The sequence below is a fragment of the Carassius auratus genome, chromosome 19 (genome assembly GCF_003368295.1).
Source record: "Carassius auratus strain Wakin chromosome 19, ASM336829v1, whole genome shotgun sequence".
NCBI classification, from domain to species: Eukaryota; Metazoa; Chordata; class Actinopteri; order Cypriniformes; family Cyprinidae; genus Carassius; species Carassius auratus.
In genome coordinates this window covers 21,680,685-21,793,941 of record NC_039261.1, presented here as the reverse complement: position 1 = coordinate 21,793,941, position 113,257 = coordinate 21,680,685, and the positions used below count along the sequence as shown (strand labels likewise).

Sequence of the window (113,257 nt, the reverse complement as noted above, 5' to 3'; positions counted from 1 at the left end):
GCACCAGTGTGCCCTGTACAAGACATTAATGTAAAAAACATTCAGTGTTTGCAGCCCCAGTGTGTCCTGTACAGAACATTAATGTAAAAACATTCAGTGTTTGCAGCACCAGTGTGTCCTGTACAGAACATTAATGTAAAAACATTCAGTGTCTGCAGCCCCAGTGTGTCCTGTACAGAACATTAATGTAAAATTCAGTGTTTGCAGCCCCAGTGTGTCCTGTACAGGACATTAATGTAAAAACATTCAGTGTCTGTAGCAACAGTTTGCCCTGTACAGAACATTAATGTAAAAACATTCAGTGTCTGCAGCCCCAGTGTGTCCTGTACAGAACATTAATGTAAAAACATTCAGTGTTTGCAGCCCCAGTGTGCCCTGTACAAGACATTAATGTAAAACATTCAGTGTCTGCAGCCCCAGTGTGCCCTGTACAGGACATTAATGTAAAAACATTCAGTGTTTGCCGCCCCAGTGTGCCCTGTACAGAACATTAATGTAAAAACATTCATTGTCTGCAGCCCCAGTGTGCCCTGTACAGGACATCAATGTAAAAACATTCAGTGTTTGCAGCCCCAGTGTGCCCTGTACAAGACATTAATGTAAAACATTCAGTGTCTGCAGCCCCAGTGTGCCCTGTACAGGACATTAATGTAAAAACATTCAGTGTTTGCAGCCCCAGTGTGCCCTGTACAGAACATCAATGTAAAAACATTCAGTGTCTGCAGCCCCAGTGTGCCCTGTACAGAACATTAATGTAAAAACATTCAGTGTCTGCAGCCCCAGTGTGCCCTGTACAGGACATCAATGTAAAAACATTCAGTGTTTGCAGCCCCAGTGTGCCCTGTACAAGACATTAATGTAAAACATTCAGTGTTTGCAGCCCCAGTGTGCCCTGTACAAGACATTAATGTAAAAACATTCAGTGTCTGCAGCCCCAGTGTGCCCTGTACAGGACATTAATGTAAAAACATTCAGTGTTTGCAGCCCCAGTGTGCCCTGTACAGAACATTAATGTAAAAACATTCAGTGTCTGCAGCCCCAGTGTGCCCTGTACAGGACATCAATGTAAAAACATTCAGTGTCTGCAGCCCCAGTGTGCCCTGTACAGAACATCAATGTAAAAACATTCAGTGTCAGCAGCACCAGTGTGCCATGTACAGGACATTAATGTAAAACATTCAGTGTCAGCAGCACCAGTGTGCCCTGTACAGGACATTAATGTAAAACATTCAGTGTTTGCAGCCCCAGTGTGCCCTGTACAGAACATTAATGTAAAAACATTCAGTTTGCAGCCCCAGTGTGCCCTGTACAGAACATTAATGTAAAAACATTCAGTTTGCAGCCCCAGTGTGCCCTGTACAGAACATTAATGTAAAAACATTCAGTTTGCAGCCCCAGTGTGCCCTGTACAGAACATTAATGTAAAAACATTCAGTTTGCAGCCCCAGTGTGCCCTGTACAAGACATTAATGTAAAAAACATTCAGTGTTTGCAGCCCCAGTGTGCCCTGTACAGAACATTAATGTGAAAACATTCAGTGTCTGCAGCCCCAGTGTGTCCTGTACAGGACATTAATGTAAAAGCATTCAGTGTCAGCAGCACCAGTGTGCCCTGTACAGGACATCAATGTAAAAACATTCAGTGTTTGCAGCCCCAGTGTGCCCTGTACAAGACATTAATGTAAAACATTCAGTGTCTGCAGCCCCAGTGTGCCCTGTACAGGACATTAATGTAAAAACATTCAGTGTTTGCCGCCCCAGTGTGCCCTGTACAGAACATTAATGTAAAAACATTCAGTGTCTGCAGCCCCAGTGTGCCCTGTACAGGACATCAATGTAAAAACATTCAGTGTTTGCAGCCCCAGTGTGCCCTGTACAGGACATTAATGTAAAACATTCAGTGTCTGCAGCCCCAGTGTGCCCTGTACAGGACATTAATGTAAAAACATTCAGTGTTTGCAGCCCCAGTGTGCCCTGTACAGGACATCAATGTAAAAACATTCAGTGTTTGCAGCCCCAGTGTGCCCTGTACAGGACATCAATGTAAAAACATTCAGTGTTTGCAGCCCCAGTGTGCCCTGTACAAGACATTAATGTAAAACATTCAGTGTCTGCAGCCCCAGTGTGCCCTGTACAGGACATTAATGTAAAAACATTCAGTGTTTGCCGCCCCAGTGTGCCCTGTACAGAACATTAATGTAAAAACATTCAGTGTCTGCAGCCCCAGTGTGCCCTGTACAGGACATCAATGTAAAAACATTCAGTGTTTGCAGCCCCAGTGTGCCCTGTACAGGACATTAATGTAAAACATTCAGTGTCTGCAGCCCCAGTGTGCCCTGTACAGGACATTAATGTAAAAACATTCAGTGTTTGCAGCCCCAGTGTGCCCTGTACAGGACATCAATGTAAAAACATTCAGTGTTTGCAGCCCCAGTGTGCCCTGTACAGGACATTAATGTAAAACATTCAGTGTCTGCAGCCCCAGTGTGCCCTGTACAGGACATTAATGTAAAACATTCAGTGTCTGCAGCCCCAGTGTGCCCTGTACAAGACATTAATGTAAAAACATTCAGTGTCTGCAGCCCCAGTGTGCCCTGTACAGGACATTAATGTAAAAACATTCAGTGTTTGCAGCCCCAGTGTGCCCTGTACAGAACATTAATGTAAAAAACATTCAGTGTCTGCAGCCCCAGTGTGCCCTGTACAGGACATCAATGTAAAAACATTCAGTGTCTGCAGCCCCAGTGTGCCCTGTACAGAACATCAATGTAAAAACATTCAGTGTCAGCAGCACCAGTGTGCCATGTACAGGACATTAATGTAAAACATTCAGTGTCAGCAGCACCAGTGTGCCCTGTACAGGACATTAATGTAAAACATTCAGTGTTTGCAGCCCCAGTGTGCCCTGTACAGAACATTAATGTAAAAACATTCAGTTTGCAGCCCCAGTGTGCCCTGTACAGAACATTAATGTAAAAACATTCAGTTTGCAGCCCCAGTGTGCCCTGTACAGAACATTAATGTAAAAACATTCAGTTTGCAGCCCCAGTGTGCCCTGTACAGAACATTAATGTAAAAACATTCAGTTTGCAGCCCCAGTGTGCCCTGTACAAGACATTAATGTAAAAAAACATTCAGTGTTTGCAGCCCCAGTGTGCCCTGTACAGAACATTAATGTGAAAACATTCAGTGTCTGCAGCCCCAGTGTGTCCTGTACAGGACATTAATGTAAAAGCATTCAGTGTCAGCAGCACCAGTGTGCCCTGTACAGGACATCAATGTAAAAACATTCAGTGTTTGCAGCCCCAGTGTGCCCTGTACAAGACATTAATGTAAAACATTCAGTGTCTGCAGCCCCAGTGTGCCCTGTACAGGACATTAATGTAAAAACATTCAGTGTTTGCCGCCCCAGTGTGCCCTGTACAGAACATTAATGTAAAAACATTCAGTGTCTGCAGCCCCAGTGTGCCCTGTACAGGACATCAATGTAAAAACATTCAGTGTTTGCAGCCCCAGTGTGCCCTGTACAGGACATTAATGTAAAACATTCAGTGTCTGCAGCCCCAGTGTGCCCTGTACAGGACATTAATGTAAAAACATTCAGTGTTTGCAGCCCCAGTGTGCCCTGTACAGGACATCAATGTAAAAACATTCAGTGTTTGCAGCCCCAGTGTGCCCTGTACAGGACATTAATGTAAAACATTCAGTGTCTGCAGCCCCAGTGTGCCCTGTACAGGACATTAATGTAAAACATTCAGTGTCTGCAGCCCCAGTGTGCCCTGTACAGGACATCAATGTAAAAACATTCAGTGTTTGCAGCCCCAGTGTGCCCTGTACAAGACATTAATGTAAAACATTCAGTGTCTGCAGCCCCAGTGTGCCCTGTACAGGACATTAATGTAAAAACATTCAGTGTTTGCAGCCCCAGTGTGTCCTGTACAGAACATTAATGTAAAAACATTCAGTGTCTGCAGCCCCAGTGTGCCCTGTACAGGACATCAATGTAAAAACATTCAGTGTCAGCAGCACCAGTGTGCCCTGTACAGAACATTAATGTAAAAACATTCAGTGTCTGCAGCCCCAGTGTGCCCTGTACAGGACATCAATGTAAAAACATTCAGTGTCTGCAGCCCCAGTGTGCCCTGTACAGAACATCAATGTAAAAACATTCAGTGTCTGCAGCCCCAGTGTGCCCTGTACAGAACATTAATGTAAAACATTCAGTGTTTGCAGCCCCAGTGTGCCCTGTACAGAACATCAATGTAAAAACATTCAGTGTCTGCAGCACCAGTGTGCCCTGTACAGGACATTAATGTAAAACACTCAGTGTTTGCAGCCCCAGTGTGCCCTGTACAGAACATTAATGTAAAAACATTCAGTTTGCAGCCCCAGTGTGCCCTGTACAGAACATTAATGTACACTAGTATCTATTGGAGTAAGTACTAGTATCTAATGATTAAGTACTAGTATCTAATGAATAAGTACTAGTAACTTTACAAAATCCACTAGTACTTAAAGAATAAACACTAGAAGCTAAATAATAAGTACTAGTACTTAATGGAAAAGATACTAGTATCTAAAAAATAAGTACTAGTAACATGAAAAAAGATACTAGTACGATTTATAGATTAAATGTTACAATGGCTTTCCATACTCTGACATCACTGTAATTCAGTGAGAGATTCCGAGAAAATGAAACTTATGACAATATGGATGCCTGAAAGTTACACAAAATATTTTCTGAGCCATTCAAAGACTCTTGTGGAAACATCTGAAACTCACAGGTAGGCTTAGTGATAGAAACATTACTAGAATAATCTGAACAGAACCAAGATTAAGAATATCAAATATAGGCTACTTACCTTTTTTAGTTTACTGATGATTTTACAGCTTAACACTTTTTAGTTCATATCAGTGTGTATGATATGAATATTCCTGTACATTATTATGAATATTGATTAAAGAGTCATGATGTGATTTTATGTTGGAAAAAGTGAAAATCTGTAAATTCAATGTAGAACGATAAATAGATGCATACATTAATTCTTTAATAATTTGTAGTTAGTGATATTGAGCTAGGCTATTTGATATTGTTATGTGGGATAATGCAATGAATATTAAATCTGGGTTAGTTCAACCAAAAATGGAAATTCTTTTATCGTTTAAACACCCTCATCTCATTCCAAACCTGTTAGTAACTATCTCTTCAGAGAACATAAACAAAGCTTTTTTTAGTCTATTCACTTAAAACTCTGATGCTTTTAAAAAAAAATTCATCATATAAAACAATTACTCTTCATAAGAATTGAATTAATCGCAATATTCATATGGATTTATTTTTTTATTTCTTTACAAACATTATGATTCATCAGACTTTTAATGGAGGGACAGAAATCCCTCAGATTTCATAAAAATATGTATAAGAAGACAGATTTTTAATTTTAGGTTGAATTATTAACCCCAATTGCCAAAATCAGACTTTTGAGGTATTGTAAGATTATATTGAAATAAACGTTCCTCAGTTGGGAGGTGTATGTGAAGTATTTCTGTTCCTGTGGCTCAGTGGTAAAGCATTGTGTTAGCAGTGCAAAAGATCAAGGGTTCAATTCCCAGGGAACACACATACTGGTAAAAAAAATAAATAAAAAGTACAGTATAGCTTGAATGCACTGTAAGTTGCTTTGGATAAAAGTGTCAGCTAAAAATGTATACCTGTAAATGTATTTAACTTTAACTTTTCAGGAATAAGAATCATTTATGTTAATCATTTATCTTTTCAGCAATGTCATCCTCCAGTGGTCCACTGTCTGAGGAGCTTCAGTGCTCTATATGTCTGGACGTGTTCACTGATCCAGTCACTGCTCCATGTGGACATAACTTCTGCAAGACCTGTCTGAATAAGCACTGGGACAACAGCCAGACCTGCAGCTGTCCTTACTGTAAAGAAACCTTCAGCCAAAGACCTGATCTCAAGATTAATATCACACTCCGAGAGGTTGCTGATCACTATAAGAAGAAAAGTCCTGAAGAAAAAAATGAAGTTCTGTGTGACATCTGTGAGGAAGGAAAGCTGAAAGCCCTGAAGTCATGTCTGGTGTGTCAGAGCTCTTACTGTGAAACTCACCTGGAGCCTCATTTGAAAGTGGCAGGTTTAAAGAAACACAAACTGATGAATCCTGTGAGTAATCTGGAGGACTATATATGCCAGAAACATGAGAGGCCTCTGGAGCTTTTCTGTAGAGATGATCGGACATGTGTGTGTCCCATGTGTGCTCTGACAGACCACAAGAACCACAGCACTGTTCCTCTAGAAAAGGAGAGTGAAGAGCAGAAGGTAAAACCGCTTTTAAATGGTTCATATCATGAGGAATCAAATTTTTATTTGATCTTCTAAAATATTTTGTGAACAGAAAGCAGTAAATGTGATGATATATTGGGCAACTTTTTGAGCAAAGTTGCTGGGTGAGACACACAGGGCCCACAACCATTTTAAAGTATACAGATAGAAATTGCAGAAGAAAAACACTGCCAAAGCAACATTGATCAAATATCATCACCTTAAAGGAACACTCCACTTTTTTTGGAATTAAACAGTTGAGTTTTACCGTTTGCGAGCATAGATAATTGAATCTGATAAGACCATAAGTGTTTCGCTCAAAAATTACCAAAGAGTTTAGATATTTTTCCTGGAGATCGGCTGAATGGATTCAAAAATGGTAAAAAAAACTTGAATGTTTAACTCCATGACCATTTAAAAAAAAAAAAGAAAAAAAGTGGCGTGTTCCTTTAAATGTCTGTTATAAATGTGTTGTGTTGGTCTGTCTATAGATGAAGATTCAAAATGAAGTACAGCAGATGATCCAGGAGAGAACCAAGAAGATTCAAGACATCAAACACTCAGCGGAAGTCAGAAAAGTGAGTTTAAAATCATTTAATTTAATATATTTACACTAGTCAATATTTGTAGTGGATCAAAACCTCTCATCTAAAACCAAAATGCATTCTTGTCTTAAGACAACTTTGACAAACTTTTTTGATTCAATTCAAATGTTGACTATGATCCACTTCCAGATATCCAAGAGTCTTATACGCAGACCAAGTATTTCCAGTTGTCTGGCAATTTTACAGTCCCTCTTTCTTGCCTTACCATACTCTAGCTTGCTTAACCTTACCCAATACCTAACAACTGGTTCCTATCAAAAAGCAGTAATTAGGAGTTTACTAGTTTATCGTGAGTATATGTTCCCCAATGATGGCATTCCAAAATATTCCATGATTTGAGTTTAATACTTTCTTTAAGCAAATTATAAATTCCCCTAAAATCAACATACTGTATGAGCAATGGTAACACTAATTCTTTGACCTGGTTCTCCAGAGAAACACAGAGATGGAGAAAGCTGCTCGTGTTGAGTTCTTCACTGATCTCATCCGCTCCATTGAGAGATGTCAGACTGAACTGCTGGAGACGGTGGACGAGCAGCAGAAAGCAGCAGGGAAACAGGAGGAAGAGCTCATTGAAGAGCTGGAGCAGGAGATCAGTGAGCTAAAGATGAAGAGCACTGAGCTGGAGCAGCTCTCACACACTGAAGATCACCTCCACCTCCTGCAGGTCAGTCAGCATCTCTCTGATCACTGATAGTGCAGTATGACACTCCTCATGCTGAAGGGTTTCTCCTCTCCTGCTGTAGATTTACTCGTCCCTGTGCAGCCCTAAAAACACCAGGAACTGGCCTGAGATCAGAATGGAGACTAGTGAGAGTCTGGAGACTCTGAGGGGAGCTCTGACTCAGCTGCAGGACACTATAGATGAGAAGCTCACACAGACCGGTACATATATTTATCAGAATTTAATCTCATTAATGTAGAATGAATCAGGTTTGAGCTGAAATGCAAGCATGTGAATGTGTTTGTGGCATCATTATCAGCCACAGTTAGTTATTCATTTCAGAAACCATGCATGGGGGAGATACTAGAGAAACATTCATTTTATATTCACTCTGTGATTGTTTCACCTTTCAACTGTTTCATTTATATTTTGTGAATACATTTTCTAAGAGAATCTACGAACAATTGTGTGTAGATCCATCTTAGCAGCTCAGAATTGTAAATATTTTACCAGACAATCAAACTGATGGACATCAAGACGTGTGTGTGTGTGTGTGTGCGTGCGTGCGTGCATGTGTGAAATTACATGGCTGCATCTCAAACAGCAGCTGGGCTTTAATTGTTTTTCGATTTGTTTGTCTTTATACATAAAAGATTTTTATGTTTTATTGTCATTAGTCTCTACAGAGCTGAAGTGGATGCAGCAGTATGCAGGTACAGTGATGTCTGCTCTACACTCATTTTACATTCATAAAGCTTTATTTTATTTGTACATTTACAGCTTTATTTTAAACACTTTTTAAAAGTGTTCTCAAAATATACATTGCAGCATTAGCGCTTTTGTCACAGTTTCTGAAATGGTTTGTTCAAGCATCCGGTATCTTTCCTTGAGCCTGTTCTGCTCTGGTTAGTCAGATGACCCAGTCTTTTGTGATTGGTGTAGTGCTTAGAGCACATGTCAGAAAATAAACGCCAATTACCATAACTGTATTTCTGTTTCCTCATCATGCATAAACACAGTGATGCAAACAGTAATGAGGATGGTGGTTTTATCAGTTCAAGTCCTCATCCTTTGGAAGTGCATGCAAAGTAGATTTGCTTTCACACCCAGAAAACAGTGTCAACATGTATTTGAGGGTCAAAGTAGATGTTGTTCATGGGCAGCCGATGAAGACCACTGGCATTACCCTGTTGAAAAAAACAGCATATGCTAGTTAGGTTTTGAAGCATGGCTGCTGGTTTAAGCTGGTTTAAGATGGTCTTTATCTGGTCAAGTGCTGGTTCTAAGCAGCTAGCTCCTGCTCAGGACCAGCTCATGTCCAGATCATAAAAAAATACCTAACCAGAATATGACTTTTTTTTTTCAACAGGATATGCAGATTTGTTACAAGCTTACATAGCTTTGTGCAGGAAGTAAAACCTTTATTTACAGATGACTCGTTTTGGCTGTTTAGAACCGTTTTTTATTTTATTTATTTTTTTATAGACAATAACTTTAATAGACAATAATTTATTGTGCACAGCTTCATTAACACATGAAAGGTAATATCTGAAAAGGCATATTAGGGGCACTTTAACCTGTCATAATCATAATCTCAAAATCTGTCTACGGTAAAGTTGTGATGCATTTTCTTTGTTTTCTCAGTGGATGTGACTCTAGATCCTGATACAGCTCATCCTAATCTCATCCTGTCTTATGATGGAAAACAAGTGAGAAATGGAGACATTAAACAAAAGCTCCCATATAGCCCAAAGAGGTTTACTTGCTGTTCAAATGTCTTGGCAGAGGAGGGATTCTCCTCAGGGAAGTTTTATTATGAGGTGCAGGTAAAGGGGAAGACTGAATGGGATTTAGGAGTGGCCAGAGAATCCATTAAAAGGAAGGGAAAGATCACATTGTGTCCTGAGGATGGATTTTGGACTGTGTGGCTGAGAAATAAGAATCAGTATGAAGCTCTCTCTTATCCCTCTGTCCCTCTGTCTCTACGAGTGAAGCCGCAGCGCATCGGTGTGTTTGTGGATTATGAGAAGGGACTGGTCTCCTTTTATGATGTGGAGTCCAGCTCTCTTATCTACTCTTTTACTGGTCAGTGTTTCACTGGCAAACTCTATCCATATTTTGGTCCATCCTTGAGATATAATGGTAGAAACTCAGCCCCTCTGATCATCACACCTGTCAATTACAATCAATGAATTTGTGTGTCATTTTTAGCCAGATGAAAATGGCCAGTTGTGGGCACTTAAATGCTCTGGTGATGCAGCATTTAGCTTCAGTGAAATTTTCTTCCGAGCATTATTTTTCATAGCAATAATGAGATGTCATCTTGTACAGACATGGATACGTAGAACAGCGATATTTACTTCTCCACTGTTGTGACGATCAGTGATATTTCTCCCACCCCTCCTCGACTGTGATTGGGTGGCTGGATTAAAAAGTGACAGTGATGTGTGTTGTGTTTTTACACAATTCTTTCAACTCTCAGCCAGAAAAAAACCTACCAAAAAACATCACTGCCTGAACATGCTGCAGCCATTTACAAATATGTGGCGGTCCACAGGACTTTGTAGTACACAAATGTACTACAATAAATATAAGATAAAAGATAATGCATATAGAGTATAACATACATTCGTACATAGCCCTGGTAAAATCTCATCATGCCCATGGATGCATTTGTATAAATGAAATAATTTAACATGTTAATGGCAATTAGCTTGATTAAGATTGTACTTAATTTAAATTAAAAGAAATCTATATTTATGATCTGTTTACTTTTATGATTAATGATAAACCAAAATCATCTGAGCAAAACTTTATAATCCTATATGATTATGCATAATTAAAAGAGGGAAATAAAATGTTGCATACAGAAAATTAGGATTCTTAATAGGACTGGATGTTTAAAAGATCCCTAATGTTCAGCACAACAATTGAATGGGATGTCATCTTGTGTGGGGTGAAATTTCTCATGGTGCCATCAGTGTGACACATCTTCAGTTGTGTGCCCGACCTCATTGGGTGTTTCGGCCACTTATCACAAGACACCCTCTGCCGGGGTTGGCCCACCACGGGTTGATCAGACCCGGGTGTGTGTCGCACGGTGGTGGCACCATGCGATCATTTGGCAGCCCATGTTGAGTCCCTACGTTTCAGCCACAGCCAGTGACTGCTCCGTTCCGCTACAGTGGCAAGTTCTTTGATTGCCCTCCGTTGGGACTGCCCTCTGATCCCTACTTCCTTCAAGAGCCTTGTGGTAGAGCTGGCTACAAAACCTCTGCATCCCACCTCCACTGGCCACACCTTCACGTTCCAGCCCCGCCCCTCTGCTTCAGCTGCTAAGTTGGCATATCGCAGCCTCTTCCGCTCAAATGCCTCGTCGATGGCATCCTCCCATGGGACAGTCATTTCAACGATGAAGACACGCCGGCAGGACTTGGACCAAAGGACAAGGTCTGGGCGCAGGTTGGTTGCTGCAATTTCGGGTGGGAAGGTGAGCCTCTGGTTAAGGTCTACCCGCATTTCCCAATCCCGGGCTGCGTTCAGTGGGCCACAGTCTGGGAGTGATGGCTTAGTCCACTGTTTCTCCCCTTCCCGCATGAAGGTTGTTCTCCGCGGGATGGTAGTTTGGGCATTTAGAGGCGCGGCGTTGGTGGTTGCCCTCTTGTTCTCAAGTTCGGCAGCCAAACACCTCAGCACTTGGTTATGGCGCCAGGTGTACCTTCCTTGAGTTAGGCTTGTCTTACAACCCACCATGATGTGTTTGAGGGTTGCTGGGGCTGCACCTGCACACAAGGAACAGGCTGGGTCCTCTCCATACCAGAGATGTAGGTTGGTTGGGGAGGGCAGAACGTCATATGTGGCCCTGATTATGAAACTTAGTCTATTAGCCTCCATACCCCACATCTCACTCCATGTGATTTTTCTCCTCTCCACACCATCCCACTTCATCCAACGGCCTTGCTGGGCTTGGGAGACAGCCTTGGCACACCTGGCTGCTTCCTCCTGGTGGCGCACCTCCTCCACCACCATGTGCCGCCGTTCGGTTGGAGTAGCCTTTTGCCATGTGGGTGTTGCTGCTTCCAATCCAAGGCCCCCTCTGCCATGTTGGACCTGCCCCACTATATCCCGGTGTTTGAGGGCAGCCTTTGCCGCCGCAACCGCTGCCGATGGCTTCCACTTCCTCCCCGTTGCTAGGATAGGAGCAGCACCTCTGACGACTGGATCCCGGGATTCTGTGAGAGTCATTTCCAGCCTTGATTTGGCACATTTGTACTCCTCCACCAGGCTTGAGATTGGCAGGGAGAGGGCTCCATTGCCATACAGGCCAATGCTGGTAAGGCATCTCGGCAGTCCCAGCCACTTCCTCACTTGTGCATTCACTAATCTCTCCAGTCTAATGGCATGGGAGAGCGTGACCTCATATATAGAAATTGGCCACATGAGACGGGGCAGCAGCCCAAACTGAAAGCACCACAGCTTCAGCTTCCCTGGGAGAGCAGTGTTGTTGATCTTCTTGAGGCCACTGATTGTATCCTGCCTGAGTTGCTCTATCTGCTTCGAGTCTTTGAGTTCTGCGCTATACCAGCGGCCGAGGCTTTTTATGGGCTTCTCCAGAACTGTTGGTATTGGCTCGTTGTTGACCTGGAACCTCTCATTGGTAAGCTGGCCCTTGACAATGGAGATACTGCGGGATTTGCTGGGTTTAATCTCCATTCTTGCCCATTTGATGTTTCCTTGGAGTTTATCCAACAGGCGTTTGGTGCATGCATTTGTTGTTGTTATTGTCGTCATGTCGTCCATGTACGCCCTTATTGGAGGAAGACGCAGCCCACTCTTCAACCGCTCCCCTCCTACCACCCATCGGGATGCTCGAATAATGAGCTCCATCGCCATTGTAAATGCCAGTGGAGATATAGTGCAGCCCGCCATTATGCCTATCTCGAGGTGCTGCCAGGCAGTTGTACTGGCCTGTATTGTCACACAGAATTGAAGATCCTGGAAATAGGCTTTGACCAGCCTTGTGACACCCTCTGGGACTTGGAAGAACTTGAACGCAGTCCACAGAATTTCATGCGGCACTGACCCAAAGGCATTAGCGAGATCCAAGAAAACCACATGCAAGTCTTTCTTCTCCTTCTTGGCTGTCTGTATCTGGTGCCAGATGACATTTGTGTGTTCCAGGCATCCTGAGAAACCACTTATCCCTGCCTTCTGCACCGAGGTGTCAACAAAGTTATTCTTCTGCAAGAATACAGAGAGCCTCTGGCCACAACACTGAAAAATATCTTTCCTTCCACATTCAGGAGGCTGATCTGGCGGAACTGATCGATGGTTGAGGAATTCTTTTCTTTGGGAATCAGGATTCCTCCTGCCCGTCGCCATGCCTTTGGTATAATTCCTTTTTCCCATGCCACTTTCATGAGCTTCCAGAGGTACTTCAAGACGCCTGGCGCGTTCTTATAGAACCTATATGGAACGCCATTGGGCCCAGGGGCTGAGGCTGTTCTTGCCCGCTTTACTGTGCTCCTCACTTCGCTCCAAGTTGGAGGTCTTGCTTCCAGCTGGTGCTCAGGTGGTTGAATTGGCGGCATATCATCCGGGATGCGGGCTGGCACAAACCTCTGATTGTCAGAGTAAGTCTTCCTCAGGTGTTTCTCTAGTTCTCTTAAGGGTACTTTGAGGGTCCCAGTTTTCTCCTTGACAAAGAGGTATTTGACGAACTTATAGGGATCTTTGTAGAAGGCAGTCCTCGTTCGTTCCTTCTTCTTATACTGCTTTCTAAGACATTCTGCTCTTCGCAGTGTTGCAATTCGCTGCTTGATGTCTCCCTGTAGTGGCTCAAGTCCTTTCCTTTCCACTTCTGTGGCCTTCCTCCATTGTTTTCTCAAATTCCTTCTTTCTTTCACCAATCGCTCAATCTCTTGTTGTCTTCTAGATTTGAGATTGTCTGATGGGTTCTTCTGTGTCCCAAGGTTTGGGGTTGTACTTTTCACCCCAAATCTCACTGCTCCATAGCTGTAAATGATCTCTCCAATCTTGTCCAGCTTTCTTTCCACACCCCCTTTCAGACCTTCTAGAAGATGGACGAGGTCTGTGTCTGTGGTTTCCCACTCCTTTTTCTGGCAGGATTTAGGCCACAAGATTTGAGGCTTCCGTCCATTCATCTTCCTCTCTACTGCTGTCTGTGGCTGGATGGGCTCCGGACTCATGTCCGTTGGTGGCTCTGTGCTTGGTTGAACTTCGTCTGGGGTTCTGATACCCTGTGGACTGTGGTGAATATCCTGCCACTGGGCTTCACTCGACTGATTTGCCCTACCTCTGAGAAAGTAGTGGTCAATGCGAGGCCCCTCGCTAGGCTCTCTCAGGCACTTTTTTCTGCCCTGGTGGATCTTGAGACCCTTCTCTGATGTTATCTTTTTCCAGCCACAGATGCAGCTTTGAAGCTTGTGTCCTGCCAGTACTGTTACTCCATCAACTCCCGTGCTGAACATTTGATTCATAGTCGTTTCCATTCCAGGGTCTGTTACCGTGTGATCCACCGACGAGTCATCTTCCGCCCCCGCTCTCGCAGACTCAAGGGGTATTTTTTCTTTTGAACTTTCCGTAGCCATAGTTGGGTGGATCCAAGTCACTATGTAGTGCAAGGATCCTGTTAGCACGGGAAGCTAACCCATGCTAGCCCCGTTGGGGTCTGTTCCCTCCTGCCAGCAGTCTCTTCAGGCCGTCACCAGGTCTTTCCCGGGTTGTCAGCTGCCCTTTCGCAGCAGTCACTGGTTTTGACACCAGATATCAGGATTCTTAATAGGACTGGATGTTTAAAAGATCCCTAATGTTCAGCACAACAATTGAATGGGATGTCATCTTGTGTGGGGTGAAATTTCTCATGGTGCCATCAGTGTGACACATCTTCAGTTGTGTGCCCGACCTCATTGGGTGTTTCGGCCACTTATCACAAGACACCCTCTGCCGGGGTTGGCCCACCACGGGTTGATCAGACCCGGGTGTGTGTCGCACGGTGGTGGCACCATGCGATCATTTGGCAGCCCATGTTGAGTCCCTACGTTTCAGCCACAGCCAGTGACTGCTCCGTTCCGCTACAGTGGCAAGTTCTTTGATTGCCCTCCGTTGGGACTGCCCTCTGATCCCTACTTCCTTCAAGAGCCTTGTGGTAGAGCTGGCTACAAAACCTCTGCATCCCACCTCCACTGGCCACACCTTCACGTTCCAGCCCCGCCCCTCTGCTTCAGCTGCTAAGTTGGCATATCGCAGCCTCTTCCGCTCAAATGCCTCGTCGATGGCATCCTCCCATGGGACAGTCATTTCAACGATGAAGACACGCCGGCAGGACTTGGACCAAAGGACAAGGTCTGGGCGCAGGTTGGTTGCTGCAATTTCGGGTGGGAAGGTGAGCCTCTGGTTAAGGTCTACCCGCATTTCCCAATCCCGGGCTGCGTTCAGTGGGCCACAGTCTGGGAGTGATGGCTTAGTCCACTGTTTCTCCCCTTCCCGCATGAAGGTTGTTCTCCGCGGGATGGTAGTTTGGGCATTTAGAGGCGCGGCGTTGGTGGTTGCCCTCTTGTTCTCAAGTTCGGCAGCCAAACACCTCAGCACTTGGTTATGGCGCCAGGTGTACCTTCCTTGAGTTAGGCTTGTCTTACAACCCACCATGATGTGTTTGAGGGTTGCTGGGGCTGCACCTGCACACAAGGAACAGGCTGGGTCCTCTCCATACCAGAGATGTAGGTTGGTTGGGGAGGGCAGAACGTCAATTAAAATGAAAATTAAAATGAAGACTTGGAATTCTGACATTGTTTCCATGACAGATTACCACTTAATTCTCATTATCATACAGCAGTATCTTTAATTAGAAATACATTTACTGTTTTACAATATATCACAATTAAATATTCACATTACAAAGGATAACAATCGGGTCACAATACAAAACAAATATTTTTGGTCTTAAAAATAGACTTTCTTTTTATTGAGATTACAACACAAACTTTAACCGCTGATAAAAAAGAAATGATTATATGTTTTAATAATAGGCTTTTGCCCTGTGAAGGTTTGCATTACAATTACAATTATTTAGCAAAAGCACTTGTAATTTAAATTGATCATATATTTGAAGTGCATTAATCCATGTATAATTTTTACATATATAAAATATATAGTATAATTATGCTTTGTGAACCAGAATAACTTGTTGTCATGGTTGAGAAGATATAAATGCATGGGCAAGTAAACCAGTCAGATATAGACCAGAAGACATTGCAATTAATAAATTATATTTAGACAGACTCAAAGAAGTTCCAGATCTATACTTGTGCTCTTATTATTTCAGTTATTATATATAAATAAACATGTGCAAACAATATACTTGCTCTTGTGGATTTATTTTGATGTTAATAGCATTGTGCGAGGTGTCTCTTTAATAACACTGAATGGTTTATATACATGTTGCTGCTGATTTGGCTGACACACCTCGGTCCAAGGAAGGTATTCATTGCTGGCTGAAGGTTTCCTGCTTATTTGGTCTTTTCATGCAAAGTTATTCAATTCTAATCTGACTCCATTTTAGTATGACCTCGAATTTAGGTTGAATGGCAAATTGGTTGTTTGCCTGTCTCTAATTAGTATTCTTCTTCTGACATTTAATTATTCTAATTTAATTCTTTACTTTATATTTACTTGTTCATTAGGAATCTACGTTGCTTAGTGTCTCGTGACAGCCGTCTACATGGACCCCACATTCACAAACTCACCAGTCTTATCATTATTCAGAGGTTATGACTAATAATATTTAATAGGTCACCCATGCTTAATATTCTTTAAATAGTATCTCTGTTTAGTCCCCCACAGTTACCCATCTACAACTTAGTTATAGCTCAAAGCAATAATCAGCGGTTATGCTAGAACTCTTTTTCTAGCCCCTGACAGTTATTCAACTACATACAACTTAACTAAAGCTGAGACAATAATCAGCGGTTGTGCTAGTTCTATAAAATCTGATAATATTTCAATAGGATTTTTATCTAGCCCCCGACAGTTAAAATAACTACGCTCAACTTGAATTTCATTTATTGTACCCTTTAAATTCGCTTGAAAGAACAACAACAGCAGCAGTATAGTGTAACATTTATTTGAAACATGTAATTGGTACTTGCTACCTTTTATCTTTCCTTTCCTTTGCATAACCCCCACGGACCAATAGAAACTCAAAGGTGTTTAGGAGCCAAAACAAACTCCCCCAGAGAGTCCGCTCTATGATTTTGTTTAAAAATGACATATTTTGTTTGAAGTATACAAGAAATATACATTAAACGTCACAATAGAGTAGAAAAGACTATTGCAGCTTCCACTTCATGTCGACTCTATTGTTGCATAATGAAACACCAGTGGATTTGAACAGAGATCATCCATCTGCATTACAGTGATCACACGCTGGCGAGACACAGAGAAGCGTTTGTTCCCCCGAAGCCGAATGAGTTGGTGAGAGCCACTCTGCGTCCGCTGGAGCTCCAGGTCTGTGCTGTGCAGGGCACATAGTTCAGGTCAAACTCTGGCTCGGTGCGGTCCAGGTTGAGGGTGGGCGGCAGGACGCTGTGGTGACAGGCGAGGGCAGTGAAGGCAGCCTCCAGCGCTCCAGCCGCTCCCAGCAGATGACCGCTCGCTCCTTTAGTGGAGGACACGGCCAGTGAGTACGCATGCTGCCCAAACAGTCTCTTAATGGCAGTGTTCTCCGCGGCGTCCCCAAGCGGCGTGGAGGTGGCGTGAGCGTTGACATACGTCACGTCTGAAGGAGACACTCCAGCATCACGGAGAGCAGCAGTCATGCACCTGAAACACAGCAGGAGAAGCTGCATAATACACTCCTGGATGATCCCTGCAATTCTATCCAAGCATATGAAAGAGTAGCAGTAGTATATTTTTATTAAATATACATTAAAACACTACATACATTAAAAGTGAGACAGTCCAAAAAAACCTGCAATTGAGTAGGGTCTAAGCATATGAAATAAAACAATATCTAAGCATTCAAATTTCATCACGTTTGAAGGTCAACTGCCTGCATATATTTAATAAAGCCCTAAAATTAAGTATGTATTAAAATAAAAATGTAATAACAAATGTGAAAATACTTTATTTCTGATTAATCAAAATGAACTTTTTTTTTTGTTAAATGCATAAGTATGTGGAAACCTCTTTGAACTGTCTTATATTTGTACTATACATGTTCTGTAATGCCTGTTACCAAACAATGTTATATATGATTATGTTGTGTTGCAATAAAAAAGGTTACAAAAATAAATGTTTATTTGTATACTAATAAGTGTACGTAAAGGGATGACTGTAATTATATTATTCTATATAAACAGTCTTTTCAACTTTTTAAGTATATGATCGGTTTATTTTTTTGGGGGGGGATAATTCAAAATCTATAGTTGCGTATTCTATAATTTATTATATTGCATAACTTAATTATTCTATTAAAAAAGTACTGGAGAAAAAGAAACTGGACTTCACTCAATTGAAACTGTAATTGAAATTCTGATGTTTTAGAAAAAAAAATTATAATCACTGAACTTTGCACATTACTTTTCTCCCCCAACAAATAAAAAAATACTCTTTGAACTATGTGTTTTTTTTTCTTTTCTGTTTTATATATTTTCCATGTCCTTTATTGTCTATCATCAGTTTAAGTTTAGTATCATTGACACCCAATTATATTTTTTCTTAAAATATCAAATTAGACCTAGGGTTAGGGTTTTTACTTTAATTTTAGTAAATGTTTTAGTAATTTTGTTGTTTTGGCATTTTATCAGCTTTTTTTGTCTAAATCTATGACTACTATATAGTCTCTATAGTATAATTTTTTTTATTATTATTTAGTCTTAGTTATTTTAGTATTTCAACTTAAGCTAATAAAATAAAATAAGTTAAATTTTATTTTATTATTGAAAATAAGTCTTAGATAAATCCTATCTGTCTTCAAATAAGGTTTTATATAATTTGTGCTGTGTTATGTTGTAATAAAACAGAGTCATGTTTATTTTCTATGCTATTGGGTAAAACAGTTTTACCGAAAGGCTCCGTCTCCGTCTGCGGTTGGAGCCGTGATGTGGCTGGCGTCTCCGGAGAGCCCATATCCCAGCACCTCAGCGTACACCCGCGCACCCCTCTGCTCTGCATGTCTGAACTCCTCTAGAACGAGCACGGCCGCCCCTTCTCCCATCACAAACCCCTCTCTGTCTGGATGGAAGGGGCGCGAGGCCAGTCTGGGCTCCTGGTTCCAGTGGGTGCTGAGGGCCCGAGCGCGAGCAAACCCTGCGATGGACAGCGGACTGACGCAGGCCTCCGTCCCGCCGGCGAGCATCACCTCGGCGTCACCGTGAACGATGAAACGAGCCGCGTCTCCGACAGCGTGAGCTCCTGTGGTGCATGCAGTGGACACGGCGTGATTGGGTCCCTTGAGTTTGTGTTTGATGCTTATGTGTCCCGCGGCCATGTTCACCAGGATGCGAGGGACGAAAAACGGACTGACTTTGCTGTAGCCACGTGTCTGAAAGGCCGAGGCCGTCCGAGCGATTTCCTCCAGAGACACCATACCCATCCCGACCGCCACACCGGTGCTCAGCTGCTCCTCAGGGCTTCTGGGAAACCATCCGCAATCCTCAAGAGCCAGCTGGGCGGCACCGATGGCCATAACCGTGGCTGGAGACATGCTGTTGAGCTCTCCTTTGGACACAAATGCCTCTTCGTTGAAATCTCCATGTTTATCTCCTCGTGGGACACGGGCTGCCACCTTACAGGGGACCGTCTTATACTCCTCTGGGTCCAGAGCAACCAGACCGCTCTCTCCTCCAATCAGACGCTGCCAGGGCAGAGCACTTCCTGTCCCGAGGGGAGAGACGAGTCCGATGCCGGTGATCACCACCCTCCTGTGACTCTGAGCTGCTCTAGTGTAGCGTCTCAAACACAAGCAGCTCTTCACGGTGGACAGAGAGCCTCCAGAGAGTCTCAGGAACATCTTCTGACAGCATCTCAGAGACATTGTGACCAACCTGTGCTGAGAAGACTGAGACCACATCAGACCTTCACTGCAAGAAATAAGAAAAAAACAAGTAGATCATTAATATTGCTGCAGTCTTAATTTCAGTATATATCATAGTAAAAAAATAATGATAAAACAACAAGAAAATCTTTTTTTTTATTGATTTATTTTTTAATTCAATAAAAAAATGAATAATAAAATCAGAGTTAATAGTGAAAACACACATTAACCATTTTATAAATATATATATAATGAGAATGAAGAGTTAATTTGCAAAACCAGGTAGTGACAACTGAGCCAAAATGACATTATATTTATTATCACCTCATTATATTTATTATCACCTCATTATATATATTATATATAACATATATATATATATATATATATATATATATATATATATATATATATATATATATAGCATACGTATACATGTTGCAATAGCATTTAGTTATGTATAGATATATATATACATACATACACACACACACACACATATATATATATATATATATATATATATATATATATATATATATATATATATATATATATAATTATGTGACCTGACATCTGAGCCAATCTGACATGCTATAATATTATTATATCTATCATATCTTTATTAGCATAAATACTGTGTGCATAAATATCTATAAATAACTAAATGCTGTTGCAACATATATATTTATGCTGTATATAGTATATATATATATATATATATATATATATATATATATATATATATATATATATATATATATATATAATTAGGTGATAATAAATATAATGTCACTGACTGAAATGTCAACCACCCAGATATAAAATGTATATGTTAGCTATATATTAAACTGTATTTAGAAAATAAGCTTTTAAAAGGTTGACTATGCTTTCAAACAGAATAACCTTGACAGACAGTATCACACTTTCAAGCTCCAGTCACTCAGAATTATGCACTGAATATTGTAATGCATGAATTGACATCTATCCACTTAAATGTCAAACATGAATTATAACTAACAAGTAATTAAACTCAGATACGCACTTGTGTTCAAGTGGATTCAGCAGTTGCAAAAGTAAACAGACCAGAGACAGACAGTGGCTGACTTCCGGCTCATGGTTGGTGATTTCTATAATACAAGTCCCCAGATTTAGTGCTAAAAGTCCTCGTTTGATTAATCAGAAATCGCGATTTACTTATTCTTATACTAATTACTAATGTGACTCATTATAAAAGTAATAATAATATATTTGATTAGATTATCTATATTATGAAATTATATAAAAAAGAGCAATCGTGTAATTAATAACAGGTTGAGGAAATGTAAGCAGTGCTGGGAGAAGCGAGGCCAACAGAAAACCATTAGACTGAGGACATCTACTGGTTAAAGTCGTGCAAATGCAACGAGAACAGCAAAAATGTACAATTAAATATTAGTACGTACCATTTTTATTCATTTGTATGACTTATTATTAATGATTATTCATATATAAAATTTTACTGTAAAATTAAACTAATTCAAATATTAAAATCATAAGCATTTACTGTGTTTATATACGCATACACACAAAAGTTTAGTAATTTATTTAATGTTCTAATTAGTCTAATTTCATTTTAAGTCTTTCAATTTCATTTGTTCAATTTTAAACTGACTCGAGATCAGTGACAACCATACATTTACTCATGGGTTGGCGTTGATTTTTGCGTAACGTTACAGGGGCTTTTTCACGTATCGTTACGCAAGCTTGCAAAAACATCCTAATTTAAAATATATTTATTATTTTCTTCATACAGTATGAAAACTAAAAAAGTGAGTAAAATCCTTTTTTCTTTGATTAGATTTTAATAAAGTAATATCTGATTGGTCACGTGGTGCCGCTCGCGAGCGCGGCAGCGTCTGTTTTCTATTAAAAACGAACGCGGGATCTTAAATACCTTATATTTATTTTGATCAAATTTACCATGTTAGACCAAATAAACCTTATGTAGTCAAGCGAAAACACATTTCTATGCTGATGGACCTGATTTTACCCTGGAAATAGAGATTAACTAACTATATTTGAGCATTAAAATGTCGAGGTTGATTCTGAGGTAAGTTAACAGCACAGTGGCAGCTGGCACACCTAAAAATAGATGCAGAAATATTTTTTATATTTTTTAAAAATGTTTACTAAACTTGGGCTATTGTTGTTTACTTAGAATATATATACATTTTTGTTCTCGACTCGGTTGATTCAGATCGGCACTTCGGAGCCTGTTCGCGACTCGGTTGATTCAGATCGGCACTTCGGAGCCTGTTCGCGACTCGGTTGATTCAGATTGGCACTTCGGAGCCTGTTCGCCACTCGGTTGATTCAGATCGGGACTTCGGAGCCTGTTCGCGACTCGGTTGATTCAGATCGGCACTTCGGAGCCTGTTCGCGACTCGGTTGATTCAGATCGGCACTTCGGAGCCTGTTCGCGACTCTGTTGATTCAGATCGGCACTTCGGAGCCTGTTCGCGACTCGGTTGATTCAGATCGGCACTTCGGAGCCTGTTCGCGACTCGGTTGATTCAGATCGGCACTTCGGAGCCTGTTCGCGACTCCGTTGATTCAGATCGGCACTTCGGAGTCTGTTCGCGACTCGGTTGATTCAGATCGGCACTTCGGAGCCTGTTCGCGACTCGGTTGATTCAGATCGGCACTTCGGAGCCTGTTCGCGACTCGGTTGATTCAGATCGGCACTTCGGAGCCTGTTCGCGACTCCGTTGATTCAGATCGGCACTTCGGAGTCTGTTCGCGACTCGGTTGATTCAGATCGGCACTTCGGAGCCTGTTCGCGACTCCGTTGATTCAGTTCGGCACTTCGGAGCCTGTTCGCGACTTGGTGGATTCAGATCGGCACTTCGGAGCATGTCCGCGACTCCGTTGATTCAGATCGTCACTTCGGAGCCTGTTCGCGACTTGGTTGATTCAGATCGGCACTTCGGAGCATGTTTGAGATATTTTTAAATTCAGATCTGGACATCAAAGCAGGAAGTGTTTGTCAAACAGTTAATTGGTGATAAATGAATATTTGGACTTGAGGCTATTTTTACCTGTCGATTCAGCATGTACATGGACCCACACACAAAGGTGGACACACTCTAGACGGGTGTGCCAGGTAGGGTGACAACACGTCCCGCGTAGCGCGTGCGTCACGCATAATCAATGCTTGCTCAAAAAAAGTTGGTCGCTATATCTGGAGTCACCAACCCGTCGATCGCGGTCGACAAGTCGATCTTGGAAGCATTTTAAGTCGATCGCGAAGATTTTTCAAAATCTGAGAAAAAAAGGTGCGAGCCTCCGCTGACTGCGCGCGCACCTCCCGAAACAGACGAGACACAACTATTTTAGACTGAAAACCAGATTTACAACCGATTTAGACGCGGGTGCCGGTGTGATGAGATGTACTAATATCCGTCTGCTCGGGATTGTTTTAGGCCTGTAATTGATTGATTGTTGAGGTAACAGGGATGGTACGGTTCGCTGAAATAAAAAAAACAAAGCGTTCGGTTCAACACACACGGTTCGGCACGCGCTTCAACTTAAATCTGATAAAGCATCTGTAATATCATCTGTAATATGGCTTGCTATAAATGACAGTAGTAAAGTCGAGCTGAAAAGCTGTTTTCGGCAGCTTAAGCTCTTTCTGTTCTGTCTCTTTTCTGTGGGCTTGTTTTCAGTGGTCTTTTTTGTTGAATCCAGGGTAACAGGAGGATCTGAAGGCGGAGTTTGCAAACTTTAACGGAGGAATGTTCTCTTTATACCTCCTACCAAGAGGGAGGAACCGTTAGACCGCACCTGCAGCAGATCTGTCCGCGTCTCGTCTGTTAAATGAGCTTGTGTTTGTTATGGTGTTGACAGACGCGTATCGTTTGGTTCCTGTGAGGTTGTTTTGTGCTCTTGTATGATGTCAGAGAGCCCCTCTGTGTCCGGGACCCCCCAGCGCCTGATGCCTCTGGCCCTCAGGGGAGACTGGACGGCACTGGAGCAGAAGCTCAAGACGCTGGAGAAGGGACACCCGGAGATCTTCCACATCGACGAGGTGAGAGACGCACTCCAGGGGCTTCTTATCGCATGCATGTTTCAAAGGAGGGTTCCGTTATGAAATAAATATATATTTATATTTGAATTCATTTTTTTACTGTATTATATAATATTTTGGCGTGCAGTATTTATGAACTCACGTAACACTCGGAGTAAAAAAAATAATAATAAATGTAGAAAATTTTAAATAAATAAAATGTAATTAACCTTTTTGATATTTGAGTCTTAACAGTGTGTATACAATTAATAATAATAAAAACAAATATATATATATTATATATATCTGTGTGTGTGTGTGTGTGTCTGTATGTATTAATAAAATGTGTATAAATAAAATGAACATTTATTAATTTAATACATTTCACTTCATTTCAGTCTATATATTAGTTTAGTATTAAAATAAAACTTGACAAAGTATTATTATTATTTTTGAATTATTAAAATATACTAAATACATCATATATAAAGTATTGCTGTAAAATTAAACAAATTAGAATATTCAATTCATAAGCATTTACTGTGTTTATATACGCATACAAATGTTTAGTAATTTATTTAATGTTTTAATTAGTCTAGTTTCATTTTAAATCTTTCAGTTTCATTTGTTTGTTTATTTATAATTTTGTATATATTTCAAAGAAAAATCTAAGAAATGTTCAATCAATAAACATTTATTGTAAGCATGTGTATGTATGTGTTGCATATTACATTTTCTGGTGTTTGCTGTTTTATAATACAAAGCAATATATTTACCGTAACTGCTGTAGTTATATACCATTTAAAAAAATTAATAAAATTAATAAAATACTTGTGCTGTCTGAAGTTGTATTGTGGTACAGAACCAATGGATCTGTGTAATGTGTTTTAGCTAAACAAAAACCGTTCCTAAAATCAGTACAGCTGTGTTTTTGATCTGCTTATGCAGTGTTCAAAATGCTGTATAAAAAAAAGAACTTGGATTTGAATGTTCAAGCTGTTCCACATTTATATTGATTTCCCTCTTGTGTAATCCAAACACTTCAGCCGTGAATATAAGCACGGTACTGAATCATTTCTCGCCGCAGTGAAATATTGACTATGTTCCCTTGTCCTCCCGCAGGAGTCTGGCTTGAGCCTCCTGATGGTCGCGGTGCGAGAGAGCCGTCTGTCTATCGTTGACAGGTTGCTGGAGCTGGGTGTCAATCCAAGTGACAAAACGAAGGTAGGAGTTTCCCAGCGTCTGGAGTCATGTCTCAACTTAAATAACTCCCACTCCTGTGAGACAAAACCAGAACACGTCACTCAACGCAGATGTTGTTCATTAGGAGCAGGCAATTAAGCTTTTTAATGGAAAAGGTTCAGTGGTTTTGAAGTTATTAAATAACACTAGATTTTCTGAAGCGAAGCTGCTAGGGTGTTTGCTATGTGAAAAGGTCACCCAAGAAAGAAAATTAGCTGAAATTGTACTCACTCTCAGGCCGTCCAAAATGTACATGAGTTTGTGTCTTCATCTAAAGAGATTTGGTGAAATGTAGCATTATATCGCTTTTGCAACAGTGAATGGGTGCCGTCAGAATCAAAATCAAAACAGCTGATTAAAAACAGCACAATAATCCACACCAATCCAGTCCATTAGTTAATGTCTTGTGAAACAAAAAGCTGCATGTTAGTACAAAACAATAAACAAATTCATCATTAACTTAAAACTGATTGCTTCCAGCTGATATATGACTCTTCTATTCATAATAACACTTCCTCTTTAAAAAAAAAAAAGGCTTTGAATCAGGAGAGGAATATGCACAGATCAAACACTGTTTACAAGTGAAAACAGTTCAAAACAGTTCAAAACAAATACTTGGATGGATTTTGATGTAAGAGTCAACAGGAGATTGACTTTTTACTGGAGGAAGTGTTATTATGGCTTCACAAGATGTTAATACATGAACTGGATTTCTGTGGATGTTTTTAATAAGCTGTGTGGACTCTCATTCTGACGGCACCCATTCACTCTAGAGGATCCATTGCTGAGCAAGTGATGTAATGCTGAATCTCTCCAAATCTGATAAAAGAACAAACTCACCTACGTTTTGCATGACCTAAGGATATGGAAATTTTCAGCAGTTCCACATTTTGGGGGAACTATTCCTTTTCCTCATTTTAGGTGTCTGCTCAAATCACAATTTATTGTCTTATTAATTTTTTATGCGGTCATGGAATCTGACACATAAAGCGTGTGATGTTTTAGCTGTACTACAGTAAGTAGGTGTCAGTATCTGAGTTTTACAGCTCAGTGGACGCCTCGTGAGTTATTGTCACTCTGTGGTCACTCAGAAGACTGAATCTAACAGGAAAAATAAAGAGGTGACGAAACTTGGAATTGGACATTTGTGTGAGGGTAAGTGGGCGAGAGAGTTTTACAGCAAATCTGTCCGCCTGTTCAACATGTGCTGCTCTTCCAAAAACATCAGCCTTTTCAGTGTGATTGTATCCAGCACGGACACATTAAATTCATCGAAAGTGACATTAAAGACATTTATAATGTCACAAAAGATTTATATTTCAATTAAATGCTGTTATTTTGAACCTTCCATTAATCAAAGAATCCTGAACAGTTTAATTTTTTAACTATTTCCACAGAAAAATAAAGCAGCACAGCTGTTTTCAGCATGATAATAATCAGAAATGTTTATTGAGCAGCAAATCAGTATATTAGAATGATTTCTGAAGATCATGTGACACTGAAGGCTGGAGTAATGATGCTGAAAATACAGCGCTGCATCACAGAAATAAATAAAATCTTAAAGATTTTTCACTTGAAAACAACTATTTTAAATTATAATAATATTTCACAATATTATTACTGTATTACTATATTTTTAACAAATAAATGCAGCCTTGGTGAGCAGAAGAGACTTCTTTAAAATGTTCCAATTGCAGTCTGATTATGAGCAAAAGCTTTACTATTAGTTAAAAAACAAATGTGTTTTTATCTCCTTTTTATAAGGACAGAGCTTAAGCAATGTTTCCAGTTGTTCTCAAATTGAATTTCATTGCTGTCTAGGAGAAACAATTGGTATCACTTGAATAAATCTCATTTCCTAATGGGAAAAAAAACGTTTCAGTTCAGAGGAAAATGTAATTGAAGAAATGCCTGTCTGTGTGATGATAAACCATAGTGCTGAATCTATTTCTGTTATTACACAGTTATTACTGTGAAGTAATGCGGTATGATGTGAGTGTCACAGTGAGAACTGTTTCTCATGGCTGTACTGTGGTTAGTTTATTTCTTGTTGGGTGTTTTTACTTGTTGGTCTTCATCTGTGGTGACTTTTACTAGCTATATTTCTGCATATCCAAAGGGAACACGCAGTAAAGAAAATGTGGTGTACGATTTACTTTTTTCACTTGGAAATTGCTAGTAAATAATTACAAATGAATGGTAAGTTACACATTTAATTAAATTTAAAATTGAAGTAAAAAAGCGATTTTCTTGCTAAGTGTATTGGCGTAAAAAGTTACAACTTAGAAAAAAGTACAGTGTATAATTTATTTTTAGGTATAAATTATGTAGGTATTTTAGGTATAAATCAGATTATGTAATTATGTAACAAAATGCTGCATAAAAGTTGTGTGACATTTCTTTAAAAAAGTATTAATCATTTTATTATTAAATTAAACACTAAAGTTTGAAACATAAATAATTAAATGGTATTAAATGTAAATTAATCTATTTCTGTGTAAATTGTCTAGAATGTCGTGGATGAATAGTGAGTGATTTCTAGATGTTTTCGTAGTGTTGTTTGGCCGAAATTTAGTTTCCACTTCTTGTTTTTGTTTTTTGGCACTTTGCTGAGCTGCATTTTAATTTTATGTTGTTTTGTTTCGTAGCTCACTGGCACTTTCACCGTCCATCACTTGTGTTTCAGGGGACGAGTGGAAATGATTTATGACAAGTTGTTTGTCTGTACTCGAGGTTCTCCAAAACCCATGAGGTCTGGATTCAGCCCATCGCCCAGTTTCCCATCGCGTCTATTGATTTACCCTATACATTTCTGCTGATGTAAATACTAGTTTTGGACACCGTGTGGTGAAAGATGCTTGAATAAATAATCCATGGGATGTGGGATCTTTCAGTCGCTTGCCAGTTATCTTTCAAAACTGGTTGGTTCAAAATCTGCAGAAGTTTAGTGGTGGAAACCTCACTGGGACTAGAAGTGATTCACTAAGAAATTCCTCAGCGTAATATATTCCATCCATCTTTGGCCGTGTCTGGAATGCTCTTTACCGTGTGTTCATGAAGTTTAGGGGTTTGGAGAAGCACACATAGTTTTTTTCAGGTGCGTAGAGCTGGGATCTGGTGTCTTTGGCACGCTGTGGTTTAAGCCAGGGAAGATTAGTGAACAAAAGAGATTCTTTACTGTCTGCATTTGGACGTCAAGGAAAGTATGAGGTACATTATTAAAACAACATTCTCCAAATTACGTCTTTATACATGTTCCATTTGACATAACTGCCCTAGTTTCTGCACAATTGGCATCGACTAATAAAACTAGTTGCTACAGTAGAACACATAGGTCAGTCTCAGGCTGTGCTTTAAAACCTAGTGAACCTTCTTACTGTCTAGTGTCTACATAGATAGTTGCCTTAGTCATCATCAACTGAATTGGAAACTCAATTGATTTGAAACACTCTACGTGTTGCAGACAGCAAGTCCTTGAGGCTAAACAATACAGTAAAAGCAGTAATAATGTGAAATATTACCATTTCAGATAACTGTTTTCTATTGTAATATGTGACCCTGGAGCACAAAAGCAGTCTTGAGTCTCTGGGGTATATTTGTAGCAATAGACAAAAAAACAATGTATAGGTCAAAATGATAAATTTTTCTTGTATGTCAAAAATCATTAGGATATTAAGTAAAGATCATTTTCCATAAAGAAATTTTGTAAATTTCCTACTGTAAATATATAAAAACTTAATTTTCGTTTAGTAATATGCATTGCTAAGAACTTAATTTGGGCAAAAATGTGATTTTCTCAGTATTTAGATTTTTTTGCACCGTCAGATTCCAGATTTTCAAATAGTTGTATCTCGGCCAAATGTTAATGATACATCAATGGAAAGCGTATTTATTCAGCTTCCATGTGATGCATGAATCTCAATTTCGAAATATTGACACTTAAGAAGTTTTTGTGGTCCAGGGTCACATATATTTAAATGGAAGGACCAAATGCTGTTTCATGCAATCAAGGTTGTTTGCACTGTTAAAGAGTTGGGTTCTCATGCTAAGCATGGACAAAGGTTCAAAAAACTATCTGAACATATGACGTAGTATTTCTGTGACAAAAGTCTTACTTCCGGGTTCGTATAAGTTTCAGAGAGTTTTTTTTTTCGATCGTGGCCCTACATGACATAGATGAGGGTGGAACTCCTTATATGGTAATTTCTCCCAGGAAAACGAGCCCGCGCAAGCATTGACCAGAGCAAGAGCAAGATCTGTTAAACAAAGAGATTAAAATGTATACAAAAAAGTATTTTGATTCCTTTTATATTATTAATAATAAAAAGGCAAACATTTTATTACTTTCTCATTTGCTGTCAGCATCCAGCAAATGCACATTTATATAATTTAAACGAACTTCTTGTGAGTTCTTGTGAAGTGTTATGTGACCTGCCTGATCGCGTGTACTCTGCATGACTTTCGGTCCATACGAATGGAATGTTTTTGACATTAAATTTGTGGTTTTAAATTATGCTGCTTTTTATGCATTTGCCCACTGTCATATTCCTATCACTTCACTGTGTGCTGTATGTAAAATGAGTATTACCTTGGCTTTATTTGAGAATATCTCTTTCTGTGTTTTTAGGCCCAAACTACTTCTGCCACAGTTCAGTTACACCATGCAAACTCTCCTGAAAATATCTGGAATCTTGGTGATGTTTTTTGATACAATGTTTCAGCCCAGTGATAGTCATAATAGTGCTAACGGTTGTGTTTCTGTTGTTTTCTTTGTGGTTCACCACGCTATAATGTTACAGTAGCATTAGCATGTTCCCTACTGTAAGCAGCTGAAATTGCAATCCTGGTTAACATTTCTCTTCTGACAGGATGGCACAGTTATTTCCAATACCAAAAATGACTTACAATAAATGTGAATTCACCAACCGCCTGTTTCAGAGAATTAATATTAATGTCTAACTGTGGTAATGTGGGTGCAAACTATCTATTCGGTTGTAGCCTGGTATTTTGTGCTTTTTTCTGAAGTGGTGACTGCTTACAACCTTTTCCCCTTTGCTCACAAACTTACGAGATCTGTGGTCATTCGGTTACTCTTGGCGATCCGGCCGGAATGTCTGTCCAGCTGTGCATGTGTGTAAAGGCCATTCACTTAACCATTGGAGTCAAGCTGTGTCAGTGACTAAAAGCTTCTGTCGTGAAATGTCCTTGGATAACCTCTACAAGCATTATAGTCTTCCACTTCACTGTCTGAGACACAGACTCCTGTGGAAACAGACCGTGAGGTCAGTAGCGCACAGGACTAAACGTCATCCATTTACACTTTGAATTCAGTATCAGAGATGATCAATGCATTTGCATTTCTCTTAATTTTTCTCTATATTCTCCTAACTTTCAAACAGTCATAACTTTAGAAAACTATACTCTACATGTCAAACATTTGGGATTGGTAAGTTTTTAAATGTTTTTTGGAAAGTTCTGTTCACCAGAGTCTGTGATTAAAAATACAATGAAAATTAAGAAATATTTTTTAAATGTAAAAAAAGGTTTCTGTATATTGTAAAATGTAATTTATTCCTGTGATGTGCATCTGAATTTTCTGCATCATTACTCGAGTCTTCAGTGTCACATGATCTTCAGAAATCATTTTAATATGCTGATTTGCTGCTCAAGAAACATTTCTTATCAATGTTGAAAACAGCTGCTTCATATCTGTGTGGGGAAAAAAAAATGTTTAATATGGAGAGTCCCAAAAACATAAACATTTTTACCAGTCGCATTGTATTTGACCGGTAGTGTGTTTTATAGATATATATTATACTTTTTTGTATTAAAATGTATATTAAAGCTGCAGTCGGTAACTTTTGACGCTCTAGCGGTTAATAAACAGAACTGCTTGCGTGTTGCGGAAGGACATTTTAGTCGGAACTACTTCTCTCTGTTTATGTCTTTATGTCTAAAAAAAGTTACGGACCGCAGCTCTGATTGGTTGTTTCTTATCGGGAGCAGTAAGAGAAACAACCAATCAGAGCTGCGGTCCATAACTTTTTTTTTAGACATAAAGACATAAACAGAGAGAAGTAGTTCCAGAAGTAGTAGTTTTTAGCTTGTCCTGAATCACTAGGGTACATCTATAATAAGTGTTTATATTTGGACTATTTTAGATTGCTTCGGGGTACCGCGGCGGAGTAACCCAGTACCTTTGTGATTCTTCATAGACATAAACAGAGAGAAGTAGTTCCGGCTACGATGTTCTTCCGCAAGACGCAAGCAGTTCTGTTTATTAACCGCTAGAGCGTCAAAAGTTACCGACTGCAGCTTTAAAGCGAAGAAAAATAGAAGTAACTTTAAAAGGGATGCATCCTGACAGAAATTTTGAGCATAGAACACAACTAGTGACTACTTGCAATTAAATATTCTACACTCTTGTGTTTTAATGATATGTTATGTATTTTTTGTAGGAATTAGTTCATTTTGATGTTGTTTTTATTGACCAGGATGGCAGATCAGCGTTACACATCGCTGCAGCTCATTCCAAAGACGAGATCGTCAAACTACTGGCCAAAAAAACTGATCCCAATTTACCAGCAGGGGTGAGCTGTTCAGTTCACTTTATCTTCATATAATCATAATCTGCTAATATTGAGATTGAGTTTAATGTTTACATGCATTGATTATTTAATTGCATTAAACATTTAACTAAAAGTCAATCAAACGTCTGTTTCGTACTTTTTAATCACACATTTTGTTCTGTTGCACATTTTTTAATAATGTAAATCACATTGTATAACAGTAGAACAGACTTTAAATGTTATTAATCATTGACTTCTGAATGAATTTTGTGTGTAAATCTTATACTCCATGTATTTCAAAGAACAGCTCACATTGATTTCACTGAATTCTCATTCATGTTTAGCCCAGTGATCAGTTGCCCCTGCACTACGCAGTGTCTCGACCGACCGGAGGACTCGGAGTCGTGCAGACTCTGCTCAAGTTCAGCAGCAAAGATGCTCGTCTTATTCCAGACAAGGTACAAAAGCATTGATCACGCTTATTGATTAATTATATGAGAAAAATGTGTCCTCCAGAAGCTTGCGTTCTGCAAGTGAACCCCGCTTTATGGTCCCAACGCAAAGTGCACAAAATCACTTTCACCTTAAAGGTCTTTTGTCAACAGTCTCCTCTGTGTCTCTCCACATCAGTCAAACTGCCTACGCTCTTCTGTGTCCGCCGTGCCACAAGGATGTGCTGTTTTCTTTCAAATCAAAGCATAAATACACGTAGAAACGTCCACGTGCATCTACCTCTGCTGTCTACTTGTTTTCTTTTTCATCTCTTTTTTTTGTATACAATAATCAACCCTCTTACAGTAGCACTCTTTGTCCTATTTCTATTCCATCTACTTGTTTTCTTTTATTTATAAAAAATATAAAACTTGACCCTCTCACACTAGCGTTCTTTATGCTTTTTGTAGTTTATCTACTTGTTATAAAAAAATATTGCAAACATTGCACCGCATTAGACTATCCGGGATTTGTCCCAGCACTTATATTTGTCCCATACACTCATATTATTGCTCTTTTGTTGGTTTTGATTGCATCTATTGCCCTTATTTCGACTAACGATTAGTCAACTATTATGGGGCGGCCCTAGATAAAAGCATCTACTAAATTAATAAATGTAAATGTAACAATTATAATTAGTTTATTAAAACTAGGATACTCACTACAGTGGCCAGAAAATGTGGTGTTGTCATATGAATGTAATTATTGGATTCAGCTAAGAAATAGATTTTATTCACTACAAGATCAAATGTTCCCTACCATTTTCCTCTCTTTCCAGGATGGCTGTCTTCCACTGCTGCTGGCTGTCGAAGCTGGGAATACTGTGATTGTTCGGGAACTCCTTTCCGGCCAATCCGAGCCGCAGCTCAGGGCCATGAAGACAGTAAGCGTCCCACGACCTTCAAAACCTGAAGATTACATTCATACAATCGAATCAAGTTATTTAAGTCAAATATGTAACTGAAATGAAAGCATATTATTTTCGAATGCCATTTGTGAAGTTAACGTGTTCTCAGTTTTAGCATAACGTAGTGTAATTTAGGATTAATCAAGTAAAAAAGTTCTGAATTGGAAACCCTGATCATTAAAGTTTGACCACATTTGTTGATTTAGTTGGGTTTGTGTAATCAGTGGAAATTTAGCGCTCATCTCTTACTCAAAACAAAGCTCTCTAGTTCTTAAATAGGTCAGTTTACTTTTCTTTGTCTAGATCTATTAAGTGTTTTTTAACTAATTTAAAAAAATGTTGGACATCCTCATTTGCCTTTGACCTGGAATACATTTACATTTAGCAGACGCATTCATCCACTGAGTCAGAGGAACATGGGAATATCAAACCAGTGTTATTTTAGTGTCATAAATATGCTATTAGAGTTGTTCACTGATGAGAACAGAACACTGTTTAGAGTCCCAGCCTCAGAGGAGACAAGACAGCAGTGGATTTATTGAGTTATATACTGTATATTACACTGCTTTCACACACTTCTAATATAATATTTCTTTCCCAACTGTTGACCTTCACAGACATAACTATTTTTGTAACTTGTCTGTTTTTAACATAAACATGTGTATTTGACAGTTTAAGTGCAATTAGATATGAACGATAACCTAGTTTAGTACTCACATGCTGTGAACTGTGCACATGCTTCAGATGTGTGCGCTCAGAAAACCGTACACCTGAAGATTAAACTAATATGGTTTATAACGCATGATTTCAGTACGTTAGACATGATAATCAAAACCAAGCAAATGTTTTTGTCAGAGTATCTGAGGTATGAGCTGTAAAGGCACAGCCCTTTTCTGGATGGGGACCAGCAGCTCTTTTGCATTTAAAGATACAGAGCATTTCTGTTTCCAATCAAAACAGGAATTTTCAAAATGATTTAATAATTGATCTGTTGGTATTTTGAGCTGAAACCTCAGACACATTCTGTGGACACCTGAGACTTACTTTACACATTCTAAAAAGGGGCATAATGAGTCTCCTTTAACCTTTATTTTATATATTAATATATATATATATATTATGGTTTTAATTTGGTTTATAATTATAACCCTCATTGAAACTCAGAATCAATACCACTATAGTCTCCGAATCATGATTGGCCGTCGTTTTGAAACCTTATTTTGCAACTCAGCATGATGTATCTGTTTTATATTCTGATGGTTGAATTGTGTTTCCAGGCAAACGGCGACACTGCGCTTCACATCTGCTGCAGACGGAAAGATGTTGAGATGGCCAAAGTCCTGGTGGATTTTGGGGCAAATCCGGATTCTCAGAATGTAAGAATCTCTCTCTCACACACACACACACACACAACAAGCAAAGACATGCTCAAAGGGCTTCTCTGTTGTTGATTTGTCTGGTCCTATGAGTCTGTGTCCTGTTGACCATTGACCTTTGATTGATGGACAGATAATTTCACCAAACCTGTTGAACATCAAGACTTTCAGAGATGCTTTCCAGTTCCAAGATGTTCTGAGATCTGTTTAGTTTGAGTAATGGTTCACATCAGGCCAATAGCGAAATAATACTCTGTAACATAGTTTTTGTTCATTTTGAAATATGTTATTTTTATATTTTACAGTATGTTTTCACTTTAGTTTCAGTTCGTATTTGTTTTTATATTTTATACATTTAATAAGTCTATATAGTATTTCTTAATTTTTAATTATTAGTTTTGGTGATTTTAGTACTAAAACTTTAGTTTACACATTTCTCGTTTATATATTTAGATTTTATATATATATATATATATATATATATATATATATATATATATATATATATATATATATATATATATATATATATATATTTTTTTTTTTTTTTAGTTTTATATTTCAGTTAATGTATATTTATTTCCATTATCAAAAAAAAAATGTTTTTTTTTTGTTTAAGTTAAACTTAGGGAAGGCAAGAGTAATTTTTTCCGTGTTACTGATTAAATTGAACTTTTGGATAAGTCATTAGCCTGAGTATTCACATACTTTTGAATGGAAACATTATAATTTGTGTTTTAGCAGATTACGCTTGTCTAATGATGTGTCTTAATTGAAGATTAGATCAAGTCTAGACATTATTTTCCTTTAGTTTCTGTTATACATGTTAGCTTGTGCAGTAGCCACCGTTATGGTAGTCGATTAAACCCAATGTGAGAGCCAGGAACAGAATAAAAGGACAGATTGGGTCCCACTGAGAGCTTTAATAAGAACAGACACAAGGCAATGGCCAGAATGGACAGTAATGAACAGAAGTGAGATAATGGATTTCAGAGGCCTTTTGAGGAAGGAAAAGGCAGATTTTGTACCCAAGGGACATGTTGACATTTTTTGGCCCCTTTTGATGGCTCACCAATTCGGTCTCCCTGTTAATGGTGCTTTCCCCCCAGGAAAAGGAAGGAAGGGGAAGAAAATATCAAAAACATCTTTGAAAATTATCTTTGTGTAAATGGAGATAGACTGTGTGATTGCTGATCACTTTAGCCACATCCTGTGCAGATAACATGTTATTTTACTATTAGTTATATGCAATTGTAGTCATTTATTTATTAAAAATTTAATTACTTGTTTTTACACAAGTTTTTTTTTCTTTTAATTTATTAATGGGCTTTATAGTGTTATTAAAGTTTACTACTTTAAAATACAACAAAATAAATACAAAAACTTCTGCTAGTTGTCCAGGAAACCTTTCATTTAGTTTAATTTGATGTACTAAATTGATGTTTTAGTTGTATTATACTGTATTCTTGTGCATTACAGTCATTTTGAGTGATTTTATTAAGTACCTTTAGTTTCTAGTAACCAGGAATTATTTATTAAAAATCATTTAAATGATTTGTAATTTGATTAAAAATAGTAATACAAAAATTAATTTATAATAAATTTTTAATAATTATTAAAATGACAATTAATAAATATAATTGTAATTTTATTACAGCTGGCTCTATTCCTGTAACAAGGAGTCAGAGGCGTTCGGAGCCATGTGCAGAACTTCATTCAGAGAATGGTCGGACAGGCATAAATCAGGAACGGCGTCAGGTATTTTAGGGGTAACCAGAATCGAAAACAGAACCAAGCAGAGATCGGGGCAGGCAGCAGAGAATCAGAGTCGAAATACACAATCCAAGATCAGACACAGGAATATCAAACACAAGGGAAAATGCTCGGAAATGCTAGACCGGCTAAACAAGACTTTGCAGTGAGTGAAAGTGATTGTGGTGCTTATATGTGTGTAAATGAGGTGCAGGTGTGGCAAGGAAATTGGCTGATGAATGAGGTGCAGGTGTGGCAAGGTGATTGTGATGCAGTGACTCAAGGGAGATGTAGTTCGGGTGTGGTGCAACAGTATGAGAGGTGCTAGTGTCCAAGTGATGATATCGGTGGTTGATGGGTGGAATGGTCCTGAGTGGAGTACCCTCTACTGAAGAAATTTTGATTACTTTGATGAATTACCTAGAATTACATTAACGTTTTAAAATAGTATTTTTGTTTTTATAATTATTACAATTCTAGGATAAAAATCTTTGAAGGATGAAAACTGCTCATTTGATAAGCCCAGAAGTGAAACTGAGTTACGCACAAAAATCTTCATCCTTGAACTGCCAGGAAAGAAGCCAAACTACAGTCAGTGAGTGTTACCTTTAAAGTCTGTTTTGACAGCTGGGATTGTTTCTGGAGCGCTCAGGAGTTTTCTGTGAGGCTTGGAAACGAGTGAAGAGTGAGTTTGAGGGTGGATTGAGGAAAATGTTTGTCCTGTTAAAGGTCAGGGATGGACGAACAGACAGCTCGAATGGAAGATTATTTGCATCATAATATTGAACTAAAACCACACAATAAACTTTTACTGAAATAAAATAAAAGATAAAAAGCTTATTTTATTCCAGATAACTCTCCAGGCAACATTGATGTATATGAATGTAATAAAAAAACTGAACAACAAAGTTACCAAAATTGTAGTAAAAATTTAAATGCGAACTACTTCAAAATATTAATAAAAACTAAAATAGTATCCCAATGAGACCAACATAAAAAAAAATGTTGCCTAGATAACTTACTAAAATAAATGTAATAATATAAATGATAATAACCCTGGTTGAGACAAAAGCACGGAGAAAGCACAGACTGAGTTTCAGATTCACGTTTAAGTGCTTTCTGATCAGTTATTCATCATTCATTAGAGAGTGTCTGAGTGCTTCATAAGGGGGACACAAACATACACACACACACACACACACACACACACATTTACATTTTATTAACATTTAGTCATTTAGCAGGCACTTTTATCTAAAGTGTCTTCCAAATAAGGACAAAAGATGCAATAGAGTAACAATAGAGCAATAAAGTCCCAGTTAGTCTAATGCAGTTCACGCTGCGAGATTATATATATATATATATAGAGAGAGAGAGAGAGAGAGAGAGAATGCAAGTGTTATGGGGTCATTTTAAATATAAATAAACAATTTGAAAGAATAGAAATACATGTAGTAATTTAGCAGTCTTTATCCAAAGCGACTTACGAATGAGGACAATGGAAGCAAACAAAAACAACAAAAGAGTAATATGCAAGTGCTATAACAAGTCTCAGTTAGCATAAAGTTGCGGTCACACTAGACTTTTCCTTCCATTGACTTCCATTCATACACATGCAAATGCATCAGACCAGAAACGCAAGCCCATGCAAAGATATTTGGCATTTCACTGCGTAGCAAAATTCAAGCTTGGTGAACTCTGGCCTGTGAATTCGCATCACGTTATACTCTGTGACCAACGGCAGATCGATACGTCACAGCTTCACCTCTCATCTGAATGAAAAGAACATACATTTAAAACTGCAGTGCTGCAGGAACGTGGAGTAGACTGTATGCTTTTACATTTTATACACACACACACCAAAACAAGTACAAATAGAAAAAATAGAAAGGTAGTGTTTTTTTTTTTATAAAAAATAAGACAAATAGATAAAGTAGAATTAAAATAGAATAGAAAGTTCTATAGTTAGAGGGTCAAATAAAGATGGAACAGATGTGTTTTTAGTCATGTTAAGTGTTGGAGGTTCAATTGTAGATGGAAGTGATGTGTTTCCTGAAGATGGCTAAGGACTCAGATTGAGTTGGGCAGGTCATTCCACCAGCAGGGAACCGTCGATGGAAAAGTCTGTCGAAGTGATTTTGTGTCTCTTTGGGATGGCACTATAATACTCAGTCCAGTTCTAGAGGCACAGAAGTCTGAAGCAGGAAATATATGTAAAGGGGTGTAAAGTCAGTGGTGGTTTTGTAGGCAAACATTAATGCTTTTTTTATGCAACAGCTTTTGGTAACCTGGAAAGCAATGAGAAGAAACTGAGGTTTGCTAATAACATACGAGTCAATGTTGTGCTGCTGTTTGAAATACAAACATTGTGTTTCCATTCCTGTCTGATTTCTCAAACTGCAAAGGACAGAGTGGTATTGAGCTGATTACCCATCATGCCCTGTTTGTTTACAGAATGAATGGCAGACTCCTCTGCACATCGCTGCTCTGGAAGGAGACGAGAACATGCTGAAGTTTTTATTCCACTGCAAAGCCAGTCCCAACATCTTAGACAAGGTGACACTGAAAACATTGTATTGTGTTCATAAATTACTGAACAGTCAATTCAGTAATAAAGCCTGGCTGTTTATGTAGAAGGATTCCCAAATGTTTTGTAAACCAAACCCTTTTGATCTATTTATTAATATTATATATATTTTAAAAAAGAATAGACCGCTCTAGATAAAAAATAAGAGACCCCTTTAAAATTCTCTAGATTTAATGGATATGATAGGTATGGGTTTGAGTAAAATGTGAATATTTGTTTCATTTTATAGGGATCTGATAACATTTCTTCCAAATTTCAAATAGAAATATTTAATTTAGTGCATTGTTATTACATACATGACAATTGGGTAAAATAACAAATGTGTTCATTTGTTGTGATTAAAAATCAAGGTTATTCTCCCAAATACTGTTTTCTTAACTCTTCTTTAGTTAAAACAGGGGTATACTAAACATGCTAGGAAACATGGCAACTTTTTGTTTTAGTTTTTTTGACAAAATGTCAAAAAATTATTTAAATGACAACATATTTAAAATTTGGAAGAAATTTCATCAGTTGTCTGATGAATAAAATAAAAATTATGTTTTACTCAAACACAAAACTATAAAGTGTAAATCCAGAGAAACTGAGAATTTTCAAGTGATCTCTTAAATGTTTTCCAGAGCTGAATATAATATTTTTATATTATAATATATATATATATAATTTAATTAAGTTTAGGGATTTATGTACTTTTATTATTTTATTTTTATACTGTTTTAAGTATTGTTTTATGTCTAAATACATTCAAGTTGCCTTCAGGAAATTCAATTGTAACAAACTGAACTCAATTTTAAGCTACAATTCCAAAAAAGTAAGCATATAAAATAGCTTTTTTTTTCAGGAAGTTGTTTCATTTTTATTTTGCAGTTGACATAATTATAACATTTTTAGTAAGCATTTTATTTGTAATGTTATTTATCATGCATTTTCCTTTTACATATGTCACTTAGATAATTTTCATTGTTTTATTTTATTTTTTAATATTACATTTTTGTGATTGATTGAGTTCATTTTGATTTATTATTTTTATTTTTTAAGTATTTTATTTCATAATGTTTTATTAATGTTTATTTTTTATATAGATTTACTGTATACATTTAATTTGTATTATATTTATTTTTATATTTTATGTGATATTTTAAGAAAGTGTTTTATTAAAATAATAATAATTTTTAGATATTTTTACAATATGAATTAATTTTAAATTAGTGTTTTATTGTTTTTTGTTGTTTTCATTGTTTAATTATGTTTTCATGTCTCCGTTGTTGTTGTTTTTTCAAATCCGTTTTTCTCCTCTGTTTCAGATGGACAGATCTCCTCTCCACATCGCCGCAGAGCGGGGACACACCAGTGCAGTCGAAATCCTCACCGAGAAGTTCAAGTCCTGTGTGTTAGCAAGAACAAAGGTGATCTGCTTTCAAATCATTTATTATTCCTTAAATGCAAAAATAAAGTCTTAATTAAGTTTAAAATTGATCAATTGAAAACAGACACAAATGAGTCAATCCTCTTTAACGTAAAAGTGTACCAAGATATAAAATGATGGAGGAACGTCTCATATTATTTGATGAGAAATATTTGAATCCACTTTGAAATCTCTGAGTGCAAATTTGAGCACAATGTTTTGTTCTGTGAAGATGTTTCTAATGAATCTCCCTTATGATCCCATACAGGACGGCAACACACTTTTGCACATCGCGTCTCAATGTGGTCACCCTGAAACCGCTCTCATGCTACTGAGGAAAGGCGTCTCGCTGCACATGCCCAACAAGGTCCTCAACACATCTGTCAAATTAGTTTAGAAGTAGACTGATTATTACAAGTTTGAAGATTGGATTAGATCTTGAAAATTGTTTGTTCAAAAGAAGAGAAAGGTTTCCGAAGGTTTCTTTAGGTTTTGATTCTGGATCAGACCTTCAGTATTTGTTGTTCAAAACTTGTTTGACAAGAAAATACAATTGCTTTAATATTTCATGTTTCATTCAGTGTTAACGTGCAGTTCCCTTTCAGTCGGTCACTCTCGACGCCACGTCGGATGACCGACGAATATGGAATATGGGATATCGCTTCGATAGACCAATCTACTTCGAGTGTAAACTAAACGAGCCAATGCACATTGGCATGCAATTATTGCATCCAGCTGCCGCTGATCACTGCGTGAGTATAAGAGGGCAGCAGGTGCAATGCATACCAGCTTTTCGCTTCGGAGCCGAGCGTTAGTATCGCTCTGCTCAACTGTGTCTGCTGTGAACTACGAGTTCAGCACGCTCTCGGAAGCTTCGTGTGTTGGCGAGACGGCGCTTCAGCGGCGGTCGTTCCTGTGTCGAGTGGATTGCACACTTCAGGTTGCACTACCCCTGTCGTGTTGCAAGCGGCCAATTCCCCTGTGCGCCTCAGCACTAAAAGAGCATTTCCTAAAAGAGCAAATTTCTCTAAAAGAGCTTCACGGGTGCGTCTTTATAAAGACGACGGATCGTCCTTATAAGGATGCCGTTTCACCCGTGCGTTTCTGGGTGTGGTCGTTACCTGGCAACGGGTGATGGTCACGATCGCTGCCTCACGTGTCTGGGCGTCGAGCACGCTGAGGTGGCTTTCGTGGATGAGTCATGTTCTCACTGCGGGAATATGACCATCTCGGAGCTGCAAACCAGGCTCCGCTAACTTCAGGGGGGCGGAGTCCCGTTGCCGCGGCCGCGATCTGGGACTCGTTCTGGCGGCCGACAGACGAGAACCACTTCCGGCAGTAGCGCGAGTGGTTTGAGGGTCACAGTGGTGGCAAACCCCGCAGGGAACCAACCCTCTGGGGACCACCACTCCTCTAGCACCTCCGATCCAGTGGAGCAACCCACGGAACGCGCTGGGCCCTCTTCAAGGAGCGTACCAGCGGTATCCAGTGGGACTCCCCCCGACCAGATGTCGATCTCAGCATCGGAGGGAGAGCTGTCGGATTACGGTTCGGCTGCGCTACCGTCCTCTGGGATGGTGACAAAGCCTGATTCGGATTCCGAAGTGGCAGCTATGCTTTCCCGGGCCGCCGAGAGGGTAGGGCTCGAGTGGAATCCCCCACCGCGTCCCGAGCCCTCACGGCTGGATGATTGGTTTCTCGGGGTGGTGCGCGCTGGTTCTCAGCGCCCCACCCCAGTGCCTTTCTTTCTGGAAGTGCATGACGAGCTCACCAAGTCGTGGATGGCACCTTTTACTGCCAGAAACCAGTCGGCGGGCTCCTCCTCCCTCACCACCCTCGAGGGCGGTGCAGCGAAGGGGTATTCAGGAATCCCGTCGGTGGAGCGGGTGGTAGCGATGCAATTGTGTCCTAAGTCCGCCGCCTCCTGGCGTGGAGACCCGGTGCTCCCTTCCCGGGCCTGTAGGCACTCGTCTGGTCTGACCGGCAGTGCCTATGTGGCTTGCGGGGAAGCTGCTTCCGCCTCACACGCTATGGCGTTACTGCAGGTGCACAAGGCTAAGGCACTGAAAGACCTGCACGAGGGTGGTCATGATCCAGCGCTTCTGGAAGAGCTCCGAACCGCCACTGACCTTGCGCTTCGAGCGACGAAGGTCACCGCGCGTTCGCTGGGTCGTGCGATGTCCACATTAGTGGTCCAGGAGCGCCATCTGTGGCTGGGTCTGGCAGACATGAGGGACACCGACAAGGTCCGGTTTCTCAATGCCCCTGTGTCCCAGACCGGCCTCTTCGGCGACGCAGTCGAGATCTTGGCCCAGCAAGTCTCGGCTGCCCAAAGCAGACTGAGGCGACCCGACACATCCTGCCCCGGCGGGCAGCTGCTGCTATTTCTACCCACCCGCCGGCTGCAGTGCCCCAGCCTGCTCGTCGCCGAGGGCAGCCCCCTGCATCCGCCCCTGTTCACGCATCGCATCTGCAGCAGCCTCCAAGTGGTGCCATTGAGCTGGGCGCAGGCAGGCTGCCCCTCCCGTCCTGGCCCCCGTCAAACTTGGCGGTGAGCAGAAGTGAGCAGAAGAGCAAGAGGCCCTGGGACGGGTGACCCAGAGAGAGGTAGCTGCTTTCTGGGGGATGGTGAAGGCACCTCTCCCTCCCCTGGAGGAGGGCCAGGCGGAGAATCTGGAAATCTCGACAGGAGAGTAGTTTCCTCCCTCTCTGGGTCCCAGGAGGGCACGGAGAGTTGCGGACGGCCAAGCACCGGACCTCACTCATCCTCCTCCTTCGCCAGATGGCAGCAGCGGGCGGTTCGAGAGCGTCAACAAAGGCCCTACTCACGCACCCTCTGCCAACCTGTGGAACCAGGTGAGCCCTGCACCCCACACTTGCACCACACTCCGGCCTGCTCACAAGCCGCCCGAGTTGGGTCCCTGTGTTCCACCGCGCTGCCCCACTGCGGGTACGGCTGTGGTTCCGCTGGTCCTCCTGGTATGGTTCTTAGGCGCCTGGTCAGCGCTACCCAGCCCGTCTCGCTGGCTTCTGCGAACCATCAGCCTCGGCTATGCGATTCAGATCGCCCGGCTTCCCCCCAAGCTCTGCGGTGTCCGCTACACTACTGTGAAAGCGTCCGATGCCCCTGTCTTGCGGAAGGAGATCGCAGTCCTACTGGCGAAGGCCGCGATAGAGCCGGTCCCTCCAGCCGATATGAGGTTGGGGCTCTACAGCCCGTACCTCATTGTACCCAAGAAAAGCGGCGGTTACGACCGATCTTGGATCTGCGAGTTTTGAATCAGGCCCTCCATCGGCTACAGTTCAAAATGTTGACACAGAAACGCATTTTCAGGTGCGTCCGTCCCCAAGATTGGTTTGCAGCGATCGACCTGAAGGACGTGTACTTTCATGTGTCCATACTTCCGCGCCACAGACCTTTTCTGCGGTTTGCGTTCGAAGGACTAGCATATCAGTACAAGGTCCTGCCCTTCCGGCTGTCCCAGTCTCCCTGTGTCTTCACGGAAGTCACGGAGGCAGCTTTCGTTCCTCTCAGAGAGCAGAGTGTTCGCATTCTCAACTACTTAGACGATTGGCTGATACTAGCACAGTCTCGAGATCAGTTGTGCGAGCACAGGGATGTGGTGCTCTGGCACCTGAGCCTGTTGGGCCTTCAGGTCAGCTGGGAAAAGAGCAAACTCTCACCATTGCAGAGGATCTCTTTTCTCGGTATGGAGTTGGATTCGGTCGAACAGACAGCACGCCTCACAGAGGAACGTGCGCGGTCGGTGCTAGCCTGCTTGAATATGTTCAAGAGCAGGACAGCGGTCCCACTGAAACTCTTTCAGAGGCTCCTGGGGCATATGGTGGCCACAGCGGCACTTACACCGCTCGGCCTATTACATATGAGGCCGCTCCAGCACTGGCTTTATGGCCGAGTCCTGAGGTGGGCGTGGAAGCGCGGCACTCACCGGGTCCAAGTTACACCGGCCTGTCGCCAAACCCTCACTCCGTGGTCAGATCTGACATTCCTTTGGGCAGGGGTGCCCCTAGAGCAGATCTCCAGGCATGCTGTGGTTTACATGCATGCCTCCACCACCGCCGGGGGGGCCACGTACAACGGGCATGCAGTCTCAGGGGTTTGGACGGGCCCGCAGCTGCAGTGGCACATCAATTGCCTAGAGTTGTTAGCAACGCACCTTGCCTTGAACCGTCTCAAAGGTTTCTTACGAGGCAAGCCGGTGCTGGTCCGATTGGACAACACTGCGACTGTTGCGTACATCAACCGCCAAGGTGGTCTGCGCTCTCGTCGCATCTCGCAACTCGCCCGCCACCTCCTCCTTTGGAGTCAGAAGGTTCTGAGGTCACTTCGTGCCGTTCACATTCCAGGCCTGCTCAGTCGTACAGCCGACGAGCTGTCTTGAGCAATGCTCCCGGGAGAATGGCGACTCCATCCCCTGACGGTCCAGCTGATTTGGAGGCGGTTCAGAGCTGCTCAGGTAGACCTGTTTGCTGCTCCAGAGACCTCTCACTGCCAGGTTTTCTACTCCCTGACCGAGGGAACTCTCGGCACGGACGCACTGGCACACAGCTGGCCGCGGGGCCTACGCAGGTATGCGTTTCCCCCAGTGAGCCTTCTCGCACAGACATTGTGCAAAGTCTGGGAGGACGAGGAGCAAGTCTTGCTAGTAGTGCCATATTGGCCTACTCGGACCTGGTTCCCCAAACTAGTGCTCCTCTTGACAGCCCCTCCTTGACCAGTTCCTCTGAGGAGGGATTTACTGACTCAGAGATGGGGCACCATTTGGCACCCTCGTCCAGACCTTTGGAAACTCCATGTTTGGTCCCTGGACAGGACGCGGAGGTTCTAGGTGGCCTACCCCAAGAGGTAGTTAACACCATCACTTCGGCAAGAGCACCGTCTACGAGACACGCCTATGCCTTGAAGTGGAACCTGTTCGTTGAGTGGTGTTCTTCTCGCCGAGAAGACCCCCGAAGATGCCCGATTGCGGTCATGCTATCCTTTCTGCAGCAAGGGTTGGAGCGAAGGCTGTCTCCCTCCACCCTCAAAGTCCAGGTTGCCGCTATTGCTGCGTACCATGACCCTGTGAATGGGAAGTCTTTGGGTAAGCATGACCTCATCATCATCAGGTTCCTTAGAGGGGCCAGGAGGTTAAATCCATCCCGGCCCCCCTGTATACCCTCTTGGGACCTGTCTCTAGTGCTTAAATCACTACAGCAGGCCCCATTCGAGCCTTTGCATTCAGTTGAGCTAAAGTTTCTTTCATTGAAAACTGTGCTCCTGCTTGCACTGGCCTCCATCAAGAGGGTAGGGGACCTGCATGCATTCTCGGTCGACGATTCGTGCCTAGAGTTCGGGCCGGCTGACTCCCAAGTAATCCTGAGGCCCCGGCCTGGCTACGTGCCCAAGGTTCCCACTACACCCTTCAAAGACCAAGTGGTGAACCTGCAAGCGCTGCCCCTGGAGGAGGCAGACCCAGCCCTGGCTTTGCTTTGTCCTGTTCGAGCATTAAGGTGCTACGTGGACCGGACGCAAAGCTTCAGGACCTCAGACCAGCTCTTTGTCTGTTACGGAGGCCGGCAGAAGGGGAATGCCGTCTCTAAGCAGAGGATGGCCCATTGGATTGTGGATGCCATAACCCTGGCTTATCAGGCTCAGGATGTGCCCTGCCAGTTCAGGTTGCGAGCTCACTCAACTAGAAGTGTTGCTTCCTCCTGGGCGCTGGCTCGTGGTGCCTCGCTGACAGATATTTGTAGAGCTGCGGGCTGGGCGACCCCTAACACGTTCGCTAGGTTCTATAGCCTTCGTGTAGAGCCGGTATCCTCCTGTGTTCTCACCTCAAACGGGTAGTGGCACTGAGAGGCCCCGGTTAGTGTCGGCTTGCTAAAACTGCTCCAGAGTGTCCGTACTGTAGACCCTGTTGAGATCCTCCATCACCCTAGGCAGCTGGACGCGGCGGAACGTCCGGCGCCAGGCCTTCATGATGAATCCGTGAGAACCATGGAAGGCTGGGCTCCATATTGAGACCTAAGCGGTACTCGTATGTGTATAGTCCACGGTATAGCCTTAGAGCCCGTGTTTCCCCGGCAGACTTCTGCCTTCCCAAGAGGGTTTTAATCACCTCAAATTTCTCCGTATACTCCTAAACGGATGCTATATGTGTATTTGCCTCCGAGACCTCCTTCGGGAAGGATGGGGCTTCCGCAGCGTCCTGGCTCCAAGCGGACCGGGTACGTTTTCCCAGTGTTATCCAATCTCACCCAGTGAGGTAGTGCTTTGACAATGGTGAGTGGAGCTACTTGTTCTGAGCCCCGGCCTACACCTAATAGGGGCGCAGGCGGCTCGCACAGGGCACTGGAAGGGGCAGCACCCATGGCGCTTTGATAGGGATCCCATATTCGTCGGTCATCCGACGTGGCGTCGAGAGTGACCGACTGAAAGGGAACGTCTCGGTTACGTATGGTAACCCTCGTTCCCTGAAGGAGGGAACGGAGACGCCACGTCCCGTCGCCATGGTTGCTGTACCGCCGCTGAGCTGCCGGGTTCCCGGCTCGGCTCCTCAGCGAAAAACTGGTATGCATTGCACCTGCTGCCCTCTTATACTCACGCAGTGATCAGCGGCAGCTGGATGCAATAATTGCATGCCAATGTGCATTGGCTCGTTTAGTTTACACTCGAAGTAGATTGGTCTATCGAAGCGATATCCCATATTCCATATTCGTCGGTCATCCGACGTGGCGTCTCCGTTCCCTCCTTCAGGGAACGAGGGTTACCATACGTAACCGAGACGTTTCTTTGTAATAATTTCCGAATTTACTAGCAATTTCTGAATGAAAATTGTTTAAAAAATGTAAATACTACTTGATTTTTTAAATGTATTTTTATTTATACTATATTATATTATTTAATAATATTTCGAATTGGTGGATTCAGGGATTTTAGGAACAGAATGAAATTTTGCAAACAAGAATTACAGTGATAAAGTAGATAAGGAAGAAAATAGAAAACATTTTTAATAATAATCCCCCAAACAACTGTCAATATCAAGCAAAAAAAAATTGTATATTTAATTCTAAAAAATATAAATAAAAAATTAAAATAAACAAAAGTTATTCAAAGTCCAGTTTAAATTTAAATTTAAATATATTTTAATATATATTACATTAAATTTATTGTAATCGCTATATATTAATTACAGTGACACAGTGAGACAGTCAATCGTGGTTTCTTACAATTGCATGTATATTTGTTATTTTTTCTTTATTTGTTGTGGGTCAGATAAGAAATCTCACTGTTTAAAGGAACTGAAAATAGTAGGGTATATTTATATGATTTTATTGTGCTGTTTCTGTCAAATAAAATCAGTTAATGTGGCATAATGCTGATTGTTCTGCAATTCCAGTAGCTTATATTTTGATATGTAACCCTATTTAAAGCTCTGCTAATCCAAATTTGATCATCTGAAATCATATTTTTGGATCAGAATGATGCGATCCAATGCTGCTTTGAAAAATTCTCATTAGTTGCATTAGAGATTTGCATTATATATTTTTGCAATGTTTAGTGCATGATATACTTTGCGCTAAACTGAATTCCTTGCATTATAGGACTCCCAAATCCTGATGAAACTCTAATATCTTGTTTGATTTTATAACTATATAGATCTTGTTTTCAGGATTGGTTGTGTCTAATCGTATTTCTGTAATGTGTTCTTGTGTGTGGTTGGGTGTTGTGTGATGTTGTGCAGTCAGGGGCGGTTTGTCTTCACGCCGCGGCTAAGAGAGGACACACGGCTGTAGTGAAGGCTCTGCTCCAGAAGGGGGCGCATGTGGACTCCACGGCTAAAGATGGACAGACGGCGCTTCACATCGCGGTGGAGAGCTGCAAGCCGCAGGTGGTGCAGATGCTGCTGGGATTCGGGGCAAATGTGCAGCTCAGAGGAGGAAAGGTAAAAAAATACCTGTACGGATCTGATTTATCATGAAGACATTTCCAGAAGAGTTCAGAGAGGAGTTATATAAAACAATCATAACCAAATTTAAATAAAGAGGCAATGCTTTACAATAAGTACTCATTAGGTCAAACTATAACTATAACAATGATACATTTGTAGCAGTACATTTGTTACAGTATCTATATATTAACTGTTCATTATTAGTTCGCATAGGCACTGATCCATTAAATAATATAAACAAATACAGCTTGATTTTAGTGCAATAGTCAGGTTTATTATTTAGTTAGTTGTTAATACAGCATTTCTCATGTTAATTTAGTTTAACTACTAAAATAACTCAAACTTAAACTGAAATAAAAATAAATAAACATTTTGTAGACACATTAAGAAAAAAAAAACTAAAAAAAACAATGAACAACCAAACCATAAAAATAATTCCCGTTACTTGAAATAAAATATAATATTAATAAATTAAATAAAAATATATATTTTTTATTTCAGGTAGTTGAGCAACATTTCTCACTGAAATACAAAATAATCACTATTTAAACATATTATTAAAAACTACTAAAGCAATTCAAATTGTTTAAAATTAACCGATAAAATAAAATATATTTAAAACTTACTAAATAACAATTGAATACTAATTACTGAAACTAAATAAAATGTGAAAATTAAAAAAAAAAGTTTTTTAAATAGTACAAAACAAAATGACTAAAACAATACAAAAAGAGAAAATATAATAAGAAAAGCTAATTAAAAACATCAATAAAACATAGTATCTCAGCGATTCTTAAATACTACTGTTATTTGTAAATAATGAAATTAATCAGTCAATAAATCAACTGAAATGAATACGCTTTAGAAGTGTCATTGTTAACAAATTAAACCTTATTGTAAAATAATGCAAAATGTTTTAGAATAATTATTTTTGCACCTGCATGCTTTTATGGTTTCCATGGAACAAGATTTATTTATTTCTTTAAGTAGGGAGCTTTGATTTCAGGTCCAGTAAAGTTAAGGCTCTATCAGTCTGCAAAAAATAGCTGTCTAAAAAAAATCAGTTTATGAATTTTGACAGCGAATGCAAGCATATATTGTAAACAAAATATAAAAAATATATATGTTCTCCACAACTTTGATTGATGTGTGTGTCCTCTTTGAAGGCGCAGGAGACCCCTCTGCACATCGCAGCGAGAGTGAAGGAAGGTGAACGAGTGGCTGAGATGCTTCTGAAGAGCGGAGCTGATGTGAACGCAGAGCAGCAGGTGGGCGTCACTGGTTCAGTGTGTAACGAAGGGAAACCTGCCGTTAAAAGCGTGTTTCCTTCTCTGATCAGAACGGAGAGACCGCTATGCATGTAGCCGCGCGTCACGGCGCTCTGCAGATGATACGAGCGCTGATCCAGGAGGCTGGAGACATGACCTGGAAGTCTAAGGTACTTTATTATACATCTGTCCGGGAGAAATAACTGCATGTTAAGGTGAACAACAAAAAAATCAGGATTAAATAATGCTGTTTTATTATTTATAATATAAAAAATATTATACAAAAATATTATCTTATATTGCTTCTAATCTTAATAGTACTTATTCATATTTATTAATGTTAAAAGTGTATTAGAATATGTAGATTAATAATTGCTGGAAAAGTAGTTCATGGTTTATGTTAACAATTGCATTAACTGATGTTATTTCGTACATGTTTCTTAGCATCTATATAATAAATATGTATAAAAATGTAAATATTAAACATATTTTGTAATCAATAAATACAATTTCATTTAGATTTATTAATCTAAATTAATAAAAATGTATAAATTAATAAAAAAAAGCTTAAATGTTTTCATTTTTCTATTTATTTAGTAAAAATGTGCCCCAAAGTTATATTATATATATATGTGTGTGTGTGTAATATTATTATTATTATTATATTCTTATATGTCCTGTTCGAAATTTTATATTTTTGTATTAAATTCTGTGTATTGTATTTATATTTATTTAAACAGACACTTTTAAAAAAGCCATATTGAAATTTATTATTTATGTTTATCTATTAATTTTATGAAATGCCTTCAAAAGTTATATTTTGTTTCAAGCATTCTATGCTTTGTATTCTTTATGAATTTTTTATTTATTCAAAACCCCCAAAAGCCATACTTTTATTTATTTGTTTTTGTATAAAATGTCTTGTTTGAAAGTTATGTATATTTTGTGTTGTATTCTGTATATATTGTTTATATTTGTATTTATCAGCTCAACCCCCATTTTCTTTTCATGCATACTAAGATTAATTTATGTATTTGCATTTTCACCCTTTAGGTCTTCTCTTGTAGCAGATTAAATTTATTTGCAATATCAATATTATCTCAATCTGTATCTGTGTGTTGAGGTTGGTGAAAGCCCTCTCCACGTTGCGGTGCGTCACTGTCACGCTCGTGTGGTGGAGGAGGTTTTAAACTCTCTGAGCAATGAGAGAAGCCGTCAGGAGGCGGAGCTCTGTGTGCGTGAAGGGAACCAGGTCAGACTCACAGATCAATGAGAACGAGGTGATTAACTACGAAAGCAGCAGTTAACACCCAGCATGCTCTGCTTGTGTTTGGCGCCCCCTGCAGAAAGGCGAGACGCCGCTGCACCTGGCAGTCGAGCTCAGGAGCGACGCGGTGCACGAGCCGGACGAGGACACCTGCATCATCAAGATCCTGATGGAGCATCACGCCGACGTCACCGCCGTCACCCGACAGGTGTGCTCTGTGCTGTTTGACATCGTGACACACAACTGACCAGTGAGCTGCTGCTGTGAATCTTGTTTCCTCAGAGCGGAGAGACGCCTCTTCATTACAGCGCCAGGGTGGGAAACACCGCCGTCCTTCAGGAGATGCTCAGGAACGTCCCCTCCAACCAGCTCCAGACCGCCATCAACAAACACGCCAAGGTACAAATCAACAGAGACACCAGATCTGCCTCACATCTCTGATCTCAGACTGATCTGACGCTTCAGGAAGAAAACAGACTACAGATGAATAGACTCCAATGTTTTCTTTCCTTGTACTTTATCTACTCTTTAAAACATGCAAAAATGTGCTGATTAAGAAAGTGATTTAAAAAAAAATTTTAATCTAAACTACTTTTTTTTTTTTTTTTTTGATTCGGTGACGTTATTTTTACTTAATTTTAAAAAAAAGTGTTTCTTATTTAAGTATAGTTATTTTTAATATTTTAAATTACGTTTTCTTTTTATATTTCATTTGCAAGTAATTTTGTCGTGCGCTTTCATTATTTATTTTATATGTAACTATTCAGAATTGATTTTTATATTGTGTATTTAGGTTTTAATTTTCGTTTTAGTTGCATTTTAGCTATTTATTTATTTACAGTTAGTAATTTTAGTGCTTCAACATATTGTGACAAACTAGTTATTTTAGTTAGTTACAAAGACAACATAAATAATTTATTAGGTTTTTGTCTAATATTTATATTTTATTTGATGTAGTTTAAGTTTTATATCAGTTAACAGAAATTTTTTCTTAGTAGTGTTAGGTTGAGTTCATGATAATAACTCTGGATGCAAACTTTTATTACTGTTTTCATTTAATAAAATTAAACCGTAATTCAATTTTATTTAATCTATTTTTAAGTTTAATGATCTTTTTGTTTTACATTTAGTTCCACTTTACAGTTTTAGTGCTTAATTTTACAATTATTTTAGTTGTCAGAGCAACATGCCTTTTTGTTTTATTTTATTTAAATTTCATTTGGAAAAAAAACATTATTTTAAAATATATTCCATAGTTCCATTTAGATTTAGATTTAACAATAATAACCCTGGATGCACATATGTACTGTCAGCTCCACTGTAATCAGTTCGGTTCGTTAGAGTTGAAGTGTGTGTGTGTGTGTGTGTGTGTGTGTGTGTGTGTGTGTGTGGAACAGAACGGCTGGTCACCGCTGCTGTTGGCTGCAGAGCAGGGTCACACAGAGGTCGTGAAGATCCTGCTACAGAACAACGCCAGACTGGACGTGTTTGATGAGGTCAGAGACGATCAGTCACTCAAGTGCCTTATTTCTGCTGCATTATTTATATATATATATATATACATATATGTGCGTGTGTATTTCTGCTTAGCTTTCATTTGCTTCTCATTTATATAATTTGGATGTCATTTATTTTATTCATATATTTTTAATTAAGCATTTATAAATCTATTTAAAGTGAATTCCATTTTATAATAAATATATTATATAAATGTTAATGTTAATGTAGTGTTAAATGGTGTGGGGAAAAAACTGTGAACAGCTGTAGAATAGTTTTTGTTTGAATATTTTACTTAGAGTTAATTATTTATAGCTGACAAATAATAAAAATAATAATTTAATTATAATAAAATATAAAAATATTTTAACAATATAATTAATAAAGTTCAATACAAAAATGTAATTTGTTTTAATGTAAGTATTTTAGTAGAGTTATTTACGAGTAAATGTTGTATTCATTTACCATAGTATTGTATGCACATGCTGCTCCAAGAAACTTGTTTAGAAATAACAGTATATATTTGCTAGACAAATTATAGAAACAGTTTTCACTCAGAAATGGCTTGTAAATTTCACTATTACAAAGAAGTAAAATTTTATTAAGCGTGAAATTTCGAAGTATAGTTAAAAAAAAATAAAATAAAGTATTTTCTTCTAAAACCTACTCCAATAACAACAACAAAATCACTTTTAACCAAAATCATTGTTTTCTTCTTTACATAATACTAAACAAAGTGCATGATTATTTTCAATGTTGGAGAATTTGTTTTAATAAAAAAAATTGTGACAATGTTCCAACATAATGTTTTATTTGTAGACTTCCAGTTGTAAGTTTATTTATGCATCTGAATCTCTGAATCTGTATCCTGAAGAAGCGCTTCAGAAATAATGAATTGTGGATTTCTATGAAATCTCATCAGGAGGGGAAGGCTGCCATTCATCTGGCTGCAGAACAAGGTCATGAAGATATCGTGGACCTCCTGCTGTCCCATAAGGCCTTTGTGAACACCAAGACCAAACTGGGCCTGACGCCTCTTCACCTCAGCGCTCAGAGCGGCTCGGCGAGGCTCGTCAGGTTACTGGTGGAGACACATCAGGCCAGTGTTGATGCTCTCTCTCTGGTAAGAACCCAAAGCTCTGTGCAGATACCATAACCCAGAGAACAGAAACTGAGCGGCTGGTTTTCATCACAGAGAAAGCAGACGCCTCTGCATCTGGCAGCCATCAGCGGACAGCTGGACGTTTGCAGCAGTCTGTTAAACCTGAACGCTGACATCACTGCCACAGATATAGTGAGTGTGATGAGACAGAAACACAGACACCTGCAAGAGATAATATAGTGTGTTTTTCTTCAGATTAAATCTCACATCCACCATGATTTAATGAGTGCAACTTAAAAAATGGACTTGCCAGCAAAGTGAAACCACTTTGTGAATTAGATTTTGTCATCTATCAATTGTTTCCTTTATTTAAACAAATTAAATTTAAACATGTAACTTAATACAACTGGTATATAGTTGAAACAACTCCTAAGTGATTTTTACATTTAGCTAAATGAATGCTTTTTACACTGCCAAGTTTATTCGGAGTAATGTCTGTAACTAATACAAATTCAGTATAACAGTAAATTATACGAATAAATAATAATAAACAACTTTTGTACGAATTTAGCTATAAATAATAAACAACATTTAAACCTATAACATTATTTGATGCATTAATTAACATGAAGTGATGAACAATACCTGCAGCATTTATTAATCAAGCTAATGTGAATTTCTTGCATTTACTAATATCTTTTTAAAATGACAAGTTGTGTTTGTTAATAATCGTTAATTCGAAAATCAATGAGCAGTTGTTTTGTTTAAGATTAAGATTAATAAATGATGGAGAAAAAATATATATTGGTAATTAGTAGTTCTTGTCAGCTAATGCATAAACTAATGTGAACGAATGAGACCTTAATGTGAAGTGACACCAAAATAAACCTTAAAATATTTGAACAAAAGTTCTTATAATTAAACCTGTTTATGAAACATTTGAGGTAAATACGATAAATTATTCTCAATATTTTATTTATAAGTCAGAAATGTCATCTTTATAGCTAACAGAACCCTGATAATAATAATAATAATAATAATAATAATAATAATAATTCTGCTATTTTGTGTTATTGTACTTGGAATTAAAATATTAAACATGAAACAATCTAAATAATTCTCAAAATGCTGCATAGAGACAGTAAAATATTAAAAATAAATATTATAATACAAATATGTATACACTAATTCATAATTCTTCATATTTCAATCAATTTGTGATTGTATATTCATAATTTCACATTTAAAAACAGTATTTTTTCCTATTATAGAAATGTAAATGCAGCTTTTCGTGGTGTATATGCTATTCCAGATGCAGTTGTTGTGCTACCACTGCTGTCTAAAGGAAGTATAAGATATCTTATATATATTCTCAAAATATGCTTCTTGAATTCACCGAGTCCTGTTGTTTATAACTGACTGAACCCTGAGAATAATACCCATGATCCTCCTGGTGGCTCATCTGGTGGTGTTTGTTTCAGCGCGGTCAGACTCCTCTTCATCTGGCGGCCGAGAGCGATCACTCGGAGGTGGTGAAGCTGTTTCTGAGGCAGCGGCCTGAATTAGCCGTGCTAGCTAACATGGAGGGAGCGACCTGCACACACATGGCTGCAGCTAAAGGCAGCGTGGCCGTCATTAAAGAGCTGCTCCTGTTTAATCAGGGACCGGTCACGCTCAACAACAAGGTCAGGACATCACTGCTCATTTCAGCTTTTATTATTTTACTGTCATTATCTATTTCTGATTTTAGTTTAAGTTTTTGAAATTTGGAACAAAAATAAATAAAAAATAGTTTTTATTAATTTAGTTTTTTAATGTGTATATATCTATATTTTTTTTTTATTATAGAATTTATTTATTAAGAATGAGAATTAGATATTTAAATTAACCATCAACCATGTTTTTTATTCAGTTTGATTTAAGTTTAAGTTTTAGATATTTTAAATACTTAGTTAGTAAATAAAAATAAGAAATGTTTCCTTGGGAAGTGGCTGAAAAAAAAAGTAAATATATTTTAAATGTTCTGTGCGAAATCTGTGTGCGTGTTGTTTAATATTCAAATAATATTATTTGATTGTTAAACATACACGTATACATATACTATACACTATATATATATATATATATATATATATATATATATATATATATATATATATATATATATATATATATATATATATATATATATATATATATATATATATATATATATATATATATGTGTGTGTTTAAAATTTACATTTAAATTTATGCATTAAGCAGACGCTTTTATCCAAAGCGACTTCAGGCTATCAATTTTTACCTATCATGTGTTCCCGGGGAATCGAACCCCCAACCTTGCGCTTGCTTGCTAGCGCAGTGCTCTACCAGTTGAGCTACAGGAACACACACAGGTCCTGTATAGATGAATGAATATGTTGTAATATGTCATGGATTTATATATATCTATATAGTGTTTATTAAGTTGATGAATCTAAATGAAAATGAGAAGAGTTGTGTATAATACTCTATCTTCTGCTGTTTCTGACTCTGCAGGCTAACGGTTTGTGTCCGCTGCATCTGGCTGCTGCTGGGGGTCACACTGAGGTGGTGAGAGTTCTTCTGGACGCTGGAGCATCAGTGACGGAGGAGGACGCCGTGAGTTAGACAGACCAAATATGACGGAGAACATTTAACATGATCATTTCTAACACCTCTGACTCTTTCAGGAGGGCATGACGGCCGTACATCTGGCTGCCAAGAATGGACACACTCATATTCTGGAGGTGCTGAAAGGCAGCGTTTCACTGAAGATCCAGAGCTCCAAGGTGCTGCATGTGAACACGTGACCTCTGCTTATAAAGGTCAAGCAGAACAAAACTTGTGTGCTGTAATGATTCAGTGAACCTTATGTGTGTGTGTGTGTGTGTAGACGGGTTTAACGGCTCTGCACGTGGCAGCCTGTTTCGGACAGGTGGACTTTGTGAGAGAGATCCTGACTAAAGTTCCAGCTACAATACGCAGTGAATTCCCCAACAACAACAGCAGCAGCGGCGGCAAAGATGACGTGAAGAGACAACCGCCGTTAGCTGAGGTGACACCACACTTTCACTCAGAGTTACACCGCAGAACATGCATATTAGCAAAGAAGCCATTCTTAATTAGATTCCTTCATTTGGGGAATTCTTGCTTTGAAATGAAGCTTTACAGTTTGTTTTCACTGGGAAACAAACCCACAAGTGTTTTTATTGTCATTCCAATAAATCAGATTAATTTTTTAATATATATATATTAAAAAAGAAGGGAAAAGGTTATTGAACTTAATCGATTTTTTTTTTTTTATCTTAATAAAACTCTACGAAGTCAAGTTATTTCTGAGTAGGATTTATGCTCCAATTTCTGTATATCATAAAATAATAAAAACAAATATTAATTTGAAAATGTATATTTACTTATATTTATCTTTAAATATATTTATAGTTATTGATCTTTTATAAATTAGCCCATGATTATATATTTATCATTTCATGTTTAAAACATCAATGTAATATTTTTTCTTTATTTTAAATGTTTGTGTGTTTGTTCAGCAATAAAACTGAAATATAACTCATAGAGTTACACAGCTAACATTTTACAGAATAAATTGTAAATTTAATTTTAAATAAATGTAATAACTGCTCTAAATTCTGCATAAAGACCCAGTGCAGTAAAATATTATAAAATGTATATAATACTAATTTTATATTATGTATTCATATTGTAATAATCATTAATCTTGTAATGCATCAATTTGTAATTAAATATATTTAAAATATATCATATAATAAAATTATATATTGAATATTACATAGTTATTAATTAATAATATTATTTCTACAATATTATTTCCTGTGCACAGTAAATACATTTGTCACCTCCATACAACATTAAACAGTGTATGTAAAGAATATTTAAGATACATTCTCTCAAAATAATTATTGATATCTTAAGGTAGTTTGCTTTTACAGACACAAAGGCCACAATGCACTTATAGTGAAGATAATGAATCATCAGTGCACGATTTATGATTGCGTGTGTGTGTGTGTGCACGTGTGTCTGTATGTGTGTGTGTGTGTGTGTATGTTCAGTCAGGCTACACTCCTCTGCACCTGGCGGCTCAGTCCGGTCATGAGAACGTGGTTCGTCTGTTGCTGAATTCTCCTGGTGTTCAGGCCGATGCAGAAACAAACATTCAGGCAAGAGATCAGAAGCACTGCTGTGGTGTGAGGCGTGATGTTTGAGCGCAGTAGTGACCGTCCGTCGTGTGTTTCAGGGCTCCAGTCCTCTGCACCTGGCGGCTCAGAGCGGACACACGGCTGTGGTCGGGCTGCTGCTCAGCCGCTCTGGGTCTCTCCTGCACCTGACCGACAAGCGCGGATGTACCTGTCTGCATCTGGCCGCCGCACACGGACACGTGGCCATGGTGAGAGTCCTGCTGGGACAGGGAGCAGATATCAACCACACGGACACGGTGAGACGAACAGGATGAGGACATTTCAAGTTATGAAGCTTGCAGGATGTGCTAGACAGACAAAGATCTCTCCTGTATTGAAATATCAAGATAAATTTGGTTCATCATGGTATGACCCTTTTAAATAAATGAAATAAAATAAAATATCTGTGTTTCAGAGTGGCTGGACGGCGCTGCATTACGCAGCTAAAGCTGGTTGTCTGGAGGCGGTGTCGTTCCTGGTGGAGAGCGGGGCGTCACCGTGTGTCGAATGTCGAGTCGGATGGACGCCGCTGCAGTACGCCGCTCAGGAGAACCACGAGGAAACCGTCATCTTCCTGCTGAGACGAGAGAAGAACATCCTCCGACTGCTGGAAGACAAGAAGGTCAGACTCACGCATACACTGTGTGTGAAACACTGAGACACATCACTTTTATTAAAACTGGATTATGTGAAGGTTAAGTCCACCAATAAACCAATTCAAATAAACCAATTCAAAGTGGATCGTTCAGCGGGTTTTGTTTTGTGTTCTGTCTGTAGTTTGTGTTCAATCTGATGGTGTGCGGCCGGATGAATGATAATGTGGCTCTGGAGGAGTTGGTTCTTCATTCTCCGGCTCCTCTGGACACGTGTGTGCGTCTGTCTCGAGCTCTGACTCTGGCCGCGCTCCGAGAGAAGGAGCGCTCCGTCGACCTGCAGGCCGCCGCGTGTCACTGTGAGCTCATGGCCTCTGACCTCCTGACCCTCGCCGCTTCTGCCGGGGGCCACGGTGCGGGCCCCATCCTCAGGGCCGTGGACCACCGGGGCGCCAGCGTGCTGGACTGCCTGATCGAGGGCCAGCGGAAGGGTGTGGTGTCCCATCCGGCGGTGCAGACGTACCTGACAGACGTGTGGCATGGAAGCCTGCAGTGGGATTCATGGAAGATCCTGCTGCTGTTCTTCTGTCTGCTGCTCTTCCCTCCGCTGTGGGTGACGCTCTCACTGCCGCTCAGACACAGGTACACTCTTACACAGGAAACCTCTCACCAGGACTGCGTTTATTTGATCAAAGATAGTCAAAACAGTGTGAATATATAGTAGAATGTAATTTATTTCTGTGATGTGCAGCTGTATTTTCAGCATCATTCCTCCAGTCTTCAGTGTCACATAATCTTCAGAAATCATTCTGATATACCGAATTACTGCTCAACAAACATTTCTGATTATTATCAATGTTAAAACAGTTGTGCTGTTTAATACCATGATTAGTTTCAGCAATCTTTGATGAATGGAAAGTTTGGTAGCACTTCAGTATAGGGACCAATTCTCACTATTAACTACTTGCTTAGTTAATAACATAAATGGCTGCCCACTGCTCCGGGAGTGTGTTCACAGTGTGTGTGTGTTCACTGCTCTGTGTGTGTGCACTTTGGATGGGTTAAATGCAGAGCACAAATTCTGAGTATGGGTCACCATACTTGGCTGAATGTCAGGTCACTTCACTTTTTTGCTTATTAGCATACCTTTTAATAACATTGGCTGTTTTTAGCATTTACGAAGCACATATTCTGCTTGACCATATTCTACATAATACCTAAACTTAACATCTACCTAACTAACTAACCTTAATAAGCAGCAAATTAGAAGATTACTTAAGCAAAAGATGTAGTTAATGGTTTGTTTATGGTGAAAACTGGACCTTAAAATAAAGTGTGACCGAAAGTTTAAAAGAAACTTAAATATTACTGTTGTTTGTCTTTTTTATTACTTATATTTCCATTTAGCTTAAAAATATTATTTTTATTTCAGTAATTTTATTTGCCAAGTTAACATTTCTAATTTCTCATCTAATATTTAGAAGTATTCTCAGTTTAGAATTATTTATAAACTAATATGATATTTAATCATATTTTAGATTTTGTTTTATATTTTCAGGTTTCGTTTTTAATTATCTTAATTTGTACTTATTTCATGTGCTCTTGACATTTATCTTTTTTTCATATTTCTATTCAGCTTAAATTTATTTTTATTTCAACTTAAGATTTTGTAATTTTAGTATTTAAGTACTTTTTTTCAGTTATTTGCCAAAGCAACATTTCAAATTTTATAAGTCTGTCTAAGTTTGTTTTGAATCTAATATTTGCATTTTATTTTTATTTTTTTTATTATTATTTCAATTAGATCAAAAGGTTTTTAAAGTCTGCGTGAACTGGAAGTTGGTGCTGAATTCATTTCAGTGTACTGATGTATTTGAGGAGAAATGTTTGTAACTGATTGCTTTAATCTCCACTCAGCTTTAACACCATCCCAATCGTGAAGTTCATGAGTCACCTGGTGTCACACGTCTTCCTGCTGGCTCTGTTCATCCTGACGATCGTGTATCCGCCCGTGAGTCCTCTCTCTGAGGGTCGTCTGGTGCCCGGCTGGTCTGAGTGTCTGCTGCTGATCTGGCTCTGGGGGATACTGGTATCTGAGCTGACGTTTCCAGGTGAGCGTGCCGGATTAGCGTGGATTCGTCTTCTTCTCCTGGGCTTCTCCGCCGCGGCTCTGCTGTGCCACCTGCTGGCGGTCTTCACCCAATGGTGGCCGCCGTTGCATCTGCACTGTCTGTTCGCCCGAAACGTCCTGCTGGCCGTGGCGATGATGCTGGGGTTCATCCAGCTGCTGGAGTTCCTCACCTTCCATCATTTATTCGGCCCGTGGGCTATAATCATCCGAGACCTGATGAAGGATCTGTGTCGGTTCGCTGTGATCCTCATATTGTTCCACACTGCCTTCACGCTGAGTCTCACTGCTTTGTGTCAGCCGCTGTATCCTCGAGATTCAGACAACAGCACTGGTAATGTGACGGTTCCGGATCCTATAAACATGTCTGTGCTGCTCTTCTTCGCCTTGTTTGGTTTATCCGAACCGGATAAAATTCCCGACTTGGAGCGCTCGCCTCCTGCCACAGCCGTTTTGGCTAAGATGGTGTTTGGTGTGTATCTGGTGGTGACGTGTATTGTGTTGATCAACCTGCTCATTGCCATGATGAGCGATACGTACCAGCGCATCCAGGCTCAGTCTGACACGGAGTGGAAGTTCGGCCGCGCCGTTCTGATCCGCGACATGAGCCGCAAATCTGGAGTTCCATCTCCTTTCAACCTGTTCACCAACCTGTTCTCCTCCATCAAGGTCCTCTGCAAACGTGCAGGTAGAACTTTTTATCTTTTCATATAGAGATCGTTTGCATGTTACTGTGGAAACTTGTGTCCAGCCAAGCACAAAAACTTTCTTTTTTTTTTTTTGCAATTGTGAGTTTATATCTTGTATTTTGCAAGTTATTATTATATTACTTAGTTTACACCTTGCAATTCTGACTTTTCCTCAGAATTTTTAATTTACATCACAATTTTTTTTTTTTTTTCAGAATTCTGAGTTTACATATTGCAGTTTTTAATTTGCTATCAGAATTCTAAGTTTAAGTTCTGACTTTTTCCTGAGAATTTTGAATTTACATCTCACAGTTCTAAAAAAAACAATTCTCAAAATTCTAAGTTTACATCTCACAATTTTAACCTTATTTTTTCAGAATTCTGAGTTTTCATCTTGCAGTTTTGAATTTTCTCTCACAATTCTATTTTAACATCCCACAATTCTGACTTTTTTCCTGAGAATTTTGAATTTACATCTCACAGTTCTAAAAATGTTTCCCAGAATTCTTAGTGTACATCCCACAATTCTGACTTTTTTCCTGAGAATTTTGAGTTTACCTTTCACAATTGTAATATTCTTTTCTCCGAATTCGAAGTTTACATCTCTCATTATTTACTTTTTCTTCTTAGAATTATAAGGAAACATCTCACAGTTTAGTCTTTTTAAAATTTCGAGTTTACATCTTGCACTTTTTGTCTTTTCTCTTTAAGTTTATTAGTTTTTTTAGTATTCTATGTTTACATCTCACAGTTTCTCATTCCCGTGTTGTGCTCAGGGAAGATCTGCTCTGTGAAGTGTCGTAATGAGATGAATGAGAATGAAGACACTGAAGGATTGACAGGCTCTCGTTCTCTAGAGCTGCTGACTCAAGCATCTGCCAGAGGAAACAAGAGGACGCAGATCCTTCCCGAAGGCAAGTACACAGGTTCACTACCTCCTCTTCTTTGGGAGAAGATTAATTTATTGGGTCAGTTTTAAGCTAATTTGAGATTTTCTGTAAAATATCACACAGAAAAAAACAAAATAGTTGCTTTATTTCTTTTATATTGTTGTAAGAGAAATATTTTGTATTTATTGAAGTTTTATTGCTTCTAAGATTATTTTGACTTCGACTATTAGTATACCACAAAAATAGCCTTTGTCGCATTCAAATAAATTATCATATTATATTTTTATATAATGCTCTGTAAAAATTTTGTAAATAAAGTTTAGTAGAGTACATTTTAGAAGAAAATGCTATTTCAGTCTTCTACTTTAAAGTGTTCATTTCAAAAACTGTTGTAATTAAAAATACTATGATAATTATTCTATTATAATTTATTTATTGAAGTTTTGTTGTTATTGATTATTTTAATTTCTACCACTATGAGTTTGCTATTGCTTTATTGAATGACTGACTGAATGATTGAATAAATGAATACAATCATACATACACACATGCAGGTGGTCAGGTGGTGCTGTCCATGTCTGGAGGACAGGTGCGTGTGGAGAACGTTGTGGATTGGTCGTCTGTGGTCCAGCAGTTTTTAGCCCAGCGCAGACAGAGGGACAGATCCCCGCCGGAGAGAGACGAATGAATGACCGATGGTTTCACCATGACAGATGAATTAGCACTGCCTATGAACTTCAGTCCATCCACCTGAGCCCACATCACTTCAGCTTCCTGATTAATTAACACCGTTAGCTTTAGCGTGTGACAGCATGTTCCTGTATCTGGTATTCGCTCCTCACTAATCACTGTCATCAAAGATGTTATTCACACGAGGGGTCAAAAGTTTGGGGTCAGTAAGATTTTTTTGTGTTTTTGAAAGAAGTCAGCATTTGTTTGTCAAAAAAAGAAACCATTTCAATTTAAAAAACTGTTTTCTATGTAAATATGTTGTGAAATGGAATTTATTGCTGTGATCAAATGTGTATTTTCAGCATCATTCCTCCAGTCTTCAGTGTCACATGATCTTCTGAAATCACTCTAATTTGCTGATGCACTGCTCAAGAAACATTTCTGATTATTATCAATGTTGAAAATTGTTGTGCTGCCCAATATTTCTGTGGAAACTGTGATGCATTATTTTCAGGATTCTTTGATGAATAGAAAGTTAAAGAGAATAGCATTTAACCCTCTGGTGCACCTTTTTTGGGAGTCACACTTGTGGTCTTCACAGTCAAAAGTGACGGGATAGCCAAAATTTTAAAAGCTTAACTTTTTATTTTTTGTAGTAAGTTGGGAGTAAAGTAAGAAAAACATCTTCAATTCCATTATTTAGCCCTTAGTTTCCCATGAAGCTCTATATTAAAGGGCTATAAATACTCTTATTGTTTTTAGACATAAATACTTATTTGTATTATTGTGGGTTTGGATATGTTGATTTAAAGCGTCAGGTTTTGAATTATTACTACAGTCAAACCTGAACACAGAGAAAGCATTTTGTTACACAAAACATAATTCATTTTAAATTCTACAAATTCTATTAAAATGTAACAACAAAAATGAACAGGAATGTTTTATCAGAGCTTTAGGCTTCTGGGTCTGATCTGATTTCAATTTCTTGTTATGGTTTTCTGACTCGTTATGACTATATGGTTATAGCCATATCATTTCATTTGAATGCATTCTGCATTGTGGCAGATTTGTATCCGATAAATGTTTGTGTTTTTGTCAATTTTCACATTCATTTCCTATGGTTGGTCATTTCTGACTGAAGACCACAAGTGTGATGATTTTTTTTTATGACCACTTCGCCTGCTCCAGTCAAGCCCTAAATTTTTGTGTGTTCACATTCCAAATGCCAAAAAAGTTTTGTGCCATTCTGAGTTAATTGAAACAGAAATCTTTTGCAACATTATAAATGTCTAGAGCTGTCACTTCTGATCAGTCTAATGCATATTTGCTGAATAAAAGTATTAACAATCTTACAGACCCCAGACTGTGGAAGGTAGTGAACATGCTTGTTATTGTTGTATTTCTACTTGATAGATAACTCTTACAATCATAAATGTGTTTTATGGGCTAAAGCTAGAAAGATGACATGCTGTATAAGGAAGCCGACTGTAATGCTTGCATTTGTTTTTCAAGTCGTTCACTTGACACGAAGAAGTGACCAAAAGCGCTTCTCAAGTAGGAAGTTGAAAACCTTGGAGAAAACACTAAAGCACTGCCAGGAATATGTTGTATTGTTATGTTTTTGTTTTATCGACATGGAAGAATATCATTATTTGTTCCTTTTTGTTTTTATACAAACTAATGAAATTAGCATGTAAAAGATGCATGCTAAATATAGGTACATATAACGGTATAATACCTTTATAGAAATTATATGAAAGTGTTTTCAGGGCTCACAACATGTTTTTGTTAAAGCTGCATTTCATGTCACGTCAGAACCACCATAATTCATTTTCAAGATCATAATTATAACATTATGCTCAAAGCTGTTCATTACTTCAAACTCATATTACCAAAAAATACTAAATACTTCATTATTGATGCTGCCTGACTGCCTTTAATTGTCGTTCACTGCCATTTAAGCTCTTTTTCCATGATATAACATTGAGCAAAAGATCTGAGCTGATTAAAACAGATTTGACAAGTTTTAATTATGCTGTATCTGACATGAATTTGGCAAATGTCATATTGTTGTCATACTGTTGTTGATCATTGAATAAAAAGTTTCGCGAATCCGCTATGAACTTCCGAACTGACTCAAAAGATTTGCGAACCCACTACGAACTTCGGAACTGACTCAAATGATTTGCGATCCCGCTCCAAACTCCCGAACTGACTCAAATGATTCGCGTACCCCAAACTGACTCAAATGATTCGCGAACCCGCTACGAACTCCCGAACTGACTCAAATGATTCGCGATCCCGCTCCGAACTCCCGAACTGATTCAAATGATTCACGATCCCCAAACTGACTCAAATGATTCGCGAACCCGCTACGAACTCCCGAACTGACTCAAATGATTCGCGATCCCCCTCCGAACTCCCGAACTGATTCAAATGATTCGCGATCCCCAAACTGACTCAAATGATTCGCGATCCCGCTCCGAACTCCCGAACTGACTCAAATGATTCGCGATCCCCAAATTGACTCAAATGATTCGGGAACCCGCTCCCCTGTCAACACACCCATGTGGGGCCCATAAGGGATGGATATGGGCTGGTGAGTGGGCCCCATCTGGGCTGCCCAGATGGGGCCCAGTTAATTTTGTCCGGGGGTTCCATGGTGGCCCCATGTGGGCAAGCCCAGATGGGCTGAAGGTGGGCTTCACATGGGCCCTAGCTAAAACCTACTTGGGCATCCCAGGTTTCTCCCATCTGGGGCCCACACTAGCTGGGCCCCATGTGGGCTGATTATGGGTCCCTGCTATTATACCCATATGGGTAATAACCATTATTATTATTATTATTTTTGGGGAATTGGAATTTGAACAAATTCAAATTTTCATTCTTATTTTACAGTCAGTCCATACAGTTCTTTAACAATTGTAAGATGTTAATATTTTTGTTACACAGCCAATATCCCAGAGTCTGGTGGACCCACCACATTATTAGGCTTTTAAATCAATACAGCCACAACAATTTATGTAAAAATAGTTAACAGATGTTTACTTTAGCTCAATATTACCAGTGGTATATACATAATTTATGGTTCTTATTCGCCATTTACCCCTGTGAGATAACAATTATGATCATATGATAGTTTTTTTTTTGTGTGTGAGAAAACATGGAAATTCAATTATAAAAAAAAAATTAAAAAAATAGAAACAAGATTTTTTATCATTATTGGTGCTCATTTCTTAGAACTTTATTTAGAACAGGTGCAAGTGCTTGAAATGTAACAATTTTGTTACTTTGTGTGTGAATAGCAGGTGCAGAAAAAAAAAACATTCGCGCACACAGACAAGACACAGCAGGCCCAGTTAGGAGGAGGACACAGTTAATAAATAGCGTAACTTTTTCTTTTAGCAAACATTGAAAATGGGTCTCACAGACCCGAACACCTTGGGTTAAACAAGCTAAAATAACAAGGATACCAGTAATAGAATTAATTACATTTTATTTAAGTAAAATTTATGACAACATGCTTTTGCACAGTGTTCCCTCACTGTCACAACAGAATTAGTTTCTTTCCACCTCAAACGAGCCTGAAGCCTGAAGTCCTTGTTGAGGGGTTGACTGTCGGGCCTGTCTATTACCCCCCCCCCCGGTCCCTAGCACCAATGAGCCACTTGGAGACCGCCTTCTCGGCATCTTTACGGGTGATTTGGCTGGTCATGGCGTTTTTCTTTAAGCCTCCTTCAAGAAACAAATATAACGGTGACTTAATTCATATGTGCCAACACAACACTCAGCCAGGACTGTAGACAACTATGTTAAAAAAAGAGCTATATAAATTAAGATTATTATTAGAAATAACACTCTTGAACACACAAGCTAAGCAACTGAGAGACATGTGCGAACACACTGCTCAGCCAGGACAACAAACGCTTCATTCACAATATTTAAAATTGACATGTTTATAACGTTAGGGTATTGTGACACCTTTCTATTATGGGTACAACTTAAAACATTATCCACATGCACACCTACCATATATTACTTCATACAGTTTTAAGGCCTTGAACTCTCTCTTCCCATTTCGGCCCACAAAGTTATACTGCCTGGATAGGCCATGGTCTAGGAGAAAAGTCATCATCCTTTTTGTGGCCTCGTCAACAGTCCCCCCTCCTATGTCAGTCACAGCTGCAACCTGAGGGGGAACAAAGGCAATACAAAGCAAATTTATCTACAGTATATTGCTCACTGGAGTAAACCACTCAACATGAAAGAACTGCCAGAAGCATGGGTGTGAGCTAGGCGTGGAACGGTACATGTATTCGTATTGAATCGAAATGGTAGGGGCATCACTACATTGATTAAAAAATAAAAATCAAATGTTTTTAATGGTAGTATTATTTTATACAGAAATAAAGTATTTATAATTCAGATGAGAATAAAGTTAGTGTTAATTAAAATGAAGGAAAACAAATATATTGATCTGAAATATAGCAAATTAACTTTAAATTCATTCAGATACAATTAACAAACATATCTCAAGGTATTTTTTGTCTCTTTATTAATTTAATAAACTAATTATCTAAAACTTGTCAAAAAGTTGTGAGCACACTTGGGAAGTTTCAGATCAAATTCACTGCAAGCCCCCCAATAAAATTTAATTGAGTTGCACTACTCTTCGTTTTCAGAATCATGTAGAGTTGTTCCGATTCCGATACTAGTATCGGAAATATCTCCGATACCACAACAAATTCTGGCATCGGCATCGGCGAGTACATGAACCCATATACCGATCCGATACCATTTTCTTAAAAAATACCTAGTTATGACCGCAAGCTTTGCCTAACCGCTGCACGGTTCTTCTTCGCTGCTCAAAATGCATTGAAAACACAGGAAGTTGTGCTGTGTTGCCACAAGCAACCCCTGTTTAGAGCAGCGAAGAAGAAATGAAAACGCGTTAGCAGCCCTGATCTATATATGACTGGATCACTCATCACATTCTAAACTGCCAAAAGACAGTGAAGCCGCTTCTATATTATAGATCAGTGGTTAGCAGTATGTCTCTGTAGTACCGGTAGTTACAGACTCTCGAGTATATTCAGTACCGGCAGCTGCGTTCAGTCGCTTCCGTGTAAGTCAAAGCGCAGGGCTCCAGACAGTAGCCGAATATATACTAGTGTCTGTGAATATTAAACTGCAAAATACTATTTAAATATTACTCCCGCAAAATCTACATCTCTGTGGGTGACTGGCACAGATGCGCGAGAGCTCGCTGTTTTGTAGTCTCTGCTGTGTGTCATGAGGACACGAACGCATAAACCGTCACTTCATGAGAATTTACCGTTTCATTTGAGAATACTGTCATATCATAAACACAGACACTCAAAGATCTTCATGGCAGCCCATTAAAATAAATGTTTGGTTTACATGAGTAAATTGACAATATATAAAGCTACTGTTGTAGCCTACAGTAATAATAATACGTCTCTATAATAATAATAATTATGCCTAGATGGTTGCTTGTTTTTTACTTGTTTTGTTGTAAAGAGATTATCTGATTAATAGATCTTTTTTTATATTCCTAGACTTATTTGTTGCAGTTTTTTTATACAGTTATATTGTAAAACTTAAATACCTTTTTTAGTTTGCGGTGTTAGATTTTTGGCTGCATTTGAAGTTCTTTTTTGCATATGAAAATAAATAATACTGTCAAATTCATGTTAGATAATAAAAATACTGTAATAAATACAGTAGTTCACCATGTATTTGTTCATGTTTTATTGAGGGATCTGTCTGAAGCACACCATAAAAAGAATTCTAGCAATTTACACAGGGCTAGTAGTATATACAGCTGTATATACAGATACACACCCAGGTATCGGATCAGTACTCGGTATCGGCCGATACCCTGAGCCCAGGTATCGGAATCGGTATCGGGAAGAGAAAAAGGGTATCGGAACATCTCTAGAATCATGTGCCAACAAATCATCAATCATAGACTCCTTTTCAAGGAGACGCAAATGTTCCTCCACTTTCGCTGATATTTTCCTCCTTTTAGTTCTTTCTGAACACTCCATTATTCTATATTAAAAAATAGAAAATAAAAAAAAAAGCATTTTAGTTTTTAGCTATGATTACAGGGGATCGGGAATGACAAACTCTAGAGTCCAATTGCAAATCATATAGTTTGGTAAGCTGGTATTAATGTGGCTGATTCTACCATCTGTTCTTAGTAGCCTTCAATTTGATAAGTAAACTATTTGAAAGATAGCATTTATCTCTCTGTTAAGGCCGAACCCTTTACTACCCTGACAGCAAGCAGTTTCGGCCCAGATCCAGCCCACCTCTGGCCCGCATGGATTTCACGCGGGCCAGATGTGGGCCGGATCTGGGCCAACACTATGTTGCTGTCTGGGTATCGTGTTTCAATTGATTTCGATTAATATGCGCGAGGGAGAGAGAGCCAGACAGCGCTCGTGCTGTTTGAAGACCGCAAGAGTGTGCGCGCGCGCGGCCAGGGGGGCTCTCTCTCTGCTCGATCGTGTTTGAAGACGGTGAGAGTGTGCGCTCGCGGCCGGGCGTGGCTCTCTCTCTCTCTGCTCGTTCTTATTTTCGCCCCGCAATCATTCACCGATCAAATGGCGGGACAAATGTTTTTGCTATGGCGGCCGCGAAAAAATGTAGGAAAACCCCTGTATCAGTCGGCCTTTGTAGCTAAAGTGCATGGCAATATGTAACTTAGGAAAACACTGTAGATTAATCCACAATATTAAACGACGCATTAAACAATTCACACGTCGCCTTAATGTAACAGACAAATAAACATATTTATTTAGATAAATGAGTCCCTTATTACTATGGAAAACCCTTCCACGTCGCTATTTGTTCCATTTAAGAGGTGAATTCGTAGTGCAGCAGTTAAACTCCGCTTCTCTGCGTGCTCCCGCGGCCATGGGATGCAAATCCAGGCGGCAATGAGTGCCTTGGCACAACACCCTAGCCGATAAAACATTGCTGACAATCAAATGGACTTCCATCAGTGTTTTTGCTTTAACTGTAAATGCAACAAGTGCAAACATTAAAATGCCACCAGATGGTAAAAGTGGAGAAATGGACATTTTAGAGGTTTTTATTTTAACAGCTTGCTAACTGCCCGTTCGACTGCCTTGCTAACAAGTTCGCAATCAAATCCTTCTGAACAATATATTCAAATCAACCACTCAAAATAAGCTATGCATGATATTTACTTGATAAATTAAACTCGTCTGTTCAACGCATGCTTAGCCAGGTTAAATTGTTTACATTCGCGAAAAGCTAGTCCCTGGCCTCTTAACTAATACTTTCCAAAAAAGCTTTTGGTTAACATACATCATACTGTAAAATCATCCCCTGTTTATTATACATTGAAGCAGAGTCTTACCTGTCTTTTGTCCAGTCGACACCGTAATGGATCCTTAACGGACAGCAGACTCAAGGCGGCAAAATTGTTGCTGGGCAAACTTCTTTCGCTCAGTGATGGGGGTGGAGCTTTCCGGATGTGCGCTGCACACAGTGCGCACTGCTTAGGTTTGAACATTTTGTGCAACCTGCTGTGGCAAACTTGTCTGTTGAAAGTTGTATAGTGCTTCAGACCACTATTAAATTGCTATGGCTTCTAAATAGCTTAATAGTCTAATAATATTCATATAAAAAGTGACCCTAGCCTAGTGGCTATTGTTAAAAAAGCATCCATGTCTGACATAATTAATTTTGAATATATATATAAAAACATAATATCTTGTGGAGCCCTAGCTGGAGCCCACTGAGTTTAGCCCATCTACTGCCCATGTGGGGCCCAACAACAAAGCCCACTCTGAGCCCATGCCCAGCCAAAGCCCAACTAGCCCAAGTGAGGCCCATGTGGGCCCCAAGTGGACGTGTTTGCAGGGTCCGAACTCCCGAACTGAGTAAATAATTCACGCTCCGAACTCCCAAACTGACTCAAATGATTCGCGATCCCGCTATGAACTCCCAAACTGACTCAAATGATTCGCGTTCCCCAAACTGACTCAAAAGATTCGCGATCCCGCTCCGAACTCCCGAACTGACTCGGATGATTCGCGATCCCCAAACTGACTCGAATGATTCGCGAACCCGCTATGAACTACCTAACTGACTCGAATGATTCGGAATCCCGCTACGAACTCTCGAACTGATTCAAATGATTCGCGAACCCGCTCCGAACTCCCGAACTGACTCAAATGATTCGCGATCCCCAAACTGACTCAAATGATTCGCGAACCCGCTACGAACTCCCGAACTGACTCAAATGATTCGCGAACTCGCTCCGAACTCCCGAACTGACTCAAATGATTCACAGCTCCTGTGCTTCAAAAGCTCTTGCAGCACCTCAACACTGGTTTTCTATGAGGTGGTCGGATCACATCAGATTGTGGGTAATCTTGCAGATCATGGCTTATATCTACTCTTCCTCTCCCTGCAGTTTGGTAATATAAAGATTCCTCTGAACTCCCACCTCTTCTGTGGGTTTTATTGTTCTGGGTCTGAATTTGGGCTCCTGGGGTCTCAAAAAAGAAACATTTTCAATCTCCAAGGAGAACGTTATGACAACACACTCTTAGAAAAAAGAGTGGGGTTCTATATAGAACCATAGGGTTCTTTACTAAACTCCAAAGAACTTTTATGCTAAAAAAGGCTTTTTGTATTTGTAATTAAATTATTGTTTGGAGTAACAATATCGTATTTTAATCATGCTGATTTTTGGAGAAAAACTGAAATGGCACTCTTCGTGTGATATTGATTAACTACATAAAATGATATAAATATATAAATTTTATAACCCCCATATCTTGAATTTTGTGATCATTCAAATGCATTCATAAAATCATTTGACTACACCGAATAATGCAAGAACGCACTCAAACTGCACACGCGCACTAGTTTGACTTCATCATGTAATTTTACATTAGCCTGCTTGCACTTTTTAGGCACGATTTGTTTAGTTTTTTAATAAACTTGATACTGTTAAAAGGCACATCATTAAAACAAAAAATACGAGTTCACATATCACACCTAAACACGCATGGAAAACGTAATTAGAACTATCTACTAAATTAATTAAAAATGCCTATCCATATAGAGCTATGATCAGCTGTTCCTTCATATTGGCTGAGTTTTCACGGGAAAGGATGAAGCTGATTGGTTGGTTCTTGTCTCATGACCTGTCCTGCGGTGCTTTTGAAAAGTTGGATGTTTTAGCTCGATGCGGTGAGGACGCACCTGGAAAAATGAGCGCGTCGCTTCCATTATGAGCGCGCATACCACGTGCCTACATTTGAAATAACGAACTTAAGAGCGCAAAAAACGCGATGTGTGAACGGCCCCTTACTTATATGCTGCTCTTTATAATTTAAATCTTTGTCATTTATGTGAAATTATGTACCACAACTTAATAGTTTTGCTTTATGTATTAAATTGTTTTATCTGTTGAACACCAAACATAAACAAAAAGAAGTTATAAACTCATTATTTTCATTAATTTTACAAAGTAAACAAATTGTTTGCATTTGAGTGCAGTGCATGTTTTTGAATTCCAACGGTCGAGAAGAGACTGATCCCTGTCTGCTGATTTAAATTTATGATCTGATGGAAATATTGTTGTGGTAAGTCAGAGAAATAAATTTTTTTAAGTAATTTACTTTTTATAAGCTTTAAACCCATTAGTAATTAAGTTGTCAATGTTTCTACAGTGGATTTACACTAAAACACGAAAGAGCCTGAACTACGACAGTCACAAGTTGCCTTACATCAGTTTTGTTGTGCTTGTTGCAAACTGTGACATTTTGTGTTTTCTGATCCTAAGCTTAGTTTTTAACTGCAGATAGTGAACAGCGAGACTCACTTCAGACAGATCAGCTGCTGGAGAGAGAAAGAGACACAAGACAAAAGAATAGAGATTGCTATACTGAGAGATGCTCTTTCTTTATCTGTATGAGTGATGGAGATTGTTGAGATTTCAAAGAGGCTTCATTTGATTTAAAAACAATCAAATGATTCTGGGTGAACTATTCCTATTCTGGGTGAAAACAAAAGAAAGCAACTAATGTGCACTCAGACCCTTTTCTTAACTTCCTTATAAATATACATTGGTTTGAGATGTATTTAATGTTAAGTGTTTAACATCAAACCATTGGATGTTGATGTTTTATATTCCATGGGAAATTACAGATCCTCCCACTGACTGAATCATTTGGGGAATTGAATTGCAGAGCGTAAGATGAAGTTACACGAGACAGAATCTAAAGGATCAAACTCCTCGTATGTGAAGATCAGAGTTAAACGGCTGGAGTCTGAGCTGATGAAAGAGATCTGAGATTCTTTTACATATTTGATTAAAGATGTGAAACACGGTCAGAAAGAGTCTAGGAGCATAGAGACGGCAGCGAAAAGGAGCACAAACTCTCTCAAAATCAAACACAGAAGATATATTGATAACATCTCAATACAGTAGGTGCAGTAGTGTTGCCAGAAAAGAGACTCTGGGTGTGCATATGAAAATCTGGGTGTGCCACATTTATTGTCAGATTACTGTGCAAAATTATGGGATAGTATGTTTGTCACACTGCTTCCGTCCAACCATACTCCTAGTGTTAATTTGCTGGTCGTGTCAAAATGTAGTTAATTGTTAAATGTAATAATTTTCTTCCAAATACGATAATTTTGAACTTTAGCTTTTTCATTTTGTTTATTTTTCATTACAATTTATTCACATTAAATAAATGATAATATATAATTATAGGATTAAAATGAATTGTAGTTGCTCAATATAGATCTTTTTTTCATGTTTTTGTAATGTCTGGGAAGCCAGAATGCGCATGCATCAACAGAAACATTTATTAGCTGAACCCTGTTTTATTACCTGCCATTTATAGCAAGACATATTACAAATGATATTACAGATGTTTTGTCAGATTTAAGTTGAAGCGCGTGCCGAACCGTGTGTGGTGAACCGAACGGTTTGTTTTTTTTATTTCAGCGAACCGTGCCATCCCTATTACCTCAATAATCAATCAATTACAGGCCTAAAACTATCATGCCCGAGCAGACGGATATTAGTACATCTCATCACACCGGCACCCGCGTCTAAATCAGTTGTATGGTCTGGTTTTCAGTCTAAAACAGTTGTGTCAAGTATAAATGTCTCGTCTGTTTCGGGAGGTGCGCGCGCAGTCAGCGGAGGCTCGCACCTTTTTTTCTCAGATTTTGAAAAATCTTCGCGATCGACTTAAAATGCTTCCAAGATCGACTTGTCGACCGCGATCGACGGGTTGGTGACTCCAGATATAGCGACCAACTTTTTTTGAGCAAGCATTGATTATGCGTGACGCACGCGCTACGCGTCACGGGTGGTCACCCCTACCTGGCACACCAGTCTAGAGTGTGTCCACCTTTGTGTGTGGATCCATGTACATGGTGAATCGACAGGTAAAAAATCTCAAACAGGCTCCGAATTGCCGATCTGAATCAACGGAGGCGCGAGCATGCTCCGAAGTCACGATCTGAATCAACCGAGTCGCGAACAGGCTCCGAAGTGCCGATCTGAATCAACCGAGTCGCGAACATGCTCCGAAGTGCCGATCTGAATCAACCGAGTCGCGAGCATGCTCCGAAGTGCCGATCTGAATCAACGGAGTCGCGAGCATGCTCCGAAGTGCCGATCTGAATCAACCGAGTCGCGAACATGCTCCGAGGTGCCGATCTGAATCAACGGAGTCGCGAACATGCTCCGAAATGCCGATCTGAATCAACCGAGTCGCGGACATGCTCCGAAGTGCCGATCTGAATCAACCGAGTCGCGAACATGCTCCGAAGTGCCGATCTGAATCAACCGAGTCGCGAACAAAAAAAAAAATATATATATATATATATAAATTTTTAAGTGAACAACAATAGCCCAAGTTTAGTAAACAATTTTTATTGAGACTATAACAAAATAATTCTGCATCTATTTTTAGGTGTGCCAGCTGCCACTGTGCTACGCCACTGGTCACATAATTCTTTATATTCCATAGAACATTTTCTAGTTATATCAATAGAAATGGCTATTTTTGTCTATTTTGAAAATGTGTTTGTGATCAAATATAAATCCTGAGGAATATTCATTTAAATGAATTAGAGCAGCCAAAAATAAAAAAGCATTGGTTTTTGGAAAACCACCATATATGTGGACATTTTTTAAAGTATGATTTTTTTTTTAAGACCTGGAAAAGAAAATCATGGAATTAAATGTAATAATAATAATAATGATAAAATTACTGTAAAATCACTGTAAACTCAAATATAAACCCTTAAGTATTTAATGTATATAAAATTGTTAATGTGAATAAATATTTCTCAAATTATTTTTTAAATTAAATTATTACATAAAATGATATGATATTTAATGTGTTTTTAATGAACATTTGTTTTAGATCTTCACAAGTAAACATCTGTTTGAGTGTGAGACATTAAACTTACCACAAGAGGGCATTGTTTCCTTAAAAATGTTAATAATGTTAAATAGATTTGTGGAATAAGGCTATAAAGAAGTTGCTTTCTAAATAATGTAAATACTTTGCTGATGTCAAATAATGCACGAAAATCACTAATATACACAACAATAAGCAAACTAGTTATATATCACCCTTTTAATGTCTTGTTTTTAACCTCTACTTTTCATTGTTTGTTTGCGTTTAAAGTTAAACACATTAATATATCAGTTTTTCTGAAGTATCTGGTACATTTTTCTCCCTTCATGAACTGTTTTGCACATGCTGAATGCTTCATAAATCATATTCTGTCTGTTCACAGCAATTATGCAGGTAGTCATATATTCCAGATGACATTTGCTTGTTTTTTCATAAAAGCAAACCTCGTGCAAACACAAGCTCTCTTTCATCAATCAGTTTTTAAAATGCTCAACACTAATTCGCTGGCAGACAAAGTGTGCAAAAACTCACTTAATCCAAACTGCATCAGTCAAAGTCAAAGGGAATGCTGACGTGAAGAAATGTAAAAGCATGTTTATGCAGCTCAGAATAGTTTCTTTTCACTGAAAAGCCCACTGAGGATTGTCTGTGGTTGTTTTCAGATTGAGGTTTGATGTCCTGATGCATGGAGAGGAAAGGGTATTTAGAGACAGAGATCCTGAATCCTCTGTGACATTCACGCAGCATCTTGAGGATTACTAGAGGAATGAGACATTCTGACACATCTAAAATAAACCGCTGTCCACACTCAAATCCACTGTGATGGAAACAGATGCTGGACGCTGCAGACCATCAGCCACCACAGCAAACCAAACCCACACTTGCTATTAGACACTTTATACCAATGCTTGTCTTCTTTGATGGAAACTCATGCGCCACCTTGAGCAAAAATAGTTAATGTGAGTTCATTTTCCAAATCATTGGTACACCTGTGCAGCTCATTTGATCTACAGTAGCTTGTAATGTGAGAAAACAACATTTGTAATCTTTATTCACAGAAAATCTTCCCTTTTGCAGCTGCCACAACAATGCATCATCGATCATCCTCCTGTTGTGCTGAAAACTGGCTACAACTTCTGTTTCAATTTGGCAAAAAATGACTCTATGAAAAACAAAGATTCATGCAAAAAAGTCTATAGCAATAAAAAAAAACAACAACAAAAAAAATTGTGAGAATTATACCTTTTGTGTTTGGGGGTCACTTTGACCCACTTTTGGTTTCTATGCAGTTAGGCAAAAACTGACACTATGAAAAGCTCAAAATATGTGAGAAATTCAGTAATTCTCATCTATTTTATTGTGTTATTTCTATTGTTTTAGGGGTCCGTTTTACCCATATTCTAATGTTCAGAATATACACAAACAAACAAATAAAATAAATAAATTATAATTTTTTTATTTAATTAAAATAATTGCTTGTAGTGACTATTTGAACACTAAGGTGTAAATACCTCAATTTAAGTAAAAATATAATCTAATAATGTATTTGTACTTTCTCTGCCTTTTTATTGTGTTTTTTCAAACACTTATCTGGGTCAAATAGAATATAATTATTAACAACAACAACAACAACAACAACAAAAAACAGCTTTGACTGTGAAACTTGAAAAAAAAATGAAAAGAAATTACGAGTAAACTGTGAGTCTTGAATTTCCTAAGTTCTCATGTAAGCCATATTTTATTCTTCTACTAGTTACAGTAAAGTTTTTCTGTTTTTTAGAGTCTGGCTAATTGCATGGAAACCAATGAGGGTCAATGGTGGAATCAATATTTGTACAGCTTTTCCAAAATGCATATCTGTTGAAACTTTGCATGCACATTCAAGACCCTAAATGCAAAAAAACTTAGCTAATTTCAACAAGAAATAAACTATTTAATCAGTACTTTGAGCATTATGAGTCATATAAATATGAGAAAATGAGCCCAACACAATCTCCATTGGATAAAGTTGTTGAATTGTTTGTAAAACAAACTTTATCATATCAATCTGATGATATAACAAATATTTTCTTTAAAACAACTGAAAAAAAAAGTCATAAATGTTGAAGTATTCAGTAATCACTCTAGAAATCAGTTTGTTTACATGCTATTTTCGTCCTTTATTTTGATTGTGTTTTATTCTCCTGAGCACATTTTAGGTTTAAGGTTACAACAATCCCGCAGATTTACTCTAGCAAAGACACGCTCGGGGACTAAACGCTTGCTTCTTGTTTTTTCTTGGATCTGAATCAGAAGGGCTCTGATCCTGGTTAGAGTAGATCATGTGAACAGAATTAACAAGAGCTTTGTCTTAACACAGTTTCAAAAGAGCAATCAGCCACCAATTAAAAAGTCAATCAGGAAATGTGATGGACTTTTAGGAAAAGTAGAAAAACAACTCTGTGTTCAGAAAAGATCAGGTGAGTTCATCTTCCAAAACCTTGGGACACTTGTGCAACTCAGTCGCTGTGCTTTAGCTTTTGATGCAAGAAAACAGCATTTTTAATCTTTATTCACAGAAAATCTTCTCTTTTGCAGCTGCTCTCAAATCTCATTCACACACATTCAAGTACGGCACACATTAAAGTTGTTTTTAAAAATTTTGGTTATTACATTTTTATCCCTGATTGAAAGGCCACCAACAGTAAGATCTAAAATAGAAATAATTACAGGTTTATCTTTACACTATATATAGAACTTGCTTTTTTAATTTAACTCAAATGAAGAACATAATCAAACAGTATGTGACACTGTAAAGAAAAACCATGCACCTGCATGCAAACCTATAAACTAAAAACATATAAGATATGTGCATAACATCACGATTTTTATAAATTAACTTTTTACGTTTTCTAAGAGACAACAACAGCATTGTTTTCAGGATCCCAGTATGGCATTGTTGTGTAAATGAACAGCCAAAATGCATGAAAAGCTTAAGTTTTTAGTTGAAAGTGGTGTTGTGCAAACACCCTCTTATAAGAGGCATTTATTTCAAGAATATTAACACATTCTGTGTCATTTTACATTAAAAATAAGCTAGATAGCTCCAGTGAGAATACAAATGCGGTGTGATTGGTGGAGCCCCATTAACCCTTTATGGTATGGAGTTGCCATATGTCAACAACTGATTTCTATTTCCTTGTTATTGTGAAAAATACAAAATATTGCAATATGGTAATTAAAAAGGACTGGCCTTAAGTAGTCGATGATGTGCTGTTTTTAAGTCAAATGACATTTGAATGTTCCTCCAACACATTTTTTCCCACTGAATTGAAGAGATAGTAACATCAATAATATGATTGCAATTATTTCTTTATTTGAAGTGTTCAGTGTAGTTTAGTTGTGTTGATGCATGAATAAGAAAATAAAGTTATAGTTCAGCAATATTTCAGAGAAAGGGCAACAGGAAGAGTGTAGAGTTGGCTCTTCCATGTGATTACAATGAGGAAGGGCCTTCAGTGACTGTGTGTGTGTGTGTGTGTGTGTGTGTGTGTTCTTGTTTTTGTGTCATCAGGACACAACTCTGTATAATGACATGGGTATGACACAGGTATTACAAGGAGAGGGTGACTTATGAGGACATAACCCATGTCCCCATTTTTTAAAATGCTTATAAATCATACAGAATGAGTTTTTTTTTTTTTTTTTGAGAAAGTAAAATTGCACAATTGGTGTAGGGCTATAGAATATACAGTTTCTACAGAATAAAAATTACACCTTTTTTACACCACTTCACAAAAACAAACGTGTGTGTGTGTGTGTGTGTGTGTGTGTGGCAGATTTTGATGGAAATGAAGATTGGATGCATCAATTTCTAAAACAAATGTGCATTCCAATTGAAAAGAAATTCATAATCACAATTTTGACTATTTTCCATTGTTGGTACACTGTTGCCATATGGCAATGTTTTCCTAAATACCCCCACCACCAATGTATATTTTCTTTTTTTTCATGGTTAGAACAAAATGCTTACCACAGGGGGCTGATGGTTCAGCCGGGTGTGAAAGTGAGGGAGGGGAAGCAGAGACTCCAGATAATCACACACTTCACACGGAGGAACAATAGCGGTCTGGAGCTCGTCCAGGACCCGGAGCCCCGCTCTCTCTCTCTCTCTCCGCCGCGCAGAGTTCATCCACACAATGGCTTCCGGTCCCGACTCCCGCCGGTGTGGAGTCTGCGCGCGGGCCGCGATCCCAGCGAGCCGGACGTGTTTGTGTCGCGCTGCTCGGTGACCCGTGTTCCTCCAGACATCCATCAGCCCTCAGCGCACAACATCTCCCTCGAGCCTTTATGACAACAGCTTGATTTATTCCTCACACTCCGACAATAAACACAACAAATAGCCCCGGACGAAGCCTGACGTGTCATGACCTGAGAAAAACTAATGGTCTGAACTTTCTGGAAGGATTAATAACTGAGCAGGTGATTTAGAGTAGAAATGACCAAACTAAACGAGATCAGCTTAGACAAACATTTGTCTTCCAGACAGTAATATTCAGAGCAAATATAAACATTTGCTTAAATATCCCCCTTTTTTAGTTTTTAAATAAAGCAAACACTTTTAATGCACAATTTTGAATGTAGGCTATTGCACACAGCCTATATATATATATATGTATGTGTGTGTGTGTTAAAATATTAAGATAATTAATAATTAATTAAAAATGGTATAATGTGATCATATTCCCAGACACTAGGCTGTAATATTTTTCCCAGGCATACAATTTCCCAAAGAATTTGTAAAAAAAAAAAAAAATAATAATAATCATATGGTTAAAGTTTTTGTATACACTATTATATAAATTATGTAAATACATTTTTTATGTAAAAATAAAATTATGTAAAACAATATTTGATAGTTATTTCTTTTTAGATTTCTTTTTTTTATCATATTTTTTAAACAGTTTTTGGTTGTTTTATTAAAAAAAATTATTAATTCGCCATGTGCCTTTGACATTTTTCATTCGTCTTTCTTTCTTTCTTTCTTTCTTTCTTTCTTTCTTTCTTTCTTTCTTTCTTTTCTTTCTTTCTTTCTTTCGGTTATGTTGTTATTTCTCCCGGGGACCTATAAGTGAATAATGACTGAAATAAGGTTGACTTACACTAAAACAAGAACTTCTGATTAAGTGTTTTCCTGTGTGTTTGACCTCTGTAAAGCGATTCAGCAGTTTCTTGTCGTCTTCAGCGTGTGAAACACACACAGACGTGATCAGAAGCTGTCTCCAGACCTCTAGGAGACGGTGAATTTAAACAGGAGCTTTGTTTGTGGACTGATATGTTGATGTATATGTATATCTCCGGTCAGAGGTCACAGGCAGCAGAATGGTCTGCGAGAGGCTTTGACGTGCTGTTCTCATCAGAGATAGTGTGATTAAACCAGCGATACGCTCAAACAGGAAGTGTTTGGTGAGATTTCCCACTGCTTGTTATTCTTATGGATGTATTAAACCCCACACGTCCACATGGTTCTGTCTGTATCCCAGCTCTGACTCACACTGACATGAGATGAATATCACTTAATGCTCAGTTTGTCTAACAGAAATGATGTATTCACAAATCAATAAATAAACCGTCAATAAAAAGTCAAGACTGAATCTATATTTTACAATGGAATATGCACATATGCAGGCTATACTAAATAACAAGACTCAAATGCACTCACATACTTGTTTTTGGGGAATGTTACTGATCATTTTGAGAGCTCATCACCACATCCTGTGTTTGATTGACAGCTGATACACACAGGCCTGTCTGAAGAAATTAGGACAGTGTTTACTGACTGCGATTTATTGATTATAGTTATTAAGTATTCTTGAGATGTGTAATATGTAGAATAATGTACCTCTTCAAATACATAAATGTAAATGCAAATGTATTATTATTACATTTTGTGTTTTATATTGTGTGTTTATTATTAGTCACTTTTTATGTGCACTGTAAAAAATTTCTTGTTGTTTTTACAAAAACTTTTTGGCAGCTGTGGTTGCCAGAATAATTTTGTAAAAATACAGAAAACTGTAAACACCTTTACGTCAAAAACTGTTAATTTTACAATATAAAGCTGTAATTTACAAACAAGAAAATGTGAATATAAACCAGTAAATTCAACAACACACAAAATTAAATCTGTTTTGTACCTTGAAAATACTGACAACCACCATAATAATAAAGATGGTACTGTATAAGAGAAAGCCACATGAAGTATCAAAGCTCATCACAAGTAGCTTCACCACAAGCAGAAGTATATATTAACATATAGAAGGTGCACATTTATGGAAACACAAAACACCATCATGGTAACACACGTGATACTTAAATAATGCAAAAAACTTTCATTAAGCAACAGAAGATGTAACATAAAGCTCAAATGTACATAACTGATAACAAGAACTATTTAAAAACATGATTATTTAAACAAAATACTTTCAAACGTGGAGTGTCACGCAGGGAATTCTGGGAATATCAGTTTACAGTTTTAGACTGTAAATTATACATTGATTTGTTCTTTTTTTACTTCTAAAAGCTGTATAATTAACAGAATTTTACTGTAAATTTACATTAAATGCTTTGTTAGATCTTTTACAGTTTTCCCCTGTATATAGTACGGGAACTTACTGTTAACCTATTATCATTTTTTTTCCGTAGCGTTTTTACAAAATTTTACAGTTAAAATTACACTTATTTTTTACAGTGTGCTTTTCTCATTTTTTTAATTTTTAAATATATATATAATAGATAATATAATACAATATATATAAGTATATAGTATTACAATATATTTCGAATTTTATTTGAATAGTTTTAGTACATTTTCATATTGACATAAAACATTTCACATATTCAAAATAATATTTTGATATGTTATATTTTCAGTTTAAAAAAAATATTTATGTACTTTATTAATTTTTTATTTATTTAATATGTTTTGTGACACTTTGATGACCCTGATTTATGGCTTGATTTATGCGTTGATTGACAGGTTGTAATATGTCAAATTTGTACATGGTCAGATTTATGGTTTGATTTATGGCTATATGACCTGTCTGTCACGTGACTGCCATGTCACTGGGTCCTGTCACCCTTGATTGACATGAGGAGGACATGACGGAGGTGTGTGTAAATCAAAAGATCAAACATAAGTCAGATTTGACTTTGTTGTATTTATTACTGGATTTATGATGGTTGTATCTCTCACCTGAGCTTTCGGGGTTTCTGTGGAGTTTCTTCCTGACCTTTTGTTCACTTCCTGTCAGGAGGGGTTTGGGCTCTTCCTGGAATAAATGTCTGAGCAAAGTGAGTGTATTGTCACCTTAACAGGATCGATGTTTGTTTGATCTATATGTTAATCTCTAAACACAGACAGTGTGGCTACTGGCCCGTCTCCACCTCTGAAGAGGAGCTTGTCTAGACACACGTCTTTCCAGGTGAGAATTATTATAATTTTTGGAAAGCCAACAGGAAAAAAAGAAGTCTTAACGCCTTAGAAGCATCGACGTTGTCCTTTATGTAGACTTTTGTTAAAACAAGACAGAGAGAGAGAGAAAGAGAGAAACATTTATTTAAATCAAAAACTAATCAAACTATTGTAGAAATAAATATATTAATGTTAACCCAAAATTAATAAAATCAAACAGACGTTCCTTAATGTTGAGGACTGTATATGATATGTGATTTATACTCTTAGATTGTGTGTTGTGTAAAAAGATTTGAAATCTCACGTAAATTTTAAACTAAGCTTTTAAAATCTTTTTTTCTTAACACACACACACACACACACACACACACATGTGAGTGTTGATATTTAAAATAGGTGAAACTATCTAATATTTCTCTCTATATAAAAAATAAAAAACAGTTTTTATTCATTTCTTTAAAGTATAGGGTGGTGTTATGTTAATGATATTTCACGCCGGTGTTGTTTCCTTTGATGTTGGCTACACGGGACACGCCCCTTTTTCGCGGCAGCATTTCGCGATTACAAAAGCTTCCACCGCAGGACCTGAAGCTTAACAGTTTTTTGTCCTACGGGTTAAATCAGAACAACATTGTTTTTTGAGGGGAAAATGTCTGTCTCTCCTAACGGTAAGTCTAGTTTTAATTCACATCCGTTGTTTAAATCAAATGTGTTTTTTATGTGATCACGGTATGAGTTCCCATTGCTTCACAGGCGATATGATGTTCTGTAAGCAGAACACCGGTTATGAGACGATTGTGAATGACATCATAGCATTGAACGCGAACGGTATGATTCAACTATTGTATCTTTATTTATTAATTTATATATAAATAATAATAATAATAATAAACATACCATTATGTTTAAAAGTGTCCCCTGGCCCCCTGGTGGGCCCCCTATGTTTACTTCACTATATTACAATTAAATTAAATCCTATTAAATTTAATTAAATTTAAATTAAACCTAATCTAATCATGATCTAATCTATCCTTGGAAAGGTCTAAGACTCCTAAATAGATATTTTACCAATCTTTTTTATTAAATTATGTAGGAAAAGTAATTTATTAGTTTAATTTATGGAAAGAGTGCACCTCAAAATCCTACATCAATATCAGGAGTTCTGACCTTTGTCAAAGATTAGGTTTGGCTCATGCACTTTGAAGTCTATGTTCAAAAATGTGAGTGACAGTTAAGAGGATAACGAACGCATGTTTATGTTGGTTGTTTTTCATTATTCTCACCGACAGCACAACCTTGCATTGCATCCGAGGCGTCCGGGGTTAGGCCTGACAACACCACAACACCCGGTAAGTTTTGTTAATAATTTATATTATGTCATAAAAATATATAAATTGTACATGCACTGGAGTGTTTAAGGGCCTGTTAACTCCCCGCAAATTGAGCGTTGTGTATGCATTGTTTATGATCGTTTCTTTCTCATTATTCACACAAACAGGAAGAAAAGTGGTTGTGACTGCCCAGATCCATGCCCCACCGCAAACATCTACAAACTCTGCACCAACTGGTATGTATTAATCGTGCATATTATTTATAATATACCACATATTTGAAAAAAAAAAGATAAAAACATTAGATGCTTGTTCTTTTCACTCTAGATCATATGAGGAGTCTTGCTAACACTATACCACCATTATCACCACAAGCATTTGTTGATGGCAGTTCTGGTGTAGGTGTTAGGAGGCTATCAATAACACATCAGGAAGACCAGGACGTGACTGCTCTGTCGGTTCAGACTGGTGGACAAAAGACTGCAAGACCCAAAGAGACCGGTGTGATACCTAACACCCCTGAGCGAAAACGTCCAAGACAATCTACTGGTGCATATAGAGGAATCTAATTAAACTATTATTAATATTAATATTTATAGTAGCATTGGTATTAATTAATTATGATTATTATTAATGCAGAATCAGAAGACACAGCGATCTGTAACGAACATGATGTTCAAGCATGGGACGGGTGCGATACGACCAGCACGTCTAATGTGGATCAGCAGAAGGATTTAAATCAATCCCCAGACACCGTTGAAAACGTCGCAGATTCAGACGGTGATGCAGAAAAACTTTCTTCAGACCAAGAGGAATACAAGAACCGACAGCAGAACGACGCAAACAGAGAAATTTGGAACCGTCTGAACACTGTTATCAAGAACCAAGAAATAATTCTAGAGCAGCAAGCACGTTTTCATCAGATTAATGTCGAGAACCAAGAAAAAATTCTAGAACAGCAAGCACGTTTTTATCAGATTATTGTCAAGAACCAAGAACAAATTCTAGAGGAGCAAGCATGTTTTCAGCAGATTATTGTCAAGAACCAAGCAGATTTTAAACAGATACTACAGAAAACACTTAAAATAATTATTGCATCGCAAATACGTTTCCAGACCTAGGAGACGGTGAATTTAAACAGGAGCTTAGTTTGTGGACTGATATGTTATGTTGATGTATATGTGATCTCCTGTCAGAGATAGTGTGATTAAACCAGCGATACGCTCAAACAGGAAGTGTTTGGTGAGATTTCCCACTGCTTGTTATTCTTATGGATGTATTAAAGCCCACACGTCCACATGGTTCTGTCTGTTTCCCAGCTCTGACTCACACTGACATGAGCTGAATATCATTTAATGCTCAGTTTGTCTAACAGAAATGATGTATTCACAAATCAATAAATAAACCGTCAATAAAAAGTCAAGACTGAATCTATATTTTACAATGGAATATGCACATATGCAGGCTATACTAAATAACAAATCTCAAATGCACTCACATACTTGTTTTTGGGGAATGTTACTGATCATTTTGAGAGCTCATCACCACATCCTGTGTTTTTTCTTTATCATTTTTCTTTTTTTTTATTTAATATTTCTGCATAGTTTTAATTTTAGTTCAGTTTTAGTTTTTATTTCCAATTAGTAATTTTAGTGCTTTATTTTAAACTCATTTCAGTTAGTTGTCAAGACGACATTTAAAGTTTTGATAATTTTTATATTTTATTTCAGCTTTATTTCATTGAATACTTTTTTAAAAATGAGTTATAAAAGCTTAAGATTTATTCAGATCAGTGGCACAGTGGCAGCTGGCACACCTAAAAATAAAAGCAAAATAATTTTTTATAGCCTCAATAAAAAAATGTTTACTAAACATGGGCTATTGTTGTTTACTTAGAATATATATATTTTTTTGTTTGTTCGCGACTCGGTTGATTCAGATCGGGACTTCGGAGCCTGTTCGCGACTCGGTTGATTCAGATCGGGACTTCGGAGCCTGTTCGCGACTCGGTTGATTCAGATCGGCACTTCGGATTATGTTCGCGACTCGGTTGATTCCGATCGGCACTTTCGGAGCCTGTTGGCGACTCGGTTGATTCAGATCGGGACTTCGGAGCATGTTCTCGACTCGGTTGATTCAGATCGGCACTTCGGAGCATGTTCGCGACTCGGTTTGATTCAGATCGGGACTTCGTAGCATGTTTGAGATTTTTTTAAATTCAGATCTGGACATCGAAGCAGGAAGTGTTTGTCAAACAGTTAATTGGTGATAAAGGAATATTTGGACTTGATAATATTTTTTTTTTACCTGTCGATTCAGCATGTACATGGACCCACACACAAAGGTGGACACACTCTAGACGGGTGTGTCAGGTAGGGTGACCACCCGTCCCGTGTAGTGCGTGCGCGCACAGCGTTTGAAGCCCAATACATGCGTCCCACAAATTGAGACTGTGTCACGCATAATCAATGCTTGCTCAAAAAAAGTTGGTCGCTATATCTGGAGTCACCAACCCGTCGATCGCGGTCGACAAGTCGATCTTGGAAGCAATTTAAGTCGATCGCGAAGATTTTTCAAGATCTGAGAAAAAAAGGTGCGAGCCTCCGCTGACTGCGCGCGCACCTCCCGAAACAGACGAGAAATTTATACTTGACACAACTGTTTTAGACTGAAAACCAGACCATACAACTGATTTAGACGCGGGTGCCGGTGTGATGAGATGTACTAATATCCGTCTGCTCGGGCATGATTGTTTTAGGCCTGTAATTGATTGATTATTGAGGTAATAGGGATGGCACGGTTCGCTGAAATAAAAAATGGTTCGGTTCACCACACACGGTTCGGCACGCGCTTCAACTTAAATCTGACAAAGCATCTGTAATATCATCTGTAATATGGCTTGCTATAAATGGCACGTAAAAAAAAAAAAACAGGGTTCAGCTAATAAATGTTTCTGTTGATGCATGCGCATTCTGGCTTCCCAGACATTACAAAAACATGAAAAAAAAGATCTATATTGAACAACTACAATTCATTTTAATCCTATAATTATATATTATAATTTATTTAAAGTGAATAAATTGTAATGAAAAATAAACAAAATGAAATAGCTAAAGTTCAAAATTATCGTATTCGGAAGAAAATTATTACATTTAACAATTAACTACATTTTGACACGACCTGCAAATTAACACTAGGAGTATGGTTGGACTGAAGCAGTGTGACAAAAATACTATCCCATAATTTTGCACAGTAATCTGACAATAAATGTGGCACACCCAGATTTTCATATGCACACCCAGAGTCTCTTTTCTGGCTACATTACTAGTTCAGATACTTCCCCACCCCCATTTATTATATTTATTTGGTAAATTTGCTATGTGCTTTTTAAAATATAACTATTTAAGTTTATTTACATTTCAGCTTTATTTCAGTTAACTTTATAATTTTTTTAAATGCATCTTCGGTATAGATTTTTACTATCCAACCCTATTGTAAACTATATATGTTGTACATAATTACACATTCACTGTAGTATGTTTCTGTCATTGGCACCTCAGCAGTCAGGTGGCGAATGATGAAGTTACCTTTAAATTCTAAACCCCGCCCTCTTATGTAAATGAATCTACTTATCCGTCGACGGAAGCGGCTCGCGTCTGTCAGTGATATTTCGCCTTTAAAGGCGCATTAAAACAGCGGCTGAAGTGCAGACAGAACCCGAGAAGAGCAGCAACAGAACTAGCACAACAATCTCATCTTCATTTCTGACAGAGACATAAAGACAGGAACGCGCGCGTCAGGGTGAGTGTGTTTACAATGTAGCGTTTGCGCTGCAGCGCGTCGGCGGAGGCTCTTTTGATCGTTTGATTGATGTTCTGTGCGCGTCATCATTCACATCCAACTCTTCACGCATCTGCAGCTCTGTGTGATAGTAGCAGCTGATTGGCCACGTAATCACTGCGGTATTTTGGTTTATATCTGCGCGCTTCATAAATGTTCACGGATGCATCAACAGCTATAGGTCACATTTGAGGCTTAGTATAAATGCTGCATGTCTCTTATATACGGGTATGAAATGTTATGTTAATGTTACATATGTGTATGACTGTAGTTTTATAGCTGCAGCTGTGTGTTGAGTATGTGATGTCTAAATGTGAACCTGCTGGTGGACAGAGAGCTGATGGATGACTGTTACACAACTGAGAGGTTCCTGGTGTCCCGTTCACTTTCACTGGGCTCTTGTGCACTGAATCTTGCTTTGAGCTTCACTACGCGCTCTTTTCCATGGAAGGAAATATGATTTATACTCACATGATGCATGCTTCAAAACAGGCAAAAACAAAATTAAAGTCTAATATAATAACAAGCTATTGCTTTAAAGAGGTTGTTGCCTTTGGAAATGTTTATTTGAATATGCAAACACAATATTAAAGCCAGTGTTCAGTTCAAACTCGGGGGACAAGGCTTTTGTTATTTGGTGAGTTTCATGTCAGCTTGTGTGTCAAGCACATTTTTGACTTCTCTCATTGAGAATGTGTTGAAACAACATGTAAATTGACCATCAACAGCGAGCAAAGCAGGTGTTTATATATGTGTGTGTGTGTGTGTGTGTGTGTGTGTGTGTGTGTGGCTGGTTTACTGCAGACTGCTGGTTAGTGGGCTTTAACCCATGTCTGGACGCTCTCTGCAGGTTCTCAGCCAGCTGTGCGTCCGGACAGAAGACTCGACGCTGCTCTCATATGCAGTCCGACTGGATCTTTATGAAGCTTTCAAGGCCTTTTGGTGAGTCACACTGGCTTTGCGCTGCTCTTGTTGTCTCTGCTGAACTGTGTTCAGACTGATATCATGTTATCCAAGAACAGTACCTATAAAAGTGTGTTTCTGTTTTTGTATCCTTGAACTGAGTAGTGCTTCTTTATGCCATCTATTTATTCATTTGCTTATTTGTTGTTGTTGTTATTTTCTTGACATTTTAAATAACCATAATAATCACACATATATATATATATATATATATATATATATATATATATATATATATATATATATATATATATATATATATATATATCTCAATCATGATTAAAATTAAAAATATATATATTTTAAAAATAGTAAAAAATATTAAAAGGCAATATAATTAACAAAAGTACATAAAATGTATACAATTATACTCAAATGAAAAATTAACATTTAAAATAAAAAAATTAAATTAGTAATATTTTATATTGTTACTTGTATTAAATAAAATATTTTAAAAAATAAAATTTTCACTTGATACAGCTTGATAATTTTATAATTTTATATTTATAATTCTCTTCTTTTACCAAAGCAGCTGAATTGTGTTGTGGTCTCCATCTGTGTTGTGTAATCTGATCTGCTCCTATCAGTCACATGATCCGTGTCAAACTCACAGTGCAGCAGCTTGGAGTTCGTCAAGGGTCAGACTAGTAGTTAAACTGCTAGTTAACCTGTTTATGAAGTATTTGGCTGGCTTACAACATTTGATTTAAAAAGCTGTGTTTATCTGGCATCTGTTTTCATTGGGTGGCAGAGTCAAACTTTTTCAAAGTGAGTGTTTAAACTGATTTGTGAGTGCTGTGCTGTGTCTCTGATGGGTTTGTGAATGGCTCTCGTGATCTGTGTTGGATGCGCAGTGTAATTTGACGGGCCGCAGGACTGGATTCTCTCAGTGTACCTCAGGCTGCATCCGCAGTGAACACTTTACATCACAGTCTGAGCACCGAGCGCACAGATCTGCTGTTTGCATGAATCCTCACCACTGAGATGCTGATTGCTGCCCGGCTGTAGGAAAGTTTGTATTTACTCATCCCAGAAAAGAATTTAAGCAGTGCCAGAGAATAACTATTTTTGGTTTTAGTGCAGTACATCTGTCTTTGTCTGCGGTTATTGCTTTTGCACAAATAGAATGAATGCCATAATGTTTGGAAGCATCCTTTGATTAAAGACAGAATGAAACAAAACCAAAGAACATGCACATAATTTTATACTAGCTGTGTGTGATATTGACCAAAAGAAAATGTATTCTTTTTTTTTTTAATAGTGATAATTAAACAATACTATGCTTGGAGGGTTTAGGCCTGTCGTGGATGAATAAATAAATGATGCTAAAACAGCCAGTAGGTGGCAGCAAGTCTCTGTTTTAATGAGCGATTTATTTAATTATTCACTCAAATGATTTGTTCAAAACAGCAGATTAATTTAGAAACAAAGCAAGTGACTTTCTTTATGAATGGATCGTTGAATCACTAACTTACACGACTGATTCAGGAACGAAACTCTGGAGACTCAAGGAAAGTTGGGATCCAGCTTTGCTTGAAAAGCTTTTTGTTGGTGAAACAGATCGTATTGCGTCTAAAATGTAACTCGCTGAATATTAAATTCTTGTTTGTATACAATCAGTATCACACTCGTACACCTCATAATTATTATGCCACAGATGATGTACTTAAAGTTTAAGCATGTAACCGTTAATGACTGGCTTCCCAAAGCGTTGGCCACTGGTCATAAAAACAGGGATTTTAGCCGAATCAGCTTCAGGATGGTTTGCTTCTATTTGTCTACATGAGCTGGGATACAAGCCAGCTTTGTAACATCAAACAAACTTACACATATCTATTATAAGCAGTAAGGCATGGAAGGTTTTATGTTGCTAGTATATTTAGTTTATTACTGTTTTAGTTCATGACTGCCTGCCTGGGTGTTTTAGCGACACAAGAATGCAGTGTTGACCAATCAGCATCCAGAATGTGTTTTAATGCATCATTTTTAATGATCGTTACTTCTGTCTTCGTGAGAATTGTATTTCTTGAGGCCTTTTGGTGTTGTAATGAATTCAGTGGAGCAGATGAATGCAGTGTGTTATTCCTTTCACAGCAGCGACTGTTGCATAAGATCTTTATTTAGTAAAAGCCTCTCGACGCTGAGGAGTTTCAGTCCGGGACAGATGCTGTAAAGCTCTGCGCTTCGACCTCTGTTTCGAATCACTCCTCAGTGAGCCATATTAATGTCACACAATCGATTTATTTATTTTTGATTAATGATTTATATTTGTTCATGCATAACAGCCACCGTTGCATTTGTAGTTAAACAACATTATGTAGGCCTAATTATATGGTCATTAGCATCTTCTCGGGGGTTTTTAGAATGTTGTTGTTGGTTGCTAGGGTGTTCTGAGGGGTTGTTAGGATGTTGTTTGTTGCTAGGGTGTTCTGAGTGGTTGCTATGGTGATCTGTTTTTTTTTTTTAGAATGTTGTTTTGTTGCTAGGGTTTTTTTGGGGGGTTACTAGGGTGTTCCGAGGTTTTTTTTTCTTTAATGTTGACATTTGTTGCTAGGGTGTTCTGGGTGGTTAATAGGGTGTTCTGAGGGTATTTTAGAATGTTGTTCTTTGTTGCTAGGGTTTTCTGACTTTTTTTTTTTTAGAATGTTGACGTTTGCTTGCTAGGGTGTTCTAGGTGGTTACTAGGGTGTTCTGAGGGTATTTTAGAAGGTTGACGTTTGTTGCTAGGGTGTTCTGAGGGTTTTTTAGAAGGTTGACGTTTGTTGCTAGGGTGTTCTGGGTGGTTACTAGGGGGTCTGAGGGTATTTTAGAAGGTTGACGTTTGTTGCTAGGGTGTTCTGAGGGTTTTTTAGAAGGTTGACGTTTGTTGCTAGGGTGTTCTGGGTGGTTACTAGGGTGTTCTGAGGGTATTTTAGAAGGTTGACGTTTGCTGCTAGGGTGTTCTGAGGGTTTTTTAGAATGTTGTTTATTGCTAGGGTGTTCTGAGGGGTTTTTTTTTTTTGAATGTTGACATTTGTTGCTAGGGTGTTCTGGGTGGTTACTAGGGTGTTCTTAGGGTATTTTAGAATGTTGTTGTTTGTTGCTAGGGTGTTCTGAGTTTTTTTTAGAATGTTGTTGTTTGGGTGGTTACTAGGGCGTTCTGAGGGTTTTTTAGAATGTTGACATTTGTTGCTAGGGTGTTCCGGGTGATTCATTTGGGTGTTCTGAGGGGTTTTAGAATGTTGTTTGTTGCTAGGGTGTTCTGGGTGGTTGCTAGGGTATTCTAGGGTAGAACACTAGAGAAGATAAAACAAGCAGATCAGCAAACACAAAATGAATACCTGTGGCTCCTGATAATGTATTGAGGCCTTATGAAGGGAAACCATCAGTCTGTGAAAGAAACTGAACAATATTTGCGACATTATTACGTGTAATACAGAGCCTCTGGCAAACAGGGAAATACAATTTTCTGCAAACCGATTCATTAGGTCTGTTCGTTTCAATGAACTGGTTCTAATCACTAGTTCATTTCTGTAACCGAGCAATGACATAACGTATATGCAATTAAATGAATAAAGCATCCAATAATGATGTGAAACATGGATGTTTTATGTTTAAAGCACATACAGTGAGTAAACTAGTCTTCTTCAGCTTTCCATATAAACAATGATTCAGTCAACAGTCAAACGGTTTCCTCAGTTCAGTGACTGTTGGAGGAACCGGAGCACTGAATCAGTTCATTCATCACAGGATCATATGCCACTATTTTGGCTTATTTCTAGTCTGAGTGACTGTTGGATGTCTGAACGTGAGTTTTGATTGAGTAACTTGTCTTGTAGATCTGTGCTGATGTAAGCCACAAGCCGTTTCACACACTTCAGTCTGATTTGGTGAATGGATTCATCTAGTTTCCTTAAAAAGAATCAGTTCAGAAGAGTGAACTGGCCATCACTCTGGACCGTTAGCCTGAGGCTCTGCATTACAGGTGATAATGTTATAAATAATGTTCAGTTTCTTACACAGACCACTCATTTCACTTCATAAGACCTCAAATCATCATCAGAAGCCACGGGTATATATTTTGATCTTGCCTTTATCTGCTTTTTTGACTTTCAAAGTGAAGTTAACTTGCATATTATGAATCATCAAGGACCATGCTTTCTAAAAATCTTCTTCCTTGTTCTACTGAAGACAGAAAAGCCACAAACATCTGGCATTGCCTTAGGTTGAGTAAGTTAACAGCAAATATTAATTTGTGAGTAATCAATCACTTTAAGAATTTTCCAAGAATGTTACCTTTATTTAATCTGGCACAGTTTTTGGATGTTCGAGGATGTTTCTGATGCTTGCTGACTCATTTAGCCTCCAACAAAGTTCCTCCCAGGACCTGTTTTGGTTGAAGACCACATTGTTTTATTTGCCGTGAGGTCTTCGTCAGAATGCATGGGGCTGCATGTAGACTCGGATAACAGGTTTCTCGAGTGAAGTCGCCGTTTGTTTCCTGAAGGCTGTTGTGAATCTCTGACTCTCAGGTGTCGGTCTCATCGGACTGGTTTCTCTGTTGTGTGGTGTTTCAGCTCTTCTTGTTGTGCTTGTGTGGTCTTCGTGCTGTTCACATCTCCAGGTGAGTTTACCATCATTATTGGGAGAAAGTTGGCTTTTGCTCAAGAATAACATTAACGTGGAGCTGAGATCCAGACAGATCGTTCTGTGTCTGTGTTTGTGTTTGCGCTGGTGTCTGTCCATCTGTCCAGGACTGTCTCATGCGCTCATGTTGTCTACAGCTTGGGTCGCTGCATCTTAGGCTTTTTTTTTTTTAAGGGTGATTCATATTGTGTCTGGATTATTTTTTATATTTATTTAGTTAAAAATTTAAATTTTTTGTTAAGATTGCTTATCTAAATGTCCAGGGACAATTCACTCTGAAGAAAAAAGAGCTGAATACCCTTACTTTGGTAATTTGGTTGTGTTTTTCCTAATGAATAAACTAGATTTTGATTGTGTGTGTGTGTGTGTGTGTGTGTGCACGCTAAAGTAAAAATCAGTTTATAAATATTAGATAAAAACTTATTTAAAATGCTTAAAATAGAAATGTTGCTTTGTCAACTAATTGAAATAAAACAATGTTAAAATACTACAATGACTAAAACCTAAACTAAAATATAAATTAAAATAAAATATTTAAAAAAGCATAAACTAATAAAAATGGCAAGCACATAACAAACTTACAAAAATTAAATGTAAAACTGAAAGTATAAATAGAATATAAAAATAGGCAAATTGAAAATGCTAGAATAGTATATATTCATTTTTATATGGAATATATAAAATATATATATATATATATATATATTTATAATGTAGTAATTTTAGTACTTAAACTGAAATAATTTTTTTTAAATTTAGTTTCAGTTTTCAGAACACAAGTGATGTGAGTTTGCGGTTAGCAATGTGCTAATGGCACACAACTTGAAGCATAAACAATGCACAGGTTGCTCAAATATGGGGTAAATTAATACATTTTTAAATAAATTTTAACTTCTTATCTGTATCACTATTGTAATGTCGAAGTACACTTACATTTCACTCATTTCTGCAGTGTTTTTTTTTTTCACTGAACTCAATGCAGTGTCTTGCACTTTCTCTTTCCAGCGATGCTGCAGCATCAAGTCTGAGTTTATAATGGATCATAATGCATCATTAACTGTGTACATCTGACTGGAAATATGACATCAGAAGAGCAGCTTGAGGATGAATTAATGTAATGTTTGTCTGCCATCAGCTAGATCTCATTTAAGTGCGAGTCACATAATCGGCAGAGTTCTCTTTACCAGAACAGATTGCATAAAACGCGAGTTATTTTAACTAGTTATGATTTTTTCGCTCATATTCATTCTTGCATAACACTGAACATGTGTCAGCTCTTCCTGAGGGCCGGCGCTCACATAACCCTAGACAAACAGAGTTAAAAAATGATGTGACCAGTTAATTTTGGGAGCTGAACCTTCCAAACAGGACACTTGCATTAACATTAATGATTCAAATAGGATTCATTAATAATTAATGCAGATGAAAGAATAGTGTGTGTCTGCAGGGCTAGAGATGAATAGCTAAACGAATGACTCCTATAACTGCAGCACAGATAGTGTTCATAAAGAAAGCTTTGTGAACTCTGAATATCGAAGAGAGATGAGCCGACTAATAAGCACACCACATGAAGCCTAGAGAGCCTTTTAATGCATTATACTGCATTTTAAAATGCTTTCCTTTTAGACTGAAACTAATGCAGCATCTCAAATATTCTGTACAGAGCATGCAAAATCATAATTTATAACTACATGCATGATGGGGGAAAAAATGCATATTCATGTAAGCACAAAACACAAGATACTTCTCTTTTCAATATGAATAAGGCTTTATTAGATAAATCTAAGACATATAAACTAATATAACACATAAACGCACACACAAGTTGCAGGAAGATCGAAAGTGAGGGAAAGATGAGTTTAAGAGAATGGAAATATGGAATCGCAAGTTTACAGCAATACGTTAAATTGCATAAACATGAACAGCCATCAATCACTTAATTAACCCTTGCATGGAGTTCCTCAATGAGGTTAAAATTATATTAGATACACCAGTACAAATGTTTATTACAGTTAACTAAAATCACCTTTAAAATGCATTTTATTTAAAAAAAATATATATATAAAAATGTATTTTATTAAAATAAAACATTAAAAACTTAACATTAAATAATAACATTAATAACATTAAATGTTAATTTTATTTCAGCTGTTTGCAAAATTATTAAAACTAAAAATAGTTTTAATACATTTTGTTTGAAAATACTAATTTCTGAATATTAAAATTATAATAGTATTTTAGTTAAACTAAAAATGATTATTGCAAGAAAATAAATATTGACTAAAGAGAGTTTGTTTGTGTGTGTGTGTGTGTGGTAACTAATAAAAATAAATGCACAACAATATTACTGCATCTTAAAGTGGAAATATATATATATATATATTAACAAAGGGTATAGGAGTATTGCACTGGAATAATTCTTAAAGTATTATTTGTCAAACTTGAATGATCTGTATGTCGAGTGTGAGCTATTTCCTTTCAGATAATTGACTTCTGAGGCTCTGTGTCAGTTTGAATGTGGATAAGATTGCATGTGTTAGCTACAGAGCTCTTGTTTTTTCTCTTATGTGTTTGTGATCAACTCTGATTCGTTTTTGACTTCAATCTTCAGCTAGAACTATATTTCATTGCTTGGCCTTACCAGACAGTGAAGTGTGTGTATCATAAGAGGTCGACGGTGCCAAAGGCCTCGCTGTCTCAGACCGGAATTTTCCATCCAGGTTCATGTGCTGTGTGGGAGGAGCCCAGTGTGGTATTTTTGCAAGTCTTAGTTTGGGAGTTTGGAGCTGTTGTTGTGTTTAACTCGTGTTGTTTCTACTGCACCGGGAACCAGGGAGGTTTGGGTCAAGGACAGTGGTGTTGTCTGGGACAAAATATCCTCCTCCTTGTATTTCTGTGTTTTGAATTGCATGCTTCCACACTACTCATGCTGTTTCTTTAGTTTGCATGATGTGTGTTGTGCACAGTATGCATTATAGGCATGCAGTATGCAACTAACTAGATGGCATTTGCTGAAATAAATATGCAGTTTAATTGCATATTGTGTTGGAAAATTCTATCATTAACATACTATTTCAAATACTTGTGAGTAGGGAGAAAATTGTTGTAAAACAGCCCAACCAAGGCAGATTACCCATAATGCATGTGTTTTTTTCCAGAGAAGGTCACTGCTGTCGTCGAGAGTTCATGATTTATGAGTCCTTGTGAGTGAGTCGCATTTCTGACCTGCCTCTTTCTCGTTGGTTGCAGTTTGTGGTAGAGCCGCACAATTAATTAAAATAAAACCAACATGTGTGACTCATATTATTGTGTTTTGGGCGACTTGCTTCACAGTATATGGTTTTGCATTCAGGCACAGCTGTTTTAAGTTTGGGTTGTTTTATGATGTGCATTTGGGAAACGAATCATATGCCGACCATCTCGACATACTTGGGATGAGAAAGGCAACAACAGAGAATCTTTAAGGGATTCCTGCATTTTCCATCAAAATAAAAGCTGGATGGTTCAGACAACCATAAATATTCTAATTTGTATCAGTTCCTATTATTATTTAGTAAATACACTTTTTCTTATATACTGAAATTACAATAGTAATAGTTATATTTTTTTTGTAATAATAAATTTGAAAATAAAAATTACAACATTAATTTCTTATGTAGTAGTAGTAGTAGAAGTATTCTTAAATTATACAATTTTTGTATTTTTCACACTAGTAAAAGTTCCTTTTTTATAACAATTATTTTATTTTATTAAATATGCAGTTGTCATTTTGCAGTGAAATTACAATAGTATTTTTGGTATTTTTATTTAGGAGTAGTAGTAGTAATAGATTTCTAGATTTTTTTTTTTACACTAGTATTATTATTAAGTAATAATTATAATTTTATTTATTAAATATGCATTTTTTACAGTGAAATGAATAATAATTCGTTATAGCATAATTAATAATTTATTAGTAGTAGTAGTAGTAGTACAATTATTTAAATTATTTTTAGTTTATTTTGTACAATAATAATATTTATTTAGTAATGTCTTATTTAGCTCTTTAGTGATTTTCATATTTTCAGTCATTATTATTATTATTAATAGTAGTAGTAGTAATAGTAGTCATTTATTTATTGTATTTTATTTTTTAAAGCCATGCTGGTATGTACAGTACTAACAAAAGTTCAGCCAAATTGTGCAAACCTTTAAACGAAGAACAGCAAACCTGAAATTTTTATCTGACAATCCTAGTGTGTGCTTGTTTAGTTTCTGGGTTATATTTTGATTATGAGTGAATTAGTATGTTTTTGTGCATTCATCTTGTAGTCCAGGAATAGCGTCAGGATCCAGGCCTGCTCTCTGTTGCTAAGCGACATGTTTTTTTTTACAGATTCTCTGGAAGCTCGTTTGCCATAATTAATGCAGAGCCACAGAATTAATCAGCACAGTTAATTCCTGTATTATCAGTGCAAGCAAGAGAAGAAGCCAATGTTTCTGCAGCTCCTGATTGACCGCATTTAAAGGGACAGTCCGTCCAAAAATCATTTACTCACCCTCAAGTTCACACAAGATAAGATATTTTGAAGAATGTGGGTAAACTAACAAACAAACCTTCAATGGCATGGAAGTCAATGGCTATGGTCAACTGTTTGTTGACAGAATTTCCATTTTTGGGTGAACTGTCTCTTTAAGGGCACGGCAAATTGCAGTGTATCAGAGGAAGGAGGAAAACGATGAATAAAGCTCACGTTTCTGCCTGGAAATGTTGTTTTCTCATCTGATCTGTGTGTCAGAGTTGTTGGTTTTCTATAAGAGCTTTCCAGGTAGATGACGCTTCACTGATAGATGATGTTGGGACTCCCTTTCAGGGATGATGGTCTTTTTTTTTGCACTGTAAGCTTCCTCACATCTTTCCAGGAGAGCGGAGGGCTCGTCATTGACTTGTTGTCCTGTGTTTGGGATGTTTTTGGGCGTCTGCGCTGGAAGCCCATGATGAAGAGAGTCTGATGCTCCTGACTGAAAACCGCTTGTACTGGCAGCTTCTTTAGGCTGATAACCTCAAAAAAGTGCAAGACATTTTGAAAGTGTGGTTTGGGAGTTAAAGACAAATAAGAAACCTATTCTGTTGCCTCTTTGAGACGAATCGCCTGCATTTCTCTTTGTAAAATAAATCTGCATAAAATTTGCCTTCTGCTGAATGAATACTATTCCTGTTAAATATCTAAATACTTAAGCTTCTTCAGTCACTTAGACGCGTCTCAAACTCTTCTTGCTTTTGTACCGACAAATGCATACTAAGTAGGTATGTGGTTATGTCTTAATTGAAAGTAAAGAGTTGGAAAGAAATGGGATGTGTATCATTAGGCAATAATGGATGCATTGTCTCTTAAGGTGTCCACGCCTAATTTACTAGCTCTGCTGTCAGTGTCTTTAATGTATGAACATGAAAGTAAATCTCTCACTGCTCTTGATTGAATTACTTTGTAGTTTTAACAAGAATTTATCCAAAGTCAATCCAAAAATCAGATAGAATTAATTATATTGTTTTACTAGTGGGTGCATGACACTAGTTCATTTATGTAAGTGAGTATAGCAAAATACAGCGAACTGTGAAATATTATACCCCAAAATTATTTATACTGTAGACTACCAGTGAAATTGGAAAAAAATAAAAATACTAGGGACCTGACCATGTTTTGCTTAAGTGTCTCTTTATTAAATTGCTAATGCAACCTTTTCACACAGAACCAAATTAAGCATCGCTTGCTTGGTAACTGTTCAACAAAGTGTGTAAATATTGTCTGAAGTTTTGGTTGATTCTATTACATATCTTTCTATCAAAGTTATCTGACGTTATCAAGATGAATTTGTTCTGACACCGTTTAACTCTGAGTTATTGTCATATTTTATTACCAATTTCTAAACCACAGCAAATAAACTGTGATAATGTGAGAAATGTTGAAGGTGTCTGAATACATTTTTGTTTGACTGTGTATTTTATTTTACAGTGAAGACTATGCAGTGCTATTTTAAATTAGTTTCTGGACACCAACTAACTAACTAAAAAAAAAAACATAAACATAGTGTAAATGGCACAAATAAATAAATAGAACAAACATACAGTAAATATTAAACTATTTCAAACAGGGTGCACTGTACAACCTGCACCGGGGCTCCTCTAACCCCAGCTGTATGGGTTAAGATATGTATTAAAAAATGTATGCAACCAAATCATGTTTTGCGCCAGTAACTGAAAAAGTTAGTGTAGTTCCCTGTGTGTGCTGAAAGTGCTTACCAATGATGTTATATATCTAATGTTTCCACTCAAATAAATAAAGCCAATAAACTCGGTTTTCATACATCAGGATGTGTTTATGAAACATGAGCAGAAATCATTTGTATAACAATTATGGGAATTATTGCATTGAACTGAATGAGACCATTAATGTAAGATTTTTGTTTTATGAATGATTTGCACAAATGCATTGGGCCTCATGCATGAAAATAGTCCATAAAGCTGTTTTGGTGTAAATGTTCTGATTCATTTATGTAAGTTGGTCAAAATTTACACTGCATTTTGAAGACACTATTTAGCATATTGTACAATAATAATAATATGTAAGATCATTATTTCAAAAATGTGTTCTATGAATGTTATATGAAAACACCAGTAGTATTTGTCTGCAAACGAAATGGCTTTTAAAAAAAATTTTTGTCCAAATAATATATATATATTTTTAACGATAGTTCATAATATAGTTTTTTTTTTTCTCAGTTTTGTTTATCAATGCAATGTGTTGTTTTGCATTCATGCAAAAGATCCGAACCTGAGGAAAGAATGCCAGAGTTCCCGCAGCGTTCCTGTACAGGTGACTCACACGGGTAATTATTGGGTAGAGCGAGAGATCTGTTAATTGTGAATGAGAGAATGCAAGCTCTGTTTGTGAATGGCAGGAATGCAGATCTGCGGGTTATGAAGTGTTTGTGAAGCTGATGGAGTGTTTTCAGGAAGGTACTTTTATAGGCACAAATTACTGCTGGATTTCTATACACACTTTCTGATGAATGAAGGACATGTTTTTGGTGCACAGATTCGCGTCACTTCCTCTGTAAGTGCTTCAGTTTGTTTTTGCACTTATGTTGTTTTATCTGAGAATTGAAGTGTTTTCTGAGCTTGTTTGCTGTTAGTTGAGATTGTAAATTGCTTCTAATTTAAATGGTTGCTTTCATTTTTTTACAGAAGTGTAGGTTTTACTTTCCAATCAATTTCTAGTCTAGCTACTTCAGCTTTCACAATGAAGTGTTTTTTTTTTTTTTGTATATTTACATTTCCTTCAGCCTGAGGCTTTTGCTGGTAAAGGCATTTTACATTTGCCAAAAATAGACATTTTTAAAAGCAAACCGGTAGGGCTGTGCAAAAAATTCCTCAGGTTCCTCACTTAAAATTGCATTCCAGGTGATTAAATGCACGTTTTTTTTTTGGCAGGGTTCCCTTGGTAAAGTTTACATTTTAGGAGCTAAATATCTACACAGGCTACACACACAAAATAGCTTTCAAAATCGCAGGCGATTCATTGCCGATTTGGAAAGAAATTGTGTGTAGACTGTCAGTGAACTACGGCTCTGTGTAGTAAATCCTGCTTCATCTGAACCAGTGTTGACAAGTCTGTGGTTGATTTTCATGTCCACGGGTTAAAGTGACCCCAATCCCAATGACGTCATATTTAGCCCCTAATATTTATTTATTTTGACATCAAAGGTATATGCCATGCCTCCAAGCTTTCTTACTCATTTTGATAATAAACGTTCTATGTTTCTTATTTTATTTGGTTATATTTTATACATTTACTTAGCCTATTTCCAGTTTTGTATACATATTTAAACTTTAAGTTGTGTGTATGTGTGTGTCTATATATATATATATATATATATATATATATATATATATATATATATATATATATATATATATATATATATATATATATATATATATATAGTTGGATGTTGTTTTTTGCTGTTGCATTTTTTGAGCAATTGACTCCGAACTGCCGCTAATTCAAGTAAAATGCGCACAGCACTTTTAAGCGAAGAAAAGAGGGAAAATTCAGATGAACTAAAAACGAACAATTGCTTTATGCCGAATTGCTGCTATGTTAAGTGAAAATGTAAAATGTGCAAGGCAATTTTACAAGCCATTTAAAAGAGGGAACGCCCCACCCCCATGGTGTTGTCACACGTCAATTTATTTGGGGGGTTAATTTCATCACCATCACCACCCTAGTGTGGAGCTGTACAATACTTTAGAGAATAACACCATACGGTCTCTCCACTAACTCCCTCCACAATTTTCTGTCAGATTCAGGAGTGATCAAAGAACTACTGGGATGGAAAATGTTTGGAGTGACTCCTGTCAGTGTAGAATAATGTCAAATGGCATGAGTTGTGACCGTTCAGACTGAGGTCGCATTGCAAATCATCTGAGCCAAATCAGATTTAGGACCACATATGAAAGTGGGCCAAATCAGAATCGAAAAATCGGATTACGTGTGGTTTGTCCTGTCCACACTGTTGTGTAATTTAAGCTTTGGGGTCACAGTTTCCAGCTGTGTGAACGTAGCCTTAGTGAACTCATGGAGCTAATTGAGATGGATTAGATGTAGACAGTCTCAAATTTTGTTTCTCATTTGAAACGCTTTGGTTGCTATAATACAGAATATATGTGGGAGTGTGCTAGTATCTGTTTTGCAGGTCATTTTTGAATATAAAAATGTCTACACAATGTAAAGTACTTGCTCTGGCCCTTATTTGAGATTATTTTATTCTGTCATCTGTTGCTGATGTACAAGCAGGATTAGATGATTGGTCGGTGTGGAATTTGCCCCGCCCCTCCTTCACTGTGATTGGACGGCTGAATAAAACACTCAAAAGCTGAACATTCTTCATCTCTTGGTGATGAAAGAAAAAAGACTCCCAGCATTTAGCGTGGAAAAAGACGCTTTGTGCATTGTCCTGCTGCTTGCATTTGAAACATGTGGTACTCCATTAAAAACAATTGGGGAAAAAAAGCTAGCCTATGGAAAAACAAAATGCTTTGATGTACACACAGACAAAGCATGTTCATATTTAATCTCTATGTTTTTGCTGTGTCTATCGCATTGCTAGGTGGTTGCTAAAGTAAGAGCTCTCAAGTTTAATCACTTAAACAGCAAACCTTTCAAATCTTGCAGTGAAGTCATTAATGCCTGGAGTTTAAAAGCTGCAGGATGAGCGAATTTAATCATTAGTGTTGTGGGTTTGATCACAGCTTTGGCAAACAGCATTAATCAGCACAAAGAGCCAAAGTAAAGCCCCCTCTCCAAAAGCCCATTTGTCTTTAGTATCTGAACACGATGTTCTTCATGGTCTCCGGGCGCTGTGGTGTGATTTACATGTACATGTGCTCGTGAGGCCAAATGCTCAAATACTTCAGCCCTCGTAATGACGACAGTGAATCATTCTGCCAGCAGTAACAGTATGCATGTGTTTATTATGTCTGACCAGAGTTATGAAGTGCATGCTTACAGGTGGAAACTTGGCGTCTAGATACAGCCAAAATATTTCACCGCAGGACGTCTGTATTGCGATTTGTGGGAATTTGGATCGCTAGACAAAGTTGTAATCCGAGTGTCACCTGAATCCAGCCGTTAATCATAGTGACCCGATCTCCGTGTGTGCCTCGTGAGCCTTTTGAGCAGTGAAGTGACCCAAATATCCCCAGTTTCTCTGCCATGACGTGGATTGGGTTCCCGTAGGATCAGCGGAGGGATGTAGGCCGGCCGGGGGAGGGAGTTTCGCCCCAGCATGTACAAATTTAAACCCGATACCTTGACTGCAGTGAGCCTGACCCGTGAAATCCAGCCAGTGTAATTTGGGTCAGCCGTACAATGTTGCTTTTATAAGTGCATCGGTTAAGTGACAGTATGCCAGACAGGGATGCATTGATAAAGTATGAATACAATTAGTTTATTTTTGATAATTGCTATAATACTGTTACTTGTATTATGCTGTAATTTTATCTATATACTGAAAGTGATAATACGAAGCAATATTCCTGGAGCTTTAGTGTACACAATATATATATAAATAAAGTCAGTGTTGTGATGTAGTGTTTAGTGCGTTTATCAAATAAAAAAAATCTTCAATAAAAAAAATATATATTTATTTATTTATTTAATTAATTTAATTATCATTATTTTTATTTTTTTATTAAAGGGACACGGAGTAGGAATTACTCCCATCTAGTGGTGAAATTGTATTTTGCATTCAAACTAATTTTGCTCTCCAGCACCTCGCTTTTTCAAATGCGCGTTGCATCTACGGTAGGCGATATGTACCAAAAAGCTTTGACGAGATGTCTTCTAATAGCACTTCGTCGAGTTTTCCTTCAGGTGAACAGGTGTGTTATTTCAAACAAACTGCAACATGACAACTAACAAACGAATGTTACAGTATGAATTACTGACTGTGGAAAACATGAAATATTGTAATTAGTAGTTATGTCTAATTTATTCGTTATATTTTCTGAATTATATGCATTGTTAGATATAAAAAAAATATTATAATATAGACTGTAACACTGACTTACCTGTCGAGAAGAAAACTGGCCACTTCAGCGTCTCTTTTGAAATCTTTATCAAGCATTAGCTCTTTCCACCTAGAAAAAGCTTCCCCGACATTAACTCTTGTTTTCTGTAATCTACGGTCACGTTTCCTTTTACGTTCTATTTTTTACTGTTTTGGTGACTATGTTTTCTTCTCCTGTGGCGCGGCATATGTATGGTCCATAATAAGAATGCAATCCAGACTTTTAAACTTGCCGGTGCAGTTTCAAGCGCCTCTCACTGCTCTGCACCTGCGTTTCTGGCTCTGACCGAAAACGCGCTGTGGAAACGCGTTGGCTTAGTACTTTTTGTCCCTCTCTGCTATTATAGTTTTGCAAGATGGCGGAACTACATGGAAGCCTCCGTCGACCTGCCCGTCCCATGTATATAAAGATAATAAATTCTTCATTTACAAGGATTAGTTTAAACATTGGCATAGGTATTTGTACACCATTGAGGGCATATTTATGAATAAATATATTGATTTTAGATAATAAAATACCTAAAAAGTTACTTATTGTCCCTTTAAATTGCAAAAAAAATGTATTTGATAAACGCACTAAACACCACATCACAATGTATGTTTTTATAGTCATATTGAATGGGTCAAAAATTTTGATTTAGTATCACTAAAAAAAATACTTGTGGGCTCAAGTAGAAAGTTGTTGTTGTTGTTGTTGTTGTTGTTGTTGGTATTATTATTATTATTATTATTATTATTTTAATTTTTATTATAATATATATTTTATATTTTATTATAATTTTATTATTTTATTATAACATTTTCACCCCGGAAAAATGGTTTGCCCAAATCTTCAGAATAGGAAATATTTTTGTTTTGTGCAGATGCAACTCCCCCCACCACCCACCCACTCAAATGTATTGGTCATATTGAGATCTATATTTCCAGTATGGTGCAGCCCTGAATGTTTGTGTGTTGTAACTCTGATGTCAAATTGTCTATGTAAACTCAGCTGCCTATCTTGGCCAGGACACTCCTGTAGAAGTGATTTTAATCTCAGTGAGTCCTCTTTCCTGGTTAAATAAATAAATAAATGTTCTCCTGGTGCACTGGAGCTCTGTATCAGCCTCCTTCTCACGCTCATGCTCATATTGTATGTTTTGTTACTGTAGACGGTCAGTGTTGTTAGTGTTGGCTCTGTGGGGTTTTGCCACCTGTAGTCCTGCTGAACAATCTGTGCTCTTATCAGTCTGTTATTTGATCCCACAGCAGCAGGTTAGAGTTACTCGACCTCTCTCATTCTCTCTCGCCGCCCATGTCCTTGTTTTCCCTCGTCTCGCTCACATTCACAAGTGAAAGACAAGCTCTGCACAGAACCGCCTTTAAAATCTACTTTTACATTACATAGAGTTTTATGGTAAGGTGTGTAAGTTCTACACGGCTGAAGCATGAAACTGCACACTTTACCTTTAGTTCGTATATAAACCGCCTCTATCTTGGAAAACGTATGTATTTTCATAAATTCTTTTTCTGGTTAATTTTCATTTTATTTTTCCCTTTGTTCAGTTTAAACGCCAGTCAGATGGTCTCTTTCTGTCCAAGCAAACAGAAGAACGGAGTTAATTAATCAGGGAGTTAAAGTAAAACTAAGTCCACAGGGAAACACAAAGAAATCAGGACAAATACTAAACCCTAATGATTATGGTATGGCAATGAATATAAAAGAAAAATTGTCTAAATATAGCTTATGATATTTTGCTAATATAAATTTTTTTCTTCCAATAATGTTGTTGACTGTTTTTTTTTTTTATTATTTGTTCCTTAAATATAAATTAAATATAAATTTATGAATTAATAAATATTCATTACGGTTGTAATAAATACATTAATAAAATAAAAACAGTAATAATAAAATTATTGTTTCCTTATAATATTTTGCTTATGTGATTTGCTACTGTTGTTGTTGATGTTGATGTTCTTATTTTTTGTAACAATTTGTAACTTAAATGGCATAAACAAATAAATACATAAAATAATAATAAATATAAAATATAATTTTAATAATATACTTTTTATTGTTACTATTACTGTTATTATTTTATGTTCTTATTTTTTTATTTTTAACATTTGTCACTTAAGTGTGAAATGAAAATAAATAAAGCTAAAATTAAATGATATTTCTGCTAATATTTTGTGCCACAAGTCAAGTGTTGGCTAGCTGAGAATACAGAAGACTACGACCCTTTAACATTTCAGAGCTCAGATCAAACTGTGCTCATTGGAGGCCAGTCGAGCTTCAGACCAGATCTTTCTCTTTCTCTTTCTCTCTCTTTTCTTCTGTCTTGCACACCGCTGCGAGGTCAATCGCGCTGAAGTGCTGTGGTGTGTCTGACTAATGCGCTGCGTCTGAGCGATCGATGGTTAATGGCTGACTGGACTGTGTGCTTCTCTTGTTTGAGCGTCCTGTGATCCCAGGCCTCGTGTGTTATAATAAACCGGTTACATTTGGAGCTAAACCTAGTCTGGAACTAAAATAGTTTGTAACCTTGAACTTTAAGAGGCATCTGGACACCTCTCTCCCTCATTTAAATGTGCAACGAGGACGTCTCTCACATGTAAGAGCTGCTCATATTACTTTTCACAACATTCAGTTGGTATAAAGTGAACTTATATTAATCCTAATGAGCTGCACAATCACATTTATGACCTTGTTTTGGTCCTTGTTTTGGTCACAAGTTGAATATGCATAGCTTAAATCTGGAATGCATTGGTGAAAATGATGACAGAAATGATTGATTGTAAATGTACAGTACTTGCATTAAATCAGTTCAGCACTAAAAAGCAGTATTGTGCTAATAGCTTTGCTAAATTGGAATCAATTGTGAGATGAATCTTAGTTGCATTTTACTTAAAAGTGATGCCATTATGTGAGTTACTGCTTCTGTATGGTGATCCAGATGAGTCACTAAGATTCAGGAGGCTGCTTTTATAATAGAAGAAGTTGCCTGTGGGAGCTTGTGTGTTATAAATGCAGAACTGAAAAAAAAATTAGAAATCACTTTTTATTTTTTATGGCAGAAACAAAAAACAGAATTGCAAGATGTGAAATTTCTGAGAAAAATACTCAAGAGTTGTGAAAAAGAAAGTCAGGATGTCTCGCAGTAGTTTATCTTGCAACTCTTTGAGTTTTCAAGGAAAAAGTCTAAATTCTGAAAGTCTTAATTGTTAGATATAAATGCACAATTGCAAGAAAAGATATCCTAATAGTGAGAGAAAAGTTGCATTTACGTTTTATTTATTGTAAGTGTATTTAAAATAAGTGTTAATAGCAGTATTTGTGAGTGTAAATTATTATTTTAAGCCAAATTATTAAATGGATGCCTCCTTATTGCCCCAATAAAGCCCTCCCTACACCTACCCTAACCTTACCAGATACTTGATTTTTGACTTTTTGATTATTTATTTCATTTTTATTGAAAATAAATGCCTTTCTTTACCCCCTGAAGCTGACGTCTAATAGCTGTTTTTATAGTGTTGACTAGCCCCAGAACACATTTGTGGGTGGAGCTAGTGTAAATAGCCTCTGCTAACAAGACGGGCTGTTTGCACTCATTGTAAATAGACACTATGGTATTTCTGTATTTTTGTTCAGCGGTGGAAACAGGCTTTGATAGCTGTGTCTGGATCTCTGAGCTGATCTCTAGCACTGTCCTTAATTCAGGTTTCTGCTGCGTTTGATCAAACACACAGCAGACATGATGGAGAGAGATGATTCATCACTGAGAGTGTGTGTGTGTGTGTGTGTGTGTCACATGAATGTTTCTGTTTCCTCTCTGATCTCTGGGGATCTTTAATGACTGATGCTTCACATTATGTATGTGTAAGATGTTTAAGAAGCAAATGCACTGACATCAGATCAAAAAAGAACTGTGTGTTGCTTCGCTTCACTTTTGACCTTGACTTGCTTTCTTAAACCGAAGTTTACTGCTGTCAAATAAGTGTGTAGCTTAATACTTGATGACGTCACATCACACTGATTCCTTCGACAAAGACCAGGAGGATTTTTACATTGTCTTTGGATTATTGCAGAAAATAAGCTCTGCAATGATTATTACACATTTTGTTCAGTCTTCAGAAATGTAGCATATCAAAGGTCATATATCTCAAAGGTGAACTTTAAAAAAAAATATGATAACGATAAAACCTTTTTGAAAAAGCGTGTATATATATATATATATATATATATATATATATATATATATATATATATATATATATATATATATATATATATATATATATATATATATATATATATATATAATAAATATATATGTACACACACACACACACACACACACACACACACACACACACACACACACACATATATATATATATATATATATATATATATATATATATATATACATATACATTTTTAATATTAAATATTTGTATAAATCATCTAACACACACACACACAATAAAATTAAAACAAAATGCTTTTTAAAATTATTTTCATGACTAATTATTTATTTTAATTAAATATTATTTTTTATACTTTGAATTATATATATATATATATATATATATATATATATATATATGTATGTATGTATGTATGTCTCAAAGATAAACTTTTTAGAAATTAAAAAAATATATATAAATGACATAAAAATAGATAAATAAAATAGATTTTTACAGAAATATATATAAAAAAAGAAAAAAAAGAGCATGCTATTGTGAACCTGGCATTGCTGTAATATCAGATATACCTGTACCTGATTGTGTGTGTGTGTGTGTGTGTGTGTGTGTGTGTGTGTGTGTGTGTGTGTGTGTGTGTGTGTGTATGTGTGTATGTTTATGTGAAAGTGAGCTGCTTCGGCTCCACGTGAAGCTCTTATGTAAGAGTCTCAGCACAGGTGAGGAGGTATAAATAACTCCTCTCATCTCTTTCTTCCCCGTGATCCCGTCACATTCAGACGTCTCTCTGGATCTGTAGAGTCAGTTTTCTGCAGGATCCCAGCAGGTTGTGCTCTCTATCCTCTGCTTCTCACATGACAGACCTCTTTTGGTGCAGATGGCAAACACATGCAGAGGTGTATTGTTGTGTCACGTGTTTTTGATCGTGGCCGTTTACTGGCGTCTTGCTGATGGCATGAAGCTCTCGGTGCTAATTTGAAGTGATGCTCTAATGAGCATAAAAATACTTGACACACTGACAGATTGGGTAGAATAATTTCTTCTAAATTTGATTGAAGATTTTTAGCCGTATGTCATTACTATTGTAGAATAATTAACAAATTATTAATAAAAGGCACAGACATTCCTTTGAAATTAGATTTGCATGTTTTTTATTTTATATATATATATATATATATATATATATATATATATATATATATATATATATATATATATATATATATATATATATATATATATATATATATATATATAATTTTATCTATGGAATTAATGTCAGAATGTTGTTGTATAATGTTCACATTTATAATATTTACACAAATATCCCTTATAAAACTTTTTTTTTATCATATATATTAAATATACTATTTTCAATATTTGATATATATTCAATTAATGTCATAATAATTAAAATAATGTAAAAAAAAATTAATGTTTATAAACTTGCTTTTAAAGTAGATTAAACATTTAAAAATTGATGGAATAAAAATATTGGTGTGGTCAAATGTGGTAAAAGCAAAATGTACTTGAGAGATGCAATATTACAAGTTTTTACAATGTATTCTAAGATTTTTTTTTCCATAAAGGATAAATGTTGTTAAATTATGCTATTCTTTATTTTATTTTATTCTATTCAATTTTTAAAAGAGGTAGAATGTTTTGTAGGATATATATATATATATTAAATTAATATCAAAATTTTGTAATAATTAACTAAATATTTGTTGTCTTTCATCTTGCATAATTTTCCAGTATGTAATGTCTGCAATGCATTCTGCAGTTTTAATTTTTTCCATGAAGAATATATGCAGTGCTGCCTTTGAATTTGGTTATCTAAATTTACTCCGATACTGTAAGATAAATATCTCTGTCTTTACTCCTGTAGTTATGCCTGCTTGCTCTTGATGCCTTTAATTGCCGTCTACGTCAGCAGCTCAGTAGATTTCGGAGCGAGTCTGTGTGTCCCGTCGACTCACAAGCTGAGGATCCAGTCAGGATTAGATAACCAATCAGCTGTCAGATCAGACCGTCGCCCCTGTGACCCAGGGCTCACTCATGGGAATCTAGTCAGCTGCTCACACCTCACTGCTGTGCTGAATAGAGCTGTAATCTGATCGCATTTGTGTCCTCTCAGTGTCTCAAATGATAAACAAGCCTCCAGTAGCTCGAGACGGCCTGCTGGAACAACAACCAATCCCTGTACTGATAATGCTGCTTATCAATGCACAGCCTGATTGTTTGTGGTCCAGTTTTACTTGTGTTTAGGAAATGCTAATTTTCCGTCCTCCTTTGCTGCTATTTACAGATTCTAAAAATGAGGCAATGTATAATCAGGAGACTCGGATGCACGAAGACAATGTCAGCTCTGTTACTGAACCATGAGCAAAGTGCATTGTGTTGGGTATTAATGAGCCCTCAGGACCGCACGCGGATTCATTTCACATCTGCGTCATGATAAGAGGTTTATGAAGTGCCACCGCAGAGCTGAGTGTTTGTGCACGCTTAAGTGCTTCAAGGTTTTAATATGAATTTACATCCCGTTCTGAAACGTGCCATATTTACAATGGCTAATCTTTGAAAGCTCCCCGTATAATCCCGCCAAATATGTTAATTCTGCTGTTTGTCGAGAACCTCAGATTATCCATTTAAATTAAAAATAAGGAATGTTTTAGAAAAGTGCTTCAAGACAACATGATACTGCAATAGCAATGCATTTAATGGCAGTAATTTCACATTTTGGAGTGAAGCAACAATACTGAGTGGGAAATAATATGGGGTGAGCATTTACATTAAAACTTTCATGCATTATCATTTGTGCAAATGGCAGACACTTTCAACCAAAGTGAATTGACTTAATGCAGTCCCTGGGAATCAAACCCATAACACTGGCATTTTTAGCATCTGCATGGGGTCATGAAAGTACATGTTAATGCATAAAAATTAATGCATTCATGTAAATGCATAAAAGTACATGAACATTTATGCATTTTATATCAATGCATATACTTTTAAAACTATATATACTGTTTTGCATCAACATGTTCTTTTATGCATGTAATTTTATGAAATTACATGTAAAAGCAAGGAAGTGCATAAATTAATGTTAATGCATAAATGTTAAGTCTCAAGTCGACTTTATTTATTGAGCCTTTTCCACTACAAAGTAGACCAAAGGACTGTACAACATAACAGGATGAAGGAAACCAGTATGTTTTCAAGTGAGATTTAAAAACATCAACTGTGGGAGCAGACCTGATGTCAGGTGATATCCACATTCTTAGGCCAGCAACTAAAAAATGCACGCTGCCCCTTTGTTTCAGGCGAGTTTTTGGAACTGAGAACATTTTGGACCAATTGCAATTTTGAAATAAGAGATTGGCTCACTCCCAAATAAAGTGCATTACAGTAGTCCAAACGGGAGGAGATAAATGCATGAATCACAAGCTCTTAAGATCTCAAGATCAGCATCAGACAAAAAGGATTTCATTTTTGCAATACTCCTCGACTGAAAGAAGCATCTTTTTACTTTTTAATCTGATGATCAAACATTAGAGCTGAATCAAAAATTACACCCAGATTTCTCATTTGAGAAGATTTCTTATTTTCATAGTTTTATGTTAATGCATAAAAATACACACATTAATGCAAATGCATCAAAAACACATTTATGCAATTCCATAAAAGTACATGCATAAAAATTACATGCTTTATGGTATAATGCATAAAAGTCCATGCATTATTGTAAATGCATAAATGTACATGATAATGCATAAAAGTAAATACATTAACAGAACTGCATAAAAGTACAAACATATTGTGTGAGAATCTTTTCTGTGAAGTTTTTTTTTTGTGTGAGTAACTCTCTCTCTCTCTCTCTTTCTCTCTCGCTCTCTTTCAGATTGATCGGTTGCTCCATGGGGATTCTCCGGTGCTTTCCGTCTGGTTTCTCCTGCTCTTCACCCCTCGGCCTGCCCTCCACCCTCTACAACACCTCCTCCATACAAATCATGAAACTGGTATTAACTGAATGGCAATTGATATGGATTTTTACTGTTTCCAGTAGACAGTAAACAAACTTGCACCACACTCACACACACCATTACATGCACGTCCACCCACACACACACACACACACATACACACACACACACACTCACACACATCACGTCAGTGGGAGTGACCTCATGGTAGAGTCATATCCTCCCCAACTGTCCGAACCAAATCCCCCAACACGGTCCGTCCCAGGGCTCCTGCAAGCGGCCTTCATCAAACGGCACATTTCGGGATGTTTTACGCTCCTTGAGTCCAATCCACGGCAGATTTCCTTTACAGAAGGACGTCCACGAGAAGCGGTGCGTTGCTGTTGGCTTTATTTTTCCTAGATATTTATTTAGCGAGTTATTTGCGTGGAGCCACACGTGACCTCTGCTCCGAGTGCATGCGGACGACGATGGCCCCACAGAACACCGAGGCCGACGCTGTGCAGATGCAGGCCGCTGTGGTGACACCTGTGGAGAAACGGGCTGGAGGAGGCGGGGCTAATGGAGTGGGCGGGGCTGGAGGGCGGGATTTGGAGAGTCAGGAGGAGTCGGTCAGCGAGGGATCTATCGACCGCATCCCTCTGCGTCAGTGGGTCATGCACGGCGCTGTCATGTTCGGACGAGAGTTCTGCTACGCCATGGAGACGGCGCTGGTCACACCTGTACTGCTGCAGATAGGTGAGACAACTGACCACTAACTATTACATTATAAAAAACCAGAATCTAAAATATGACACAGCCCAGCAGTGACAAGTGCTGATAATAGGAGGATTAAATGCCCATTTATACTTATTAAACATATCAGTTATCAATAATTAAATGTGTATATAATTTATTTTCCATTGTTTAACCCCTTACTAGTAACCCCCCTTTTTTGGCATGGAGACCGAAATTACATACCCAAAATAAAAAGGTTTCTGCTCATGATTCTTTCTGACTAGATACATAAATCAACCTTTGTTCACAAAGCTGACACTTTAAAGTTTACTGTTCAGGAATCAGAATCACTCAGACTGTTATGATAATAGAGATATATAAGCTCAAACATAAAAACAAAAATAAAAATATTAAAAACATATGTTTTAAATGTATTTAAAAAAATGTTGATGTAGGAAATGAGTTTGAAAACACAGTGTAGCTAAGGCCACAAGTCTTCCAAGACTTCATAAAAAATTTCATAATCGAATCTGTAAAACTGTGAATTTTATGAAATATTTTCTAAGGCAATGTCATGTGTGTTTTTAGAGAAGGCTAATCAGATTGATTTATGGCCCTTGTCATCTCTGTAAGATCTCACATGTAAACTTTCCTGTGCTCTTTGTGTATGTTTCACTCTTGAAAGCTGCCCGAATCATGATTGTATTGTTCTCACCAAACGGTTCTTTCACACCTCCGCCAAGTATGACACAT

At 37.9% G+C, this 113,257-nt stretch overlaps 5 protein-coding genes and 1 long non-coding RNA gene across 8 annotated transcripts in view; 5 read left to right on the top strand and 1 right to left on the bottom strand.

The window, feature by feature from the left end:
* The first annotated feature begins 4,658 nt into the window (after positions 1-4,658).
* On the top strand, positions 4,659-10,480 carry LOC113119826 (E3 ubiquitin-protein ligase TRIM39-like). Its single transcript, XM_026289494.1, has 7 exons — positions 4,659-4,783; positions 5,780-6,333; positions 6,828-6,914; positions 7,375-7,608; positions 7,688-7,826; positions 8,283-8,318; positions 9,250-10,480. The coding sequence occupies exons 2-7, from the start codon at positions 5,782-5,784 to the stop codon at positions 9,795-9,797; spliced, it is 1,596 nt and encodes a 531-aa protein (XP_026145279.1). The 5' UTR covers positions 4,659-4,783; positions 5,780-5,781; the 3' UTR covers positions 9,798-10,480.
* A 5,502-nt stretch (positions 10,481-15,982) lies between these two features.
* On the bottom strand, positions 15,983-20,777 carry LOC113119827 (3-oxoacyl-[acyl-carrier-protein] synthase, mitochondrial-like). The gene is made up of 3 exons (XM_026289495.1): positions 20,706-20,777; positions 18,690-19,706; positions 15,983-17,445 (listed from the first exon to the last, which is right to left on the bottom strand). Exons 2-3 carry the CDS (start codon positions 19,694-19,696, stop codon positions 17,043-17,045), a joined length of 1,410 nt encoding a protein of 469 aa, XP_026145280.1. The 5' UTR covers positions 19,697-19,706; positions 20,706-20,777; the 3' UTR covers positions 15,983-17,042.
* Positions 20,778-23,195: 2,418 nt separating this feature from the next.
* Positions 23,196-64,254, top strand: LOC113119824 (serine/threonine-protein phosphatase 6 regulatory ankyrin repeat subunit B-like). The gene is made up of 29 exons (XM_026289493.1): positions 23,196-23,729; positions 24,831-24,932; positions 31,445-31,540; positions 31,864-31,977; positions 32,790-32,894; positions 34,196-34,294; positions 38,501-38,602; positions 39,938-40,039; positions 40,307-40,405; positions 47,787-47,987; positions 49,160-49,261; positions 49,333-49,431; positions 50,385-50,513; positions 50,608-50,736; positions 50,811-50,927; positions 51,926-52,024; positions 52,948-53,148; positions 53,221-53,319; positions 54,609-54,812; positions 55,666-55,767; positions 55,839-55,937; positions 56,042-56,203; positions 57,237-57,344; positions 57,422-57,619; positions 57,778-57,984; positions 58,140-58,597; positions 59,873-60,771; positions 61,549-61,686; positions 62,217-64,254. Exons 1-29 carry the CDS (start codon positions 23,592-23,594, stop codon positions 62,348-62,350), a joined length of 4,842 nt encoding a protein of 1,613 aa, XP_026145278.1. The 5' UTR covers positions 23,196-23,591; the 3' UTR covers positions 62,351-64,254.
* A 7,495-nt stretch (positions 64,255-71,749) lies between these two features.
* LOC113120284 (uncharacterized) lies at positions 71,750-76,007 on the top strand. Of its 2 annotated transcripts, none has more exons than XR_003294573.1 (3): positions 71,750-71,990; positions 75,458-75,754; positions 75,873-76,007. It is a non-coding gene; the product is annotated as an uncharacterized LOC113120284 (long non-coding RNA). The 2 variants fall into 2 exon arrangements; XR_003294572.1 differs by having other exon boundaries at positions 75,854-76,007.
* A 6,774-nt stretch (positions 76,008-82,781) lies between these two features.
* LOC113119823 (uncharacterized) lies at positions 82,782-84,998 on the top strand. Its single transcript, XM_026289492.1, has 6 exons — positions 82,782-82,916; positions 83,002-83,076; positions 83,538-83,597; positions 83,747-83,815; positions 83,907-84,128; positions 84,219-84,998. Exons 1-6 carry the CDS (start codon positions 82,898-82,900, stop codon positions 84,698-84,700), a joined length of 927 nt encoding a protein of 308 aa, XP_026145277.1. The 5' UTR covers positions 82,782-82,897; the 3' UTR covers positions 84,701-84,998.
* Positions 84,999-87,219: 2,221 nt separating this feature from the next.
* LOC113119822 (solute carrier family 45 member 4) overlaps positions 87,220-113,257 on the top strand; it is a 51,877-nt gene continuing 25,839 nt past the window's right edge. Inside the window, exons 1-3 of one of the 2 annotated variants that reach the window (XM_026289490.1) lie at positions 87,220-87,380; positions 88,270-88,361; positions 111,706-112,525. In XM_026289490.1, the coding sequence (XP_026145275.1) occupies positions 112,246-112,525 (280 nt within the window). In that variant the 5' untranslated portion in view covers positions 87,220-87,380; positions 88,270-88,361; positions 111,706-112,245. Of the gene's footprint in view, positions 87,381-88,269; positions 88,362-92,812; positions 92,986-111,705; positions 112,526-113,257 lie in introns of those variants that run through there. The other variant, XM_026289491.1, reaches the window with a different exon arrangement.

What these genes read in the sequence shown, in the direction of transcription:
- LOC113119826 (XM_026289494.1), top strand. Translation starts at nt 5,782, where the DNA reads ATGTCATCCTCCAGTGGTCCACTGTCTGAGGAGCTTCAGTGCTCTATA. An exon ending in TGAGAAGCTCACACAGACCG is followed by an intron (nt 7,827 to 8,282) that starts GTACATATATTT and finishes TATTGTCATTAG; the next exon opens with TCTCTACAGAGCTGAAGTGG. An exon ending in GTGGATGCAGCAGTATGCAG is followed by an intron (nt 8,319 to 9,249) that starts GTACAGTGATGT and finishes TTGTTTTCTCAG; the next exon opens with TGGATGTGACTCTAGATCCT.
- LOC113119827 (XM_026289495.1), bottom strand. Translation starts at nt 19,696, where the DNA reads ATGTGGTCTCAGTCTTCTCAGCACAGGTTGGTCACAATGTCTCTGAGA. An exon ending in GACGGAGACGGAGCCTTTCG is followed by an intron (nt 17,446 to 18,689) that starts GTAAAACTGTTT and finishes GCTGTGTTTCAG; the next exon opens with GTGCATGACTGCTGCTCTCC.
- LOC113119824 (XM_026289493.1), top strand. Translation starts at nt 23,592, where the DNA reads ATGATGTCAGAGAGCCCCTCTGTGTCCGGGACCCCCCAGCGCCTGATG. An exon ending in CTCGTCTTATTCCAGACAAG is followed by an intron (nt 31,978 to 32,789) that starts GTACAAAAGCAT and finishes CTCTCTTTCCAG; the next exon opens with GATGGCTGTCTTCCACTGCT. An exon ending in TGAAGATCCAGAGCTCCAAG is followed by an intron (nt 55,938 to 56,041) that starts GTGCTGCATGTG and finishes GTGTGTGTGTAG; the next exon opens with ACGGGTTTAACGGCTCTGCA.
- LOC113119823 (XM_026289492.1), top strand. An exon ending in TGACAACACCACAACACCCG is followed by an intron (nt 83,598 to 83,746) that starts GTAAGTTTTGTT and finishes TCACACAAACAG; the next exon opens with GAAGAAAAGTGGTTGTGACT. An exon ending in TACAAACTCTGCACCAACTG is followed by an intron (nt 83,816 to 83,906) that starts GTATGTATTAAT and finishes TTTTCACTCTAG; the next exon opens with ATCATATGAGGAGTCTTGCT.